The 126,856-nt window shown below is 44.5% G+C and overlaps 1 protein-coding gene across 1 annotated transcript; it reads right to left on the bottom strand.

Annotated features, from left to right (window-relative positions):
- Positions 1-56,893: 56,893 nt before the first annotated feature.
- Sh3bgrl2 (SH3 domain binding glutamate rich protein like 2) lies at positions 56,894-115,210 on the bottom strand. The gene is made up of 4 exons (XM_036193631.1): positions 114,761-115,210; positions 79,628-79,813; positions 63,129-63,209; positions 56,894-59,649 (listed from the first exon to the last, which is right to left on the bottom strand). The coding sequence occupies exons 1-4, from the start codon at positions 115,208-115,210 to the stop codon at positions 59,638-59,640; spliced, it is 729 nt and encodes a 242-aa protein (XP_036049524.1). The 3' UTR covers positions 56,894-59,637.
- Positions 115,211-126,856: the final 11,646 nt, after the last annotated feature.

The following is a 126,856-nucleotide window of genomic DNA, read 5'->3' as shown; positions in this document are numbered from 1 at the left end:
AGTTGTTTGCCAGAACAGAACCACCTTCTAGAAGCATTCTCCTCTCGGATAGCCGCAGCCGCACCAACCCTTACTTCATGCTCAGGTGTTTGCACAAATACCTTGTCTTAGCTTCTTTTCTCCTCAGATGACAAGATGCTTGAGAAAAGCAGTTCTGGGAAGGAAGGCTTGATTTTGGCTCATAGCTCCAGAGTGAAGCCCGTCATGGCAGCAGGGACGTGACATTACAAGCCACCTGGGGGCATCACCAGCAGAGACAGAAGAAGGCTTGTCAGGATCCTGCCCTCACTCCTGCACACGTGCAGCTTGGGATCTTGTATCTTACGTCATCAGGGGGCACTGGTGACTATGTGGTCACTCAATCTGCACCTTAAAAAAGCCAGACGTGGACCCCACCTCTCTGTTCCCTCTCTGCTCTGCTCTGTTCCCTCCCCCCAGGCCTGGCTCCCCTCTCTCTCCCTCACCCCCTTTCCCTCCTAACAAAGCTCTAAAAACTACCACTGGGTTCTGTCGTGACCATGACCTTCCCATGCAGTAAGCAGCGCCGTTTACCTATCAAAGCTCACACTCTACTCCATTTCTCTTTCTGGACCCCATCCCATGGAATGCTGACTGCTAGCTACCTCAGTGAGCCCATTATCTTCCTCACAGACAATGCCAAGAGGTTGGTTTCCACTGTGCTTCCAAATCCTCACTAATTACCTCAGGCTGAAATCTCTTCGCTTGAAAGTTCACCAGAGCCAAGCTCAATTTTTTAGATAGTCGATCATGTTTTTAAAGCTCATCTTCAGTTATACAAAGCTACACATTTTACCTCTACAGAGCCGCCTACTTCTGCATTCCTTCCCCAACAGTTCACACTACAGCTGCTCCTCAGGGATAAACACGGGCTCTGCACTCTTCTGAGTTCTCCCATTCAGAGGGCATGCTCCTGAGTTCGTTGTAGAGCTCAGACAGGGAAAGGGAGCTGCCACTGTGAAGCTTCCCTCATCAGGGAAGAGAGGGACTATGGGAAAGAGCAAGCCAAGGTGGGGTTTCAGGGAAGGGGTAGGATCTGAACCTACAGTTCCCTGCTTCCTTACAGGAGTGTGTTGTTTCTCTGCAGCATCTGCTAAGGTAGGTATGGTGGCAGCCGCCGCAGGATCCGCGCCACCGTGTGGCCACCAAAGATGCTACAGCCGAGGGGTTTGGGGGTGCTTCCTTAATCTAGGGAGGCGCGTATAGAAACATGGAAACCAGCTATTTTTAATAAAAGAAAACGTGGCGCTTTACACCCGTGGCGAAACGACATATATTGCCAGTCCCTCCCTTTCTCCGACATTCAGCTTCTCTTATCAGTTCTTCCCTTTCCTCCTCGCAGGGAACAGCTTACAAAAGGGAAGAAGACAAGTCAGCCCGATGCCCTGTTATTGCTGTCCTGTGTTTGTCGCTGTTACGGCGGGCGCAACATACGTAACAGAATCCATCGTGTCAGTCGGCAAGCATTGCTCCATGTGCGCCCCCACAGCATTTCATCTCCCCAAACTGGAGCTCTGAACCCACTCCTGCCTCAGTTTCCTGCCGCTCATCCCACTTTCTGACTTTCTTGTAGGTGTCCTGGCTTTCCCCGGGGAGCTGGGAAGCTGACACACCCCAGTTCGAGGCATTTTCTCAGCCAGTGGGAGACTTCTTAGGAATTCTCCGTGTTTTCTGACTCCCCCCACCACCACCCACAAAAACATGTGTAAAAAGAGAAAACCACCGACAGACTCTGGAAAAGGGAGGTGGGTAAGTGTGTAAGAAGCAAGAGGCTAGGGTGGGTGGGATGGGTGTGCCAGGCTAACAGCAGTAAGGGCAGGCACATCAGGTGTGGTGCACATTCGTTGCCACAGCAAGAGCTTGTGTGATTAAAGGGTGGGGCAGCCAGGGTGCCTGCCAGGTGGGCAGAGGGCAAGTCTGGGCGGCTCTGTCTGTCTGTCTGTCGTGCTGAGCAACACGCTTTTTAAGTAATAGAGAAGGGGATTTGAAAGAGCAGATACCGACCTAGTCAGGGACTAGGAAGGAAACTCAGATGGGTGGACTACACTAAGTGGGTGGAGAAGGGAAGGGAAGAAGAGAATGCATGCAAGCCAGAGGCGAGCATAATAGCCCAGGGGAAGGATGCTGAGGACCTGAGGTGGGGAGAAAGGGTGAACAAGTAGATGGATACCAGAAAAACTCAGAATAGGAATTTCTGGGTGTGGTGGTACACATCTAAAGTCCCAGCACTCAAAGATGGAGACAAGAGGACCATGAGTTCAAGACCTATCCCTGCTATATAACAAGACTGTCTCAAAAATGGAAAACAGGGGGTTGAGGATTTAGCTCAGTGGTAGAGCGCTTGCCTAGCAAGCACAAAGCCCTGAGTTTGATCCTCAGCTCTGAAAAAAAAAAAAAAAAAAAAAAAAAGGAAAACAGCAACAAACATGCAAAAAAGAAAGAAAGAAAAGAAAAGGAATGAAAGAAATAACAGCAGCTGGTGGGACCAAGGTATTCTGTGGAGGAGGAAGAACGGGGGTGGGGTTGAGCTTGAATGAATGGATGGTGGCGTTTCTCATGGAGCTGGTGTGATACCTTCAATGTGAATGGCACCTATAGGCTCATATGTTTGCATGCCTGCTCTCCAGTTGGTGTACGTTTGGAAAGGATTAGTAGGAGTGGCCTTGTTGGAGGATGTGTGGGTTTGAGATTTCAAAAGTCTCTGGACATTCCTATTGTGTTCTCTTTGCCTCCTGCTTCTGGATCAAGATGTGAGCTCTCACACACTGCCCCAGCCCTGTGTCTGCCTGCCTGCCGCCATGCTTCCCACAACGATGGCCAAGACTCTAACCTTTCGCGACTCTAAGCCTTAAACGAACTCTTAATTCTATAATCTGTCTTGATCATGGTGTCTTATCACAGCACCAAAAAAAGTAACCAAGATGGGTGGTCAGTGAAATCGGGGAGCAGGCTGAATGAGAAAGCCTGCAGGCTCACTGTGGGACACGCTGGGTTCTGGGCTCCTACGAGCCAGGTAAGAGAAGGGCAGCTAGTGAATTACATGTGCAGGAAGAGGACACATGAGGGAATTTCAGGGTCAGAGACCTAAATAAGGAGTCCAAGAACATATACACAGGGAGAAAAGCCAAAGCAGTTAACGGGAACATTAGGAAGGCCATGTGTGAAAGAGAGGAGTGACCCCCAGGTCTAATAGACACCCTCCGGTACCTATTATTGTTCCTGTCTGCAAGCAACAGAAACCACATCTGATTGGGAGCGCTGGATGAAAAGGAACCCACAGGAGGTTTGCAGAGCAGATTGAGCAGCTGTACAGCCAGGCCCAGAGTGGACAGAAGGAAGGGGGCACTGGGACTTCCACCTTACAGCTACCCACCATCCCACATGTCTCCACTCCAGACTCAAGTGCCTGGAAGAGTCATCTTATTATTCCAACCTATGTTATAGTCCTTCATCCCAAAATGATGGTGTTGTTATCACGCCATGGCATACCCACAAAGACTCCAAGAATGATAACAGAAACAACTGAAACACACTACTTACAGCTAGAGAGAAAGCAGGACGCCAGCACCATCTGGAACCCTGGGAAGGGAGTTGGAAGAAAAGAGGGGTGTATTGTGTCTAACTCTACACACAGGGCTAGATCCAGCAAGAAGAGGGGTTCAACTCTTCGATTAACTTGGGCAGGTAGGAAATTGTTGAAGAGTTTTATCCTAGCTGGTTCAGGGAACAGAAGAACTGAGAAAATCGCAGTGGATGAGCAAGCAAATGGGAAGGAAAGGTAGGTGGGTTCTCTAGAGTGGGAGAGGAAGGTCAAGACAAGGAACTGGTTATTCTGTGACCTGTCCTGTGATTTGACGATGCAGAATGTGAAGACATTTGGAGCCTTCAGGGAAAGACCCACTGGAGGGCCAGGAGGAAAACAAAGAAAATCGACTGAGTGAGAAATCAAGGGTATAGTAAGGGTCCAGGGGGACAAGTCACAGGTCACCTCAAAGCAGAGAAGAGAAGCATTCTCCTTTAAAGTTGAACAGAGGTGACAGTAGTTGTGGCTTTAAGTAAGTGCTACACATACACACACACACACACACACACACACACACACACACACACACACACACACACACGGCTCCTGGCTGTGGTTGTGTTTATCTGTATCAGAGATATTTTATCTGTCGTGTGATGGGATGAGGCAAAGGGATTTCGAGGAGGCTTTCCCTAAGCCTGACACCCACCCCACCCCACCCCACCCACCCCTGCACTTCTCACTCTCCTGCAGAGCCTGCCCACCCTCATCTGCTGAGCTTCGGTGACAGCTGACACCGAGGAAAGCCAACTCTATGTAGCTCAGGGTGACCCACTGCTGCTGCTTCCCTGTGACCTCATTTCAGAGAGGCACCCCAAGCATTTTGTGATTTGTCAGTAAGATTAACAGTTCAGGAAAGAGTAGCACTGTGGGGATCTGACTCTGACTTGGTTGGACTGACTCACTGAGACTGTAGAGCAACTGAGTCAACTATCAAAAAGAAAAGAAAACAAGTGAACCAATGAAACCCATCACAAACACATCTGAAAGAAACCCAGTGCTGTCCTAAGTAGTTTAGCCAAGAAATTGTTTCAAGGATATATGGTTCTCTCTCTGTCTCTCTGTCTGTCTGTCTCTGTCTGTCTCTCTGTCTCTGTCTCTGTCTCTGTCTCTCTCTCTCTCTCTCTCTCTCTCTCTGCAGACAGATAAGTGAACTCAGGATGAGCGAACCCTCCCTCTGGCTTTGGGGACTCTTAAGGGTGAGATGGGCTATTCCCAGTGAGCCCAGTGAGGCACTGGCTGCATCCTCAGAGCACAGGAGGCTGTGTGCAGCAGAGACCAGCTGCACTCACATTTAAATCCTTAACACCTAGCCTGGCATGTCACAGGGACCCAATTATTGAATCAGCTGGTGAATGTAGAAGCTGTAAAATAGGCTGTGTTTCCTCAAGGGAAGATCAACAAAAGCCATTTAGCTGGGTTCCTTGGTCTGAAAACTCCTAAAAACCATTTTCTTAATTTCTATTTAAGTGTTCTTTGGTTATCTAAATAAAGGGATTAAGTGGTTATTGAGTTAAGAACTGAGGGTTTTAAGTAAAACAGCTCAAGCTAGATATATATTTTTTTCTGACTGGCTCTGTTAGCTTTCCACCGTGCAGCTCTGTCCTTGTGTGTCTCACAAAACCATTTTTACAGTTAATTAAAATGCAGTGTCTTTACGAAGAGCCAGGGCAGTCTTCCTGATGTGTTATTTTCACTGCAAACCAGACAGAACAGGTTTGAATTTGTTCAGTGACAAAAGTGAAATTGGGTCTTTTGGGTATCATATTTAACTGTTCCATGACTACAGCAAAAGGAAAAACAAGTGTCTGGGACTAATAACAGGGCTCGTGGGAAATGGCTCTTGCTGTGAAGTGTGCTGGCCTGGATTCGATCCTAGGGATCCCCATGGTGAAAGAAAGAACAGAATCAACTCTTGCAGATTGTCCTCTGGCCTCCACACACATGCTGTGGCAGGCACGCCCGCATACATACACAAATAAATAGTATAATTCTAGATAAATAAATAGTATAATTCTAGATAAATAAATGTTGAGGGTTTTGTTTTGGGGGGTTGTTGTTGTTGTTTCTTGGGTTTTTGTTTTGTTTTGTTTGCACCCTCTTTCTGACGCAGTTTTTAGAACCCTGAACTCTCCAGAATAGTGCATCATTCATCTGCTAATGAGTCACTGGCGACTAGAGCCTTCTAGCTGTGCCCTGTGTGGTTACCAAGACGAACAAGCTTTGGTCAGGAGCTTAGCCATTTCCAGCTGGTTTGGTGATGTTTGCTTGTAATTCCAACTTGGGAGTCTGAAGCAAGAAGATGGTGAGTTCAAGGCCAGCCTAGGCTGTACAGGGAGCCTTGTCTGTCTAAATACAAGACAAAATAAACAGATAGGCAGGTAGGTAGGTAGGTAGGTAGGTAGATAGATAGATAGATAGATAGATAGATAAAAATAAAATGCTTGGATTGCTCATCCCTCCTCCAGCGGGGAGGAAGGAAGGGCTGGAGATGGAGTTAGTCTCCAAAGGCTAACTATATTAAACAACTATACTTATGTAATGATCATTCCATGAGAAACCCTAGCCACTGAGTTTAGAGTTCCCACTTCAGTGAGCACACTGAAGGACAGAGAGGTGGTACCCCCTCCTGATCCCATCCATATTTATTCATATTTTTCCCTATGAAGTTCCTCCATTTGGCAATTTCTGGGTTGTTATTGTTTTACCTTTTTTTCCATTTTATTTTATTTTTTTCCAGAGCTGAGGACCGAACCCAGGGCCTTGCACTTGCTAGGCAAGCGCTCTACCACTGAGCTAAATCCTCAACCCCATTTTTTCCATTTTATTTATTTTGTGTGGATGTGGATGTACAACAGCCTACAAGAGTCAGGTATTTTCTTCTACCACACAGGTTCCAGGGATTGACCTCAGCTCATCAAGCTTGGCAACACACACTTTTACTCCTCGTCCATCTTACTACACCCAGTTATGAGTTTTATGCTCTATAACCCACCAGTACAATAAGGAAAGCACTTATGTGAATTAAGTGAATCTCACTGGCAAATTATCAAGTGCACCAGCGTGATGGGCATGCTCAATTTACAGTTGATCTACCAAAAACATGGGAAGCTAGGGACTTCCGTTCAGCATCTAAAACAGGAAGTAGTCTTGCAGGATGGAGAAGTTGAGCTTTCAGGATTTAACACTAACCCTAGGTAGACAGTTTCAGAATTTAGCTGAATTATTGGATATTCTTTTAGTGTCAGAATATTGTGAGTAAAAACCAGCTCACTGTTATTATGTCAAAATATACTTAAATTGTAAAAAGAAAGAACTGTATAGCTCGCAAAATTCTTTCAACTATGGTGAGTGAAAGCACAGTTAGTTAAGGTCTAGCTGATCTTAGTGGAAAAAGACAACACAAGAGAATTCAGAAATCATTTATTTATAAGACTTCTTTTCAAATGCAATGACCTCTAAGAATAAGAATCTGAAGCAACTAGGTAAGCTTGGGAAAATCCTGAACTATCATTTTAGAACTGGAAAGGGACCTTCAAGACTCTGGCTCCATGTGGAACATCTGATAAGACCTAGAGACCCAGGAATCCAAGTTCACTGTCTACCAGAAGGCACTGAGTAAGAGGAGCCACCGTGTGCTGTCCAGACCTGCCGCTGCTCCATCTTCCCTGCTCACCCAAGACAGCGCCTGTGGGGAGAAGCTGTTTCAGGTATGCTTCTGTGAGTGCTCCTCACAAACTAACCATGTGCTATGATCCACTTGCTCTTGCTCCTCTACCTCCCTCCCCCGGCATCCCATACCTACACCAACCCTCCTAGAGAGCCTTCCTCAGCGGAGCACTCAGTTCGCCTCCTTACTCATCAACTTGGTTTTCACTTTTGTTTTTAGAGTTGGTAGCTTGGCATTTCAGGAAATGGTGGACGCTGAGTGGGTCAATCCTGCCCTCTCTCTCCCCATTTGTTCCAAGCACATCACATAATTCTCACGGAGAGGTACCAGCTCTGTATTCACAATATGGTAGATTGACAACGGGGGAAAACACAGGCTGATGCTAAATGGTCACTGGAAATCTTCCCTCTCCCTCTCTATTCTCTTCTGAGCAAGACTCTCATGGAAAGACACTCACCCTAAATGCAGAGGAAAATACCATCTGTGAAGACAGAGATTTGAAGAATCTGAATGAAAAGGACCTGTTCAGCACCCTCTTCACACACACACACACACACACACACACACACAACCATTAAATCATAGCCTTCTTCATATCACCATGTCTTTCCTCTCTTGATGGAGCTGCAGAACAAAAATATACCAACTTGAACTGGAGAGATAGCTTAATTTGTAAAGTTCTTGTCATGTAAACACAAAGACCTGAGTTCAAATCCCAGAGTCTATGTTAAAAAGCCAGGCATGAATGGGTGTGTCTGTAACAATCCCAGCACTGGGAAGGCAGGCGAAGGCAGATTCCTGGGCCCACTGGTCAGCCTGCTGGCCCAATTGATAAGCTCCTGGCCTTTGAAGGATCCTGTTTCCAAAAAAAATCAAGCTGTGTGACTTCTGAGGAACTACACACTTAAGGCTGTCCTCTGATCTCCACTTGCACGGTCCCTAAGAGCAAACACCCCATCCCCACATAAATACACAGGTTTAAGGCTTTCATTTCCCCAGGAAGGCTTCTTGTGATGTAAAAGGTAAGCAAATACATAGGCTTTTCTTTTGTTAATTTGTCTTCATGCCTCAGCCCCAAGCCTAGCTGTGGGTGAGGGGAAAAGGGGGAGGAAGTATTTCCCCTCCCTCCAGGTTCTTAGGATTTGGGATTAAGAATTCTCAGTTAGGATGGACACAATGGTTTCCGGGCTCTTGCACTCTGCAGTAAGAATCCACACTCGCTCCTGTTTGTGACTAAATTTCACTTCATGTTTATACGGTATTTCTTTTATTCCTTTGTTGTTGTTTTTCGAGGACAGGGTTTCTCTGTGTAGCTTTGCGCCTTTCCTGGAACTCACTCTGTAGCCCAGGCTGGCCTCGAACTCACAGAGATTCTCCTGGCTCTGCCTCCCAAATGCTGGGATTAAAGGCGTGCGCCACCACCGCCCAGCTTCCTTTATCCTTTTATCAGCTGCTAGACTTCCTCTGGCTTCCAGCCTTTGCCTACTGTTGTTAGTGCCGCTGTCGAGAACATTTAAATACAGCACGGGAAGACTGCATTGAGGAATTTTGGATATCTACTTAGGAAACTCTGGGTTGTATGGTACAATGAAGGCTTAATGCTTTACTGGTATTTTAGCAGAATTTTCATACATTTATTTTTAAGTGTCCATATCCTTTTAAATAACAAAAGAAGGAGTTACTAATTAGGTATGCTGAAGGAAAATTCAATTCATTGCAAATTATCTGGGAGCTGTGTGCACCACTCCTGCTGTGGAGAATCAATCCTGCTCAGGAAAATAACGAGCCCTGGCTTCTCTGTGAAAATGGAGCCGTTTAAAATCCTACTCAGATGTACACATCCCTGCATATGTGTGTGTGTGGGGGGGGGGGGGTTATTTACGTGCAAACGGTATGTACATCCAGGTCTTCTTAGGAAGCAATCCGTTTGCTATAGACTTCAAGACCACATAGTATACTTTTTTATATTTACATTTTATCAGCACTCTGATTAAAGCTATTTCTTCCTCAGTCACGAGCTGACATAGCATGCAAATCCTTGAAGGGAAACGTGACGCCCAGGCAGCATGGCTGCTAATCAAGCCATATCCACCGTTTCTGAAACCACGTTCATTCATGGAGCACGAGATTTCCAACTCGCCATGCCCTCCCCAAAGAGGGTATTAGCATGTCGATGTTTGGTTTTTTTTTGTTTTTTTTTTTCCCTTTTCTCCTTCTCAGGTAGATACAGCTTCCATCCTGGCTATTAGAGTTACTGTGCATAGCCACATTGCCAGGACATGTAGACTCCCTGAGGGTTCAACTGAAAAAGGCAAAAAAGAAAAGAAACAGGCTGCGATTTCTGTGATGGAGGAAGGCAGACGGTGGGGTCTGCAGGTGAAGCTCACTCCAGGGAAACTCAGACAAGGGAACATCCTGATACTGTCCAAAGTGGGGAGACTCACATGTCTGAGAACATGCTTGATTTTGCTTGTTATTCTACTTTGTTTAAAATGCATATAATTTTCTCTCTCTCTCTCTCTCTCTCTCTCTCTCTGTCTCTCTGTGTGTAATTCAGGATAAATTTGAAGTCCTCTTCTCCTTCATCTCCTACCTTCATTTCCTCTTGAGAGTCACGGGTTCAGAGCATCTATTTTTAAAATTCCTAATACATTCTCGAGGAACATGGCTAGAATATTGTTGGTTTCCTGCCTCTTTACACTTGCATAAATGCTGTGACCCGCGCTTGTCTTGCTTCCTAGCTTTTCTGTCGACCAGGAAGTGTGTTTTCTTCATTCAGCCTTGTTTTTGAATATGAATGTCAGTTGTGACTGTTACAAGGACATGTCCATAGCCTCGTTTCCGCCTGACAGGATCCTGACATCAGACACTTGAGGCTGAGAATGGCATCCAGGCACGGGAAGCTCTGGCAACAAGTTCTAGGAAAGTAGTTTTTATTTGAACTCATTCTAAAGAATGTCCTGAGGTACTCCAGCTCAGAGGCACACTTGTGACTTTGGTCAGAAAGTGCCACCATACCAGTTCCTTTCACACACAGGTGTGTCATCAGAGCTCAAGGGCTAAGCAAGTCATCATGAAGCAAGAAAGCAGTGCCCTCTATGTACAAACCCCTCACTGACCTTGGAAGGAATCCTCTTGGCTAGAGAATTAGTCTAGACCAATGGGGCACCGAGTAGTGGACCAAGGACAGGGTGATGGCAGGGTCTTACCTGCAGGCAAAGGGCGATGCAGAGTCTGCAGAAAATTTAAAAAATAGTCATAAAGGCCACCGGGCATACACCTTTAATCCCAGCGTTCGGGAGGCAGAGGCAGGCAGATCTCTGTGAGTTCGAGGCCAACCTGGTTTACAAAGTGAGTTCCAGGACAGGCTCCAAAGCTACACAGAGAAACCCTGTTTTGTAAAAAAAAGAAAAAAAAATCGTCATAAAACCAAGTATGAATCAGTCTACTTTTCCATTTTTATTGTCACTATGTAACAACAACTGTAATGGTAAACCTTTTCTTTCTACAAATACTCTTTGTTGGTCTAACATTGAAAGAACTGCTGTGTATTGTCTGCATGTGTATTAGTGTTCCAATTTTTTATTACATATTCTTTTTTTCCATTTTTTTTATTGTATTTGTGTTTTAATTTTACACATCAGCCATGAGTTCCCCTTGTCCACCTCCCTCCCGCACCCACTCCCACCTTCCCCCCAGCTCCTCCCCTCCATTCCCATCTCCTCCAGGGCCAAGACTCCCCTGGGGATTCAATTCAACCTGGTGGATTCAGTACAGGCAGGTCCAATCCCCTCCTTCCAGGCTGAGCAAAGTGTCCCTGTGTAAGCCCAAGGTTCCAAACAGCCAGCTCATGCACTAAGGACAGGTCCGGGTCCCACTGCCTGGGTGCCTCCCAAACAGTTCAAGCTATTCAATTGTCTCACTTATCCAGAGGGCCTGATCCAGTTGGGGGCTCCACAGCTTTTGAATCATAATTCATGTGTTTCCATTAGTTTGGCTATTTGTCCCTGTGCTTTTCCAATCTTGGTCTCAACAATTCACACTCTTACAGTCCCTCCTCTTTCTTGACAATTGGACTCCTGGAGCTCCACCTGGGGCCTGGCTGAGGATCTCTTCATCCATTTCCATCAGTTATTGGATGAGAGTTCCAGCACGACCATTAGGGTGTTTGGCCATCTGATCACCAGACTAGGTCAGATCAGGCTTTCTCTCAACCATTGCCAGCAGTCTACAGAGGATGTATCATCATAGATTTCTGGGGACCTCTCCAGCACTCTGCCTATTCCTGTTCTCATGTGGTCATCATTTATCATGGTCTGTTCCTTGTTCTCCCTTTCTGTTCTTGATCCAGCTGGGATCTCCTGCTCCCCTAAGCTCTCTTTCCCTCAAATCTTGCCCTTCATTACTCCTCCTGTCGTCCAGGTTGTTCATGTAGATCTCATCCATTGCTCTGTCATTGGGTGATCCCTGTGTCTTTCCTCAGGTCCCATTTTCTAGGTAGCCTCCCTGGAGTTGTGTAGTCATCTTTGTTTTACATCTAGTATCCTACTATGAGTGAGTACATACCATGTTTGTCTTTCTGAGTCTGGGTTACCTCACTCAGGATGATTTTTTCTAGATCCATCCATTTGCCTGCAAACCTTATGATGTCATTGTTTTTCTCTGCTGAGTAGTACTCCATTGTGTATATGTACCATATTTTCTTTATCCATTCTTCAGTTGAAGGGCATCTAGGTTGTTTCCAGGTTCTGGCTATTACAAACAATGCTGTATGAACATAGCTGAGCAAATGCCCTTGTGGTATGATTGAGCATTCCTTGGGTATATGCCCAAGAGTGCTACAGCTGGGTCTTGGGGAGGGGGTTGGATTCCCAATTTTCTAAGGAAGCGCCATATTGATTTCCAAAGTGGCTGTATAAGCTTGCATTCCCACCAGCAGTGGAGAGTTCCCCTTGCTCCACATCCTCTCCAGCATAAGCTGTCTTCTGTGTTTTTGATCTTAGCCATTCTGACAGGTGTAAGGTGGTATCTCAGAGTCATTTTGATTTGCGTTTCCTGGATAATTAGGGATGTTGAGCAATTCCTTAAATGTCTTTCAGCCATTTGAACTTCCTCTGTTGAGAATTCTCTGTTTAGTTCTATAGCCCATTTCCTAATTGGACTGTTGGGCATTTTGATGTCTAATTTCTTGAGTTCTTTATATATTCTGGATATCAGCCCTCTGTCAGATGTGGGGTTGGTGAAGACCTTTTCCCATTCTGTAGGCTGTTGCTTTGTCTTGCTGACCATGTCCTTTGCTCTACAAAAGCTTCTCAGTTTCAACAGGTCCCATTGATTGATTGTTTCTCTCAGTGTCTGTGATACTGGTATTATATTTAGTAAGTGATCTCCGGTACCAATGTGTTCAAGACTACTTCCTACTTTCTTTTCTATCAGGTTCAGAGTAACTAGATTTATGTTGAGGTCTTTGATCCACTTGGACTTAAGTTTTGTGTACGGTGACAGATATGGATCTATTTGCAGCCTTGTACACGTTGACATCCAGTTATGCCAGCACCATTTGTTGAAGATGCTTTCTTTTTTCCATTGTACATTTTTGACTTCTTTGTCAAAAATTATATGTTCATAGGTGTGCAGGTTAGTGTCAGGGTCTTCAACTCGATTCCATTGGTCCACATGTCGGTGTTTATGCCAGTACCAAGCTGTTTTTATTATGGTAGCTCTATAGTAGAGCTTGAGGTCGGGGATCGTGATGCCTCTAGAGGTTGTTTTATTGTACAGGATTCTTTTGGCTATCCTGGGTTTTTTGTTTTTCCATATGAAGTTGAGTATTATTCTCTCCAGATCTGTGAAGAATTGTGTTGGTAATTTGATGGGAATTGCATTGAATCTGTAGATTGCTTTTGGTAAGATCACCATTTTTACTATGTTAATCCTGCCTATCCATGAGCATGGGAGATCTTTCCATTTTCTGACATCTTCAATTTCTTTTTTCAGGAACTTAAAGTTCTTTACATATTCTTTAATAAAGATTTATTCTTCATTAAGTTAACTTAAAAAAAATTCCCATTAATTAGTTAGTTCCCATCATACAAGGATCCACAGTACCTTTCTGTTTTGTTCTTCTGGTCTTTTGTTATTGTTGGTGTTGCTAATGTTTACTGTTGTTTTATTGTGTTTTTGAGTCAGGGTCTCATGTAGCCTGGGTTGATACTGAATTCTTTATTTTTCTGCCTTCCCTCGGTGAGCGATGGGATGACAGGTGTGTACCACTACACTTAGTTTAACTTGTATCTATATGAAGATAAGTTTACAAAGAGTACCTCCCCTATGGTCACCACTCTGAAGGCAGCAGGACCCAGGAGAACAAAGCTAATATTGAGGCAGACTAAAGTCGCATGTGATAGCCAACTTTATTCAGAGCCCCACACAATTTATACACATGCTGTGCCATAGAAGCATGGACCTTTAATTGAATAGCAGCAGCAGCAGTGAGGAGCAGTCTAAACTCACTCCTGTCGGCTACACTTGGAAGGCATACAAAAAACACATTCCAAAAACAATTCCTCTGGAATGTCCTAACAAGCACTCAGAATTCCCCTTATACGACTCCATTCCCGGACTGTGTTCTGACACCCTATTATCCTGGATTCTCCCTCTGGAACAGCAAGCCAAAATAAAAACAAAAAAATAACAGATTTGATTTGGACCTGACCACTGTGGCGCCTCATGGTCTCTCTTTCAAACAGGAAAAAGGAAATAGAAGCAGCAATCTTTAGTTCTGGTGTTCCGTTTGGCCGCTGGGGGATTCTATCTTTAAATCACAAGGGAGTGCAACAGAGCAAAAGTGTCAGATCTGGTTTTGTCAATCGGTCCATGCAAACTTGAGTTGTTACTGAATCTGAGTAATTATTTTTCAGGAGTGAGTTCAGCTAATTTTAAAAATTGCAAACTAAAGAATAATTCAAGTAAAATGAAACACTAAATCAGTGGTACTGTTGCCCACTGCCAGGCACTTGTAAGAAACAAATAAAAAAACAAAACAAGAAACAAACAAAACCACAGTACTTAAGAATTTGTTTGGTTGGCATTTTCCATGGCTTCCAGGCCAAGCGATGGCAGAATGGTCAGATATGATCAGGTAAGGACAATAACAGTGACATAAATGACTCAAAGGTTTTGAGTTCCTTCTGGAAGACTGTCATAGGATTCAAGAAGAGACACCTGAGACTGTGATGATGATGAGACACCAAGAGAGATGACTGACAGACACGATAATCTGTCGTGCTCAGAACTACAACAAAGCCGAAGCTGTGACGGATGCGTTTGTGTCAGGCAAAGTCAAAGGTCTCACAATCCTCGTGCTCACAGTCCTCATGCTCACAGTCCTCATGCTCACAGTCCTCATGCTCACAATCCTCATGCTCACAGTCCTCATGCTCACAGTCCTCATGCTCACAATCCTCATGCTCACAGTCCTCATGCTCACAATCCTCATGCTCACAATCCTCGTGCTCACAGTCCTCATGCTCACAGTCCTCATGCTCACAGTCCTCATGCTCACAGTCCTCGTGCTCACAGTCCTCGTGCTCACAGTCCTCGTGCTCACAGTCCTCGTGCTCACAGTCCTCGTGCTCACAGTCCTCGTGCATACCTTGCTCTTCCTTCTTTTTTATGTCCACACTTCAGTCCTTTGGAAAATGAGGTTGTTTGTATGGCTCTTTTGGAATTTGGAAAAAGTTTCCATTCATCTAATTTTTACTTCATTAGTAGAAAAAAAAACTCTGCAGAACATATTTGTAATAGTAAAAAGCTTGTCTCAGGCTAGATGGGCCTGCTCATTATGGAGCTGTATGATCCAGAGGAATGTAAACAGTTAATTGCAACCTTCAAAGTACTCTGCAATCAAAACAAAAGTGTGGACCCAAGAGAACCATGGTAAAGTTCCTCTTTTTCTTTTGATGAGATTTTTCTTTTCTAATTTATCTTTTTTTTTCTGATAGGAAGTTTTAGCTGAGGCTAATATGGTCCCCAAATATTTGTAAGCAGTCAAAATCAGGCTTGGACAATGAATAGTGAGGTAAACCTTAAAAACATTTTATAGGGCCTGGGGATTTAGCTCAGTGGTAGAGTGCTTGCCTAGCAAGGACAAGGCCCTGGGTTCAGTCCTCAGCTCTGAAAAAAAACCAAAAAAACAAAAAAAACATTTTATAAAGATCGAGACACAGAAATTCTGAACATTAATTGTGCCACATATCATCAAGGAGACTAAAAACCCACCAAATGCCGTCTGAGTACAAACATTTTAGCTGCAAACGTTTTCTCCACCAATCCATTTCCCCAGCTCCAAACAAGGCTTTTGAAATCAAACTTAATAAAAAGTGTTTGGCATCAACATGAGTGAACATGGATGGACGACCCTGCCTAGTCAGCCATTGGAAATGAATGTATGAAGATCCATTGTCACAAAACTGGGGCGTAAGGACAGAAGCTGTGATAACCTCGTTACCCTACTGTTCCTCATCAGTGGGACAGACTGATCTAAAGGCATAATTTTCCCTTGTTTTCAAAGTGCAAAACGCTCATTAAAATTTAATAATACATAACAATTTTTCTTTTTCAGAAACACTTCGTTAATTTTTAATTTTTTGTTGACGTGATTGTAGTTGCATACATTTTCACTATGTTTATGTCATTTCTGTCCGTCATTATTCCTTCTGTCTGGACATGATAGTGGTAATGCTTTCCGGAACACACAACCATCTGGACGCAGCTCACCAGAGGTTGCTTCTGTGGACAGCTATCCCGCCTACCTATTACCATCTAGGGACTGTCGGTCCTTCCCTGCCCCTCTCCCATCACTTTTTGCCCCCCCCCCAAGCCATGCAGTATAAATACACTGTGGATTATACGATAGTAATTTATAAGTGGTCTTAACTGAGAAAGCTAGAATATCTAATTTTTCTTAAAGCACAAGTAACTTTAAAATCTGTATACCACAATATAGAAGCATCTGATGGAGAAGGGACACAAAAGTATTTTACCAAGATTTAAAATGTATTCATTTCTTCACAGGCTGAAATAGTTGGGTTGTGTGTGTGGAAAAAGGGTAGGAACCAATAATGAATTTGTCTTCCACATTCCTGAGGTTAGCCTATGGGAAGAACTGATTTTGGGGTGCCCCTCTCCTCATAGCCTCTCCCCCTAAACCTGCTCTTCCTCCTCCTCCCTTCTCCTTCCTGAATATCTTATGTCAACCAAGATGCCTATGAATTGGACAAATTGGCTAACTCTTAGATCAGTGGTTCTCAACCTGTAGGTCCAGACCACGGGGGTCGAACGCCCCTTTCACAGGGGTTGCCTAAGATTGGCAGAAAACACAGATATTTACATTATGATTTATAACAGTCTCAAAGTTAGTTACAAAGTAGCAACAGAAATAATTTTATGGTTGGGGGTCACCACCACATGAGGAACTGTACTGAGGGGCCACAGCCTGAGGAAGGTTGAGAACTGCTGTCTTAGACACCTCTCTAATCATTCTTTGCACTGAGACCTTATGTCTCAGATCCCAGCGAAGAGGACAGATTTTTGGTCAGCTCCCCACACCACACTTAGAACAGCCAGCATATCGTCCTGGTATCATCTGCCGAGTCTAATGGTCCCTGGTTGATGTGACTTAATGGGTAGCAGTGATTTCAGTTCAGTAGATAATTTTGAACTTTAATAACTTTTCTTCTTTTTGCTTTGTGTATGTGTATGTGCACATATGTGCATGCATGTGGGAGCCAGGGGTTGATGCCAGGTGTCTTCCTCAATTACACTCCACCTAATTTTTTGAGACAAGGGACAAGATCTCTCATTATACCTAGGCTCCCTGATCTAGCTAGACTGTCTGAGCTGCAAGCCACAGGAATCCTCCTGTCTCTGTATTCCCAGGATTGGGATTTCCAGTGTGCATTGCCTGCCAAGCTTTTTAAATGGGTGCTGGAAATCCAAACTCAAGTCTTCCTGTTTGTGATGTGAGCACTTGACTGACAGAGCAATCTTTCCGAGCCTCTAATAGCAATTTCTGGAAAGGCTTACCTTTATGTATCACGCAACATTTGATTTGATTTAAAGTCTTACAATAGAATGACAAGGGCCTGTAAAAATGGGTGATGGTATAACCTTAATGAACAATGAGTGAGACAAGATGTTTTTTCCCAGCTGCTGTGTTATTGGAGCAATTTGTCAGTAATCTATTAGGTGTAATTCTGTTTTCAGCTGAAGGATGGAATGGTGCTTAAATGTACAGTATTTCTTTGAAGATGTACACTTACTAAATCAGGTTTACAGACTTAAGACCCTATGTCGTGAATCCCTTCTGAAATGCTTCCAAATTACTCTTAGGCACATCACACTCCAGTCTCTTCATCTGCCTTTGCTTCCCTAGGCTAGAGAGTTTGAGGATGACTTTGTGTGGTTCCCTCCCAGGGAGAAGTCACTGAGGCAGCCCTGCAAATGAGCTGCACTGTCTGCGTTCCCAGGTCGGTGACCCGGAAGCCTGAGCAAATGGAAGCCAGCTCTAATTTTTCCCTTTTCCTTCTGTTACTGGCTGGTAATTTGGGCACATGAGATCAGTGAGTAGCTGGTTTGCTCTGTGTAAGCTGACCCACCAGGCGAAGCCCCCACAATAAATGAAGAAAGGGACAGCAAGACACCACGAAACTCCTGTGGCTTTTGATTTGGAAGGAGGCTTAGGCTTTTTGATGATTTCTTTATCACATACACTGCATGAAAAGAAAAACTAAAGGTTGTGTGTGTCTTCTTTCCACTTAAAGAGAAAGTTGGTTCTAGTTTTCTGACACAGAGACAGGAAAATTAGTGAGTAGAATCCAGTCATGATTGAGGCCTTCCTCAGAAAAATCTTTAAAATTCTGCATCTTTTCCCTTTAACAAGAGGCTATCTAGATTTGGTGGAGCCGGGGAACCTGAGAACATGTAAAGGATGGTACTTCAAAGAAAAAAAAGGTTTAACTGGAAAGGGGATACAGCACTGTCCTGATCTACATAATAAGGTTCTTTAACTTAAGCTGTACCCACAGCACAGGCCAGCTCCCTTTCCTCCTTTTAAAATACCAATTCTTCAGTGCAATACACTGGAAGCCAAAAACCCTCACACTTCATTAAAAGTGGCTTCCTGATCCATATATCACAGAGCATGTGGATGGGAGGCTTCAAAATCTGTTTTTAATCCCTTCAAACTGTCTTTCGAATGAATGCTTGCCCAAGTATAAAAGAAAGCACTGGAAACTATACATGCGATTAAAACTATCAGTTGTGTTATTATTATTTTTAATTAATGTACGGCTAGTATAGTTGACTGAGCCACTCCTGGATTTTGTCCACATAAGATGCTTTCCAATTTTTTCAAAATAGATACTGATCTTGGGCCACAGTGGTGGGATGAGATGATCTTGGCTCTTCTTTCTTTGATGAATTAGTGGCTGGTGATTAAGGCAGTGGTTCTTCAACCTTTAATACCCTACATTGTGGTGACCCCAACCATAAAATTATTTTTGTTGCTACTTCATAACTGTAATTTTGAGACGCTACGAATCGTATGGTAAATATCCGTGTTTTCTGATGGTCTTCAGCAACTCCTGTGAAAGGGTCGTTTGACCCCAAAGGGGTGGAGACTCACAGGTGGAGCAAAGGGGTTGAGACTCACAGGTGGAGCAAAGGGGTTGAGGCTCACAGGTTGAGAACTGTTGTATTAAAAAGCATGTGTGGCTGGACAAGGCAATTACAGCCTTCCCTGGTGCTGATAAATGAGCACTCCGTTGAAAAGGTTCTCTCTTCTCAGCCAGGTCTCTAAATTGGGACTGCAGAGGACAAGCTCACACCGTATGGAGATCAGTAGCTGGAGGTGACCAAGCAGGAAAGGCTTGAAAGTGTCAGAAAAAGAACTGACACACAGTCACCTCTAGATACCCGGGTCCCACTTAAATTGTCACCTGGGGTGAGATTGCTGCCAGCTGGGCAATGACTTTCCTTTCCTTCCATCTAAAAATCTTCCATTACAGTTTCTACAATTGAAGTTTAAAATGTCGTGTTTTTCAGCTCTTAGGGTTTTGTTTTGTTTTGTTTTGTTTTGTTTTTTTTCTCAGTTACATTAGCTGTGTTAGCTTTGGCGAGTTCACAGGAGTGTATAAGAACCCCAGGAGAAAGACATAAACTGTACCCTTTTCAGTCCTCCTCTGCATTCACCCCGCACCCCCAGGAACAACGAATCCTTCATCCCAATAGTTTTGCCTTTTCTAGAATGTTCTATAAAGGGAACCATACAGCATGTGGCTTTTGGCACCTGACCCCCTTCATTAAACTTCATCAAACTTCTCTGATGGGGCAAGTAGATATTGTCAGCTTTGAAGGATTTGTGGTTGCTTTTGCCTCTATTCAACTCTGTCACCAGCAATCTGTGAAAAGGTGTGGCTGGATTTGTCTTGCAAGACAAATAGTTTACTACCCCCTGAGTAAGCACAAAGCAGTGGTGCCCCCCCCCCCACATCTGACCCAGAGGAAGTTTATTCCTTTGGTTGCTGAATAATGTTCCACAATACGGCTGTATTACAGTGCATTTGTGCTGTGGAATAATCCTTCTGTACACTGTAAATATGTATTACTCTCATTGTTAATAAAAAACTGACAGGCTGGTACCTAGACAGGTAGTGTGTGACAGCCAGACACAGAGGACTCTGGGAGGAGAAAGGGCAGAGTCAAAAGAGATGCCAGACAGCAAGCAGGACATATAGAAAATGAGGTAACAAGCCATGAGCCACATAGATAAGAAATATGAGTTAATTTAAGTGTAAGAGTTAGCTAATAACAAGCCTGAGCTATTGGCTGAACATTTATATATAATATTAAGCTTCTATGTCGGTTATGTGAAGTGGCTCCCGGGACAGGAAAGCTCTGCCTACACATTTGTCCATTCAAGATGTGAAACACATTTGAATCGTGTTCCAGTGTTTCCCCCAATTCAGGCTGAAACTTAATCCTCAGTATGATAGTATGCAGAGGGAGGGCCTTAGAAGCTCTTTAGGTAACAATGGCTCCTCCATTGTGAATGAGATGAAGGTCCTCACAAGAGTCTTTACCCAGGCCTTTTCCTTGAGGGGGATGCAGCATTCATCCACTCTGAAAGGACGTCACACAGGAAGGGCGGGAAAGAGATGGGCTTTCATGATGTATCACACCTCCTGGCTTCTGAAACCATGAAAACCATTTTTGTTGTTCCTTTTCATTACCCGGTCTGAAATGTTTTGTTAGGACAGCGTAGGTGAAGGTCACTCGAGCTGCTGCTGACACTTGTGCCTTGTTTTTTAACTTGAGTTCCCATGCTCATGGGCAAAACACCCTGGAGTGAGACTGCAGAGCTGAACGTGGCCGTGTGCTCAGTTTAATAAGAAACTAACAGGGCCTGGATGAGCTGGTCACATGCTGGCAGCTCTGAAGCCAGTAAGCAAGCCAATGATAATTTGTTACAGGGATGGGTTATTCACAGTGGACTGTGCTCTACATTGCTTGTTTTTACGGCAAGTCCTTAAAGTTGTTAGGTTACACACGAGCTGTGCATCACCTTTCTTTCCTTGCAGATGGCCCCTATTTTCACATTCCATTCCCGGAGTATGAAGTCACAATGATTAGGTCCCTGCCTGGGCTCTGCTCCCACTGGGCTTTCAGCCTGTGTGCTTAAAACAGGAGGCATTTCCATGTCCTATTTACACTCAATTTGGATAACAGAATATTCTAAGTGCCAATGAGAACACACTAGGCTCTTAACAATAGAGATACCATATTGGACCAATAATGGGTTTCTTCAGGAAATCTGATGATAAAATTCCCAAACATTCAATATTCACACGAATTTCCAACTGTCTCAGTTTCTCTGTCTTGAGAAACATCAAATGGCCCAGGTGAGGGAGAGAGAGAGAGAGAGACAGAGAGAGAGAGAGAGAGAGAGAGAGAGAGAGAGAGAGAGAGAGAAAGAAACTCTGTTGACTTAATCCACTTCCCATCATATTGCACAACACATCATATGCACTCCAAAGTCCCTGCCTTCAAAGCACAAGTCAAGACGCATAGACGCATGCTGGACATCACCCCAGCAATGCCAGCATGGCAGGAGGCAGAGACAGAAAGATCTTGAGTTCTGAGCTACATAGTGAGACCTTTATCTAATCAAAACCAAATGAGAGAAAGAGAGGGAAGGAGAGAGACAGACAGAAAGACAGAGAGACAGAAGCAGAGACAGACAGAGTAAACTTTGGTCTCGTCCCTACCATTTACTGATTGTGTGACTTTTAATGGGGTCATTGAACAACCCTGTCTTTCACCAGTTTCAATACTGTGAATATATAGGGAAGAAATTCAAAATACACTGTAGTAAATGTGAAACCTGAGTGGAGACTAGGGGGTCATGAATCAGTTATAGCATCGAGCATATTAAACAGGGAGATACTCTGAGTTCCGTGCTTGAAAAAAGCAATAATCACTGAGTAATTCATCCAGTACCTTGGAAAGTTAGCAGCTGCCCAAACTCAATTATGATTTGCAATTAAGTGGAGGCCCACGCTTGAATAATTCTGAGTTTATAACTGAGTTGGCACCTCTGTGCTGTGCTAAAAGTGAGACTGTGGGGGAGTTGCAGATTTAAGGACTAAGAACAGACAACAGTCCCTGGAATATGGAAGAGATTTTTGAAAGTTAGAGGCAGCCTCTTTCCCACTTGCTAGAGAATTTGAAATTAAAAATCCGAAGAATGTGGAAAACAGCACAAATACCAGATAAGCACATAGAGAATTGTGGAATCCTCTAAGCTTTTATAAGAAAAATCAGAAAAGTCTGAGAAATCGAAACAAATAGAGAATTATCAATACGTGGCAACATGAACTTAGAGGAAGGCATTGGTTTTGTCCATCCCAGCTTCCTTTCTCCTTGCCCTGCACACCTGCACACAGGAGGAACTAGACACATTTCACTATAAAGCTACACATCTTGCCCCTTGTGCTTTTGCAGGAAATAGTTATTCCAACTCAGCCACATAACATAGTCTATTGTTTGCTATTGAAAAATTGTTCCAACATCTATTTACACACCTTCCTCATGGTGAATTTATATTGTTTACTGGCAGAATATTACCGACACTGATGTCTTGTTTGTATTTTCTATTTGCCTTTATTGTGACCCTGTTATTTCCTTCATTTCTCATTTCCAATCCCCCGACAGTTTAGAAGCTCTATATTGTAGTTTACACATTAAACATTACCCTTAAGTTAACTTTCTAGGTATCGAACAACAGGGGTTTCTGTAAGTGCTTGAAGTTCTTCAGTATTTTCGTCTTCATCCCATGTAAGACACAAACCTTATGATGACATAACTATTCATTCAACAGCTTCTTCTGTTATTTTTTAAAATTTGGTTTTAAACTGAAATTGTATTTCAACATACACACAGGTATACACACACATGCAGATGCTCACACACACACACACAGGTATACACACACATGCAGATGCTCACACACACACATGCATGGCGGGGGGTGTTGGAGAGACAGCTCAGTTGGTAAAGAACTTGCCATGTAATCGTGAGGACCTGAGCTCAGACTCCTGGCACCCATATGAAAATGGTAAGCCCAACATTGGAGAGGTAGAGACAGAAACACTACTAGAACTTTCTGGCCAGCCATCCTAGCGGAACTGGCAAGCTCCAAATTCAGTTAGAGAAGCTATCTCTAAAAATAAGGTGGAAATCGGTTGAAGACAGTTGACGTCAACCCCTGGGTTCTGTGTGCACATGCAGGTAGGCACAAACATCCATACCCATACCAAAAAAAAAAAAAAAAAAAGAAAAAGTGGTCATTATACAGTTAATACATACTCAGTAATTTTTAAATATCTTTCCTGATGACATTTGCTTCCTATAGCTCAGTCTTATAAATAATGTATTTGTTTGATTTTATTTTTAGGTTTATTTACATTTGAAAATATTTTTAGACCGTTCTTTGAGACTTTCATATATTTTTATTATATTCATCCCTACTTCCCCAACTTCTCCCAGATCTGCTCTCTACATTCCTACCTTCTTACCCTCCCAACTTTTTTTTTTTTTTTCTGAGACAGGGTTTCTCTGTGTAGCTTTGCACCTTTCCTGGAACTCGCTCTGTAGACCAGGCTGGCCTCGAACTCACAGAGATGCCTCTGCCTCCCGAGTGAGTGCTGGGATTACAGGCGTGCGCCACCACTGTCCATCCCATTACCCTCCCAACTTTGAGTTACCACTGTTGCCCTCTCTCTTCCTCTCCCTTCTTTAAACACATCAGTCCGATCTGTGCTGCCCATATATTATTGGCAGTGGGGCTTTCCCTGGAGGATGGTTCACTTACCATGGGTAACACCAAGAAACAAAAGTGACTGTCCTCTCCCAGAACCTATCGATACCAATAGCTTCTCAGCCAATGGTGGGATTTTTGTGCCCACAACCCTCCCACTCCACGCTGGCACTTTGTCTAGCTTGAGCATTTGAAGGTCTTGTGTATGTTATCATAATCGCCATTAGTTCACATTTGCAAGTGCCTTGGTGTATCCAGAAAACACCGGTATTATCCATCACATTTGGGTCTTACAATCTTTCCAGTTGCCCCATGTTCCTAGAATATCACTGAGGTTTGGGGATGGGGGTGTGAGTGTGTTCTCTCTCTCTCTCTCTCTCTCTCTCTCTCTCTCTCTCTCTCTCTCTCTGTGTGTGTGTGTGTGTGTGTGTGTCTCTTTGTGTGTGTGTAGACAATAACCCAACTAGACACCATAAAAACAAACAAAAAACCCCAACCCAGTACCAGGAAGGGGTTACCTCTTTTTAGATTGTTGGCCAATGGGTCTATAAATTTTACAGGACATTGCAAAAGCTCTTGGTTACTCTAGAACGTGACAGCAAGACACTATTGCTGAAGATATCACATAGCGTCCATGGAGAAATCAAGGGGTGCTCCCTGGAGACTTCATCTTTCTTGGCTAGTTTTCATGGTGCTGGAAGAGGCTCTTCACACTACCAGAGAAGAAAGGTAGTCATCGATCTTACCAATTGTGAACCATTCTGATTTCTTCTAAGGCCTGCTCCAAGAGACAGAACTCGTACGTGGTCCCATTAACAGGAACAAGAACCTGACAGGTCATAGGCCCTAGGGGAGAACATAATGCTATTATTCTGATGAACCAACATAGCTAAAATGACTCTTAGAGACGTCTTGCTATGCCCACAGATCAGTGCATCTCTCGACACTTTTCAAATTCAGGTTGTCAGGGTGGAGACAGGGTTTCTCTGTGTAGTTTTGGTGCCTGTCCTGGATCTTGCTCTGTAGACCAGCTGGCCTTGAACTCAAGAGATCCACAGGGCTCTGCCTCCCTAGTGCTGGGATTAAAGGCATGCACCACTGCCTCCTGGTGCTTATAAATATTTTTTAGTTTCAATCTGAAAATATCTTTTAATCTCAGTCTTAGATAACAATTTTCCTAGACAGCAAAATTGGATAGCTTTTGTCCCTTTGGTGTTTAAAGGATCTGTATCAGTGTTTCGTCTCTGTTGTTCACTGGGAGAGTGGTGGGTCCTCTGTTATAATTCTGGCCATTTCTGAGTGCCTAGCATTTCTTAGTGTGCTAAACACAAGCACCGACTCCTCTGAGACTTCACACCTACCCTGAGGTTGGTGTTAGTGTTTCCATTCAGTAGATGAGGAAATCAGAGCACCCACAGTTGAATACCATTTTTTAAAAGATTTATATGGTTTCCATTATACATGTGTGTGTGTGTGTGTGTGTGTGTGCGTGTGTGTAGGGGTGTTTCATTTTCTTGATTGCTAATTGATGTGAGAGGACCCAGGCCACTCTGGTGGTGAAGCCCCTGGGCAGTCAGGCCTGGGTTGTATGATAAAGCAGGCTAACATGAGTCAAAAGAAACAAGCTGGCAAGCATCAGTACTCCATGGTTTCAGTTCCTGCCTCCAGGTTCCTGCCTCATCTTCCCTGGGTTATGGACTGTTACTTGAAAGCGAAATAAACCCTTTCCTCTGGCAAGCTGCTTTTGGCCAGGATGTTTATCACAGCAGTAGACAGCAAAGTAGGACTCCATATCCAAACCATCACTTCCTTCCTTCCTAATTCTCCCCCTCACTGTGTCTGCTCCTTTGCCCGTGAGCCCTAGAGAATGGAGACCAGATTTATTCCGTCTAGGTAGCTACACTTCTTAAGATAGGGCTCGGCCCATTCTTGGGGTATTTAATTTTTTTGCAAATAAAATTAATTAATTAAAATAAGTGCTTTCAGATAGATTTTATGAGGTCAGAAATTCTCAAAGCACTGTTATGACAGTACCTAACTTTTTACTTTCAGTCTCTCAAAATACTAGATCCTACATTAATATATGCCAAGTGAATAGTCAAAAAAATTGACTCGTGAGTGAGCTAGTAGGTCACAGCAAGGAAATACCGCACTACTTCCATAGGTGGGGCCTAATAATAACTGCTGTCACTTTAATGTAGTTAGTCCCACGTGCAACCCCTGCCTTTATCGGCATTTAAATCTATAAAGCTCTCACACTTCATCCTGAAAATTAATGCAATGTAATAAGCTTTAAAACATCTGTCAAGGAATCAGAGTGAAAAGGTGTGAGGAAATATAATGCACCATGTTACATATCGACTTCGTCATTTCTGACCCAGGGAAATAGAATCAATGTTTATGACACTGGCTGATGAGGACTGGCGGGGGCTAAATGAGCTTCCAGTGTGTAGTCACAGCTGATGAGTGAAACAAAAGGATCCTCTGTGAGTTACAGCTCTGGTGAGGTTGATTAAACCTGAGTGCATATGACTGAAACATTGTCACATGCAGGCTGAGTGGTCCGGAGGATAGCGGCCGGCCGTGCCTGGCAGGAGCAGCAGGCAGCGGCTTCCTCTAAGCCCGATGATTTCACCGCAGGCATATAGTTCCAGACATCTGCAACTGCAAACACTCGGACTCCGGGCAACACGACAGAGGCAGCCAGGCCCTACATGACAAAATGGCTGTTTCAGAGAAACCCTCACACGAGTTCGACAAGCGCAGAGAAAGCAGCCGCAGTCACCAGGCATTCCATTAGGTTGTCAAGGCTAGAGTGGAGAGAATCCTGTCTCTTTGTTGGTTTTGCAAGCAGGCAAGGGAGAAGAAATATAAGCAGGTATTCAAGGAGAGAAAAATTGGAAGTGTGCTGTTTTCACAGCTGGTCTGAGTACAGCTTGTGTTACAAAGGAATTTAGGAGCTCTGGGGGAGGTACTCCTGCAGGACGGAAAATGCCAGCATGTGGTTATTTGTGTGTCCTACTTCCTCTCTCCATTCAGCAAATATTCAGAGTTCCTGCTGGGATACATAAAGGATAAAGAGGACACAAGTCAGATCTGGGCTCGGGTAACCTTGTTTGGCTAAAATGCACATTACCATTAACATCAATTGGATTGCAATTGGGAGCTACAGTAAAGAACATTTGGTGTGTTGCTTGAACCCACCACCTTCTACAGAGTCCAGAGGGTTCTCTGCCACACAGGACTCCATAAGTACTGTTGATAACAACATAACTACTGTTATCCCAGAGATACTTATTCTGGAAGGTGTTTCGCATCCTGAGCCGTAGGAATGTAGTTTAAGAAAATGATTCCTTCAAGTCCTTTCATATAAGTATGTATTTTTAGCAAAGGGCAACATTAAAGACATTTTATTTAATGTTCAAATTCAGCAATTTACTTAATTCCAAAGATCTTTATTAATTAATCTGGTGCTTTTTCAGGCAGAGTTGGAAATCTAGCTTTACTGATATAAAAAGGGAAAAGCAAAGCAAACATTGCTAATATACTAACCACAATGGCAAATTAGTATCTAGGATTAATGGTTAAGAATATGGCTGGGCATATACTGCCAGGCAGAGAGCCCCTTTAAACACAAGATCCTGGAAAAAAATATTAAAAGACCTTCAAAAATAGAAAAAAAAAAAAGAAAAATAGAAAGTGGAGCTCTAAATCATACATATATTTGGGGGTCCAATGTGGTGTAAGCCTAGCTTAGCCATGTATCAACTATGTAACACCTGGGTAGTTAGGTCATCTATTATATGACTTTTCCCAGGAGGTCAGGAACAAATGTCTATTTACCCCAGAAAGCACACTGATGACAGACCAAAGGAACAGTTCCACCCTGGTCTAGCTTCCTGGCTAGTGAGTTTGTTGTGGTTTAAAACAGGAATAGAGGGGCTAGGTTACTTCTAGGAGTTTGGACAAATCAAAGGTGGCTACAACACTCAAAAAGCTTCCCTATATGATTGAAAATTCATGAGGGCTCTATCCCTGAAGTCCTGGAGTCCCTAACATGACCTGCAGGTAGCTGAGGCAACTGGAGTCTCTTTCCCCAGCATATTACTGATTGTATAGCCTTGAAGATGAGTCTTGTGAATCCTGTGCATTTCAGGAGTTTCCTGAGACTTGTTGTGTTGACTTATTTCCTGGTCCTTGTAGGAGTTTTTACTCCCTGAGTCTTAAGGAGCCTCCCTCTCCACCCAGTGGGGGAAAGGATTCAATCTGAAGGAAGCAGTTACACAATACAGTCTCTCTTAAAGCCTTGGGTTCCTGTCTTTAAAATGCTGTGGACAGTAGCAACAGTTAACCCTCCATGGGCAGCCATGGTGAACAGGTACTTTAGATACATTTCTTAGTGGAAAATGTTTTCAGAGGCGAGGACTGTTAGTACCCAGAGTTCTCTGACAAGGAAGCTGAGGCACCCCTTGCTCCAGAACATATGAAATCCCACTGCACAAAGCCTTGTAAATGTAAATATCCCATGTCGGCTGTACATTTTCATTCTCCAGATGTCTCTGGGCCTATAAAGAATGCTGACTTCTCTCAGGATGCTTGGCTGTCTTGGCTGGAAGTGGGGGCAAGAGCGGAGATAACTAGACTTTGGTTTATTGATGTGGATGAGAAGACCTTGAACCTGGGATCCCCACCTCCTACAATTTCTGAAAATCAAACACACATTATACATTATGATGTAATATTTATTCCAGTTCTCCAAATCTCCATCTAGTCCCTACAGGTGTTTTACGTCTTATTTAGGTATTTTTACCCTTATTTTGTATCATCTAATAATGCTAACTTCAATCTGTTTAGTGCATTCAAACACCCTCCTTCTCGTCCCTTTAGCTTTCCCTTGCTGGTGGGAATGGCTTCTTCCTCCCTTGCTCTCGCCTCATGGCCTGGGTACAGTTCTGGTCCACCCACATCACTAAGTCACAGAAAGATGTCACCTCATGGCCCCAATATCACATTTGCCAGGTCCTGTGTTTTCCTTCTATGAATGGCTGGGAACAACACCATCAAGTTCTGTATTGATCTCTCTCTCTCTCTCTCTCTCTCTCTCTCTCTCTCTCTCTCTCTCACACACACACACACACACACACACACACACATGAAAAGGAAACTAAGATGCCAGGGACTAAAATGTTTGGGCCCCTTGAAATTTCTGTGTCTGTGCTCAAAGCCTTAATATGTTGGTATTTCCTATATAGAGCCTTTGAGAGATCAGAGTGGGAAGCCCACAATAATGGGTCCTTATAAAAAGAATCAAGGTTTTTCTTCTCTCTCTCTCTCTCTCTCTCTCTCTCTCTCTCTCTCTCTCTCTCTCTCTCACACACACACACACACACACACACACACACACACACACACACGAAAAGGAAACTAAGATGCCAGGGACTAAAATGTTTGGGCCCCTTGAAATTTCTGTGTCTGTGCTCAAAGCCTTAATATGTTGGTATTTCCTATATAGAGCCTTTGAGAGATCAGAGTGGGAAGCCCACAATAATGGGTCCTTATAAAAAGAATCAAGGTTTTTCTTCTCTCTCTCTCTCTCTCTCTCTCTCTCTCTCTCTCTCTCTCTCTCTCATACACACACACACACACACACACACACACACACACACACACACACACACCACTACCACCACCACCACCACCACCATTTCCTCTACCTTTCCTCCTCTCCTCTCTGGCTTTCAGACACTGCAAGAATGTGTCCATCTACAAGACATGGAGAAGACAGACCCTACTACAGCTTGATCATCTGTCATGGCACCCTGATCTTAGGCTTCAAGCCTCCCAAAACAAGAGAAATAATTTTCTTCCTTTAAGTGACCTAACTCTACAGCACAGATGTTCAGTTTATAATAGGGTTACATCCTCATGAACTCACCATGAATGGAAGCTATCATGAGTCAAAGATTGTTTGGATAGTCTTAGTCAAGCAAATAGCATAGCTAACAATGCAGAGCATTGTAGAGTTCTGGCTGTTCCCCTCTGACCATGGCTGCTGGGGAGGGAGAGCATCACTAGCCTGGGAATACGTCAGACTCAAAATTCCAAGTCCAGTTTCCAAGGGTTTATCACTTTCCCACCCCTGGAAAGTAAAAAAGAATGGCTTCCTGGCTAAACTCTTTCTTTTGGGGATGGTGGTGAGGGGGGAAGGTTGCCACAAAAGCCTTCCATCTCTCTCATTCTCAATTGTGAATCTGCAGTCATTGATCCCAGCAATAGAAGCTTCCTTGCCCTTTACAGTGAGCAGCAGCATGGATCATGGACATCCACATGGTCTCCAGGATCAGCATGGAACAGGGACATTAGCATGGTCTCCAGTGGCAGTACATGCCATGGACATTACTGTAGCCCTCAGCTGTAACAGGTGCTTGGCTGTAGCACAGACCACAGGCTTCATTATGGCCTTGGAGGCAGAACAGGTCACGCACATCGACATGGCCACTGACAGCAGCATGGCCCATGGATGTCCACCTGTCCTCTGGTGGTAGCATAAGCCATAGACATGGCCTCCAGCAGCAGCACAGACCATGGACATCAGGCATCAGCACAGCCTGGGTGGCAGAATGGACCACATTACCAGCATGTCCCCCAGCTGTAGTACCAACCACAGGTATCAACATGGCCTCCAGGGGCAGCACAGACTGTGGAGGTCTTTTGAAGAGGTCTAATCCAGAAAATGAACCATTCTCCATCTCAGACATCTTGTTGCTCAAAGCCCAGAGCAATTATGTGGCTGGGCAGCATGTCTGGATGGTTATTCTTTAGGTATGGCAAGGCCCACAGATCAAGAGACAACTGTCATTGAAGAAAACAGATTTCATGTTGGGAGTATAGATCAGTAGTAGAGCACCTGCCTAGAATGCACAAGGCAAGTTCCATCCCAGCACTGGGGTGAAAAAGATAGTATTTCTATGCTGGGACAAATATCTGATGTATCTGTTTGTCTTCCATGACCCTGGTTCAGAGCTCAATGTGTGTGTGTGTGTGTGTGTGTATGTGTGATATGGTAGCCATTTATTAAAAGAAACAAATACAAATTGAAAGCAACCTTAGGAAACAGATCTCCACCATAACTGTGGTGTGGATATGGGTTGATAAATCTGTGTGAGGTGCTGTTTATTATCTGGTTCAGCTGGGCTCAATAAAGATCCATCCCTTGTAAAACTCAGAGATTTCTGTAAAGAATTCTTTAGTCCTTCTCCTATGTGATGCTCTCTGTGCTGCTCCATAAATACAGAGCAAATCCCCTTTGTTAAAGACAGACACACAGAAACAGGGATAGATAGGTTCCAAGAAAGCACAAGCAGACACAGAGTCAGCGTCCTCTAACAGTTTACAGACAGGTGATGGCAGAAGATACAGGGAGAGAGAAGCAGAGAATTCACATCCGGGCTTGCTCTAGGTGGTGCTTTGATTTCTTTTCCCAGACATGACACTGACACACTTTGGGTGCTCTGAGATTATTACTAATGCATTTAACCAACACAAAATGTGCATGTAATTCAAATGTCAATGTTCATGAAGTTTCTGCTGGCACAGAGACATCTCATTAGGTACCATCTTTTGTTGATTCTGCACCACAACAGCAATGCCTACCAGCTCAGGTGAGATCCATTACCTAACATGCTGAAGTGCTTGCATTCTGACCCTTCAGAGAACATGTCTGTCAGCCCTCATATCGCATCATCCGCACAAAGTGAGGGGGTTTGCAAACTAGATATCACAAATCATGGAGGCTTCTAATGGGCACTAAGGTATGACTGTTATGGGAAGCCAGAACACAGCAGGCTTAGAAGATGAAGGGCAATAGAGGGAGGAGAGGATTACTCATCAAGAAAATATCCTCTGCATCAAATGGAAATTAAGTGTTTTTTATTGATGAAATTGAACAAATAAATAGAAAACTCTGTGAATTAAGATAAACACCTTACTGTTCTGGGGGCCAGTTCAAATCATGTATTCTTCACATTTCAAAGTTATTTTGACGTTTAAGAGTGCAAATCCTTATGCAGTTGTTCATAAGAGTATGTGGTATGATTTCTATTGATTATAAATATGCTTAAGAAGTTGAGTGCATGTCACAGACTGATAAGATGGAGAGCAGTACCTTACCATGGAGGCAAAGTGTTCCAAGATAGCCCAAGAGGTTATCACAGAGCAGCAGCCAGGGCCAGGAGACCTCCCCACAGCAAATATAGTCAAAGAATGAGAAGCTTTCAAGGGTATCTGCACTGAATGTCCTCTGCCTCCAGCCTGGGGAAAGAACTAGCCATCTGCTGGTCAGCAGGTATATTTCCATCTCCAATCATTTACCACCAGATGATGCAGGTCATTTGCTCAGTAAATGCTTATTTAGCACCTTTCATGGGAAGGAGACTCTGTGTTAAAGCCGTCAGGAGAGAAAACAAAAAGATAGAATTATGGTCCCCAGTCTCCAAATGTGTAACCATTGTGGGGAGATATTTGATCAATGATAAGAAGCAGCAGCTGAGAAATTCTGGAAACAACTTATAGAACTATTCAGCTAAGAAAGCTAAAATTTAGCCCAAGGAGTCAGGAACCCATCCTCACCCCCTGCTGCTACTATCACCACCAAAGGAGGAAGGAGAAAGGGCATCATGAATGGGGAATCTGACAAGTTCAGCATGGACTGGGAGACAGGTACACTCCAAAGAAGAAATGAGGCTGAAACATGTGAGAATGATGTGGGGAAGCTGGAGATGTAGGCAGATGGGGAAGGCAGCCCTTGGGATTAAGGAAGTTTCTACAAAATCACAGTTTTGTTCATTTGACAATGAGTATATTCAGTGTGTTCACATAAAGATGAAGGACAATAAGTTGATATTTATTTCAAAGCAACCAACAGCAGAAGGAAGACAGAGCTGGATAATCACAAAGGAAACAGAGAAGGCAGATGGTATTCCAGCAGCAGAGTAGTGAGCAGTGAGAAACAGTGTACATCTTTGCCCTTACAAGATAAATAAGAAAATTTCTAATTGACATACACATCATAGAGTGTAGCTGGAAGTTTTCCTGTGTCCACCTGGCTCCCACAGCCTTGCAGTCCTGTAGCCACTCAGACCCAAGTAAACACACAGAGGCATATATTAGTTAAAACTGGTAGACTATTAGCTCAGACCTACCACTGACTAGCTCTTACACTTAAACTCAGCCCATTTCTGTTCATCTATATGTTGCCATGTGTTCAGTGGCTTTACCTGTGTGCCATTACATGCTGCTCCCTGGATGGCAGGCTGGCATCTTCCTGACTCAACCTTCCTCTTCCCAGAATTCCCCTTGTCTGCTTATCCTGCCTATACTCCTGCCTGGCTATGGGCCAATCAGCATTTTATTTATCAACCAATCATAGAAACACAGATTCACAGCATACAGAACATCCCACAGCAGTAGAGAGCCCCAGAGAATAAGCATGGTCAGAAACTAAGAGCAAAGATGGAAACTCAGTGCTGTGGACCACACACTGACCACACAGCTAATAGCTTTCTTTCCATGACGACTTGATGAATCTCTTTGGAAAGATGAGTCAAGCACGGGACCCTTCTGACAAGTTGTTGCCCTAAACATCTTGAAAATGACGCACACTGGAAAAAGGACTAGTGTTAAAGTGAGTCCACAGGGGAGAGGTCCAGAGGGCACTCGCTAAGGCCATTGCTATGAAGTGAATGTCTGTGACCCTCCAAGTGCACATGCTGAAATCCTAGTGTCCAAAGTAACAGTTTAGGAGGGGCTCTTGTGGGTGGCCATTAGGTCAAGAGGATGAAGCCCTCATAGATGGGGTCTGTCCCTTTGTAAGAGAGACCCTAAAGGGCTGCCCTACCCCTTCCATTATTTGAAGACAAAGCAAGGTGTCATCCATAAACCAGGAAGGACTCTCACAGAAACCGAGAAACCAGGTATGTAGTAGTTTTTGAAAACTTCAGCATTCACAACTGTGAGGAACAAATCTCTGTTGTCTGTAGGCTACCTAGCCTAAGGTATTTTGCTACAGCAGTGTAAATGAACCAGACAGGCATTAACCACAGATAGAAGAGAGGCTGAGCTTTGGGGTAGATCTCTTGGTAATGCTGCCCTGGTTAATCTCAGTCTTCTCTCCTTTCCTTCTATTCCCTTCTTTCACTTTCTCCAACCCTTTAATTTCTTTCTTCTTTTCTCCATGAATGATATTGAGGGACATTCTCCAGAGCCATGAGCCCAGAGATGGCAATCATCAGGGCCATTTGCTGTCCATATAAAAGTTGGTGGGCATTTACCCATACACATGCTACAAAGAGACAGGTAACTGCCATTTAGAAATGTTTCAAAACAATAACTAATAGCAGGTGACACCTTCTTGATGCTGCCTTTGAGATCTAAGATTTTTTTTTTCATTCAGTTAGTGATCACGTCTATGGTTTTTGACTCACAATAGAGCAAATTGTTTTTAGTGAAATAACAATCCTTTAGCTTTGCCAATGAATTGAGCACTGGGTACAGCTTTTATTCTGAGTCATCAAATCCCAGTGATGATGTACTAAGGTGCTTTAATTGCTACAGAAGTGACCCAGGATTTAAGTAAACTTGATGGGATGCATAGCTCAAAGCCTGGTGTTAACTTGCACAGGCTTCCTGTCAACACTGACCAAAATATGCTTATAGCTCATTTAAGAATAATGTCTTAGCCGGGCGGTGGTGGCACATGTCTTTAATCCCAGCACTCCGGAGGCAAAGGCAGGAAGATCTCTGTGAGTTTGAGGCCAGCCTAGTCTACAGAGCAAGATCCAGTACAGGTACCAAAACTACACAGAGAAACTCTGTCTCAACAACAACAACAACAAAAAGAATATCTTGAAAAACAAAACAACAACAACAAAACAGAATAACACCTCTAGGGGTTGGGAAGATAGTTCAGCTGTTAAGAGCACTTGCTATTCTTCTTGAGGACTCTAATTGGTTCTCAGCACCCATGTCAGGGAACTCACAACTGCCTATAACTCCAGCTCCAGGGAACCTATAGTCTTCTTGTGATCTCTGTGGGCACTCACACACATGTAGCACATGCAAGAACACACACACACACACACACACACACACACACACACACACACACACACACACACACACACACACATCTTTAAAAAGAATAACATTTATTACAAATGAAAAGCAGCCCTTGACTAAGATGACTCCTGGAGGCACAAAACAGAAATTATCAGTTATTAGATAGATCTTGTGTGATTGAAGAAACACTCTGGCAATAAATAAATGAATAAAAAGCCAATAAAAACTTCAAACCAAGCTGAAGGTGTAGCTCTGTGGCGTGAAATAGCTCAGAATGATCAACATCCTAGATTCAGCCCCAGCACCAAAACATGAAACAGCGGCAGGGAAAACTTTGAAACTGCTACTTGTTGGAGAATAGAACTTAATGTGAAGAGATTCCATGCAGATGGTGAGATTCAGTACAGCTTTATATTTCAGAAGATGCTCAAGACCTCCCGGTCTTCTGCTCATTGGTCCACAAACACATTAATAACTCAAGTGGTCAGATTGCGGCGGCGCTGACGTGGAGACACGGTCCTAGACCAGTTTTGACAGACTAGGATGAATATACTAATAAATGAGGCAATCCTATGAAGGATAAAGATGCCGGTGCGCCAACAGCACAAGAGTTATTTTGCCAACAGGGAGGGAAGAAAAATGGTGACAACCAGAAATAACGTGCAATTGGATGTGTTAGGGAAAGTAAATGTAAGAGCCTTCTGGGGTCAACTCTTTCTATTACATTTGAATGTGATAATTTAGGTCATTAAAATTGGAGTACAGAAAATTCTAGAACACACTTCAAAAGTAAGGAAAACAATAAAAGTTTATAAGAAAAGACAAATTACTACCTTGAAAAACTGCACCTTCTGCATGAAAATTAAACACATTCAAATGTCGAAGAGCTTAAGGAAGTTATTTTTAAGACCATGATGTTCAGGTCAGTTATTGCAGTGAATACTAATAAGTTGTGAATAGTTATTCTGGTACTTTCTCTAACAGCATAAATTCAACACTGGTATAATGTGAAAAAAAAAAAAGGAATAAAAAGCTCATGGGCTGGAAGCCTATTATCTGCATCCAAATCAGAGAGCAAAACATCTATCTTTTTTCTGCTAGCCAACTAGTGGATATGAGAAGTTATATGGTCCAAAAAACATGCCTTCAAGTGAAGAGGTGTGTTTATGGGGGCGCTTGCTAGTTTGGATGCCTCGACATCTCTTTCTTCTTTCCTACTTTAAGCTGCTCTGATGGGAATGCTTATTTTAAAGAAAGGAGGAAGAGCTGGGCAGCGGTGGTGCACGCCTTGAATCCCAGCACTTGTAAGGCAGAGCCAGAGGGATCTCTGTGAGTTAGCGGCCAGCCTGGGCTACAGAGCGAGATCCAGGACAGGTTCCAAAGCCACATGGAAAAACCCTGTCTCGAAAAACAAAAAACAAAACAGAACAAACTAAACGAAAGGAGGGATAAAGGTTCAGGTAGCAAAACTCAGTTGCGGGCAAAAGTATTCCAGTAGTTGGAACTGGAACGTAAGGACAATTTGTTTAATGTGCATCTTCCACTTCAAAAGAGGACCAGTAAGAAGGACCAGCTCAAGTAACAAGTATTTTGAGACAAATAAGAGGTTCATACAGCGATAGATATCAGAAATATGGCACCAGTGCCCATCAGGACTTACAGCAAGGTGGGCCATGTGCTCTCTGGGCAGCACATGCTGACACAGGGGCAGTTGATGGTGACTTAGAGGTAGTTGGCTGAGGGGCCTTTGATTACTGTGGCAAAAGAAAGCTTCCAGCAGAAATAAGAACTGTTCCCTCGAACACTGCCAAGATTGCAGCAGAACACCCCAAGACACACATTTGCCTCAAAGTCTGGGAGCCCAAGCTTTAGGTCACTGAGAGAAGTGCCTGCAAGTAAAAGATATGCCCTCCCTGAATGCCAGCATCACAGGGCCACATCACCAATGAGGCCTTGCTCTTTTGAGAAAATAGGCTGTTTGTATTTAGTTGAATTGATTGAGATATTTTTCTAGTGTTCAGGAGTGAGTTTTTATGAGACCTAGAGCTTATTCAAAATTAAGAAAAGAAAATTAGATATGCTAACTTGAATCCCTATTAATTTTTTTTCTTATCTCTTTTGGTACTTGGCTACACTGGACTCAGCTGTCCACCCCACCAGATATGGAATCCAATCTTTACACTTTGAAGGTCAAAGTAGACTCTAGAAAGACTGGTGGAGAAGGAGTTTGGAGTTTCTTTATTCCAAAAAGGAAATTATAGCAAACTTTAAAGACAAAGCTCCAAGGAGACAGATCATGAATCAGAGAGGAATGTAGTCTCGCATCAAAATAGTGCTTTTGAAGCTCTTGGCACAGAGTACAACTTGTCATTAACAACTGAAAAAGAAGGAGGAGGGGGCGGCTGGAGAGATGGCTCAGAGGTTAAGAGGTTGCTGGCTGCTCTTCCAGAGGTCTTGAGTTCAATTCCCAGCAACCACATGGTGGCTCACAAACATCTGTAATGAGATTTGGTGCCCTCTTCTGGTGGGCAGGCAAACACGCAGACAGAAAAAAAAAAGAGGATGAGGAGGAGGAGGAGGGAGAGCTATGAGGTGGCTCAGTAGGTAAAGGCACTTGCCCTAGGCTTGAAATCCTGAGTTCTGTATCCCAAACCGCTGGGGGATGTCTTTCTGTATGCTGTGAATATATGTTGTTCCCATTGGTTAATAGAGAAGCTGCTTTGGTCTATGGCAAGGCAGCTTAGAGAGAAGGAGAGACAGGAAAGAGAAAGGCAGAGTCTGGGGAGACCAACAGGCTGCCCAAGGAAAAACATGCCAGCAGACCAGTAAGCCATGGAACATGTGGCAAAACATAGATTAATATAAATGGGTTAATTTAAGATATAAGAGCTAGCTAGCAAGAGGCCTGCCATAGGCCATATAGTTTGTAATAATATAAGCCTCTGTGTGTTTGCTTGGTCTGAGCAGCTGTGGGGCCTCAGGTGAGAGGGATTTGGACTGTAAGGGGGTGGGGTGGAGGATGTGGGGGAATGGGGGTGTGGGGGTGGAGGACAGAGAAACCTTCCAAGTACACCAACCCACACAGTAGAATGAGAGAAAGGAATCTTGCAAGTTGTCCTCTGACCTCCTCACATGTACTGTGGCAGGCACATGTACATGCACATACATGTAAAATAAAGTTGTCCTCTGACCTCCTCACATGTACTGTGGCAGGCACATGTACATGCACATACATGTAAAATAAAGTTGTCCTCTGACCTCCTCACATGTACTGTGGCAGGCACATGTACATGCACATACATGTAAAATAAAGTCAAAGAAAAAGACAAAACAAAAAAAGTATACATTTGCTTTATAATCATGCACTTGTTGCTTATATTCCAACCCAAGAGAACTTTGCTTTTGATGAGGCAACCGGAAGAACTGAAGATTCTGTCTATATGCCGCTATGGGAAGGATTTCCCACAGATGAGAGGTATGGCTCTGGTGTTCTGTAATATAAACCTTTTCTGTTTTTTACCCCTATTCACCTCAGTGACAGCTGGTGTTGGGCATGGTTATGACATGAGTCCCTCAGTCCCTGAATCACTGCATCACGGATGTTGTGAGTTGGCACCATTGGCAGAGAGGGTATTCCTGAAACTCATCATACTCCAGCAATTAAGATCCCAAGGCAGAAAGTGATGGTGAGCCAAACAGCTCTTAAAGTATCCTCAATTCAACTTCCCCTTAGCTAAACTTGGCCCACAGACAACCCAACACACCATTCAACAGAAATGGTGACAGAAAAATCTGGAAAGAGGCAGTAGCCTTAGTTGATCTAGTAATTAATTTTATGCAAACACATTGCTGTAGTTTGGATCTTAAAGAGTCTCCTAAAGGCCATGTGGTAAATGCTTGGTCTCCAGCCTGTGATGCTGCTGAGAGGTAGTGGAACCTTTGAGAAATGTGGCCTAGTAGGAGGATGTTAGCTTACTAGGGCCATGTACCTGAAGGGATGCTGGGGCCCTTTCCCCTTCCTTTCTCCTTTCTCTCCTTCCTAGAGACCATGCAGTAAACACTTTCCTCTACCATAGGCTCAAAGCAATAGGGCTGCACTACCATGGACCAAAACCTCTCAGACCATGAACCAAGACAGATCATTCCAGTTCATGCTGTCTCAGGCCTTTGTCACAGTGACAGAAAGTGGATTGAGACATATAAGCTCACAGAAGCACATTGCTAGGGCTCATCTTACATTCCTGGAAGGGTCTCTGCATAGACCAGGGGCCATGCTGTTTAACTACCTTGACTGGATTCATTTGGTCTGGTTGACTTAATCATGTGTCCCTTGGTTTCTCCAGCATATGTGGTAGAGTGAATCTGAGAGCAGAATGCCATTACTAAATATGAAGGGCCTCTCCCAAGGTGTTCTGAACTAAAATGAAAGTTCCATATACTCAGAATAGCATGGGCAACTCAGAAACATTAAGCATCATTTAAGTTATGGTACTACAGTTTGACACGCATAAACTTACATAATTACTATGTTGGAAAAGGCATATCCTTGACCAGTGTGAGAAGCCCTTACTAGATATTTCACAAAACATCTCAGGTAGTTACAGGACTGCTACATTGTGACAACCAATGCAACTGGGCTAACTAACCATTTGCATCCCGCACTAGCCCTACCCAAGAGAGGGTGGTATGAGGATCATCTGGGGGAACTTTGTTAAGTTACCTCTTCCTCCATCCCTGCGTCCTGTGCAGAAGGCCCCAAGCTGTGGACCTGGAAGGGAGAGTAGGAAGAGAGAATACTGATGTGGTGTAAGTTTTCTATTGCAGTGAGTCTACTACCTTAAGACTCAGCGGCTTTAAACAAAAACAATTCATTATTTTTTTTAATGATCTGCAGGGTGAGTGGGTTCAGCAGGACAGTTCTGCCTTACAGGGGGTCGGCTTGGATTTCACACGTGGCTATTTTCGGCTCAGCTAGGGGTTGGCTGAGCTTCGCTGCATGGTCTGTCATTATTCTGGCACTAGATTCTTTGTGTGGTAGCTAGAATCTAGGAGTGGAAGCAGAGGTTCACACAGATGAGTCCTCAAATTAGGACAGAAGTCACATCACCAGGTGAATGGCCCAAGTAAAGCTCCAGGCCAGCCTGGATTTAACAGAAGGGAACCCAGACTCGCTGGTCCAGGACGTAACACGGGTACAGGGTGGAAACATGTTGCTGGCACCTCTATTGACACTCTGAGTAGAGATGGAAAGAGAAATTAAAGGACAAGGAATGAGAGCAGGACCTAGTGTTTTGTTCTTGAGACAGCAAGAGCTCACTGACTTACCTGCCCAACACCCATCTCTCCTTTCCTAGCCATTTGCTCAGCCCCAGAGAGCCCTGATAATGTCAAGGAAGAGCAGCTGCTGGAACTCCTAGACTGGGCCATGCAGGGTGGAGTAAACTGTAGTAGCCAAGTGGCAGGGTCCAGCCTTTGGTAGGATCGGCCTCCTAACTAAAACAGAACTATCCTGATTAAACCAACATCCCCTCCTTCCCTTGTTGTGACAGACTTACCGATTCAAACTTCAAAGACAGATGCTAATGCAGAACACTTGTGCTTTCTAGTTAGCATAGCCTTTGTTAGAAATAAGGCCATCCGCTCAGGCAGGCAGCGTGTTCCTAGGGTTGCTTGGACCTTGAATCAGATAGGAGGAATTAGATGATCTCAGTGCGATATCCTCCTCTGCGATGCTTGAAGGAAGTGTCTGCCAAGTAGGCAAGCAGCCAGGCTACAAGTCTGCACACTAAATCATCTCCACTATACACAAACACCAAGCCAAGACTGTCCATTCTCTAGAGGTTAAAAAAACAAAGAGGAATATATGACAGAGGCCACACAGGGCCCACAAAGCTTAAAATATTTATTATCTGGCCCGTTGCAGAGAAAGCACTGTAAGCTTCGAATCAACAGTAAATTATGTGAGGGAAGACACTCAATTTTTTCTTGAACAATGTTTACAAACTGCATGTCACCACTGAGAGCAGGCTGTGACATTACCTTTCTGATAGAAAACAAGATGATATGACACCATTATCTCGACCAAAACTTATACATTGAAACTGCGACCTTCGGTGTCTTGGAATGTCTCTGTATGTGGAGGTAGATAGAGCCTGTAAGCTGTCTGAAACTTAGCTTTCTACAAAGTATGATTGGGTCCAGTTAGGATTTATGGGGCTTTGGGTTATGATTAAATGAGGTCATTGGGGTGGGCCTTAATCCAGTATAACTAAAGTCCTTACCAGAGAAAAAAATTGGATGTAGTCATCCTAAAGGGATGACCTGTGAGGATCCAGGGACAGTCATCCCAGAGGGAAGATTGTGTGAAGACCCAGAGAGAGGATACCATCTGCCAGCCAAGGAAAAAGGCCTTGGAAGAAATCAACCCTGCTGACACCTTGACCTTAGGGCTTTCAGAACATCAATATGCACAAGTTTTAGAAATATGAGAAACACTGGATAGGAAATGTCTATGAGCTCTGTACATGAAAGAATATTAATAAAACGTAATTACACAGTGTATAGGTGTGAACTTAGTTTTAATGTGTGAAATACCTTTTCCATATGGCTCATGGTAAAACCAAAACCCCAAAACAAAACAAAACTGGTCAGCCCCTGGCTTAGAACAGAGGTGCTCACAGAATTAGCTAAGAGTATCTGCCTTATCCTACCAGGGTCCCTACTGGGGTCCTTGACAATGTTTCCTCTCTACTGCTTTTTGTCTATAATGACTACTGTCCCTCTGCTGTCACTGCTTCTGATCAGATGCTGTGACCTTCTCTTCCGCTATCATGTCCTGGACTTTGCCATGCACAAAGCTGTCCCCCCCCCTCCCAAGGTCGGATTTCACTTGACTTTGGTTTGTAGCCAGGCTCAGAGCACCTACAAATGGCTAATTTGGTTACCGGCTGGGATAGAGTAGATGCCTATTTTCATTTGAGCAGCATGGCTTCCATCACCAGGAAATTACCCTCTACTTTCTTTTAGGGAACCAGTTCTGGCCATCTGTCCCATGGAACAGGCAGGTGACACAGGGTGGTGAAGGTCTTCCCCGCTACTTGCCATGTGGTCCTTTGTTTGAACTCCTGTGGGAACTTGGAGTTTTCCTTCCATATTAGTCTCTTTGTGGGATGATGCTCAGTTATCTTTGGGCTTTGTCCGGCAGGTTATGGTTCCATGAACTGTTGATGGGGTGGTCTTCAGGCTAAGCCTCAGTAGGCGGGCTTACAAGGCTGGAAGCTGGACTCAGCACCAGGTGAATGAAAAGAAAGGATATAAACTAGAACTGGTAACCTGAAACAGTGTTAAAGGAATTCATGCCACATAGAGGAAGCTTCCCTGTAGGGCCAGTAACTGAACTAAATCAATTAGTAGGCAATTAAAAGAAAATATTCCAAATATATTATTAGTTTAGAGGAGTCTTTGTACATGATGAGTGAGTAGAAACAAGGATTCCTACAAACATAACAATTATTCTCTTAGTTTAATTTTAATTAAGAAAAACAAGGAGGGCAAAAATTATGGAAATAAGGGGCTATTTTCAAATCCATGTTCATTGCATTATCCTAGCAGACAGTAGCATTAGACAAAGCTGGTCACTCAAGTGTCAGTGAGGGTTTACCACTTGACTGTGTCAAAATTTCTTCAGCTTTGCTTGCTGTGTAGAAATGATCCCAAGAAGCACATGAGTGGGTTTTCTTCCCCCAAGATTAAAAAAAAAAAAAAAGCTTATTAAAAACCAGCATTCTGCAGCCCAGAGATTATGATAACTTTAAGACTATATTTAATTAAGATCTTGAAGCCCTTACAGTCTCTAGTGCACTAAGGGATTATACTTAGGAGTTAAATGCAAAGAGGAACAGGCCTGGACAGAATGCTTCCAGCCCATGGCATAGCATGACCAGTTGGCTGAGAAGCTATTAGTTATCTAAGCCAACAGGAAGGCTTAGCAGTGTACACTTGCCACCAGTGAGCATGTGCAAAGCCAAGAGTGCTCTTCAGGCTGCATTCACCCCCATCAGCTGTTCTAACATGCTTCTTCGCCTTTCTTCTGTAAACACCTTCCCAGGATTTTTCCTTGTCTGATCCCTGGGTCCCCTTGTTTCTGCAGGGTACACTGCTGGATCTATTTCATTTCTTCCACTATTGCTGGGCTTCAAGAAAACTCAAGAATTTCACCCCAAATTCCCAGCAAGTCCAATCCAAAGGCTGTGTTCATGTGTTTGCTTGGCCTGAATTTTGGTTGACATTTCTCTCTCCCTTGGCTTTTCCTATAATAGTGTATACTGGTTTCTCAGGTTGCCTGGCATCTGCTTTTCTGCCCTCTGGGACTTCCTGTGCTAACTCATTACAGCCACTGGGAAGCCAAGGGATGAACGTGCCTCGTCATGCTGGGCATTTCAAACTGAGGCAGTCTGAAAACAGCCTGTTTCCTGCCTTGGTTAATTCCATCCATTAACTGAGCTAGAATGCTTGGGTGCCCTCTTTTCTCTTCCTCCTCAAGGGTAAACAAGGCATCTCCATGGCCATGACCATGAGATGACCTTCTGACTAGTCTATAGACCTCTTCTTCTTCCTCATATCACCCCTCATTCCTTGCCCCTCCTCACTGCCACCACTTACTCCCTTAAAACGCAAACATGATTATTTGACACCCTTAATTTCAATCCTCCTGTGTTTCCTTAAGCCAATCACAGCAACTCTCACATATTAACATGGGCCTGAATCACCCAGGGGTCTTGTTAAAATGGAATTTTGACTGGAGTGGTGTCCACAGGATGCTCTGGTCCTTGGACCACACTTGCGGTAGCCAGTGTGTAAAGATTCAGATCTCCTAATATGAAATCCCAGGCTCCTTATGAGCAGGCTTCTGTTCAGGCCTGTGCTGCTGCCGTCTGCGCTTGTTCTAAACCTTTATTCCACCCCAGACCTGTGCACACGCTACTACTGCTGACGGACGCCCTTCTCCCAGGGAAACTCCTTTCTATGGATCATGATTTTAACTTTCAAATAACCTCTTCCAACAAGGTCTTTCTGGCCATCGGACCATGACAGAATTGGTAAAAAGCCTTCCATGTGTGTTTTATAGCACTTTTATTCTGGACACTCTTTTTTTTTTTTTTTTTTTCCCAATGCTAGCGATCAAACCTTTGTGCATGCCAGTGGACCCCTTCCCAGGTACTCACTTAATATATAGAGTAACAGAATGATTCACCACATTTGTCTCCCATCTTTACCATGTGGTTGGTACATGGTTCTCTCAGGGGAACTGCATTAGTCAGTGTTCTATCAAAGAATGAAACTGGGAAAATTAATATAAAGGTCAAGAATTAATGTAAAAACCAAGAATTTGGTAGCTGTTCAGTCCATGAGACAGGATGTCAGAGCAGTCTCAATCTGGTGCCAGATCCCTAGAGAACTGCTGGTCATCCTTCTCTGTTGGAATCCCGAAGAAGTAAGATTTGGTGGCAGCCAAGGAGTGCTTCAGCAGTGGGGTTGGTGAACTTGCCAATGAGGGCAGGACAGGTGGTGGCGCACACCTTTAATCCCACCACTTAGGAGGCAGAGGCAGGTAGATCTCTGTGAGTTCGAGGCCAGGCTGGACAACAGAGCGAGTTCCAGAACAGCAGGATCTACACAGAGAAAAAAAGCAAAAGCTTCCTTCTTCCATGTCTTTTTTATGTGGGCTGAGACCAGAAAGTGTGGCCCAGATTTAGGGTGGCCCTTACCACCTCCAATGATCCAATCAAGAAAATCCTTCCCTGGCATGCCCAGCTGCTTGGGCTTTCCTTGAGTTCAGAAGTGGTCAGGGTGACAACCAAGGTCAGCTATCACACGAACCTTTGTTTCTTGCAGGCTCTGCACTATGCCTGGCATGACGTGAGTCTGCAGTCTCTGTCCATCCCTCTTTCTTTCAGGAAGCCTTCTCCACAGGCCTTGCAGTGAAGAATCTGCTAGATCAACAGTTCAATCCTGTGACCCTTCCTTCCAGCTTCCCAGGCACACTTCTCATTCCCTTGATAGCCTGTGCCATACACACCAGCTGTGGAGTAAGCCACATTCACAAGATAAAATTTAAATACACCCCTCTTTCCATATCACCTCTCCTTCCGTATTCTCTCCTCCACTCTCCCCCCCCCCCATTAAAGCTCTAGAAAGGTAAAAAAAAAAAAAAAATTAAATACAATTTCCATACTAGATGTTTCACACGCTCTTCAGTGTGAAATGCTTCAGTAATATCACATGTTTCACATTTCGTAACAACTCACCTTTGGGTCTTTAGCATGGAGATTTTCTTTCTTTTTTTTTTTCTTAATGAAAATCTCACTAAATTTTTCATGAGGTGAGTGGTGAAAGAGCAGACTTGTGTAACCGCCTCACGAACACTTATTACATGTCTTCCTCTGGAAATGTTCTTTGAATATTTTCACTGGGTCATCAGTTGCTTATCTCCGTTCTAGCTTTATAGCTTCTTTTTATCATTAGAAGTGGCTAATGAAGAGGTAGATTAAAATACATTTGAAAGGTCTGACTGTCTGGCCAGGTTGCACAATCTGTTACATCACTGAGATGTAGTGTTTTTGTGAGCAGCCTCCCTCCCTCCCTCCCTCCCTCCCTCCCTCCCTCCCTCCCTCCTTCCCTCCCTCCCTCCTTCCCTCCCTCTCTCCCTTTCTTTCTTCTCCCCCCACCCCCTGGGAGAAGAATCTCTCCTAACTAAACCTCATCTGCCACTTCCAGCAACATCACACAGTATCTTTATCTTATTAATCACAGGAACTAATGAACTATACACCTCCGAACCTTTACAGGTTGATTGATATTCGCTCTATTTAAACGCCATTCACTTGCCTAAGTCTTCCTAATTAGTAAGACACTAAACTGATTGCTCAGCCGAACTGACCTGCTCAGTTATGAATTCAGTGACCAATGCGTACAATCTTTTAGTGCTGGAAATCTGATTTATTTGCATGATCCCTCCTTACAGCCAGGGACTTTAAATATCCTTAGCCTGGATCACAGGGTTAGTGCATACGGTGCTTGTGGGAGGCAGGCTCATGTCTTCTGCTAAGATGGTGTGTGGACACACTACTTTCTACTGGCAGCAGCATGTTGCCAATGGAAGGATCTGGAAATGAAGAGGTTATGCTGGCTTATTATGCGTGGTGACCCGAGGTAATCACAGGGGTCTTTTCAAGCATGAGGAGTGTCTGAGCTAGAAGAAGAGATGGGAAGTAGCACGTCAGTGTGTGTGATGTGACTGTCAACCAGGCAGCTGCAGGGGCTGAGGAGACACGGCAGCGGATTTGCTTCTGGAACCCAGAGAAGTCATCCATTTAACACTTGCCTCCAGCCTGTGAGCCCTCCAATCTGAATTCTACATATATCTGGGTTTTAGACCACCACATGCAGATGGGTTTATCAGCAGCAGGGAGCCATGCAGTGTTGAGTTAATGGTGCTGTGCAGATTGTAACAGCTCCTACAGCCAGCTCCTCTCCTTCCCCGTGTTGTAAGTCCTCTTCTTGAGTGAAAGACTGACCAAGGTAGCATTCTGGCCCACTGTGGTTCTGCTCTCGCCTTCTGCTGGACCAGCACTGGACACTTGCGACTCCCCGCAGAGCCTACGTATTATAGCTCAAGGTTTTCTGTGCAAAGTGGTCCAAGAACCTGTGGTTGATGACATGGAAAATCTGATTTGTTCTGTGATTGAAAGAACCCTCTAGATCTTTTGCCTGTGAATTTTGTAGGAGGTGAACTTAGGCAGATCTGCTTCCACACAGGCTTATCCCCCACCTCCACAGGAGCACACCCTTCCTCCTCCTTTTAGAACGAGGTTCCTCGGCCTTCTTAGGTAATCTAAAGTGCTGTATGGATTCACACACTGCAAAGGGCTTTTTTAAAGGCAGATTTCCCTGTAGCTCCCATTTCAGGGTTCTTTGTCTTTGCTCTGGCGATTTACAGGGAGCCCTCTACGTGTATCCAGACACCAGGCCTCTAGGTGTCGCCACTGCCTAAGCCGTCACAAAGGATGGCCTGCTTGGTACAAGGGCTGAACATTTACTGCTTTCTCAAGATTATCCAGCAAGCGCGCGCGCGCGCGCGTGTGTGTGTGTGTGTGTGTGTGTGTGTGTGTGTGTGTGTATTACAAAACATTACCACTCTTCTCCCTTTCTATAGAAAATGGAAGAGACTAGGAAACGTACCAGGTTACCTGTAAATGTCACCCCTTTGTTCTCTTTTTCCCCTTAGCAATTAGAATATCCATCCGGGCTCTCTTTGTCACACCAGTCTTGCTCAAATTCTTAATGCTCTTGCCGCAACCTCCCAAATAGCTGAGATTACAGGTGTATGCCACCACATGAGACTGGATTTATTATTTAATTGTCTCTTCATTATACATGTACCCATCCATATTCACACAGAACTGGCCTAACTTGACAGCATATTTCAGTATTTCCCCTTCCTCTAGATTTATCTGCAGTTTTAGAAGCAACTGTGAGTAACTTTGTGTTTCAAGGTAGTGGAAAGTAGCAGGCGTTGAAGAGTGCATTAGATAACTGGAGACTCCATGACCAACCGGGATTCACTAAAACCTGGTCACTTTCCCAATCTAGGGTTTTACTCATTATAAATTATTTTGAAATAAGAATACGACATAGAACTTAGGCCTTAGTTCTACTTCGGTTTCTGTGACAAACACCAAGACCAAAAGCAACCTGGTAATACAAGGTTTTCTTTTTATATTACCGAGTACAGTCCCTCATGAAGGGATGTCAGGGCAGGAACTCAGGGCAGGAACTCAGGGCAGGAATGTGGAGGCAGGAACTAGAGCAGAGGCTGTGGAGGAGTGCTCAACACTGGCTTGCTTCCCATAGCTCACTCCAGCTGCTTTTTTTTACACCACCCAGGATCACCTGACCAGTGGTGGTACTGACCCCAGTGGGCCAGGACCTCCCACATCAATCATCAATCAAGAAAACACCCCGTAGATGTGGCCACCAGCCACTCTGATGGAGGCAATGTCTCCACTGAGGTTCCCTCTTCCCATGCAACTAGTTTTTGTCAAGTTGACAGAAACTAACCAGTGCAGCCTTAGAGGAAGGATGAAGTCTGCCATAAGGAACCAGCCTGTCCCTTATGACTGCCTTTCTTCCATGTGACCAGATGCAGAGACTGCCATCATTTTAAAAGGTGGCACAGGTTTTCCAAAACTGTTGGCTGAGCTTTGCCTTTTGACATTAGCATTGCTTACATGAAAAATGTATTTTAGCTGGGCAGTGTGGTGCACACCTTCAATCCCAGCAGTTGGCAGGCAGAAGAAGTAGGTGGATCTCTGAGTTCAAGGCCAGCCTGGTCTACAGAGAGAGTGAGTTCCACGACAGGCCGGGCCACATAGAGAAACCCTGTCACACAAAAAACCCAAAAAGTGCCAGTGTCCATGGCATTGGGGCATTAGATTCCCTGGAGCTGGAGGTGCAGGCAATGTGAGCTGCAGGTGTAGAACTGAATGGCGGTCCTCTGTAAGAACCGTGTGCACTCGCAAGTGGCGAGCCATCCTCCAGCTATCTTGGTGTCACTCTTTCTGCTGATGCTGACTGTGGAGCTGACTGTTCTGAAGGTCACACTTCATAGCCAAGGCCAAGGCTGACACTGACTAAATCCTAAGAATACTCTGTGGAAAGATGTTCCTCGGCCTCTCGCTGCAATTGAGAAGAACTAAAATTGAGACAAATACCTACTAAGATGTATACAACTATACACACATATAGATTATACAACATATTCAGATGTATCAATCCAAATATGAGAGCCTCCTGGACCTTGCATTCACTATATCTGCCATCGTTCCCCAACAGCTTTTGGTGTGTGCAAAGTTATTATTAGGCGAGAACTTCACTTTGACTAGAATCACAGTTACTGTAAGACAAGAGAACATGCTATTTTTACCACCCACCCACCCACTTGTTCTACCTAAGAAAAATACTGAACAGCAGTCAGCTCATATATTAAGGGCTACATCTAGCAACTCCTAAACTGCCAGGTCTCTGTTGGGCTTCTACTAGCAATTTATATTGATTTCTGACTTTAGAACTGAGGCTAGTAGGAAACCCAGGAAGGCCAGAGGTTTTGTTGTTGTTGTTGGTTGTTTGTTTGTGGTTTTGTTTCTTTCTGAATCAGAGCAACAACGCAGAAGTCATTAGTGTCAAAACTGACTGGCTAGTTAAAGGTTACAATATGCATGAAACTAAATGAATTGATCATACTGAAAAAGTAGATAGTATAGAAAGGTTTGGATCTATTTGTATAGTATAGCAGAAACAGCAAACCTTTCTCAGCTATTGAAAAAAAAAATCAGGCTGTTCAGTTAAATAACACTTTGCTAAAAGTCCCGTATCTCCCTCTATGGCTGACACTGCAGCTAATGTCTGACAAATTCTGGGCTTTTGGATAAAGGTAGTCAGTTTCCAGAATCAAGAGCAGTGCTATGCACTGCCATGTGGACATCCACGTAATCCACACTACAGAGCCTACAGGTGCAGAGGACCCAGTGATCAACTCCCCTACAGCACCTATCCAAGGAAGATTGGCCTGTGCAATGGTGAGAACACTGTGACAAGCCACACTGGGAGTGACTTTCATGTGCCTATCAAGGTACAGAACAGCACTGGCAATCTGAAGAGCAATCAGCAGATTGCTATTGCTACTGCTTTTGACTTGGTTAATGTGTCTTGACGGCACACAAACCCTCAAGGTACTCATGAGAAAATCAGAACATAAACCAGGCACACACTGGGGCTCAAGTATGGAGGGGAGAGCAGTATTGGTCAGCAATAACACATCCTGGACCAGGCATCTCTTGAAGCCAATTACTTTGCCATTAAAATAATTTTTCTTTGACTTTACACTTCCTTGTAGTTAATAAAAGAGGGTCTGTGGCAGGGCCACTGATCTAAACATCTATCCACCCACTGACTCACTGGATGCCTCAAATTGAGAGTCAGGGTGAGCTGGGTGGTGGCGGCAGCAGTGGCGGATCTCTGTGAATTAGAGACCAGCATGATTTACAGAGCGAGATCCAGAACAGGCACCAAAACTACACAGAGAAACCCGGTCTTGAATAACCACCCCCCTTAAAAAAGAGAGAGAGAGACAGACAGGGTGCAGCCATCATAGGAGCTGGCACCTACCACTCCCTAATGAGTGAGATGTACTTGGTCTTTCACTTCAGGTAGAATTTTTTTCCCCTGCAGGAGTAAATGGGGAAGAGGCCGATGAGAACACATAGGTATGCCCACGCACATGCTCTAACAGCCAGGTCCGTTAGACAGAATTATTGGGTTCTTCACCTTTACTGTTTTGGAATTCAGGGACTGGGCTAGGGCCAATGCTCTAAAAGCAAGTTAGTGTTTATCATGAGTATCTGATTACATGAGAAATTGTAAGTTTTGCATACATACTTCAGCACCATAGTATTTCCTTTCTCCTACTTAAAACAAACCATAGGTTGAATTTTGTTATGTAGCCCAACATGACCTTGAACTTTCAATCCTGCCTCAGCCTCCCAACTTCTGGGATCCTGTGTGTGTAAGCACTCACAGGTTGAAAATAAATTTCAACCGCTTGATAAAGCCAGGTACACAATCAAAATAAGGACCACGCTGAACTCTGCATCTTTTCAGGATACACTTGTATTTGTGACAAGCCATTCCTCAGCTTAGTTAGGTCAGCCAGCAAGGCATATGTATTTCCAGTACAACATTTTTATTTAAATTACCCAGGTTTTACAAAACACTGGCAAGCCCATCCTTTAGCTCTTAACAAACACGACTGATTCCAGATGACATTGAGATTCCTTTTACAGAACCCCTTTATGTCATGTCTTAGTCACTGATTTATTTTATTTTAGCTCCAAATTCACTTTTCAATGGCCGCTCTATGGTAACAGAGAGAATTCCATTATGCACTGTCTCTTGAAGGGTCAAGATGCTGACCTTCTCAGTAGAGGATATCGGAGGAACACGGGTGGGAGGGGGAGAAAGGGTTCTCCTACTGTGCCTGACTGCCGCACAGTAGGTCAGCAGTGTGGGTCGCTTGCAAGACAGGTGGTCCCTTAGCGACCTTGCACAGCTGGATGCTCCTTCTATAAGCATGGCTGCCCTCTTACTTAGCAGGCTCTAGCCTGTACTCCACGGGTTGCTTCCTGCTTGCCCAGCAAACTGCCTGCCATCCAGGGACTGCAACTGGACCTCCTCCAAAGACATCTGAAGGACAGCCTCCCTTCACATTTTCCCTTCTTGGATATTCTCCACCAGCCCTGGGGGTTTCTTCTATCTGACAGGCTATTTTCCCCCCTTGGAGTTCAGCAATTCCTTATATTCACCTCCCTTGTTTAAGTCACTGTGTGATTCTTATCTCCTAATTGGTCTTAGACTAACATAACATATTTCAAACTTATAGCTGTCAGCGGGAGGGGAAAAAAAGATAAGGAATCAAAGTTCCAGTGATAAAGAAAAAAATGGAGACTTCTTAGCGCATGGCCATATAGTGAGTCACTAAATGGACTGCTGCACACACTAACACCGCACACATTTCATCTGACAGCCAGCTTTGTGACAAATTTATGGCTCGCAAGTAAAAAGAAGACACAAAAGTAATGGCTCAGTCCAAAAGCAGGACAAACAAAAGAAAATTGAATACACTAGCAGCCATGTCTGAGATAGAGTCAGCATTTATACTCACGGTGGGTTAGCAAAGACACTAGACGTTCAGTAACAGCATGCAAACGTAAGCATTCCACTTACCGTCGGCAAACTCCACACAACGATCCTAGAAGAGCATGTCTTTGGACTAATGCAACTGGGCATGAGCCGGTGATTATGCCATTCTGAAGAAGGGAAGGTGTGCTTGATTCTCCCCCTCCTTTCATGGAAGTTCACCAACTTAAAGCCAAGGTACAAAGAAAAAAGGAAGAAAAGGACTTTAAAGGCTAGAGACAGTGGCAGCGGCTGGATTGCTGGCTTAGCATGTATGAAGCTCAACTCCAGCGTACCAGGAGACAGACAGACAGACAGAGAGACAGAGACACACACACACACACAGATTGAGATTGATTTAGCACAGGCTCTCAGGCTTTACTGGATGACTTATTTGGAGGTTTCTTTTTCCCCTCTGCCATGGCATGCAAATTACCCTGTGATACCAACACCACAGGCAAATCAGCAGAATGTAAATCACAACAACGTATTGAAATTAGTGCCAACAAAGAGCCACTAGTAAGCAGTTGGCATTGATGGGGAAAACTTGGGAGAAAACAGACTTTGACCAACATCTACCTCTGCACTTGGCTGAAAGGACATCTCCCAAGGTAGCCACCTCATCCGAGTTACTTCAGTACCGGCTGGGCAGCCTTCCTGTAGCTGTCTAGATTCCAGCAGTTTTTGTTTGCACTTAGTGTGGATGTAACTATTTGTACACTGGAGTTCGGGTAAAGCTGGCCAGGACAGCTGGCCACACTAGCCTCTCCTTCACTGAGAGGAGCCGCCCGCGGTGCCCTGGGTGAGCCATGACCGGGGAAGGAGTTTCTTGCTGTTGGTCCCAAGCTGACCACAGCTGTGATTGCTATAGTTGTTTTAGCAGCTAAAATCCTGTTTGCCAACCCATCTTTTGGGCAGGCAGGCTAACCTCACAATATTTAGTTCCTCACCCATGGTTAGAATGCTGTACAATGTCAGTGAACACTTACTGGGACACCCAGTGGGGGAGCTGCAGCTGGAGTTGCTCAGATTCCCAGGCTCCTGTCACACCTTGTCACTTGAGCTAAGCTGGTGCCCACATCAAGAGTGGCTTACCACGAAGACGGGAGGAGAGAGAAGGAAGGGTAAGCCCTCTTGCTGCCAAACTGCTGGCCTTCAGGCATGGCTGCTGTCCTTGGCATCCACCATGGAGCCAAGCGCTGGACTGTCCCAGACCCCACATTATTTATATCAACCTAGTGATTTTATTAGTACATGCCATGAACAGATCAGCAGGGAGAAAAATCACAGAAGTTAAACAGATAAAAGAAGTGAAAAGAAGTGGGATAATAACATTAATAACATAAATCGGATTAGCAAGAATGTTTATCTTGAACATGTTATTCTCCCCACTCAAGAAAGTGAAATCCTACACAGGTATGCAATTCATTAACATGGCAGATTATGCACCCCAAAGCAACAGGACTAGTAGCTGGATGGAGTGCAGACATCTGGCATCTCTCAGGCTTGCAAGAACTATTCAACTAATTCACTCTCGCTACAGGGAAGATTCCCAAAGTAATAATAAAAAAAAAAAAAAAAAGAAGAAGAAAATCCTTCATTCAATTATTTTAATGCCAAGAGTACTGTAGGTTTACCTCAAAATGAGCATTCTAAGAGAAGAGCAAGAGGTACTTTAAAACCCTGGGCTGTTTGTTTTAATCTTTGGCAATATGACCAGAAAGAAATATCCAAAAGGCAGATTATCCATATATTTTGTGAGCTTTGCAGATAACTGAGGAATTGGGGGCCAAGTCCCAGGAACACTGACCACAGTTTTGCAGATAATAGCTAGTATCTGTGTGAGTCATTACATCTTCCATTGAAAACAGAAAATACAAAATGCCACCATGACCTAGTTCAGACACGGGGCAACTCCAGACATGAGTTCTGTAAGATGAGGCGGGGTGGGGGGGGGGAGTCTGGACAGAGATGTGGAGCATTCTGTGGATCTATGGCACTGCTGGTGTCTAGAACTGACTCTTCTCTCACTACAAAAATGCTTCAAGCTATGGGGGCAAAAGGCAGGATGAGAAAAAGTCATTTTGGCAGCTGTATCAGAAAATTATGTTCCCAAAGATGTTTGCATTTTCTTTCAGTATTATAAATGAAGAATTTTACTAAGACCTAAAAATATTTCAAATGTATTTATTTCTCTATTGCAAATTCAAGCAAAAAGAGTGATATAAAGCTGTGCTGTCCAGTAGGAAAACAATGAAGACCACATATGTAAGCTAAAATTTCCCACTGGCCACACTTAAGGGTGCAAGTGATCATCTTAATACTCAATTTAATAAATTCAGACTATCGTTTTAATGTGTAACCAATACAAAATTTATTCATTGGGCTGGAGAGATGGCTCAGAGGTTAAGAGCACTGGCTGTTCTTCCAGAGGTCCTGAGTTCAATTCCCAGCAACCACATGGTGGCTCACTACCATCTGTAATGAGATCTGGTGCCCTCTTCTGGCGTGCAGGCACACATACAGGCAGGACATTGTATACATAATAAATAAATAAGTCTTTTAAAAAAATTGCAGCTCACCTACTTTAAAAAGAAATTATTCATGAGGTCATTTAAATGTTCACACTAAGTATAAAACCTGAAATATCTTTATTTCAAACCACGTCACAAGCCCAAGTGGGCTCATTTCTAGGGCTCAGTGCCTTCCGTGGCCTGTTGGTACAGTGGATAGCACCATTCTGAACTGCAGAGCTTTGCTCTGGGTAACACTGCTGCGCAGACACTTGCTCTAAAGCTTCTTTAGAGGAAGGTTTGGTTATGATTTTTATTATTATAGGGCTCCATATTATGTATAATAATGTGGAAGTCTATTTTTTAAGGAGTTCTGCTCAATTTTTGTTCTATTCACTATAACAAGCTTTGTTAATACACTTTAAAATGCCAGTGTCCAGGAAGTTCGTAGGGAGTGAAGCCTGCATTCTGGCTCCTCATGGTTCTCCACACATGTAAACTGCTGCCGCTTGCATTCACTGGGTTATGCCCAGCACCGCCTGGCTCATCTTTACTCAGCCTAGGAGTTATCCAAGGCTGAGCTCAAGAGCAATGCAACCCTCCTCCCTCCATGACTTAGCAGAGATTTTTCTGCTGTTCTTTCAAGTGTCAAACCATGTCTGGCCTACTGCTACAGGCCTAGTGTATGTTGACATCCTAAACAAACATGCACACATGAGCATGAAGTCCGCATAAAGATTTCCTTCTGGTGAAATCTGGGAAAGCAAATGGAATCATAGCATTAATGGCATTGATTTACTGCCAAGTAACAAACTGATGAGCCCAAAGACACTTTCAGAGACGACAGCTTCCTAGAGCAGAGACGTCCCTGAGCACATCTCACGGCTGATAGACAGGTTATATCAGCACACTTACCTTTATTTCCTGAAAACAGAATAAACATTCGTGTGCACTCTGCATTTCTGGAAATAGCTTCAGAAGACTGTTTATTCCTGGTTTCTCTTCACTTTAAGAGCTAACTTGTGGGCTAGAGGTATATGTCTCAGTGGTAGAACGTTTACTTAGCATGTGCAAGGTCCTGGGTTCAATCCCCATCAACACAAACAGAACATTTAATAACTAAAAACATATCCAAATAGCCAAGAAGTTTGACATAGGAGTCCCATAATAAACATTTTTTAAAGAGCCAAATCCATTTTACACTACACACTGGGCACAAATCTGACTAACAATCACACAGATTGGTCAGGATCAGTAGTTCTAAAAACGTTAGCATTTTTGTAACTGGAGAAAGCCATCTAACTCTGTCCTTAAGGCTGGTGTGTGCTTAGTATCCAGCCAGTAATTCTACTTAAGGTGTGGATCCACTCTTGTGTAAGTGCACCAGAAGTCGAAGGAAAGAATGCTCACAGCAATGTTCAATGGTCAGCAACTGGAGGAAAAAAGGACTGATTATATATTCATCTAGTGGAATATATTTTAACAATGAAAAGTTCCCATTGCAATGGATATTAAAAGGAAGAAACAAAAACCCTGTGCCTGGTTTAATTCTGTTTATTATTCCTTATGGATACACACATGGAGACAGAACTTTAAGGGGTAGAAAGGCTTTGATCACACAAATACAGGGTAAGGCCCCTTTATTCAGTCAGAAAGTCAGGGAGGGGCACATGGGGTGCCTAGGGGAAAAAGCAGTAAGGCAGGCAGCAGGCATACATGGGTTATTATTATTACTCTTTATACTTCAGTAGATATGTGTGTATGTGCACATGTAGTTCAATCTAAAAGGTCAGGAATGGTTTTAATAAGGGAAAAAACATTAACATTTCTCTGACACACTGTAACCTTGAGTACTGACATCTTACCTGGCCTGCCACTGACTGCTGTGTATCAGCCTGCTGCTTTCTTTTGCTACCCTCATCCTCCTGTACTGCTCAGACAGGACCCATCACATTGTCAGGGCTTAATACATGCTGGCAGAAAAGACAGCCATGCTAACCTCGCCTGCGTGTCTAGAACTGGGAAACCATCCCAGCAGGGTTATTTGCTGATGTGGTTTCATGAGTAGACACATTTCTGTCGGCTTAGAGCTTGTTGCCTATGACCAGCCCCTCCTCCACCCTCCATCTGTCCTGGTGTTTAAGTCCTAAAATTGCTTCTTGGTGAGTTCCAGCCTCGGCCACCCCCACCTTCTTTTGCTTCCAAATGTGGCTCAACGGAAGCCCAAGTGAGGGAAGTCATGGCCACCTCTGGGGTTTTCTGCAACCAGTATGGGACAAACCACTGGAGTGGATTCAGTGTGCCTGGGAGACCACAGAACACTAGTGGCTGAGTAAGTCCCAGCTCAGCAATGGACTACGTGGAGGGGGGCTGGGGTCTGTTTGCCTCCCAGTGTGCCGGGCAGAACCACATGCATCCTTCTCAAGTGAGTGGTTGCATGAGCTCTGTGTTTGTACCAGTCTAACCCTTTCACGGATGGCAAAAGAAACAGCTTCCTGGAGAAACTGAAAGGATCCAGCCAACTCCAGAAGAAGAAACAACTCCAGTTTCGGAATGCCATGTTTTCTGGAATTTATTCTCCTTTCATGAAGAATATAAAATTTGAGATTTCACCAATGCCTTGAGAGACAGATACAAACAAACTGAAATCAAAACAATTACCCAAACTGAAGTAGACCCAGACACTCAGGGACAAACCTGTATCAAAGTATTCCTAGAAAAAAACAAACCCCACAATAAAATCAAACAAACCAAACAAAACATAAAAGCCTTTGGTACCTTTCAATAACAAAAGAAAAATATTTAGATGGCTAAATTCACACAATATAAAAATGTAAATGTTGGGTTAACTTTATAAAACAAAACAAAACTACAATACATTAGCAACTATGGGCAAAATGTCTTCTTTTTCTCCTCTTAGATTTTAATAAACCCCCAGGATTTGGCAAAGCATTTCCTGAACTAAATGTTCTTCTGGTCTGCAGACACCTAGCAGTATGGAGTTACACATTCACCTAAGGTTAAAATGGCACCATTCGGTCGTCAGCAGCCCATTTTCTCAGTCCCACCAGGAAGTCAACTGCCTTGAAAGCCCCTGGCACCACAGCCATGCCTGCACTTCTTTCCTAGGCTTTGAAGATGGTGGTGACCAAATCTAGGGTAGCCAATTAAAGGGAATAAGAAGAACACTATTTCAGCTAAGTATGTAATCTTAGCACTTGGGAGACAGAAGGACTAGGTTCTAGGTCTACATAACAAGACTCCATCTCAAGCAACAGCCAATAGAAAGAGGGAAAGGAAGATGGAAAGAGAAGAGTCAGTCCATCAGTCAGACTGGTAGGCATTTAAGTACAGATCCAGTATGTTCTACACACACCACTGCCTGGGATATGGTCAACTCATATCCTGGGCTTCCAGCCACTGAAAGGAGGAACTACCACCCATCACATGTTTTTTCAGCTGACTCTCCAGTGTGCCTGCAAAAGAATCACGGCAAGAAAATGACATGCAACTGCGACAGTAATTCTAAGCACACCATCTATTCAGTGTGTTTAATGTGGTCATATTGGTATAGTATGACCAACCAAAAAGTTATATGACAAATCCTGGTAGCTTTTCTGCCTCACAAGTATGATGTTGTTCCTACAATCCAAAACATGCTAAGACTTCACTTTGCCAAACTGGTTCTTGGCACTTATTGGCAAGAATAGACTCAATCAATGTAAGCTGGACTGATTTCATGAGATAATTTTTAAGATTGCTCTATTTTAAATAGAAATGTGTCTTGTCAGCAGACTCACAAACTCAAGCACAATAACCAGTTAGAAAGGAAAACAAACAAACAACAAACAAATCCCTGGGAAGTCTCTGGGATTTATCAAATGGAATTTGTCCTGGATCTTGTTTAATCCCAGCTAGCCAGTAATATCCACAACTTGACAAGCTTTCCCTGGAGAGAAAATTGCACATCAAGCATCTGGTCCATTCATGAAGAAAGCTGTCTTTTCTTCTGGCTGTAACAGGACTGCAAATCTCAGGCTGAGATCCCAACTTCAGCTTTCTAAAAACTGCCGCAGAACAGTCAACATTTATCAAAGCTCGTGGCGGGGGTGGCAGAGAGGGCCACTAGTTTGCTCTTTCAATTTCTCAAACATTCCCTCCTCAGAATCAGAGTGAAAGGTCCTGCGGCATGCTGCTAGGGGAGGTGGAGAGTCCAGTCAGCCCCGAGTTTATCCTAGTCAAGGCTAGCCCTATGTTTGAGAACTGTTCAGTGTTCACCAGTATCCACCCAAAGAGCAGGGACTTGGCTTAAGAAGGATTCAGGACCACTCTCTAGACAGCACCTTTTTTGTCTATGCTGCTCTGAAATCTCACTTGTACTCATATATCAGGCAAGAATGCGTGTCTGTGTTATTCTGAAAAGTCTGGGGCTGTGAACTGGTCTGAATAGGAACGAAGAAAATAAAGAGACAATGTAAGTAGCATGGGAAATCACACTAGCCTGCGGTGTCTGTTTTTCCTTTCCATGGTACTGAAGCTGAGCGCAGCAGCTTGAGTGTGCTATGCAAGTATTCTACCATTAAACCCAGCCCCGGCCGGCAGTACTGGTGCCTTCTAATACACTTCATCAACGGTTCACAAAATAGATCTAGCCGAGCATTTCCTTTCTCCAAAAATATAATCCCTTCACAAAATAGAACAAGCAGCTGTTACTCAGGGGAGCTGCATTTAAAAATCTATGTGCATGTGTAAGTAAACTGCAAGAGCTGAAGATGCCTTTGCATACAGACAGAGCAAACTTTCTATTAACTCACTAGTTACGCAGTGCACTTCATAAAATACATCTCTCAAGTGGTCTTATGCATTTAGTGAAACGTCCCCCTTGCAAGAGACAAAGGAGACGTGTTCCGCAGTGATCCTTTTCTGTCCTGTAACTTGGTTGTGACAGTGTGATATTGCAATGGTGGTTCTGGAAGAACCTGCAGGAGCCTGGAGAGTTTACAGGGGTGCGGGTTTCCATTACAGAAAGGAGTCGAGAGCATCCAACATCTCCCGCAGGCGTTACTACAAAGTACCAGGGAAGGGACATTTGTGATTCCGCAGTGAGAACCCTCAACGTCCTTTGCCGACCAGCACTGCCTTTCTTTCTGATTCAGACATTTGCCCATCCTGGATGCAATGCAGGCAGTGTAAAGAGGAGTGGGCTTATGCAATACCGGTGTCTAGGAAGACTGAGGGCAGACCCAACGTGTTCTCCCCGATGGTGCTGCCCAATTATCCACCAGTCATTAAGGAAGCACACTATAACAGGGGACAGACAGTACTTCCAGGTGAGCGAGGCAATCACAAGCAAATGAGAAAACAAGAAAATCCACCACCAGAGCCCTGATTAGCTTAGAACAATCATGCAGTCCCCATTATTCCCAGGTCCTCCAAAAACACCTTCTCCAGGTCAAGTGGTTGCCGATTGTGCATGTGGCTTTGTCACAGTGAGGCATCAGGTAAGCAGGTATGTGTTGAGTACCGGGGTGCTCCCAAATGCAACTCCATCACTTTCTACTCTTCATCTCTAAGGTCCAGCCTATTAAACAGAAGAAGAAGGAGAAAGGCACAGTTATTATGTGCCTTTGGCAGTATTTTATTCTGTTTTGTTTTGTTTTTTATATCAGGAACAGAGATGGGGAGGCCATGAGTCACCCTCTGTGGCTGATAGGAGCAAGTCCTGACTTTTAAGCCGGAACCTCGACTTCAGTCATACCCACCCAACCTGCAAATGTGGAAGGAAAAGCCTCAGTTTCAGCAGCCACTGAGCCTCCTTCCTCTGAACACTGCTGTGTGACTAGCGCACAGCAGGCGGCTGCAAACTCTCAGGGGCACCGAGAGGTGCTGGTTAAGGGTAATCCTGGGCGAATAACATCATCAGAATGGCCACGTCATTCATAAAGAGCATCATCCCAATTGTCCAAGCGCCACTCTGTCTGTCCTCTAATTAAACAAGTGCCACCAAGAAGCCACTGCTCCAGATACTGCCAGAGAGTGTGCAGTGCAATCGGTTGTTACGTATTTTGAAAATCACCCCTAGTGGCAGGGACCTGGATGTAAAAATTTCCATAACAGGATCTGCTTGGCGTCTATGAGAATAATGAACTTTGTGGCTTTTGACTGAAATCTGCTGGTGCATGGGCCCTTTCCTTTAGTCAGGGAGACACCATGGAGGCCGGTCTGCTGAACCCTGTCCCTCTGTTTCCCTTGCCTGGTGTTTCCATCTCTTCCAGCTTTGATGGAAGTGGAAAAACCTTCATTTCACATGCTGGCAATCCACTTACCTTTACTTTAAAAAGTCCTATGCAAGATAAACAATGTGTCCTGAGCCAGTGTAGCCCTTAGGTCCCCATTTAGTGATGCCTGTCCTTCTCCTGCTCTGTCCACTTTGGAGAGTAGCCCAGCCGGAGCCTGTGGGCCATCAACACACTCTCCTACCTACTGTGGAGGGCAATCACAGATGCTAACGGGGCTTCTGTGCTTCCTGGCTTTTATGTGCGCCTGCTGCAGGTGGCGGGAGAGAGGGCAGGGTCACTTCTGCTGTATCACATCGAGGCCATTTTGCCCAAGCCCTCAACTGCAGACTTTCTAATGAATGATAACCACCATGAAAAGTAAGCACCTAAAAGAGGAACGTGATTATTAGTTCTTGCACCCCACTCCTCTCAGGCGAGGATGAACTGTGTATACTGCTGTGCTCTGAGGCTCTGATGGTTCAAGTGCCCGAGTAGCACAGGCACTATGCCGGGGTTGTGTACTCTGTCCCAAGGCTCCTGTCCAGGAACTCTTTCCAGGCCCTTTCTGCCTTTGGAGGGACAAGGTTCACTGGAACGAAGACCAAATACCGCACGGATCAACCACTATGTGAGAATGGGCTCTGCAAAGACCGCCACTTTCTTTACAAATGCTGAGAAGAGTATACTGTGGGGTTCTGTTACTGGTGGTTTGAACGAGGGTCTCAAGCGGCCCAGCTTGGCCAGGACCTTGCTGTAGAACTGAGGATGACCTTAAATTTATGATCTCCACCCCCTCCACCTCTGCAGGGTTAGGGTTGGGGTGTTGCAATATGCTTAGCTTCGTCAGTGCTGGGAATGAAACCCAGGACATCATACATGCTAAGCAAGCCTGCAATGATTGAACTACAGCCCCAGCCTCACTGTCTAAAACAAAACAAAACAAAACAACAAACAAACCAACCAAAAAACAAGAGCCTGCTAAATCTCTAAGGAGTCTGTCCCTTTGGAGAACATGAGAACAAGTCGGCATGCTGGGAGCATTTTCTATGCAGTTTCGACACAGACATTGGTGCCTACTGGGATCCTGCTGCCATCAGGTAATCCTTGTCCCAGGCTTCCCCCTACCCCCACCCCGTTCTTTGAAGTCAAATCTGGATTATTTAGTATCTTTGGGTGAAATATTTTATACAAATAACCTAATTTTCCTAACAAATATTCCAATGTCTGACTCGTCTAAAAATAGTTTTCAGAACCTGTACATACTTTCTGTGTGGGAGAGCCCGTGCATAGGAACCACCCACAACCCATCTGCAGGCTTGCTGATGCTAAAACAAAGCGTTTTCACAGTAGCTCTGCTCCCAGGTGCTGCTGGAGTTCTATTATTGAAGGCCTCCGCCTTCCTCCCACAGGGACTCTGGAGATGGTGCCTATCACAGGCAGCCTCACAGGACCTGTTACTTACAAAGTTTCAATAATGCACTGCAGGTTCAGCTGTGTTAAAAATAGCCACTTTAGAAAATTCAGCTCAACTTGAGCTACAGCCAAGCCTCAATTACTATGTATATAAAGAATGTAAGGAAAAGCGTCAATGTGGTCAGTTCTGGGTAGTGATTTTAATTGTCTATTTTATATATATTTACACCTTTCCAATTAAAAAAAATAAGCCTAAATTACTTTTCTAATCACAAAACCAGTGTTTTTAAATGAAGTAACCAAACTATTAACTTATTTGGTAAGTATTTTTTTAAAGTAAATCTTGTGCTTTACATGGTTGTGGAAATATCCATTATTTCTAAGTCTTAGCACAAGACAAATAGGTTCTTCATGTTTTCCAAAAGGCCTATGACTCAGTAATGAGGCTTTGAAAATATTAGGTTTAGGAACCCCATGCAGGATCTCTTTTTGTTTCATTCTGGAGATGCCTTCAAATGTGGCTTTGCTTCTGCTGTTTCATAAAACTGCCTCCCCTTGGCACCCAGGGGTGGGGTTCCGTCTCACATCCCCGCTGGAACCCCAGGATTCTCCAGTCTCTCCAGTACACAGCACCTGCAATTCACCCATGCAATCCGCCCTCCTGGAGATGCTTTGAACAACGGACATCTACTCCAACAGGTCTTAGGCTGTATTATCTAACAAATAAGGACAGGAAGGCCCAATGCTTGGGAGGCAGAGGCAGAAGGATCTCCATGAGTTCAAGGCTAGCCTGATCTCCATAATGAGTTCCAGGACAGTCAGACATAGAAAGACCCTATCTCAAAATCAACCAACCAACCAACCAACCAACCAACCAACCAACCAATCAACCAACTAACCAACCAAAGCATTAAGGACAGGAGAAAGAGAAAGCTGTACACGTTCAGTACAGATGTAATGTTTTTAAAATATTTTCAATCTGGGACCAAAATGAAAATGTTAGATCCAGACATGGTAGAACATGCAATGTCAATTTATAATTTAAATAGAAACTAGCTACCTATTTTGTTATCTTAAATTCATCTTCTGAGAACAGAGGTATAAATTAAAAGTAAACTAATATTCTGATTTAAAGAAGTAAAAAATTAGAGAGCGTTTAAAAGAATTAAAAATGTTGTGTTTATCACTGCGGTCTATATTTACTCAAGAGACTGAACTTGAGGAGAGCGGCTATGCGCCCCCTCACCCACCCCAAGGTCCACTCCAGCAAGATAAACCCTGAAGCGAGAATACAGAGGGCCCGTGACCGTGCACGCCAGAGCAGGACCACAGAGCGTCAGCCTGCCTTGTGTACAGAAGGTTAACCTACCGTGGATGCTGGCCGAGGCTTCAGGCCCAAGAATGAGAAGACTGTGTTGCTCTCTTTTGATTCAAAAAAACTATCATAGTCCTAGAAAAAGAAGAGGAGAAAATAAAACCAGTGAGCAACAGCAAACAATCATCTTTACAGTTGATGCTTTCAAAACATCCTACATGGAAGGAAGCAAACAATGTACTATTGCTCTGTCAGGGCCAAGGAAGACCTATATGCTCCTGGTGGGTCCAACACGCTAAAGCTGAAAGGGCACATTGAGTGAGAACACTGATATAACAAGGTTTTTTTTTTTTCTTCTAAAACTGGACAGCATTAAATTTAGCAGCAGAAACAAAGGAGCAATCACATTCCTTTTTCTTCATGTGTCAAATTAAAATTTATCTATATGGACTGGCTTTGACCTTCGATCACACTGTAGAGGCTGATACGGAAAGCCACCTCCCAATGCCATGCTTGATCCTTTGCTATCCAAGACTTTAAAACAGAACAAAAATCCAACAAACAAAAACCACTGGTCAACAGAAAAGTCACAGGGATCTGCAGGTATCAGTCAGTTAGAATGCAAAGGCTTCTATTCTGCTTTTGAAGCTTCCTGTGGACGGGCAGTGCAGTGCCCAAGTGTGACAGCTAGTAAGTGGGACAGCTGGCATCTGCCTGTTGTACTGCCTTTGAACTTCACACGCTCTTTACTAGGTACAGTACTAGCCCAGGGGGAAACTGGGCATGGGCACATGCATGCTGGTCACTGAGCGTAATGAACTCTCGCCGAGCTGAGCCAACGTTACTATCTATTTTAAATACATCTGAAATCTAAATGAGAAGTTTAGTTCTCATAAAGCCCCATTTGATTTAACATGTGTGAATTAGCATATCTGGTTTTGTGGACAGCCCCTATCACCAAGTCTCATGACCTTAAAAGTCACTCTGGTTCTAACCTGTAGTCATCCTGGCCTCAGGTTTACAATAGTGATTCTTTCTGTCACTTACGACCAAACCAGGGAGTACCACATCTGAATGAAAGGAGAGGCTGGCACGTTAAGCAGAAGTGTCTCAGATAAACAGAGTTGGCCACGTAAGTGGTTGGGGGACAAGGACACTGAAGGCAAGGGCGACATAGGAAAGCAGAGAGTTGGCAGGGCACCGGGCACCATGTACCCTGGGTTTTGTATAATTTCACCTTAAGTACAAAGGAACAGCAAAAGGGTTTTGAAACAGGGAACAGAATGATCTCACTTCTTCTGTGACGACACTCAGTAGGCACGCGGAGAATGTCTCAGAAAAGGGGAGCAATGAGAAAACCAGAGAGAAAGTTAGGAGGGGACTGGGTAATTCAGGTCAGCCAAGGTCCCAGCCAGGACCAGAGTTGAGACGGTGGACAGGGATGCAGGCCAGAGACACATCCTGAAAGCAGAAGCTTGATAATTGGTTTTGGATTGGACACATAGATGGAGAGAATCAGGACTAAAGTGACTCTTGGCTTTAATTGATGGGAATACTGGGGGGAGACTGGAGTTGAGCTGAACGCACTGTTTGAGAAACATAAGATCCCTGACTGGAGCCGATCCTGATGAGGGGTCAAAGGTTACTAGCAGCACTAGGACATTACACACTTTATTAAAAAGTTGCCCATCTGGAAAATGTGAGCCAAACGACATCACACATAGGTCTAAGTCTGACGTATACAATAGGCAAAATACCCAGGAAGTAGAACGTGGCCAGTCTTTGCTGCAAAACTTTGGACTGAAAGTTGAACACCGCCTCACTGATCCAGGCTCAGTACCCCTGTCCAGTGTGCGTTCCCTCTGATGATACACACAACACGCATACAGGCTGGAGGTGAGGGCTACATTACAGCTGGATCCACCCATCCTGCCAGTCACCCACTGGAGGAAACTCAATGCATCTGATCCTCTCTCCACCACACTCTGCCTCTGCCCTGGCTACGTTCTTTTCCGAGGGCATCTCCCCTAATGGAATTCACTTCTAGCTCTGATCTCTGCTACACTCCAGGTCCTTGCAACAAGTTGCTCGGCACAAGCAAACCCCGGTTCCTGGTCTTCACTCTCCAGTATGCACCTCTCAGAAAGTGGCTCCACTCTAATGAGCATTGCATGTACGACATGAGCATCGCACCCCTGACCAATGAGCCCTGTTTCAGCTACTGACAAGAAAACAAGAGCCCTGCACGTCTTACACACAAGAGCCCTGCACGTCTTACACACAAGGGCCCTGCACGTCTTACACACAAGGGCCCTGCACATCTTACACACAAGAGCCCTGCACGTCTTACACACAAGGGCCCTGCACGTCTTACACACATGAGCCCTGCACGTCTTACACACAAGAGCCCTGCACATCTTACACATATAGCCCTGCACGTCTTACACACATGAGCCCTGCACATCTTACACATATAGCCCTGCACATCTTACACACAAGGGCCCTGCACGTCTTACACACATGAGCCCTGCACGTCTTACACACAAGAGCCCTGCACGTCTTACACACATGAGCCCTGCACGTCTTACACACATGGGCCCTGCATATCTTACACAAATGACCACTGCACATCTTACACACGAGCACTGCATGTCTTACATGAGCCAGCCCTGCGCATCTTACACACATGCATGTCAAGTTCACAAACTTGACTGGCCCTTTACACCTCCTAGCTGTCTTCCTTGTGTCACGTGATCCTGAAGTCACTGGAACTACAGACTCCCTGGAGCTGCCGGAAGCGGACTGAAGCTGTGTCAGCGTCATGGCCCCCTGGCACTGCTGTAGTTACAGATGACTACCTGGAAAGCTGGCCTTTCCTTCTTTCTGCTTTCAAAAGAGCTTAGTGGTAACCCTGAAACATTCTGTAAAACAGTAAAAGGACTTATAGCTTCTATAATATCTATACAGCAGGTAATATTTGTAAACCTCAAAAATGGTCATCATCCCCTAAACCACCAATTTTAATGTAAAACAAACTTTCACACAATTGTTAAGTAACATCTAAAATATATATACAGGCATAATATACATGCAACAATATCAATAACCCATTTATTCACGTTGAAATGAAGCTGTTCTCACAGGTTTTAGTCACCAACAAGGTATTTGCAAATGTCAGATATTTAAAAATCTTGGGATAATATTTCTAATTTATAAAAATTAAAAATTCTCCTAAAATATATTTCTTTACAAAAATGATAAGCATTATTTTTATTTAATCAGCTTTCGGTTCAATGCCATGGAGCTAAGGCTAGGAGTCTTCTGGCTGGAAAACTGCTGACTTAGACTCATTAGGAACTTAGAATTTTCCCTAAGATAATTAACCCCCAAGAGAAGGTGACAAATATCAAAGTTAGTAATTAACTATAAAAGCAGAATCATTTACAGTCATTTGAAAACTCTATTATTATCCTGTGTATGATATGTGTGGACGTGGAGAAGGTGTAGCCATGCCAGGACACTCGGAGAAAGTCAGAAAGAGGACGGTTCTGTGGAGCCAGCTTCCAGGGACCACGCTCTGGTGGTCAGGCCTGCACAGTCACCAGGCTTTCTACACATGCCACCAGCCAGCCCAGAAAGTCATTCTTAAAGTCAGTATCTGGCTAGCCAGACACATTTTGAATTACCACTAAAACCTATTATCAAGTGGGTGGATCAACTGTGTTGTTAATTATTGACTGGCGTGTCATGCGTGAGCATTTTACCAGTTTCAAACAGTATAAAAACATTGGCTTTTTGGCATTCAAAGGCTTTCGAGAGTCCTGCCAAATCCTAATGTATGCAAAAATAAATGTTTTGGTCATATTTGGACAAAGTGAATTATTGAAAATTTAAAGTCTAGAACCTTTTTAATATTCCATTCAGAGGTAAGCAATATGATATGAAATCATTTAAGAGTAACACAGTTGTAGGTTTTAAAAAATCGTTTCCTCTTAAAACATAGCTTCTTATTTATGAACTGAGGCCATAATGTGTTCCAATAAGAGAAAAATAATTAATGCTTTCTTATCAAATATGCTTCATTCGTCAAACTTTTCATTATATATGTATATATTTGTGAGTGTGAGTGTGTGTGAGTGTGTGTGTGTGTGTGTGTGTGTGTGTGAGTGTATCAGAATTCCTCCCAAAGGTGAAAAGTACGATGGTTTACAAATTCACACAAGGCTTCTAAAACAGACTCGCTGAATCCCCCACAGTTGAAGGCACTCTTTCTTTGAAGCGGCTGTCTGTAAATACATGTCAGCCGACTGCACCGCACACTGCAGAAAAATCTGCTCTGTGACTTCGGGCTATAAAGATCAGTTCACACTGACTGTGCAAAGGACACAAATGCAGAAATCACATTCAAGGTTGAAGTGCTGGGCTTCAGCAGCTGGTACGTCTTCATTCCAGCTAGGACAAAGGATGGAAGGAAAGTCATCACTTGTAACGGTAGCAGCTATGCAAGAAAGTCTGGGCTTCACACACCAACCACATCTCCGGACACTTCTCACCCACCGAGGGGTGCTCTTTCTTCTAAATGCCTCTAAGAAAAACAAAGCCAAAGAGCCATGGAGGAATTTTAAGAAATGCAGGGGAGAAGAAAAGATTGCCATCGCCTATACTTGTGCTTGCATTCAAGTGAACACAATGTTGGAGACATTCATAGGCCCGTGATAAAATCTGCAGCAGGTAAACAAAAGCCTCATTCTTCCACAAAGCCCAGAACGGACATTACCTGCCTGCTCTGATATGACTGTTAGGGACTAGGCAGCCAGTGGAGACAAAGATCTTCAGGTTCTCTACCAGAGCAGTCAGGAAAGCCCACAGCAGCCACTCTGAGAGGCTGTGTGGCCTCCCCTGACTCAGCTAATGGCAAGTAAGTGACAGACCCATATTATTTCTCCATGCCAAGGGCATGGTCAGGCAGACGGCTGCTGGGACACAGGATATGGAAAAAAGTAGCAAACAGCCTACACGGGTCAAAGGAAAAGCTGGGTTATCCAAACGGAAGCCACTGTGAGGACGATCGGAGCTGCTGCTACTTTTTAGACAGACAGCGCCGCCAGCTTCATTTTCTCTGAGCCTGAGGGTAGCCTCCGAGCACAATTTCTAGATTTTCAGGCTAAGGGCTGTTAATGCTGTATTCTATGGCATGAAACCTTGATAAAGAAAGAAAAAGATAGCCGGCAGATCCAATCCTGGCAGGCTGAAGAGGTAAAGGACGGCTATCTCAAAACAGCTCCACTCAGCAATTCTTATACCAGACACTAAGGAGGCCCAGTTCTGAAATCGTGCTTAATATTTCTGACCAGATTGGTTCAGGATACAGTGCGGGCATGTGTGTCACCTCCTGTCTTGTCTGGATGCCACCTGAAATGAGACGGGGCAGGAACAATGTGACAGAGCTGTGCTTCGGAAGGCATAGACCAGCACTAAAATTTAATCAACACCTAGACTGTAGCAAACACACCCGGCCTGGCAGAGGAAACACTGGGGGAAAACTAACTCCCAAAGAACAGACAGACGAGCACAGTGCTGGGGAAGAGGTGATGGCAAAGACCACGCAGCAAGAGGTGTCTTTGCAGAGGCCGAGGCAGTCTGTCCATCCTGGTGCTGGGAACCAACACTGACTTCCACCTGCTGCAGTTCCTACCAAGGCTGCAGAAGCTGGGAAGGCCAGTGGCCGCTCTGGACACTCAGACACGGAGCGATGCAGAGGCTTATCCTGGGACGGCAACACTGGCCTTCATTCCTTAGCAGTTCTTTTGTTCGCGGTCCAGAGGGGCCAACCCTCTCTCTACACTGTCTACTTGGCACTCCCACCAAAGCAAACAAGCCTGTGCACGTGGTGGGAGGGCAGGGGCCACTGCGCTCCTAAAAGGAGATCAAAGACCAGCACCCAGAAGCAACGCTGGGAAGGTACAGGTCATGGAAGGAAACCTTTATACCATGTACCTCGAATCAATATCCTTGACAAGATTACAGATGCTGTATCCATGGCACAAGAACAAGACATTATTTTTAAAGGAGAAGGAAAACAACAGCAAAGGAGCCCCTAGAAATTAAATCTGATTGCTAAATAAAAAAAGATGTCGAAACAGAATGATGTAGAGCTGGAAAAAAAGAGACCCATTCAGCTAGTGACCTAGACAATAAACTCAAGAATGCCACTTCATGCACGGTATGGCATCAAGATCAAGAGCTGCAATGAACAGTTTTGGGGAAAAAAAAGGTAAGACTACTGAACCAATAAAACTAAATCCTGCAGGTGGACAAGAGAAGAATGAAGCCGGGCGGTGGTGCGCACGCCTTTGATCCCAGCACTCGGGAGGCAGAGGCAGGTGGATCTCTGTGAGTTCGAGGCCAGCCTTGGCTACAAAGCAAGTTCCAGGAAAGGCACAAAGCTACACAGAGAAACCCTGTCTCGGAAAAAAAAAAAAAAAAAAGAAAAAGAGAGAGAGAGAGAGAGAGAGAGAGAGAGAGAGAGAGAGAGAGAGAGAAAGAAGAATGAAAACAGTCAAAGAACACTGAGAACTTCCCCAAAGGCAGGGACTGGCATTCCCACTGAAGACTACCAACTGCTCAGCAAAAGGCTCTCAGGCAACAGACTCCAGAACTCAGGACCAAACAAACAAAAAAAATGGAAGCCTTCCAGAGACAGAAGTAAAACAACCTAAAGACCCTAGTCTAGCAGACACAGACACCTCAGAAGTCAAGAAAGAAAACAAACAAACAAACAAAAACCTCAAAGTCTTCCAGAGAGCTAGGCTAAGGCAAGGATGGGCTGCAACACACACCAGTTCTTCCAGCCAGGGGAGGGGACACAGGAAATGAGCCACCTGTCTTGGCAGGATGTAATTTTAAATCTGTGGCCAATAAAATTATCCAGTAAGAATAAAAGTTAAAGCAAACAAAACCCCAACAACATTGGAATATTCTTTGGACAGAAGTCTAAGCAAATAAAAAGAAATATAAGAAAAAGTACACTCCTTAGATCTTTGCCAAAGGAGTGGGAGTGAATGAGTGTTCAGCTTTATGAGGAGAATCCCTTGATGCTGACATCTGCACCATTCTTTGTAAACTGAGGGGACCTAGTAAGACAGGATTATATGTCCTTCCCTGTGGCTGTTCACACTGCTAAACAGCTCCACAAAGAGTATTTACAGAATTACATCAATGTAAGCCACATTTATGCAGCAGTTATGGCTACAGAGGAGCATGTAACAACCTTCGGCAGCATGCTGTGCAAATGTCTATTCATGTATCGAAGCAGAGAAGGAATGAGAAACTACAAGAGAGCCAACATCCCTCTGTCTTTCCGAGGAAAAGACAAATACATCCAAATCTGAAAACTGAAGAACATGGAGGAGGAGAGCAGAAAACATGGAGGAAACGCTTCGTGAGGAGGTGGCATCTGGGCTCAGGCCTAGAGCGAGCATGCACAGGACGGCAGGACCCGGAAGGAACTTCCGCTCCCCATCCTCTCAGGGCCAGGCTTTGATCTCTCAATGCTGACGTTAATGTGCCCTTGCTGTCGGCACAGTTTTACCGTCTTCGTCGCCTTTAGTTGCAGATGGTTCAGGAGAATAACGTAAACAGAAAGGAAGCCACCTGTCTGGACAGCAGTTCAGACAACCGCAGCAAGGGTGGCCTGGGACTTCCAGGATGATGGCTCGGCATTCACAGCACGCTTCATCATCTCCATGACAGCCACATACCAGGGACTCATCCCTGCACGGCTCTGAGGCAAACATCTCAGTGAGGTGAAAATGGGAGATTAAACATTTACAGGCAGCAGAATAAAAGCTATGGTTACAGAAGAGAAGCTGCAAAGAACGCCAATGCTGGCCGCTGAGTGGCAGGCGACAGTGAGAATGGAATCCCAGGCCCCCGCCCCCCAGTTCCCCACTAAATGTGGAAGGGTGCCACGTAAGAACGTTTGCAGCCCAGCAGTTGATGAAGAATACTCTCCTCGATGAGATAACTAGTCTTTCACACAGATGGTGCCAAAATACAACAAGATTTTAAATTAATATAAAGTTGCCCAGGAAAATATGTGTGAGATAGGTGAGCTTCTAAATGGTGGCGATTTTAATGGATTTCACTGTAAAAGTTTACAGGCAGGCTTAGTAAACTTGCTTTTAAATGCATTTGGCTTTGAGCTTTCTAAGATGGCAATGCAGCCTGATCTTGCAGAGACATGGACTTGAGACCCACCGCAGCTGCAGACAGACATGAGTATGCTCCGCTATAGTCAGTACAGGCTCACCTCCTTTTATAGGAAAGAAAAGGGAGGTGAGGAATAACATCCATATCCACTGCCGGACAGTTACACTTTCTGCTCTTCCAGAAAAATAGCCATGCCAGGCTCAAGCAACCTCAGGTAATAGTCACCTGGTCTCAATCACCAGGGCAGTATGTGGAAAGGAGGCCACAGCAGGCTCCAAGTCACTCACTCCTGAAAAAAACTGGAAAATAGCTGATCATCCCTGATTGGATAGCAATGTGCAACACTTAGGCACATGTCTGACATTATAAACACCATCTAAAAGAGTGTAAAAAAAAAGTCAACAATTTTTAAACATTAATAACTTTTAAACTGTCTAATAAGAAAGGCCAGCTTATCTTTCATTTAAGACCATCACCATCTGTATCTCAGGCAGGCTATCCTGTGTTGTTAAGACCTGACATGAAGAAAGGACTTTACTCTTCAGTAACTAGCAGTATTTTATACCCACTCCATATCCCCACTGTCAACCAATACCTGACTAAGCAATGGCATCTGTAGCCAGACCTATATGAATGTGTCTTGACTACTGAATAGTGTGGACTATGTGTCCTATTCCTTGATGGTTAATCCACAAACTAATTATTGTAATTTTAATCCTAAGTGAATTTCTAAGTGCCACTTTTTTTTTTTTAAAACAGGAAAACTAAAAATGAATTCTGCAAAGTCACATGACACAAAACCAGTACAAAAAGGTCAGCTGCGTTTCTACACAGGTAGGTACAATCAGCTGCATGTGCACACAGGAAAGCCAGCTGCATGTGCACACAGGAACAGCCAGCTGCATGTGCACACAGGAAAGCCAGCTGCATGTGCACACAGGAACAGCCAGCTGCATGTGCACACAGGAACAGCCAGTTGCATGTGCACACAGGAACAGCCAGTTGCATGTGCACACAGGAAAGTCAGCTGCATGTGCACACAGGAACATTCAGCTGCATGTGCACACAGGAACAGCCAGCTGCATGTGCACACAGGAACAGCCAGCTGCATGTGCACACAGGAACAGCTAGCTGCATGTGCACACAGGAACATTCAGCTGCATGTGCACACAGGAACAGCCAGCTGCATGTGCACACAGGAACATTCAGCTGCATGTGCACACAGGAACATTCAGCTGCATGTGCACACAGGAACATTCAGCTGCATGTGCACACAGGAACAGCCAGCTGCATGTGCACACAGGAACAGCCAGCTGCGTTTGTACATAGCAAAAATGGAAGGCTGGGAACAGCCTCAGAAGAATACAGTGTGTTTCCCAATGGACCTAACCTGGAAGATGAAGACACTGAAAACTACAACACAATAACTGTAAATCCTCACCCACAGACTGGAAGTTAATTTTGTTAAAGTGTGAATACTACCCATTGCAAACTACCAACACAGTAACCCTACTAAAATACCAAGAATAGCTTTTTTCTCCCTAGAAACATAAAGAAAAAACAAACAAACAAACAAACAAAAAACCCTAAGTGCCTAAGGAATGTGAAAGGAGCCCAAACAGCCAACACATTTAGAAAAAGATACTTCCTAAACAAACTATTTTGTAAAGCTATGGTAATCAAAATAGTACAACATTGGTGGAAAGAAAAAGAAACCTTGAATTACGCTCTAACGACAGACACATGCCACTCAGTAGGGATAGGATGGTCTCCGAAATAACAGCGCTGGAAAGACTGGGTGTCCTTGTGCAACAAAAATAAAATTAGACCCCAATCTTCCAGTACAGACAAAAATTAGCTCCAAACATTAAAGGCCTAACTAAACCTATGACTCAAAACTTTATGGCCACTGTAGGAAAGCCCTTGGAGGAGCTATACATATAGACAGATGACAGATTAAAAAAAACAGCCAATTGGTATATCACACTGGAAAACTTTCATTCACTGAAGAGCACAATCAACAACGTGCAAAGGCAAAGAAAACACCAGCAGATCAGGTATGCTGAAGGATTGTGATCCAGAATATATAAAAACATCACCAACTCAACAACAAAATCTAGCAATGAGTGAAAGACAGGAAAAGACATTGAGCAGATATTCCTCAAAAGAGAATCTGCCAATGAAAGCATAGACAACATCAACAGTCAACAAATTATTAATCAGTTACGCAAATCAAATCCACAGTGAGGTATCACCACACACCCATGAGACTGTTCAAAATTAAAACACACACACACACACACACACACACACACACACACACACACACACACAAAATAAGACATGTTGGCAACAATATGGAAAAGCTGGAGCTTCCTGGCACTGTTGGTGTAACAGGTATGGAAGGGGGTTCTTTGGCTAGTCCCTAAAATAAATAAATAATTAAACAAAGAAACAAACAAATCCAGAGCTACCATATAATCTAGCAACCCCACTTCCAGTTATAAACCAAAGTGGCTGAAAGAAGAATCTCAAAAGAATATGTGAGAGCTTGTGCTCACAGCAGCACTATTCAAAATGGCACAGGAGTAGAAGCAACCCAAAGACTCCTGATAGATGAATGAATAAAATGTGTGACATAAACATAATGCTTTTCAGCCTTTAGAGAGATTAGCACAACATGGATGAACTTTGAGGATATTATACTAAGTGAAAGAAGCCAGTCACATAAAGACACACATTGTATAAGCCCACTTACATAAGTTTTCCAACAGTCAAATTCATAGCTATAGAAGAACAGCAGTTACCAGGCCTAGATGAGGGTGCAAAGAGGATTTGCTGCCTAAGGGATTTAAAATTCCAATTCTGCAAGGCACAACATCCCAGGATCTAGTTCACAACAATGTGAGTGAATTCAATAATGAACTGCACACCTTCAAATGGCTGAGGCGGTAAATTTTATGTTTTTAACAAGAAACAAACATGTGTAATGATGTACAGCATCTGTGTGCTGACGGGAGGAAGGGGATGAATGAAAGAGGAGTGTTCTCCTTCTGCAGAGAGGCACGCTCACTTGTAGTGTACTCCATGTCTGTTCAGAAGGAGAAAAAGGCTTAAAACCTCTAACGTGAGGTTTTAGGATGTTTCAGAATCCAAACCAGACATTCAAACATATCAAAAGAGGTTGAGAGGTTCAGGAGGGCCAGGCCCCATCACCAGATTCCTGCCTCACAGTGAATCAGGCTAGTTAATGGAGCTACAACAGTTTGCAATCTTGGTTGCAAATACCTGACAAGGATGCTGGCTGCTGAGAGGAATTTAGGGAGGTGTAACACCAGCTGAGGAAAAAAAAAGAAAAAATCCATCACAGCTGGAGAAATAGTTTAAAAACCAGGAGGAATTCTTGTTTCCTCAGTAGGCAAAACATCTTGAGGCCACACCCGAGGTTCAGCTGTAAAAGCCCAGCTAAGCCAGGCCCCAAACCTTCCAGCACAGGCCCCACTGTAATGAGCTTTCAACAGTTCCCATGTTTCTCCATCATTCCCCCAATTCCTGGAGGAAGTGACTGTTGTGGGAGCCTGTTAAAGCAGCTGGCAATCTTAGGAGACAGGACATCCTCATCCTACACAGAGGGGAGCATGGGTCTTGGTAACCCACACTGGTTACCAAGGAGCTTAGCAGGTGTTGGCTCTAGGTTTCATCCAGCTTAAAACTAAGTGGACATTTCTAGGAAATCTTGGATAGGGCATTTCTAGGAAACCTCGGGTAGAGCAGGTTCTGCAGACTGTCAAGATCCTGTCACTTACAATATGACATTGCCCACAGTTAGCCAACCAGATGAGATTCTCATAAGCCACCACTGGGAACCAAGGTGTATAAACGTAGGTAGAGAGATGAAGCCCACTGTCAGCTGCCTCTCTGCTGCTCTGTGAAGGTCGTAATTATCTGACCTTGATAAGAGCAGACATCATCTTTAACACTCCTGGCCTAACAGATGACAGGACCCAGGCTGCTACCACCAGCTGCTACCACCTCCACCTGGGACCTAAGCTGCTGAGGCAGAACAGCATGGACCTGGCACAGTTTAATCAGTATGAAAGGCAGCCCTCACACAGTCTACCCGAAGAAGTCCCATATACTCTGTGGAGCAGAGGCTTAGATGTTAGAAAGAGGGGCAAAGAAGGATAAAGTTAACCTTATTTCACAACATTACAGTCTTTTATTCACCCAGTACAAAGCCCTGTCCTAAACCCAATGCAGACTGCTGTACCATGACAGCAGCAATGTTACCTACCTCTCTTCTACAAAAGGTCAACAAAACAAGGAGTTTAAAACCAGAAACAGAAGCTCATTTTTGACGCAGCTCAGAGCATCAGCAGCCTAAACTTCAACACAGGCAGACAATGAATGGGGAGGTGCTGACGGATGTGTCAGCAGAGAACAGCGACGGCTCAGCGTGCAATGGCAGTACCTGCAGAAGTGAGCCACACATCCAGGCCACAGTCAGTGGATCCACCGGCTACTGTGACAAGCCAGTCAGTGGATCCACCAGCTTCTGTGAGGAGCCACGGTCATTGGATCCACCGGTTACTGTGAGGGGCCACGGTCAGTGGATCCACCGGCTACTGTGAAGGGCCTGGGCAGTGAACCCACCGGCTACTGTGAAGGGCCTGGGCAGTGGACCTACCGGCTACTGTGAAGGGCCTGGGCAGTGGACCCACAGGTTACTGTGAAGGCCACGGTCAGTGGAGATGGAAGGCTACAGAAACAGCAGTTTGCTTCCCAAGATGCCTCGCTCTCCTCTAAGGAGTTAGAAGGTTAATGAGCAGACATCAGACTTGTCTTCTGGAAGTCAAAGCGTTACAAATGTGGACACTAAAGAGGGTAGGGTGGAAAGAGGTTTGACATAAAATGAAGACAGACTTTCTCATCCCCTTGCTCTTCTGGTTCAAAACCATTGGAAGCAGGATGATGCCACCACAGCTAGCAACTGAGGGGCTGTTGTCTGATAGTGTCATCTGAGAAAAGACCTACAGATGCTGCACCAGAACCCACAGGAAGTAGGTCATTCTACATCACTGCCCACCCAGAAGCAAGCTGCATCCACATGCAGACACAGGCACAGCTTTCTAGAGCATGAGAAAAAAGAACAAGCAAACGAGCTGCGGGGAGCGGTCCACATGTCAATCACAGACCCAGGAAGTGCAAGGCCCTCAGCCCAATCCAAGCACCAAGACCTAAGAGAGAGAAAGACGAAAAGGAAAAAGAAGAAAAAGAGGGAAAAGGGAAAGGGAGGAGGAGAGGGAAGGAAGAAGAAAAATAGGAAAGAGGAAGTGGGTAGCAGTAAGGGGGTGGGGAAGAACCAGCGTAGACAAGGACAAGAACTGCTACAAAACGAAACTTCAAAGAAATTACACTGAGTGTCCTCACTGAGTTATGGCCTTGCATTCGTACCATAAAACATAACATTTAAAAGGGGAATAATCAGGAGGGGTGTGTGTGTGTGTGAAATAATACACCCTGAAAAGATTAAGACAGGAATTAAAGAAATCTCCCCCAGAAAACAAAAAGACAACAGAAGGAAAAGATGAAAAATACTACAAAACCAATCTTAAAAGCCCAATGCCCGAGTGAACGGACGCTCAGGAAAATGGTAGCAAGGAGAAAGCTTTCAAAGGAAATACTAGAAGAGTATGTAAGTCACACTTAGTTTCTTGAGCACTCAACAATGACCTGTAGGAAATACTTCATTCACTGGTGATTCACCAAGCAACCTTGAACTGCACAGGTGTGCAACAAACCTTCAAATTAGGTGCAGCAGATATTGACAGACACCCAAAGGGCCCCAGGAACGGCAGTTGACATCCGAGCTGTGTCCCTGGAAACCAGATGATCATGAAGCAACAGTCACAGTGCTTCCCCACCTAGAATTCTGTGCCTAGGAATGACGTCACAGGAAAACAAAAAAAACAAAGGCTTTTCATACCAGCCATGTCCCAGGGAAAGACAGTGCTGGCGTCTGTGTTAGGCTTTCTGACGGACTATTTCATTGGGCTGCTGCAAAAATCACTACAGTTTCTACATTGCTGCAATTTGTGATTTGATACTGGAATAAGTTCTTAAATAAATACGGTTATGTTACACATAACTTGAATGTCCATTTCTCTCTTCCTCTCTTTTGCTAATGATTTACTACCGGATGTCCATTTTACTTACATGTATCACACAGACAAAAAGCAAATTCAGGTGATTTCTTACTTGACCCGAACAGAAAAAGAAAAACCAAAACCAGCCATTTTGATCCATTGTCCTCTGTTACTCCGTGAAATAACAGCAAGCCATTTCTCAGCTGGATATTGATGGGGGATGAAAAGTGGATTGTACAACTGCTGATGGCCAGCTTACAGTCTGGACTGAAAAGCTCTACAGCATGTTCCCATGGCCAAGCTTACAGCAGGAGAAAGGGGCCATGGTCACTGTTCAGTGGTCTCTGCCCATCTGATCCACTACAGCCAGACCCACCTGAAAGGTAGCTCCACAAATGGATGAGATGTAGGGCAAGCTGCAAGGCTTTCCCGAACTGTCCACGGGAAGGACCCAGTTCCCCACAGCAGTGCCCTGCCACCTGTCACACAACCAATGCTTCAGAAGCTAAACAAACTGGGTTAGGAAGTTTTGCCTCATCTGTCACATTACCTTGACTCTCACTACCCAGGCATCACTTCAAGGATCTTGACCACTTTTTACAGGGAAACATTTAGAGAGCAGCCGGAAAAGGACAGCTTGCTGAGAATTAGTTGATCCCGAGGCACAAATTTTTACACTACAGGAGGAGGCAAACTTTTTTTTTTGAGCTGAGGATTGAACCCAGGGCCTTGCGCTTGCTAGGCAAGCGCTCTACCACTGAGCTAAATCCCCAGCCCGGCAAACATTTCTTAATGACAAAAATGAGTCAATTAAATAGGTTTTATTTTGATTGGTAAAGAAGTACTTGAGTCTAGTCCCAGTGATTTTAAATTCACGACCTAATGCGAGATTCCTTTTGGGCTAACCCAAGCCTTGCAGCATTATTCTGAGCTGCAGTTGACAAGCATTTCATCTAATCCCCCAGCTTGGTCATCAAGCCACATGGAGTATAAGCACTGGCCATCAGGAACTGTATGCACCCTTTGTTTCTCTGCATTTCTCCAATAAAGTACAAACTCTTGTTGTTCTGACAGAATCTCCCAGCCTTTATCTTCATGCGATAACTTAAGAAGAACTTTGCAAACAGTCACAACTCCTGCACAAAGAGCAGCGCACTAGAGCTGCTCATAGCTCTGTGGTAGCTAGCGCACCTGCAGATGAGGGGGATGGCTCCTGGTACTACTCTTGAAAAGCTGGGAATGGCAGCACACACCTGCAATCCCACCACCTGGGAGGTGGACAAGATTGGGGGTCCAGTAGGTAACGAGTTTGAGGATCAGCAAACTGAGGTTTAAGGTGATAAGAAACGTTCCACAGATGCCATGGACAACACCAGGCAGACAAGCGTCATGGGCACAGGACTCGGCTCATCACTAAGATGCCTGTGCGCAGGTGGTTCGAGAGCCTACATTCTGATTTCCCCCTCTCTTCTATGCCTCTACAGCCACCAAACATAGTCTGACTCCTTTCTCCACCCTAATGACAACCCAGCTACTTAAGAGCATCAGCATCGGCAACACCCGGGCACTGTAGCTCCTGGAAAGAGTTGCATCCCAAAATAGACATGTGTGTATGGAGTATAAAGCTGTGGTAAAAGCTAAACACCAACCTACTCAGTAGGAAGAAGTTTCTCAGATTTTTGTCTTAACCTAAGAAATAAGCTAAGTGGACAACCAGACAAAACTGACTTTTTTTCCCCATACACTACCCAGCAGGAAGTCACCAAGACAGATTTTAAATACTCACAGTAATCCCTCTGCTGATAATCTTTTTTGAATATGAACTCTATTTTCTAATCAGCTATCCATGGGGAATAATGATTCAAGAATAATTACCTCTTCAATCTGGCTCCAAAATGCTTTAATGAAGAGACATGCTTGAAAAGTCAGAACACGGTAAACACACACTCTCCACTCCCCGAGCAAAGAAAGGGGCAGGATGGATGACTGAGAGATACCCTTGACCTTGGTTACACACCACATGATTCTCCAGCAACCCCCTGTCTGTGATACGGAATTCTTGACTGCTCTGAGCTTCCCCCTCTGCTAGGTCTATGACCCTGAACAGGTACTGCCTTTACAGGATGCAAACTCACTCTGGTTTATCATGCTATGGGTCACAAAGGGACACAGTGAGGGAACAATCCAGCCACTTACTCCACAGTATCGGTCGCCATTAAATATCTGAGGTGGCAGAGGGTTGCCCTGCGAAGGCTTCTTCTCAGGGGGGATGTTTTTGTACATCCACTGCCTCTGTTCTTCTGACATGGTGATGTCCACCTCCTCGAACTCTATCTTGTTGGCTTCCAGAAATCTAAGCACATCCTGCTGCTTCTTCTTGATCTAGAGGGGAGATGAGCAAGAGAAATGTTTACCCGATGGCAGTAATGCATTTGCAGATTATTCTAGATGGCCCAGAGTCAGAAGGGATGTACACCGCTCCCTCACTGTATATCTAGACCAGGACTGAGCCAGCTCCAATGCAGTGATTCCTGCACTCAGACACCCAGAAGGCTGATGCCCAACTCTGACTGCCCACAAGGATAGAGGATGAGGTGGCAGGTGAGACGAGGCACCCACTTAGTTCCCAGCAGGCGATGGCCACTCCTCATCTCCCCCTGCTAGAAGCTGACATTTACAATCCGCCAAGCTCCCTCTGCTCATTTGTAAGCCATGTCTACCCCACCTGAGATGAACACTTTGGTGGCCAATGAGAGCAGCATTTTTCTTTTTTCTTCCCTCCATCCCCCCAGAGGTGAGGAGCGAACCCAGAGCCTTTCGCTTCCTAGGCAAGCGCTCTACCACTGAGCTAAATCCCCAACCCAGAGAGCAGCGTTTTTATTCCTCTCAGATATTCCACAGCTATAATCATGACCCAGAAGGAATCTTTCATCAGTTTGGTTTGCAAGAGGAAACACTTCTCCTCACTTCGAGGTGAGCCTAAATCACAAGCATTTTTCAGTCTTAACCCTTTCTTTCTAGTCCTCAGACCCTTACGGTTCCCTCTCCAGTCACTAGGGGTCAGGTGTGCTCCTCAGCAGTTTCAGTGGCAGGAGGATGTCTTCAAATGTGAGCAACCTTCTCACTGTAATGGTATGCATCCACCAAGTTACATGGAACACCAGTATTCAATGTCTTAAACACAGCATGTTAAACATAAAATATGGTTGCCTTTTCTAAGTGACTGGAGAAGATACCTCTTTTAAAATGTAAGGAATGAACAGGCTAAAGCTTGATGAACAAACCCTCACACAGATTTCCTCCACATCCATCCCCCAAATGCCCCTTAGAAATCACCAGCAGTATGTGACTCTGAGGTTGAAAATCTGGACTATGCTGTAAGCAAACAGCTCCATCACTGGGTCCATAAATGTGAACAGGATGGTGAGGTAATACAGACACACACACACACACACACACACACGCACACAAATGCTGGAAAATAGCGCATCGCTGAGCTCAGGTGTGTGGATCTGAAAATTGCTGTGTGGTGTTATACATTCAAAAGATAATGGCTTCTCGGTTTCTTCCATGAAGCTATCTTTCATTTCTGAAAAGGGTGACTTTCTTCCCTCACATTGGGTACTTCATTTCAGAAATGTGCTTGTACTGGTTTGAAACTTCAACTCAAGGGAGGATAAATTACTCATGCTGCTTGAAAACTAAGATGATTTTATTGCTTGTGTCTTCCAATTAAGAGTAGTTCCCCAGTGTTTGATCAAGGTCTGACGTGCACTCTGCTAAAACACTCAGTGCCATCCTCCTGCCTTATAGCCTTCTTTTGTAGCCCTCCCTCTGCCCTGAGGGACCATGCACATTTCTGGCAGGTAAACTCATGCATACCTGATTATATATAATCTTGACTATTAAAAGGCCCATGTTTTGAGATCATAAAACAATGGCCTATAGTCCAATTAACTCAGGTGACATATGCCAAAATCCAGAGGAGGGGAATAGAGCCCAGCATGTTAAAACTGACCTAACCCTCAATGGGGTCCCATAACTGATTGTGGGGGTAAGGGGATAGGGGTGGCAAAAAACAGTAAAAGGTTTTGAACATGCCAGGGGCCAGATATTAATTCAAAACCGAACACATAATAAACCTGAGATGTTTCTGGCATCACTGACCCATGAGGTCAATGACTTCACTGCAGCCTGGGTTCTGACCACACAGTGCTCTCTCTCAGTATGCTCTGTGAAGGCCATCACAGCATTCACTATCAACAGATGCTGCCTGAAGCACCTTGGCTGGACACTGCTGTCCAAGAATATAAACACCGCAGCACTTTACACTCTGTGCACATAACATACTTAGGCACATTATCTTGTTGGCTATTTGGTCTATTTGTAACTTTTGTTACTGGAACAGCACCATGCGGTGAACAATGAACTCTTGCCTCAGTCTGTTTGTTATGGTTGCTATAACAAGACGCCACAGACTGGATGACTTAGGAAAAGGGGAAAGTTCGTTTCTCATCAATCTGGAAGCTGAGAAGCCCAGGATCAAAGTATTATGGGATAGGTATCCGGCCAGTGCCCATTTGCTGGGTCACAGACAGAAACCCTTTTCTATGATGCTACTTGGTAGAAGAGACACAGCAGCTCCCTCATCCTTGAAGGCACTAAACTCATTCCTTGCCTCCCAACAGCTTTCTCCTAATTCCATCACATTAGGCAGACATTTGAGGGTGACACAAACAGACTACAACAGTATCTTTAAAAATGCTCCCAGTGCATCTCCCGATGCCGCTTCAGGTAAAGGCCCTATGAGTAAAACTCTGATCCTCCAGCCTCAGCCCCTTCAGCACACCCCACATGTGTGATCAAAACAGGCACTATGAATGAAACCCAACTTTCAAACTGGACAGATAGTTTTCGGGCTCATAATGGACCCATGCTAAGCTGCTTTCAACAAGGCCACAGCAGTTTATAGGACCATGAGTAGTGTCTCAGAGTGTCTAGGTCTCAACACCCTCCCTCTTAAGAGCCAAAACCTCAAAGTTATGTGAAATGACTCAGAACACTAAAACTTAGACATCAGAAATGAAGGGAGAGTTCTCCCAGACAACAGTGATGATTGACACAGTACTGTCTAGAGTAAACGGTAAGAGAGAATGTCTTGGTTAGGACTACTATTGCTGTGATGAAACACCATGACCAAAAACAACTTGGGGCAGAAGGGGTTCATTTCACTCACAGTTCCATATAACAGTTCATCATCAAAAGCAGTGAGGGCAGGAACTGATTCAGAGGCCATGGAGGGGTGCTGTTTACTGGCTTGTTCAACCCTGATTTCCTATAGAACCCAGGGGTGACCTCAGCCACAATGGACTGGGTCCTCCCACATTAATTATTAATTAAGAAAATGCCTTACAGGCTTGCCTTGAGCCTGATCTTATGGAGGCATTTCTCACCTGAGGCTCCCTCTTCTAGGGTGACTCTGGTATGTGTCAAGCTGACATAAAACTAATCAGCACAGAGATGATCTGTATTTTAAGAAGAGGCACAGCCAAATCTGTGCTTCAAAGAGATTTCATACCGTGCAGCTTAAGAACAAAGCAGAAATAGAAGCAGAAGCAACCCTGTTATGAACCATTAACACCATTCTGGAAAGATCTTCAAGACTAATCAATAGGTTTCAGAAAGTGTAGACCAGGCTCTCCTTTTTTTTTTTTTTTTTTTTTTTTAAACAAAAGCAATGAAGACAATATATGTTATATTGAAAAGAAAAACTCCTGAAGGTCATGTGAGAAACTAACAGGAAGTGCAGGGAGATTAAGGACCAAGTGGGGAGACAAGTGGGAGATGGGAGGGACTGGAGATTAAAAACCAAGTGGGAGGCTTTACTCTAAAATCTTTGAACATTACAAATGTGTGATTATTCCAAAAGTTACGGAGAGAACACATTTTAAGAGACAGTCAGAGGGACAGACTAGAGTCACACAGAACTAACAGGAAGACAACTCAAAGCATTTTGTCATTGACCTCCAGGTTACTTTCGCTAACATGAAAGAAGAACCGGGTTGAGGGAGACCACAGAAGATCAGCCAACACTCCAGTGAGTTAACCAAGTAAACAGGGTAGGGAAATGTAACCACTGCACCATGGATCCCAGAGGATGTCTGTGACGCTGGCTGCAGGAAGGAAGATGGGTAACAGCACACCGGCTGTTTATGAGCTGCAGAGTGCGGTCTGGAACTGTGGGGCCCAGGCTTGCATGGGAGGCAGGGCCACAGAGAACACCCAGCCTGAGGGGTGGGCCCCAGGTGACAACAGGATGTGCTGGACAGGACACCAGGATCCAAACATAAACAGTATTCCGAGATCATTTCCTCCACATGAAACGTTCTGTTCTCTCCGAGTTTCAAATTTTCTGGGACGAAACACACCTTACATGCAGTATCTTTTTCTTCCCATTGCTGGGCAAATGATGTTAGAGGGGTAAACTGTAGGACCACAGTTGGTGACTCCATCTATGTCAATGCATCCACAGGTGGAAGGTACATGCAGCTCACACTTGCTTTTACTCACTTACACTCAGAAGCCATTGCAGACAATAGCTATTTACCCATAACCAGTCCCACTGAGATTGCCCTTGCTCAGCTCCGGAAACCAGTTTTCCCCAGAATCCCTGGAGCAGAAGGGATCCCCAACACAGTTCTGGAGACGGAAATGGAGAGACAAAGGCAGCAAGCCTTACAAATTGAGACAAATGCCAGCTAGGTGTGGCTGTGCCTACCAGCCCAGCATGCAGGGGACTGAGAAAGGAGGGTGGAGCGTTCTTCTTGCAGAACTGCTGACATGGTTAGCAGCAGATACAGCAAACACCATCTGCCAGGGATGATGAAGGAGAAAGCCTCACATCTTCCAGCTGCCACCAAGCTTTGCTCTACCCTGAACTTGCCTTATTCGTCAATAATAAGGAAAGTCTGGGTGACAGAGAGAAGACGATTGGAGCAAATTTGAGGCTAGTCTGGTCTATATAGAGAAGTCTAGGATGGCCAAGACTACATAATGAGACTATGTCTCAAAAAAAAAAAAAAAAAAAAGAATCAAAATATTAAATAAATTTACATTTCTGGTTCACTTTCCCAGAGAGTTGGTGGAGAAGAACGCTCGACCCTCCTTTCTCCTCCTGGAGTTGTTTTGTTTGGTTTGGTTTTTCAAGACAGGGTTTCTCTGTGTAGCTTTGTGCCTTTCCTGGAACTCACTTGGTAGCCGAGGCTGTCCTTGAACTCACAGAGATCCGCCTGGCTCTGCCTCCCGAGTGCTGGGATTATAGGCGTGCACCACCACCGCCCGGCTCCCACTGGAGTTTTCAACCAGCCATTCCAGAACTTCCTCCTCCCCTTCATGTTCTTCATTTGCTTCTCCACAGCTGGCACTTGTTTTACGTCTGCACATCTGTCCCCCCCCACGTGGACTCTAAACACCCGAAAGACAGGCGGGTTTGCCTGTTCCATCCACAGTGCGTCACACGATGCCTTGCACACAGTGGACACACAATGCATATTTGTTAATGAACACACAAAGTTTTCCCAGGCAGCTGAAAGCAAACACACGCAGTAGCAACACTAGCGCCTCGGGCATCAGCCCTCTCTAGCCACACTCCGGGTATTTCATAACCTGCACATACTAGCCTGTTCTCCGCTGTTCTCACCTCTCTCCACAGTGCAGATTCTGTAAGCACGGGACCTGGTCACACAGGTGGGCCTCGGTGAGAACTACTGAGTTCAAGACTGCAGATCCCCTGCTCAGGCTCTGTGCAGAGGAGAAGCTATTCAAACCAAAACAGCAATCTAACTTAGCTGAAAGTCAACCCAATGAAAGGCGGTTCAAACACTCCGACTTTTTTAGAGCTACATGAATTGAAAGGCAGTATATCTAGACTTTTCGACCTAACTGTAAACAGCTGCAATGATTCAGAACAATCTGGACCTTGAATGTGAGAGAACACACTGCTTCTAACTGACAGTAACTGAAGAAGTCAGTCTTAACTACAGAACATTCCTGTTTAAATTCTATTACTAATTTTTTTAAAACACAAGAACATAATATTATAATATATTACGTGTGGACCCCGAGGGTACATGCTGGCATGCTGGGAAGATGCAGCAGCGGGCTGGTGGACATGGCAGTGGGTGGTGGTTGGACATTCACAACCCAGACACTACATCTGTGCATGGAGATGGTTTATTATAATAGAGAGACAAAGAGATGACAGGCAAGAGGGAGAGAAGAAAAGGAGAGAGGGAAAGAGAAGAGAGGTCGAGGTGTGCACAGCTTGTGGGAGTGGAGAGAGAAAGAGAGGAAGGGTGGAGTTTTTCCTTAAGAAGAGGCTTCCATGTCAGGACGCAGAGCAGCCCCAAGGGGTGGGATTTCAAAGGGGCAGACCAGACTATTAACATATAAAAGTGCTTTGTTTTTTTTTACTAATTGCTAAATCTGTAAATGGATTCTAACTAAAAATCAAGCAAGTGTGTTGTTTTATCTGCTTCTCATTGGTACCCTTGACTAGATTACCCTTAACCTCTTCCCCAAATGCGTTTAGACTCTGAAGCAATCTCGTCAGACATGATTGACAGCAACCTTCCTAACCACTGCATGGCAAGCCTTAACCTTTCAGTTCTACACTCCTGGATCTGCTGAGGACTCCACCACCGGCACCTCAGTGTTAATGACATGCCCTCAGCAGTGCACTGTTTGGACTTGTGCTTCAGGCTTTGCTGACAGGGTATGGTCACTCAATGACCTGTGGAAATCTAAGTGAAGATGCTTCTGGCTTTCACAGGCCCCAGCAACCTATGGGGAGTGGATCAGAAGACAGGCTAAATAAATCACATTGCACTTGACTCAGGCTTAGACCCTAGTCTGCGGCAGTGGCCTCCAAATAAACTTCTGTGCCTCCACTCTCTTGTAGGATTAGTTCTTTCCCAGGAGGGAGCCAGATGATTTATATGGTTAAGCGGCCCTGTCGGAGTCAACCCATAGGCTTCCAGACATGTCACCTCTTGCTTACATTCCAAGTGTGCATAGCTGATGAGGCTCTATGAGGCCTTCGGATTCACTTGCAAATGAGGAGGCATAATCAATGAGATGTGGCTTTTGTTTTTTAAATTGAGATTTAATATGTACAATTGTGGGCAAGCAAGTTTAATTACAGACAAATTGAGCGCACACAGACAGGGAAGAAACCTGGGGGTGATGGGGCAGGCACAGACTAGCCTGGTCCTGCAGGGTGGGAGTCTTAAGAAAATGACTTGGCTTCTCTCCCAGCCTCAGTTGCCCAAAGTGTGAGATAAGCCAGGCAGGACCTTTGCTCTGGGTTCACTGGGGACAGAAGAGGGTGATGATGCAGTTAGGACTCTGCTGGACCGTTTCTTTCATTCAAGCATGCTTGCTTCTCTTTCTTTGCCCTAGATGTGACCTTGTGCAACACCATCAAGTGACTTCTGGATGCCTTCAGAGGCTGCAGGTGTTTGATGAAATGGGTCTTTATGTTGCCTGCTTCCACAGTTCAAACACGTAGCTTCCTGTGCCCTGACCTAGATGGATGCTTCACTGATTACGGCCTTCTTATGAATCAATCTCCAGTTGGAGTAAGGACAGCAGGCCTCAGTTGGGAGCACACCCATCTGTGTGTGTCTGTCATGGTGCAGAGCCAGGAGGAAAAGCAGTGCAGAACAGAAACTAAAAGAGAAGCTGATGGAAGAGTAAAGATTCCCAACTCTGCTGCTGCAGCACACAGGCTGCCAAACAGCCCGGGGCAACTTTCACCGAGGGTCCCCGGAGAGGGCTGGAAAACCTCCCGTTTTCTAATCCAAACGTTACCATGTAGTCATAAACAAACAAACAAGCAAACAACTTACTGCACAGCTGTATTTCACAAATAAATGAAGAGAAGAATTATAAGCTACATTTTTTTTCTCATTTCAACTATTTCAGTATCAAAAGTGTTTTTTATTAGTTTGGAAGAGTAATGGAAAAACTTGTTATACACTAGAGAGAAAAAAAACAAAACAAAACCATCCATAAACCTTCCCTCTGTATCCCGACACAAATAATGAAAACTATAGCTCCTCCCAACTGAGGTGGAGTCTTTCTCTCCTTAAATCTGGTTTGGTCATGTGACTTTCTTTGACCAATGGGGCAGTGGCAAGCCTGATGATATTTGCAGTCCTGAAAAGCACTTGTGACCTGTTCTTGATGCTATGGGGAGAACTGAGAGCCTAGCTCTCAGGCTGGAGGGCTCTAGCTCTGCCAGAGTCACTGTCCCATCTCCCAGGGCAACAGCCAAGTGCCATATACACTTGCTGATGCTGCCTGAATCCTTGTGGCCGCAGGTCACTCCTTCTGAAGCCTCTCTCAACTGCTCTTGTTCATGCCCACTCTCTGCCTCTCATTCCCGAGAGACTCCCCATAACTGTATTGCAAGTTATCCTAAAGCCTCCCACATAGCAGACAGAGGCAAACAGATCTCTGAGTTCAAGGCCAGCGTGGAAAAGACACAAAACCAAATCAAAACAGAAACTTCATTCCTACATCAATTCACTGGCCCAGAGCCTTCCAGGGCCTCCTTGGATGATGGCATGAAGTTCCTGTTCTGAGGTTGACAACTGATCCCCATCAAGTATTGGTCCCAACTGACTTCTACGTGTAAAGGCTTCTCTTGTACCCATCTTACTCCTAGAATTCCTTTCCTTTTCCACGCCCCTCTGCCTCAAATGCCCTCCTGCCTTCTCAGCATTTACCCTACAATGCTCAATGAAGTGTTCCCCTCTAATACAGCATTACCCCAGCACAGAACACTCTTCACTGACATCCTCTGAAGAGATCAAGAATGAGAGCACACTGCCCCCATGCTGTGGAATAATCCTGTACACTGTGAATATGCATTACACTCACTGGTTAATTAAAAAGCTGACAGGCAGTAGCCAGGCAGGAAGTTAGGTGTGAAAGCCAAACTGAAAATGGTGGGAAGAAGGAGGGTGGAGTCAGAGGAGACATCAGGAACTGCAGAGGGCACAGGACATGCTGGAGGACAGGTAATGCCATGAGCCATGTGGCAGAATGTAGATTAATAGAAATGGGTTAATTTAAGTCGTAAGAGCTAGTTAGTAACAAGCCTGAGCTATCAGCTGAGCATTTATAGTTAATATAAGCCTCAGAGTGTTTGAGAGCAGGTGCAGGACACAGAAACTTCCACCTATATATAGGGCCCAAACATTCAGCAAGAACTGCAACATGAAAAAAAAAGGGCTTCTAGATGCACAAAGACAGACAGACAAATGCAGCTTCCTAGTCTCAGTCTCGGTCCCACACAGGCCGCAGTGCAGAGAGGAGTCTCCTGACAGCTGCCTGCAAAACAGAGCCAGCTGCCAGCACACCATGAGCTCAGCCACACGGCTGATTCTTGCAGTCTCTTGCACGCACGGGCCACACTACAGAGAGGCTTCTTTCAGTCGCTGCCTGCAGGCTTGAGTACTCAACCAGCACACTACATGGTGGGTTTAGGGGGTTTGTTCATGCAGACAGAAAAGGTTACAGATATGCAGTAAAGACAAATTCAGACAGAAAAAAAAAACAAAAAACAAAAAACCCTCTAAACGGGTTACAGTGTGTTTAAAATTATATGTAGGCTTGGGAGAGCAAAGAAAAAAGGTTAGAAAAAGTCCTTAAAAAAGAAATAGAGTAAAAAAATATAAGCAGCGTAAAGATGAGAAATACACAAAGAGTCTGGATCCTATATGTTATTGTGTTGTCTTCAGATTTTTTGACTATTAATGAGCAAATGAAACTGCTAAAAGACATTTGATTATAAAAGCTACTAAATAAGCCAACCTATATGTTTTAAAAATATCATGGATTCATTTCAGGTCAAGGAATATCAAGTTTGATCGAAGAATACCCCCTGAAAATCCTGGCTACAAACATAAAAAAATAAACCTAAAAGAACTACAAGACATGTAATGTATATTTTACCTGCTCAAACACATAACAAAAAATCATCTTGAACTGACTTATATACAATGTACAATCTATGCTTGTACTATAGAGATATGTATGTTATCTTTGTAAGTTTATATATATTCAGAACAAGGGGACAGATATCAGTGAAAACGATGGCCCAGGTGATCCAGCAACCAGAACAGCTTCCAGGCTGACTGAGACAATCCAGACTCACAAAATACTACAGCCAAGACTTAACAATTTTCCTGATTTTCTCAAGGTTCCCTCAAAGATTACCAGTGTCCCCAATCAGCAGAATTTAAAAACTGTGTCCATATTCCCAAAAGATTGGTTATAGATATTTGTCATCATTTAAGAAGGGTTAGTTACAAGTTGTTATTGGTAGGAAAAAAGCTGAACAAAGGAGATTAGATTCAAGGATCTCTTTCTGAAAAGAAAAAGAGGAGATACAGAAAGGATAGGATAAAGGGGGTAGATTACTGAATCTACTTTAATCCAAAAACAACTATTAATCTAAAAATATTTTACACAGGTATGGATTTTGGTTTATTGATACAAATTTAAAGTTAATTTTGTTATGCTGAGTGTATATTTCTACTCTTGTTTAAGGTATTGTGCTTATGCAGGTCATATAAAAATGTAACATATAATTAAGAAATACATATTAATAATCATCTATAATAGTCAAACTTATAGTTCTGTCAGGTATGATTTCAAGGTCATACACAGATATATTTAGACAGTTTATCTTCAAACACTTCAAAGACCTATAGAATATGACATTTAATATGTTTAATAATCTAAGACTTTTCATGACAGTGAGACATGTCTGTTCCTGGCAGCACCAATCTACTTTAGAAAAGAAGATGGGCATCAAAGAAACTCCATATGGAGTTTGTTTTCTGAATGGCAAAAACTAGCCATGTAAACAAAGAAACTGCCCTTGTCTCAATTGCTGATACCATACTGTCCTAAATGGACCAGTAGGTCACAAGAAAGGTGACTGCTGGACTTTCCCAAGACAAGGTAGGATGGTCCTTCAAAATCCTGCTTCACAGAAATGTCTGTCAGATATGCTAGGCCTGTAGATCAGAGTTGGATGCCCCAACGTTGCAGAGAAACTCTGGGTGACTATCCAGGCAGTGAGATGTCCCTGTCATTAGGTAACATTTCACCCTTCTGGGGTCTTTGACAGAGTTAAAGACTAGACAGTCATAATTATAGTTTTTCTTAGTTATGATAAAAGATAAATTAAATGTAAAACTTTAGACTCACCAAGATAGGATAAATAATTGAGTGTTTTCTCTAATTTTGTCAAATACAGAGGGACTGGATATTGTAACTGTAATTCTTAATAACTTTTGTTGTATATAATCTTACGATGATAAAGTTAAAAACTTTCCCTTTTAATTAGACAAAAAGGGGGAAATGAAAAAGGGGGAAATGCTGTACACTGTAAATATGTGTTGCTCTCATTAGTTAATAAAAAGCTGATAGGCCGGAAGCCAGGGAAAAAGCCAGACTGAGAATGATGGGAAGAAGGAGGGTAGAGTCAGAGGAGACATCAGGAGCTGCAAAGTGAGCAGGACATGCTGGAGGACAGGTAAAGCCATGAGCCATGTGGCAGAATGCAGAAGAATAGAAATGGGTTAATTTAAGTCATAAGAGCTAGTTAGTAATAAGCCTGAGGTATCGGCTGAGCATTTATAATTAATATAAGCCTCAGAGTGTTTATTTGAGAGTGGCTACAGGACACAGAAACCTTGCCTATACCCCTGTTCATGCTGTGACTGTCTAAAAGCCACAGGTCTTGCTACATATATGACTTCAAATTCTGGAGAGCAGGTTATAGCTGCTATGCCCATTTGATTTTAAATGCTTTGCCTACCTTCTGCAAATGATGAATCTGCATAAACAATGACTGTAAAATTGCCAAGGCCTGGACTACAGCCCTGAAATCAGCCCTTCATCCCACACCTAAAGCATTCCATCACATATCACCTCTCTCATCTGACAAGAAAATCAAAGAGGCTACTAATGTAGCTTACCAGAAATAACTCAGTATGTGAGTGATAGCGGAGGCAGGACTAGAACCCATATCTTTTAAAAAGCTGAGAACCACTTCCCCATTCTGTCAAATTATGTGAATTCTAGAGTTTATGTCATGTGAAGATACAAAGTCTAAAGCACCATGTATCATTTCGAGTAATTACCTCTGAGACAGTAGCAAGGAATAATACTCAAGACTTTATTGAATTTGTCCAAGAAATGCACGAGGCATCATTAATCAGAGTTACGAGGACAACAGCGAGGAACGGGGGATGGGGGCGATCTCACAAGCATATCAGACTGAAATCACGATATAGAATAAAAATAAGCATGTTCAATATGGCCAAGTAAATAGACGAGGGGAAAAGTGACGGAAAAGATCAAAACTCATCAGAACTGATAAATACAGTGAAGTTGTGGGATACTACACCAACATATACAAACAAAAGCAGTATTATTGGCTCTATGCCACTTCTCCTTTTTCCAGGATCTCAGCCCAGGGAATAGTGCCACCCACAGTAAACACAAAAGACAAGAGTCAAATGTTGGTGAAATGTGCCAAAAAGGAAACCCTCTAAAACTCACGACCGGGATGTGAGTCAGTGCGGCCACTATGGACTTGAAGGCCAGTGCTGTGGTGTGGCTTTGCACCTCATCCTTGAAGCTACAAGGTAAGTGTGTAATCCTCCGTAATGCCTGGTCCTTGTTGTATAGGCTATGTCAGACTAAATGATGTAATGTGAAACTTTCCACAAGAACCCTGCCAAAACGTATACATGCCAGAACATCCCCTCTGTTCCCAGGATTTTCTGAGGGTTCTTTTTCCCTGCCAGCAGCCCTCTCCCGGTCTACTATCTGTGGCGACGGCCTTTCTCACTCTTACTTTGTGCTGTCGCTCGTAATGAAGCTTTGTTCTGGGCAGTAAAGGCTCCATCACATCACATCGTGTGTCTCTGCCTCACTCCTCAGTCCCTCCGAATTGTGTTTCCACCTCTATCTGGACCAGAGTCCCCATGTCTGGAGGCTCTTTCCCCTAATAAAGCGTGCTATGGCTTGTAATTTCATGCCAGCTCCTTCCCAAACCCGCCACTCTGATGTCTAACAAAGTATTCATCAGCTGGTGAATGGATAAGGCAAATGTGATTTATAGACACAATAGAATACAACTGTGTCACAAAAAGGGATGGAATCCTGTCACCTCGACAACATGCCTCAGTGGGGGTCACTATGTTACAAGAAATAAGCAAGGCACAGAAAAACAAGTACCACATGGTCTCACTCAACATGGACTCTAAAAAAGCTGACTGCACACAAGACAGGGGCAGAAAAGTGGCTGTCAGAAGCCTGGAAGACTGACGTGAGAGGGATGGGAAAGGCCGGGTGATGGGCACCTAGGTAGAAAGTAGAAGTAAGTTCTAACACTCCATTGAATGGTGGCAATGAGGAACAGTGTTTACCAAAAGAAATGATGTTGGAGGACGTAGGTTTTCAATGAACAGCATCCAGTGTGCAGTCCTGAAATATCACATGGCTCCCCCAAATAATAATGAAGTCCTTTCAATTTCATCACCTGGGTGATGTTACTGTTCATTCCCACCTCGTTCATTCTTGCTCTCTCCCTATCTGTGGGCTGGAGAGCAAACCCAGGGCCTTGAGTGTGCCGGGCAAGTGTTCTATCACTGAGCTAAATCTCTAGCCCCATATTTTTCTCTTGACCTGAGTCACATTTTCTCTCTTGCGTCTAGAAGTTCGTGTTGCATATTAAAAGCTGTAGCTGCTCATTCTACAGTGTTTGAGGCTGATGTTACCTTCATTTTTGTTTTCCTTTGAAAATGAAATAAGTAGCAGAGGGCTGTGGCTGAGGGAGAGAAAGGAAAAACAAACAAACAAACAAACTCTGGTGGAGTCTTTGAAACATAAGCACCCCAAAGACTAGTTTGTGTCTGTGGCCACAGGCTAACCAATCTGATGCTACTGCCAATGTAGAAATGAAGAAAAAATTAAAATCACGTTTTTCCCTCTTGCGGAGAATACAGACAGACAAAAATGCTCTCCTCTGTTTCTGTAAGACACAGCTGCAGGCATCACTGAAGTTACTGTGCATAAATCAGTTTCAAATGTGCAGTTATCCAAAGTCCAGACTCACGGTCTAAGAGAAAGTGAGGAGAGAGTGTTCCTGGAGAGAAGGCTCAGTGGGTAAGAGTGCTTACCACATACACATGAGGAGCTGAGTTCAGATCCACAGTAACAACATTATGAGCTAGGTGTGTCGGCACATGCCTGTAATGTCAGGACAAAGCAGGAGGATCACTGGAGCCTGCTGGTCGCCAGCCTGGCCCTAAACAGCAAACTCCGGTTCAATGAGAGACCCTGCCTCCAAGGACTAGGGCAGAGAGAGGAAAGAGCCTGTCTAAGGTCCTCTTTTGGCCTTAGAAAATGAACCTGCATATATAAGTGTACACACATGTATGAAACACAGATACACAGACACACAGACACACAGACACACACACACACACGAAAAACTACCCTAAGGGCTGGGGACCTAGATCAGTGGTAAGATACTTGGCTAGCATGCACAAGGCCTGGGTTCAAGTTCCAGCACATGGGACTGGAAACAGATAAAAAGAATAAATAGAAAAAAGTTTTATGTGGATATATCATGACAACCAAAAATCTCAAACCAGAGACTCACTAAATGACATTATGAACCTTTTTAAAAGTCATTCCTGTCATCAAAATGTCACCAAAGAACCCTTTCTTTGTCCTAGGTCCGGCATCCTCGGCTTGGAGATTTCCCAGGTATCCACTCATCCTGAAAACATTTACTAAAAATGCAGTATAAAATGTGCCAAGCCCTTGAATGAGCTCTGACACCAGCTTCTGACTCCACCTGGGCCAGACCTCACCCATCTTCCTTCCTGCACACTGAAGACCCAGCCCAGCACAGCTTCCCAGAGTCTCAATGACAGAGGACCAGTTGATTGGCGCTTATATTTGAATATTCCTATCTACCACACATAGATACTTTTAAAAACAAGGGGAAAATAAACCTAGAAATATAAAGTAACAAAGAACACCTACTAGAAGCTGTCAGTTTCCATCACTCTGGTTGAAAAATGTAGAATTAGCCTGCAGAGTTGCTATGGGAGTTTCCAATGATTCTCCTCATTGTCATACTACCTTCACCCACACCTCTGGGGGGGCTCTTCAGACATTCCTCTGGGTCTTCCCTTGGATGTTTGTTCCCAACTACACTCCGTCCCTCATCACCCACCCTTCCTATTCTTTTAGTACTATCTACATATTCCTCATGGTTCAGCCCCAAATGCCCAGAATCCCTCAGGTGGCCCCACTGCATGGCCCAATGTGATCTTATTTTTCAAAAGACCCGTGGTAATGTCCAGAGGAATTCTGGTTGTCATAATTGCTGCACGCACCAAAGAAGTCCCCAGCCTGAAGTTCAACAGTGCTGAGGGTGAGACCCTGACTCTATCCACTAGATCACCTCCCTCACCAAACTCCTGTCACAACCACAGTCACCATGACCTGCTCTTTAATGGCCTAAGTCTGACTACTGAGTAACAGCAGGACGCGTCTGGCCCTTTCCCACAATTTAATCCCGAGCTCCTCTGGACGATGGGGTCATCAGTGCCACATGTGCATCCTGTGGGTCTCTGGATGGTGACTTCAGTGTTGCTGCCTATTACACACCTGGCAGCTAGGAGTCTCTTGCTGGCTCTAAGTAGTTTCTCTGAAACCTGGACCACTAGGTGATGAGACATTAGCAGAAACAGGGAGAGATGTGGGTGGGCTGGCTTTTACTGTGTTTTATGTTTTCTGTCAAGATTACATGTTTACTTCCTAAAGAAAAAAAGTCGGCCAAGCATAAAATATGAATTTACGATGCCACTATTTGGCGAGATTCTCTCTGCACATTATATACAGCTCATACATGTGCGTCCTGTTAATTAGAGGGTACTGCGCGGAAGAGCTGTGCCAGCAAAATCTGCTACAGTCGCCAAAACCCTGCCCTCAGGAGGAAATCCTGCTGACCACGGTGTTTTCCTCCGCACGCTGAAAGACTGCTGCTGCCCAAGGCCGCACCTTCAAAGGCTGGAGGTGTGGTTCTGCAACCCTGCTGCTGGAGTTCACTGTTCCCACCTCTCCATCAGTCAACTGGCAACTGTGTGCAGTGACTGGAGAGCTAACAGCCATGTCTGTTTACAGCGGAAAGATAACGTGGGGGACAGCAGATCATATTCATAATTATATTTTATATACAGTAATTACAGGCTGAGATCTGTTCACAGTTCCACAGCAGGAATAAATTAACAAACCCAAGTATAGAGGCTCTAACCTGCACTGTGTAGACCAGGCTTCCGTCCTAGGTTCACCATCAGTTTCTTCCTCTGCCTTCAAGTCACTGTGTAATACGTCTGTGTGTGTGTGTGTATGTGTGTATGTTTTAAAGGAGCTCAGTCTGGCTTGGACTCTCCATTCTCCTGCCTCAGTCTTCTGAGTGGTGGCATCAGTGGTCAGCACCACCCTACCTAGCTAGTATTGCGTCTCCAGGGAAAATCACATTCATCAACTTCAACTGGACACTGGATGTTTCATTCCTAAGCAGACTGCCTCCAGGATCTCTGATGCCCAGCTCAAATCTTCACAGGAACCTGCTCTGCCCACAGACAACTATTGACTTCTGCATCCCAGGTGTGGATTGGTAACAACTTTAATTTGTAAGTGATTCTGAATTCTGGTCTCTACCTCAAATCCTCCACATTTTCAGCCTTAGAACTCTCAGTCCCACTTTGAGTCAAAAGAATAGAAAAGTTAAAATTAACAAAAGAGAGAGACAGTGGGGAGGGGGCAGGGAAGAAAAACCCCATGTCTTCAGAATCCAGACCTCCATGGTTGTTGGTAAGCTCCTAGGATGTGTTATTTGTTGCCCTAGGAAATAAAGAAAGCTCAAGCACGAAAACAAGGCCTCAGTCAAGTAGCATACGAGGCTCACTGACCTGTATGGCTGAGCCAGCCAAAAGGCAAATAGCTCATGGGGAAAGTACATGAGAGAGCTTGAAGCCAGTGATGTGTGAGCAATGAACACAAACCCAGCATCAGAAACACAAAAAGCAGCAGCTCAAATGAACAGCCAGCCTCCTGGACAAAGGGAGAGAGAGTGTCTACAGATGTTATAAGGTTGAAAGGAGGAGGCTCAATCTTGGCTGAGTCAAGAACAAACTAGCTACTTTCTCCAGGAACTAGAGGCTGAGGCTTTCTCTATGATCACACTTACTCATCTAGCCACAGAGACAGTGTCCGATTTTACTTTAAACGCTCGGTTTAGAAATCTTTCCACAACACACCACATATGTTCTCTATTGTTGAGCCAAGTATGTTGAACCCAAATATACCCAACCTGATTTAATCCGCCCTGGAATAGGCACTCATTTTTATACTTTGATGGGGCGTGCTGACATTCCCAGAGGCCATTTGTTGTGGGATAATCCTTTTGTATACTGTAAAGATGTGTCTTTGCCAAGGCGCCTTCTTACTGGTTTAATAAAGAGCTAAATGGCCATTAGTAGGCAGGAGGTATAGGCAGGACTGACAGACACAGGGGACACTGAGAAGAACAAAGGTGGAGTTGCCAGTCAGGCACAGAGGAAGCAGGACAGCAGGATGGGCAGCACAGAGTAGAGGTAATACAGCCACAAGACAGAAAGTAAATTAATAGAAATGGGTTAAAGTTATAAGAGCTGGTTAGAAACAAGCCTAAGCTATTGGCCGAACTGTCTTAATTAATCAAAAGTGTCCCTATGGTTGTTTGGGAGCTGGCTGGTGGGACAGAAAAATCCACCTACAGCCATTTATATGTAACAATCTGTTGCTTTACTATCCACACTAGCTTAAAACCATGCTCTAGAATTCTACAGATGTGCTCAGAAGGTGGCTTCAGTTCTCAGAGACTGTCTGACTCAGCAGGAACTCTGAAGACTCTGCCTGCCATTCTGTGTAAGACAGGGTATCCTTCTGGACAGCTGAGCAGGCAGGCCTGGGGGCAGTGAAGTCAACTTCCTCCCTTCCAGGCCTCCCACTCTACCCTGCATGGGGGTTCTAGAAGACTGATGCTCAAATAGAAGTAATAATGTAATAAATTGTCTTCATGACACAAATTCTTCAAGCCATTTATTTAGGAAGGGGCAAAACAAATCATGTCCCCAAAGCTTTTATGTTTCAAAGCAGACTCTATTTGCAAATTCATTCCTGTTGTTCTTTGGAGTGTTCATAGACTCTTGATTAGCTTTTTATTCATAATGCAATGTTTCAGAAACAATTTCCCTGTATCCACTCAAATGCCAAGTACTCTAGCAGAAAATCTGCAAGAACAAAAGAGATACAGACCAGTCCCTGACCTGGAAGAACTGAGAAATCCAATGACTCACAGGTAAGGCCCTGAGAGCCGGCCCACAGGTGGCAAGGCAGGCAAAGAGGAACCCTCCCAGGCCAGAAGAAGGGAGGGAGGCGAAGGAACCATGGGGAAACAGACCTGGACTATGCTTTGAAGAGAGGCGGGAGTGGGCCTGGATGGCACACAGGGAGCAGACAAGGCAGAGAGGACCACAGGATCAGCCAGGATGGAGGAGCAGCCTAGTGTTCTTACTGTGAGAGAAGGTAGTCCAGAGTGCCAGGCCAAACACCCAGGCCTAACTGTACTGAGAGTCATAGGTCTTTGCCAGTTTTTCTGAACCTAATACAGAGACTTCATCTCATTAACAGGATGACCTTTTTTTTTTCTTTCTTTTTTTTTTTTTTGGAAACAAAACTCAAAGGGTAAATTATTAATCATCTCATGTCTGTTAATTATCTCTTAGAACCAGGTACTCGCTAGTAAAAGGTCACCATGAGACTAAGCACACAGTGCCCATCCACCTTGCTCTTCACTTACAGAACAGAAGCAGAAAGGGTGTCTCAGGTCTAAAGCAAGGGCGTTGAGGCAGGCAAGTCACACCCATCTCTGAGGCAGAAAGAACAAAGCCCAAGCACCCGCTCCAGTTCACAAGCTTATTTGGAGGAAGAAAAAGTCTTTTAGATTTCCACTGGAATCTTTTATCTAGACATTTCTAGAATCTTAAAAACAGCTAGTATCGTAACTCAAGACTTGCAATTTCTGTGTGGCTGTCACTCAAATAAACACATCTGGCCCTGCAACTTACCTAGCTGACAGGTGAATTTAGGCTTATTTTCCACATGACCCCATATTGCCCCTGACTCTTGGTCTCTTTTTTCCACAATCGGACCATGAGTTATTGAGGGGAGAAAGATCATGGCCGCTCACTCACTCTGCATCCTAAACATGAGCATTAGGAAGTAAGAGTACTCATAAACACAAAGGTACTCATTAACTACAATAACTTCTAAAACATGGATCTCTTAAGGGTCTGATCCATTATTCACAATGGTTTACGTGAAATGGAAAACTTGGAGCTACAAGAGAGCTTTTCAAAAAGCAGAATTAACAAGCAAAGGCACTTCTTAAAAAAATCAACTTTATGGGCCATTAGGAAGATTCAACTCAAAAGTCACATTAGCACCGCCTCCAGCACTAACATGGCTAAGATCAGAAAGACAAGACCAAGACCAGGCCTGGTGGCAAATGCCAGTGATCTCAGCAACTGGGAGGTGGAAGTAGGGAGATCAGGAGTTCAAGACTATCTTCAACATGGTCTGTCAGGCATGTTAAACCTGTGCCTCCTGGGCTACGTGTCCCCCCCAGCCCGGGACAGTGAGGAATACAAAATTGTAAGTTTACTTAGAACATGAACATTTTTGTGATTTTTTTTTTTTAAATTTGATTTTGTGGTTAGTGAGTATGAACTCTGTAGATGACAACTTCATGTTACGGTATCCAAGGGTAGACATGACTGGCAGTTTAAGGCCAGCTTGGGCTACACAAGACTTTGTCTCGAGAAAAAGAACAGACAACTGAGAACTGGGGTCGGCAAGGATGCAGACATGGGAACTCTGCTCACTGCCAATGCAAACGTAAAGTGGAGTGATTTTGGCAGTGCCTGAAAAAGATAAACATAGGAACCACACAAATGTTCATAGAGGTATTATTAATAATATCAAAAAGAGAAAACAGTCAAAATATTCTTCAGCCGGTGAATGGACAGACACAATGTTGTGTATTCAGCAGCAGAACGTCAGCTAGTAAAAGAATGCTGGTATACTCTACAACATGGACAAACCTCGAACACACTGTGCTAAGGTAAACAGCCAGCATAAAGGGTCCATCCTGCATGACTGTACCCACACAAGATGTCAGAGAAGGCAGGCCGGGAGCTAGAAAGCAGGTCAGTGATCGCCAGGAGCCAGAGGAAGGAGAGCAAGGAGAGTGGCTGGTAAAGGACAGGGTTGTCTTTCCGAGGTGATAAAGCACTCTGGAATTAAATAGTCACATAACAAATAGTAAACACATTAGCAACCACTTAAATGCACAATTTTAAAAGGTGAATTTGGCAGTATGTATATTATACCTCAGTGAAAACAGCAATAATAATACAACCAGAAATCTAAGCTCAGAGGAGTCAAGTAGCTTGTTCAAGATTCAGCTACGATCCTGTAGCCCACAGCAGCCTCTACACGAGCCAGGACAGTGTTATGAGCTGGAGAACAGTAGCCTCAACCTAGGCACTTCACGGCCATACACACACTCCTCAGATTTCTTTCCTTCCCTCCTTTCGTTTTGAGATGCAGTCTCCCTACTAAGTCTGGTAACTCAGGCTGTCTTCAAACTCAAGATTCTCCTGCCTCTGCCTCTACCGTGCTGGGATAATGATGTTGGGGCACATCACTGAGCCCAGCCTGCTCACTCTAAGGCAATTGGAGTCCTCAATGCCATTGTCTGTCCTATGCTACCATAGGCAGAGCGGTGCTTCTCAACTCGGGGGTGCGTTTACCTCACAGGGCATTTCAGCATGTCTGGAATCATGTTAGCTGTCAGGAACTAGGGTCAAGGGTGACCCAGCAGGTAGAGTCCATGCACACTGCTCTGTGTCTAGAATGCACAGGAAAGTTGTCACACAGGAAAGAACTACCCAGACCAAAATATCCATAGCACCACAGTGAAAACCAGGATGAGGGTCTGATCAAAGTGTCTGTCCTTGAGTGTAACAATCTCAGAGCAACAGTTGTGTGGCTGGTGTGACATTGAGACCAACACCCAACTAGCACCATGCTCTGAGCACTCACTTTTTTTTGTTCCCATAACAACTCACACAGGTTGTCTGGACAGACTGCTTCTGTTTACATGCCCACAGGTGTCAGACAGGTAAGAGAGCAATGGAGCCCATCAGCATTTAACAAGCATTCGGGGCTATTATTTTCCCCTTTACAAAATGGCCCTCCTTGGCTGCCATCCTGATAAAACATACATAATTATCAATGGAGTCTTGGGTTTCCCAATTGTGATAGACGTGCATGCTCACTTCCATTGTAAAACAAACAAACAAACACAAGCTCATTGGCAAATAGTTCACAGTTGGGAAATCTTGGAAATAACAGAGAGCTGTGATGATCTCAGGGGGATAATCCTGATGAAGGAACCATTCACACAGCTCTGGGATGTGCCATGCTGCTATGACGAGATGAGGTACCAGGACCACAGGGCTTTTTCACCCACCTCAGGAAGAGAGGCCATCCTGATTATGTTTTTGTGACACAGACATCTTATGGCACCTAAAATACACTTACTCAATACTTTCAAGACTCTGCTAACTTAGCAAGGGGTTTTCAGGCTGCAACCCAATCCACATTAGTGTTAATAAGCAGTGTTAGCTGTAGGTCTTCCTAAGGCTGGGTTCAACCTACTTCAGGATTCCTTATCTGATTATCAGCCAAATCTTAATAGTTCATTTAAAGTTGAAGAATCACAAAGACAAGAGAATGATGAGTGCATGGGACTTAAATGACATTCATACCAATAACAGTGGCTATGATTTCCACAAGCTTCAACAGCTTTATAAATGGAACTGCGAGTTACAGGGAGATAAAGACCTGTTTTTCCTCCTTGCCTGTTGGGGTACCAGAGCCAAAACCCAAACCCAGGTCTTCCCATTCCTAAAGTCCATCTTCTTTCCAGGCATCACCTTCCGTGCATCACACAAACTTCTCCTCTCAAGCTGGAGGCGTTCTGCGAGTCAACTACATGTAAAGAACCCGACAGGGAGAGATGGATGATCACAGAAGCACAGAATCGTCAGCAGTCCAATGGAGCAGATGAGGCTCATGGCAGCAGCGATCATTCCTGCCCTCTTCCTGCCTTCCCAGGGATGCTGAGCACATCTCTCCTCTTGCACTAGTAGGCTAAGGCTGTCCATACTCCACCAGGCCTTCTAGCGCCAACTTCCACTTTCCACCTCCTCCCTTGCATTGAATCCCCACTGCATGCTGCCATATACTGATCAACTCTGCCCCTTGACTACTGTTTTGTAGAGCAGTGATCGGGACACAGCAATTCATCCTCCCAAGAACAGAAGGTCCAAGGTAGAAACGAGGAGAGCACCGATCTACACCACCACCTGACCCAGCAGGTCTCCTGCTGTCCAAAGGCCCCAGTATATCAAATACCCTCTGCCTTTGACATCATCTCTGGGTTCCAGACATCCCATCAACCTCTCTTCTCCCTTTTTACCCTATTCCCCTCCATCCCATCCCACCCCCTTCAACTGGCACATGAAGTCAGCTGACTTTGTCACACACCGCAGTACAATCACATTCCAGGCACATCACACATTTGAGTTTCAGGTCACTCAACAAAGCATTAAGCAGTCCCTTCAGCTATTCTCCATTCCCTTTAATCTGATTTAATCTTTATCTGGGATAGGGACAGGAAATACGAACATGGCTACTACATCTCGTTACTTCAAGGAATACAAGTAATAAACACAAAGTACCCCTGGTATCTCCTACAGTTGGTATAAATGGCATCATTATTACTGTTATGATATCTTGCCTTTCCATTTCAAAGCACACTCCTCTCAGCACTTGCCAGTTTCTGCAGAAGCAGAGCCATTGTTTTCTCCTGCCCGACAGACACTGTGCCTATAATTACCTGCTGAGCAGCAACGCGGGGACTCTGGAACTGCTCCTTGAGAACGCTGCCCCATCCCACTGTAAAGCTCAAGCTTGCACACTCTAGTTATTCTAGTCAGCTCGATGGTTTAGCACAACACGTGTTCTCCCAGTCTCCAGTCAGGGGCTTTTCTGGTGGGCAACATGGCACAATAGGGAAAGCTCGAGACTCAAAACTAAATAAAGGACAAGGCTTAGAACCTAAGCCCCGGAAAGGAGGTGAATGATCTCAGCATATGTGTCCACCCTGTGCCTTGATATTCTTATCTATAGGATGGGCATAACAAATCACAGTTTAGCGGATGCTTGCAAGGATTAAACAGAAAAAAAACACCTACCACATTGCTGAGTACAGGTAAAAAATAATTGTTCACCCCCCCTTTAAACACTAGGGGCTCAACACAGCAGGACACTATTCCAGGCATCTGTTTCTCCTGTGTCCATGGCGTTTTCCATAAAGACCCCTTCTCTCCACCTCTTTCAGCATCACCTACCTGCCCATCTGATAGGGCTGGAAGCACCCACCCTAAATTACAAAAGCATTTCAACTTCAAAGTCAGAATTGTGGAAAATGCCCATGTGGGAGACAAGTACTGCTGGTGCCTCATGTTCCTCTTCCCTGTTACCGCCAGACTTGAGATCCTCTGCATTCGATTACACAATTCGCAAAGACAGTAAAATGCAGTCTAAGATCTGAGAATAAGGACACGGGGACCAACCTGGATCCTCCTTCCTCTGATGCCTGCACAAGTCCCACCAGCAACCAGCCATCCTGCTCCTCACAGACAAAACTTCAAACCAGCTCTCCAGGAAGCAACTGGAGAGCTTAGTCACTGACGTCATTTAGAAAGACATAGGACAAGTCAAACCAGGACTCTAGCACTAGACACTATGCAGAGCAGAAAGACCACTGGTAGAGCGATAAGAGACAGTGGCTAGATATGGTCTAAATGACCGTACAATACGTGAATTACCTATTGATGTGAAAAAAAAAAAAAAAAAGATCACAGTGAGCACACAGAAACTGGTCTGTAGGGAACATGTGCAAATCATATGCTCTTATTAATCCAAGTTCAAACAGAAAACCCTTTACACCTAAATTACTGGGAAACTCCTAAAATTATCTCAAAATGAACCTTGACTGAACATTACTATACACTGTACACCATTTGGGGATGGTTAAGGATCTCATAGAGTTCAAGGTCACGTTTTGTTGTTGTTTTTTAGTGGACACTACTCCATTGCTTCTGATGGCAACAAGAGGCACAACATGAGCACTGTGCGCCACCCTGGCACTGTTGGGATAACTCTCACAGCTGCAGTCTGCTCCATCACAAACCCTCCTCATCCCACACTTACAAACGAATGGTTGAGGTTACTCAGCTACAGTAATTTGCTTTCTACTGCTCTGATAAAACTCCAACCCAAAGCATGGGAAGAGAGGGCTTAGGTCTCATCTCTTCCTTACAAATTCCAGGTCACAATTTTCACTGAGAGCAGGAACTCAAGACAGGAACTGAAGCAGAAACTCTGAGGAATGCTGCTTTCCTAGCTTGCTTCCTTAGACTTGCTCGACTTTTCCACAGTTCAGGACCGTGGGCCTGAGTGGGCTGGCCCCTCCTACTTCAATTAGCTATTTAGAACATGCTCCACAGGCCAATCCATTCAAAACTGAGGTCCCCTCTTCCCAGGTGACGCTAATTTGGGTCAAGTTGACAAAAACATACCAGCATACTTGTCCTTCATCAGAGGCACCTACGATTCTGATAGCCACTGCTTTAACCATGTTGTGTACAGCCTGCCAATGACAGATTTCCCATGGATACATATATGACTGTAGGAATTGAACATAATCCCAATCTAATATTAAGTAAGCTGACATATACTCAACACAAATGCTTATTCTTTTTTTATACATTAAGTATTATTAGGAAAGTGTAGAGCTGGGAAGTTAGCTCAGTTGGCTAAGTGCCTATTGTGCAAACCTGAGAGTTGGGGTTCTCTCCCCAGAACCCATCTGACAAGTCTGAGCGGCAGTGCACACTTGGTCCTAGTGTGGCAGAGAAAGGTGGCTTCCTGGGACTGGCCAGTCTGCCTGGCCTGCTCAGGGAGATCCAGACAGTGAGAGACCCTGGCACAGAAAACAAAAAATAAAATGGATATGGATGGTTCTGGGTGTGGAGGGCCCAAAGCAGCTTGACCACACAGCTGCCATGATAGGCTTAGAGGCCCAGACACAGCTGCCATGACAGGCTGGCTGGCACGCAACACCCCATCCAGGAAAAGCCAAAGCTGACACCACCCAGGGATCCACCCAGAGATGGCCAGCATCTAAGGGGAAGAACCTGACACCTCAAACATTCCAACCATCAGGTAAGATTAGATAAGATCTCCAGATGTCCTGGAACTTAGCAAACACCTATTTCCCTTTTACAGATACCCCTAGACAAATGTCAGCCAATCAGGGTCCTGAACCCTGGAAATCCCCTCACGCCAACCTCTGCTATGATAAAAAACCCCACCCTGCCTGGGCTCAGGGCTCTCTGCTCTCACCGTTCTGTGGGATAGACAGAGAGACCAAGCTTGTCCTTGAATAAAGGCTCTTTGCTTTTACATATGGGATTCAGTCTCCGTGGTGTTCTTTTGGGGGTCTCCACGATCTGGGCACAACACTGGGGAATGACCTAAGGTTGATTTCCGGCCTCCATATGTACAGGCATACTTATGTGCACCCACACGATCACATACACATTCATATATTCTCTCTCTCTAAGTGTAACTCAAAGTCCTTTCAGTGAGGGTTCCAGGCTTATGGCGGAGCCAATTCTCACTCAAAGGAACATAACCATTAAAGCTAAGCAGCAGTGAGCAGGCTGCTGAGCCGCGGGCCACAGGGGAATGCCATGAATTAAGCAGCCAGCATCCCACCCCAGTGCTGGGCTATGTTAGCTGTGCTGACTGCTGCTGTTTGCTTTGTTTTCAATTTCAGGCTGGAATGCAGCAACAGCTGCCGCCTATGACATTTACCAAACACCACTGATCTGACCTGCCAAGCAGGTTAACTCAACTGGGTCTTTTCTTTCATTCCCCAACCTTCCACTCCCAGCTGACCAGATCCAAGAGTCATAAAAAGCCACTTCCAAGCCTTCAGCCACCACTCAGCAGGAAGAAGAAAACACTCCTTTAGGTAGTCAGAACTGGCTGCTTCAGTCCCAGCCAACCAACACTGTGCTGCTGTTCTGGGAGATCCCAAGAGGTGCCGGCCAGGAGCCACCAAGATCCACAACAATGTGGACACACCCTGATGCACACCTCGGTCAGTTCCAGGAAACCCCTCCTTAAATTCTGTCAGGCACTGAGCCAGTCCCGAAAGGTCAGATTCCCTCAGAAATAAGCTGTCGGTGGTGACAGAGGGACCAGAGAGACCACTGTCGGGTGGGGTGGGAGTGGCACACCACCTCCAGTGCCTCTGTAGGTAGATGGGCCTGTAATTCAGCTTTCCACTGCACTGTGAAGTTGTCGAGAGTCCAGAAAGGAAACACTCAAGTAAGTGCTTTTCTGAGTCTGATTTCTCCTTTAGAGTTTAGGGGGAGAAAAGCAACCTAATACACAAGAGTTAACACTTCCAGCCCTTCAGAGTATGACAGCCAGTTCCTAAGACAGCAGCAGATGCCGGAGGGAGAGCACAGATAAGCCTATTAAGGGAGGAGACAGAAGGAAGCTGCAGGGAGGCAGATTACTCAGCAGCTAGCCAGCTTAGGCTGCCTGTCTCTTCTCCTCCCTTCCCGTCCAACCTCTCCAAACACTGGTCATCCCTGAAACTTAGGCCATGGCATGTGTGGATCATTGTCCAAAACCCACTGGCCATAAAGCTCAATGGCAGCTTTCCTTTTTTTTGGCTTTTGTTTTTTGAGACACAGTTTCTCTGTTTAATAGCCCTGGCTATCCTAGAACCGGCCTGCCTCTGACTCCTGAGTACAAAAAAACAATACATTTTTGGCTTAGAGGTTTGGAGGCTTAAAGTTCAACTTCAGGCTGTTCCAACAGTGCAGTGTCCTGTACTGAGGTCCACTTTACTCTGACACAACATGGCAGAAGGGAGAGTATTCACATGGCAAAAATAGGAAGCCACAGCTCATGAACAGAGGTCCCACGACAACTACCCTCATCCCTTCCTAGGGCAGTCCCCCAAAATGACCACTTAGGCCTTCCCCCACTAAGCCCCATCACCTCTGGCAGCCTTTGGGAGACCAATCTCCTCCCAAACCATAGCAATTCACAGAAAGCAGATTTTCACTAAATCTCTAATTTGGGAAGTTAAAGTCCTCTTCAGCGTAACAGATAAGCAATATAAGATTAATCCAAGAAAAGTACTGAATACAGAACGTGATTTAAATCAGAATGTAAGTGTTCTCTGCAGCTACAGCAAGGGAAATCAATTCTCACCAAAGGACTGCCAAGGCCCAGGAGGGTCCCCTTCCGGCTCACAGCTGCAAACTGGACATTTGGTTGTTGCTTTTTCCAGTGTTCCAAAGATCATTTTAAAATTGGAAAGAGTAGTTAATTGAAAGACAAGTAAGAGGACTTTTTATCACATCTTTCTATTAGAAAGGAGGTAGAAAAGCTGCTACAGAATTTGATAAATTAGAACAAAGGCCAAACACATAAACGGGACAGGGTACATTGAAGAGTGGAGTGCAAGCTGGGACATAGTTCGTGTTCCCAAACCTAAAATGTTTGTGTATGTGTGTGGTCAGATAGTCATTTATTTTCTATTTTTAAATGCTTTATTATTTGCCAGTTTTTTCATGTATATAACACATCTGATCATAGGCACCCTCCATGATCTCACTTATCCCCCCTCACTCTTTCTTCCCAATGAGTTCTCTTCCTGCTTTCGTGAGTGTGTATGTGTGTGAGTGTGAGTGTGTGATGTGTGTGTGGTGTGTGTATGTGAGTGTATGGTATGCGTGTATGAGTATGAGCCTGTGTGTGGTAGGTGTGTGAAGTGTGTATGGTGTGTGTGTGTGAAGTATGTGTGGTGTGGGTGAGTGTGTGTATGTGTATGAGTGTGTGTGTGGTCTGTGTGGTGTATGTGTATGTGTGTGGTGTGTGTGTATGAGTGTGTGTAGTATATGTGTGTATATGTGTGGTGTGTGTGTGTGTGTGTGTGTGTGTGTTCCACTGGGTTTAATAAGGGTTTCTTGAATGAGCAAGTGGGAGATTATTCCCCAAAGCGTGAGCCTCTATCTAACCTGCAGCTATACCACTGAGGAGAACGACTCCCCCTCCTCCAATAGGAGGCTGAGTTTTTAGAAACTGACTTGGCAGGTGGATAATTTCTTGATCTCATTTTTAAAACCTAATACTTAACATTTCTGTATATGTAATTATCAGTAAATCGGGCCAATTTTTAATTTTAAGCAGAAAAACCTCTTGATAAATATAGACTTTCTATTCTGCTATGTTGTTCTAATCCAAGAAAAGTATAATTCGTTTCAAAACTTTTTATAAACTAATCATTAAAAAACCTAAATAGGAGAGCACTGTGCTGGAGAAATTACTCAGTGGGCAAAATGTTTCTTGTGCATATATGCATCTCCAGTTTAAAACAAAACCAAAGGCCAGGCATGTTGACCTCTACCTGTAACCCCAGTGCAGGGAGAGACGAGGGGAGACAGGAGGGTCTCTGGCCCTCCCTGGTCAGGCTAGCCAATCAGTGAGCTCCAAGTTCAGGAAGAGATCCTCTCCCCAAAAGTAAGGTGGAGAGTAATAAAGACTGACACCCACATCAACCTGAGGCCGACACACACACACACACACACACACACACACACACACACGCACACACACCACATACACACACCACATACACGCACACACTCACACACAAGCACACACACACATACACATCACACACACCGCATACACACACACCACATACACACACACACACACACACACACACACACACACACACACACACGAAGAAACCCCATTTATTTAGGGGCTCACATCACTTCCCAGTGGAGTCGTTTTCACAATAGTGGCTCTCTTTTTTTGTGTTTTATTTTTAAAAATTGAAAAACAAAACAGAAGATTCATGTCTTACACTCTGCCTGGGGTGTGAAACCACCCTGAACTTCCTATCACAAATACTTGTCAAGATGTAGCTTGGTTTCAAAGATGGTTTAAAATGCTGACTCAAAGTATCTAAACACCAATGGATTAAAAAAAAAAAGTCCCTAAATTCACAAAGGAAAATTCCATGCTGGTGATTATATTCATATTGACAAATTTAAATGTTTGGGGGTTTTTTTGTAGAAAGGAATGTCAAAATTGGGAAATATTAAAATGTACTAGAAAAATGAGGCCAGAACTTCCCCTTCTATGGTAATAAAGAAAATAAATAAAAATCTTTAAAAACTTTTGCCCTTCCTAGCAGCAAACCTCACACACAGACTACATGCCCACACAATTTGCTATCTAGCTGGTAACTTCGAAGTGAAAGAAACCTGCCCAGAATCTTTCCAGCTAAAGAGAAAATACTATCAGTCTGCAGAGTTCACCCCTCAGACTGGACATGGCTCTATACTGTATTACATGCATCTCAAAGACAGCTAGTACCAACTCTCATTACCTGTGAATGTGGTGAATGTGACCTCATTTGGAAGCAGGATCTTTGCAGATGCTCCTTAGGACGAGGTTATTAGAGTAAGTCCTACTACAACATACCTAGTTAAACACACACACACACACACACACACACACACGCACACGCACACGCACACGCACACGCACACGCACACACACACGCGCGCGGAGGGGGGTCGGCAAGAAGGGGGCGGGTTGTGGCAATTTGAACACCAAAGACAGACACGGACATAGGGAGGATGCCACATCAACAACAAAGGCTATCAGGGCAATGTATCTGCAAGCCAAATTTGCCTATGGTTGCCAGCAGACCCCAGGAGCAGATTCTCCCTCACAGTCCTCAGAAGGCTAACACTTGGCTCTCCGACCTCCAGCAGCAAGAAGAATGAGACTTATTTCTGATATTTAAGCCCCGTGGCCCTAGGAAACAAAGGAACAGTCTCTACTGACTCCATGCCCTTGGGCCCTCAAGTTATTCCTGCCTCTTTCCGTCACTCCTGGCGCAACCCCATCCTGAAGCCTGCTTCCCACTCCTCCAGTGCCCTCCAGCACGTCTCTGGCCAGGGAACCACTGACCCATAGGACAGCTCTTTGTGCAGACAAACCGACAAACTGCAGGATGTCAGCATCCCTGGAACACACACACCCCCGGGGTACAATGCACCTGAGGACAGAGACCACAGGGAGGATTTCCGCTCTGGAAGCTTAGGAGCCAGCTGTCAACCAGAGCTTGACTCCAGGTCAGGACACCAACTAAACATGATCTGGTTTGAGTCAGTTCTCTTCAGCCTCTTCATCTGTGACGCGGCAATAACTATCCTGCCAGAGGACAGGGAAGATAAGTAAAGGTCTGCTCACTCCTGTCAGGGTCGAGCAACTTAGCACAGAATCCTGGTCCCGCCTATGATCACCTCCTGACTTGGCTGCTTTTGACCTCTTTTCTAAGGCTTTCTTACAGAAGGGCGTCACTGAATACACCCCACGGGGAAACAACAGCTTGAACTGGTAATTGCATGCTTAAAATAATAACCAGTCGTGCACAGCAGCATGGACACACTGCACAGCTGCAACTCTGAGCAGTGGCTGTCTGTCCTCCCCCTTCACACCCACTCTCACATTAACAGGGTGCGCAGGCCACAGCGAGCTCTCCACTTCCCAGCTTTCCTTCCAATGACTGCATCTCCTTTGCTCCCAGATGGTGACTGTCCACCATTTCCAACATTCAGAGATGTATAACATACTGCCATCTAGCCCATTCCCCTGAGTCATGAAAGCATTCCTCAATCACTGTGATGAGTCTTTCTCTGTCCCACCAGCCAGATCCCAAATAATGACATGGAGACTTATTAATTATGAAAGCTCGGCCCTAGCTTGGGCTTGTTTCTAACTAGCTCTTATAACTTAAATTGACCCATTTCAATTAATCTATGCGCTGCCGCATGGCTCATGGCTTTTACTTCTCCTCCTGCAGGTCCTGCTTCCTCTGCATCTGGCGAGCGACTCCCCCTTTCTTCTTCCCAGAGCTCTCTCGGTCCGGAGGTCTTGCCTGTATCTCCTGCCTAGCTACTGGTCATTTAGTTTTTTATTAAACCAACCACAGTAACATATTTTCCCACAATGAAATCAAATATCTTGCAATAAGCCACCATCAATCCTCCTTGACTGCACAGTTTGCATGCTAAGTCTCCAAGCTTGATGAAGACAGCGTGATTTGGGCCACTTCTGCTTTCCTGAACATCCTAGTATGTAGCACCTAACACCAACTAAGTTGGTACTATGGTTAGGGCTCAGTGGGTAGGAGTGTTTGCTGCACAATCATGAGGACCCAGGTTTGGATTTCAATACCTACCTAAAGAGCTAGGGGGAGCCTGGCACACACCTGTAATCCCAGTGCTATGAGCAGCAGAGACAGGAGGGCTGCTGGTCACCAGCCTAACTCCAAGGTCAATGAAAGACCCCGTCCCGAAGAAATAAGGTGAAAAATGACAGGGCAGGACACCTGATGTCCTGCTCTGGCCTCTGCAGGCCAGCACACACATACATACACACATACACACACAGGAGGGAGAGAGAGCCTGGCACTTAGTTTTCAACGTTTGAAATAAGCACATGCATCAGTCAATCAATGCAGGAATCTGACTTCCAATTACATCTCACTGTGCCCCGACTACATAAATGACGTTAGGTCGAATCGCTTCACCTCTACGCCCACGTTTCCTTCTGTGTGAAACTGTGCGGTTGGATTTCACTTATATACATTTCGGTTCCCCTCCGACTCTCAACTGAGCCACAGAGCTTTACTGAATGGTAAAAGACATCCATGCCAAAGCACAGCTCTCACCTCAGTGAAGACGTTATTCGATTTTGATACATTTCAGTCCAAGGCAAGCAGGAAGGGATTCTTCAAAAATCTCAGACCTGAAGTCCACCCTTGAAGGATGGTACCCTGCTACCTGAAGGACAAAAGGCTCTGAGCAGGAGACAAGCTGTAGATACTGGAAACAATTCCAAGACCACAGAGCTCTGTGGAGTCTGAATTCACAGGGCTCCCTTGGGGACTTGAAGAATCTACCTTGTCATTCAAAGAGGTCCACAGGGGCATCTGCTGCTCACCCCTCCTCCCCAAGCACCTCCACATCCAGCCTAAAAAAAAAAATGGGCGCAGGAACACTCTCCCTGCTGGCAGCCTCCCCATGCATATTTTATGATTCCAGCATATCCCCTCCATATCTTACATCCGTCAAGGCGTCCCTCTGCAGAATGCAGTATTTCTGCCTGGTAAGTGTTCCCGTAGGAGGCATGTCCTTGAGCTGCAGGCTATTACTGAAGGTTTTACCTTTCCTCGAAGATGTCCTCACCTGGTCTGTGCACTCCTCAAGAACAGAGACCACACCCTCTATTCTCCTAGGCTTCTCTGTAAGACCAAGGACAGAGTTGGGCAGGGTACAGGCAGACCAAAGCAAATTCTGTTAAATACATCCATGAAAAATTAAAGTCACATTAACATATTTCCTGGGCAAAGGTTATCAAGGTCTCTGCTGTCAGGTACACATGCATAATAAATTAAAAATTTAAATGACCTTTCTATGGCTCTATTTTCTTAGAGCTGAAAGAATGTCCTCACTGTAACAGTAACATGGATGGTATAATGCGGTGTAATTTTTATTTCTAGTAACAGCAGGCTTCACCTGGAGCTGGGGAAGACACAAACACTCACCCCTTCATGTTAGTCATCCCCACTGCTGGAGCTCCAAAGCTCAAGGGAACCAGGAGATAGGAGGATTTTTTTCTAAACAGTATGCTTAAATGTCCTGCCAACTGGACTTACTTAGCTAGGTCTAATTCTGGTCACATTCCTTCCTTGTGGTTTAAGACCAAACTGACTTGTTCGTCCATATACTTGCTGGTCACAGATGGGCACAGAATAAAACAGTGCCAACTGTAAACCCAACCCTGCTAGAAGGAAAACACAGCATTCCCACAAAACCTTAATATAGCTGAATGTTGTAAGTACCACTAGCCTCCCCAACGAAGAATTCACCTACACACCTTCATTATGGCTAAGAAATCCATCTTCTTGCAGATAAGCATAAACTTTATATAACCTAAAATACCAATATCAAAGAAAAACTGTACATGAAGTAGGAGATAATATGACAAAATGAGGAGACTCGCGATGAGTGTTTCTAAGGTCTGAAAAAAGTAAACAGCAGACTGAAATGCATAATTAGTGTTTACAGGCTGTGTCTATGTGGTGACTGAATGTAACCTCCCAGTCAAATGAAACCACATCAGACCAGGGCGATCCGAGACGCAGTGAAAAACCAAAACAGTCAAACTCCACTTTGAAGATAAGCAGTATACTGTTCAAATGAAATAAGCTGTTATGAGCATTTACTCCAGGGACAGAGTAAAGGCATTTTTAAAGTGCAAGCACAATCGTGAGCCTCAACATCTCTCATGGTACAAGGGAGGAACGCAGGCAGAGCTGGGGCACTGCTGGCCCTCACTACACCAGTCAGGGCACTAAAACCCCTTTCCTCAATCTAGTTCCATGTACACATTACATCTAAAACTTAAGTCACATAGTAGGCAGTCTATATGCATATATATACACAAACATGTGTGTGTGTGTGTGTGTGTGTGTGTGTGTATGTATGTGCGCACAAAACCAGAATACAGGAATCTGAGCCGGTCTGGATACAGGATGGCTAAGGCAGGTGATTTCCATAACACAACCACAGATCAACACTATAGCACATCCCTTCCACAATCAATAAAGTGCTTTTGAAATCATTACTGAAGCAGGTAGGTTCATGGTAAGGCCAGAAGCTCTACAGTAAGGAATACATTTAAATAAATCTATCTGGGAAATAGTACAGGTTTCATGAGGCTCAGCTTTAACCAGGAAAAAAGTCTGTAAAAGTCACCTATGACTAAGCAATGTCAAAAAAAAAAAAAAAAAAAAGGAAATGTGAGGAGTTGGATAACCACAACATGCCTACACAGGTAGCTAGCATTTTCCCATCTATTGTGTCTAGTGAAAATGGGAGTCCTTGTAGCTTAAAAAAGGTGAGGGGTATTTTAAATTAAAAGTTTCAGTGGTTTACAAGGATTTTTCAAGCACTCCACCCATTTATATTCTAGGACAATCAATCTGCCTACTGGGCAGGCAACCAGCCAGACTAAACTTTAAACAATCATTCCCCCACTCTCTTCTCTATCTGATTAAGTACCCCGCACAGCAGGCTTTTAGAGCTGTAGTCTAACTCTTAACTAAAGACATCAAGTCTCCATAATCGCATAGAACACGGGTACTGCGTGCATCTCAGTCAGTGGACTGTCCAGCATTCATGTGCGTCTTTCCTTAAAGTACGACATCTCTAGCTATTTAATTTCCTAAAGAAAAAAAGAACTTCCTAACAGAATCCAACACTCTACAAACAGAATAGCTAAAAATTATTTATAGATCCCTGAAATGAAATTTACCACAGCACCGAGGGGGCAAGGGAAGGACACCTGCCCACAAGTTTACTTGAAAAGGTAAAAGTGTTTGTAGCACCTTAGGCTAAAACGCGACAATGAAAACAAGTAACACCGAACTAACAGGACAGGCGTGGTTTACTGTTCCCTTCGCTCAGGTGTAGAACTAAAGAAACGGACTTGCAGGGGATGAGAGGGTGGAGAGCAATTCCTTTAAACGTGTTTCCTTCAGACGCCGGGTCAGCAAATCAAAGTAGTCCAAACTCCCATTGAACACCATAAGCCGACAGAGTGTCCCAAGTCGGGAACCTAGAAACTCAGGAAAGGAGCCCCTGGAGCCGACAGCTGCGGCAGGGGACTGGCTCCCCTGGCTAACCGCCAGCGCAGGGAGTGCGACCCCTGCGCGTCCGCCGGGTCCGCGCCTGGCGGTCACCTGCCCGCGCGACTCCCACGGACGCACGCGCCGCGCGTCTGCCGCGATCCCGCCCCGCTCACCGCCACGAAGCCCGAGGACGAGGCGACGAACACGCGGACCACCATCCTCCCGCTGACGCGGACGCAGAAGCTGAGCCTGGCTGAGGGTGCTGCCGACCCCGCGACCGTCGGAGAGGTCCGCGCCGACGCCTCGAGCTCCCGCCGCTCCGCGGATGAAAGCCCAGCGCCTCCGCCGCCGGCTGAGCCGGTGGCGGGGTGGGGCCCTGCGGCCGCGGGGCCTGATGGGAGTTGTAGTTTCCGTGGCGCCCAGCGTGACCAGGCACTGTGCTCCCGCCAGCCCGCACCTGCTTCTTGTGAATTAATCGTACACGCAGGTGGCTTAGGAGGGACCCAGAGGCTCGAGAAACTATATGGTGGGAATTCAGAGTACAAGGGAAAAGGCAAACTAGACAAAGGGCTGGGTTCAGAGTCCACGCTTGGGCTTTGTATGCGGGGAGACGGGTGGAGCATCCTCAGCCAGAAACTGACCTCAGAGCTGCTGAGACCCAGTGTTTGAAAGCCGCCTGGCTCAGGGTTCTGACTGGTGGTAGCAGTAGGTTTGAACTGTTTTTTTGTTTTGTTTCCTACTGTCCTGGAAACTGTGGAAACATGATTTTTTTTTTCTTCCTCATAAAAGTGGCTTTATTGAGTAGCCCAGGCTAGCCCGAAAGATACTACCCTTTTTCTTCATCCTCCCTAGTACTGGGATTACAAACAAGCATCACCACGCTCAGTTTGCATAGGGATCTCTGAGGTAAATGAAAGAGGATTTCATCTTTATTCTAAAGACATTGAAAATTGGAAACCCAGATGAGGACATGGCCGGTATTTTATTTTCTTAGCAAAACTGTAATTGTAGTAGAAAAAAAATAAGTGCCGAGAGAAATGAAAGTCCCCCTATCGACACTGGGAATCAGAAGCCACCCACCCCACCCCCTACCTAGCACAATGGCTTTGCCTCTGTGCACCTACTGATATTTACAATTGAGCCAAATCTGTGCCTTTTTCAAAATCACTGTGCATTCCAGCGGTGTCCCAGGAGGATACCATTAAAGAGAAGCTTTCATGTGGCGGCTAATAGTTACGAATAGTTCTTCAGCAGGTTATTTTTACTTGGCTAATGCCCAAGCCGCTCAGTTTTGTGGAAGCGAACCAGTTTTCCTCACAGTACTGTATTTACTTTCTTCCTTTGAGCAAGGGACTTTAACAGAGCTCTGGGAACGCTGCTAATTAATTCTAGAGAGAAGGAAATCGCATGATAAAAGTCTCCCTCGGTTCCAAGTTTCTGGCACAAATAGTTGCTTGAAGGACTTTTCTTTTAAAGTTTATTAATATTTCAGGTTTGAGACCTTTCTCGTCATTTATGTTTTTAAAGTCCTATTTACATTGGTTTATTTTGTATGTGTGCACATCCGTTTGGCACAGCATACTTCTGGAGGTTAGAGGACAACTGTGGGAGTCTGTCCTCCCACCGTGTGAGCTAGGATTAATAGCAAATGTCTTCACCCACTAAACCATCCCACCGGCCCATGCTTATCATCGATCTTTTTAAATTTAGTAAAGTAAAAGAGCATGCAATCCTGACGGGACTTTATTTCTCTTAAATGTCAAAAACTTAATATATAAGTTCTGCTGTAGCTAATAACACTCTGTAAGTGTTCTTTAACTTTGCTGTCACAAACGTGGACATGCATGCTTGTAAAATATGAAATAATTTTCATAGAAGTAGATACGTACTTCCTGTATAAGCATGGGTCTTTACAAAAGGCACCATTTTCTGTGGGGTGGAATTAATGTAACCACAAAGATAAAAAGCTTAACAAGTGAACTCAGAACCATTCTGAAAAAAATGGATTAAAAAAAGAACGGACTAAGTCATTTCCTCAGTCAGCCCATTGGAACTGGAACGGGGCAAGTCAGGCAGCAGACACAGGACTCGCAGCTTTGAGGAGCTGTGTTAGCTTCTGGTGCTGTGACAAATCACCTGGCCTCACATAACAAGGCAGAAAAGGTCAGCAGGTGTGGTAGCACAGGTCTGTTATCCCACCACTTGGAAGACCAAAGCAAGCGGTAAGGCCACTCACTTCGTGGCACCAGAAAGCCAAGGAAGACAAAGGGGGCTGGAACTCAGCGTGCCTGCAAGGTTGTGCATGTAATGCCTTAGCTTCCCTGCATTAGGCTTCACATCCTAAAAGTCCCACCGTGTCCTAGGAGAGCCCCCACTCTCCTGGAGACCAGGCCTTCAGTGCATGAGCCTTTGGGAGATGTTGACAATCGAAGCTGTAACTGAAACCATGTCTGGTTGTCCGGTTCAGAAGAGCCAGAGAAGGTAAAGGAGCAAGCCAGTAAGAGGGAGAGTAGAGCAGACGGGAGTGACAGGTGCCTCAGAAAACAGCCCTGGCAGTGCTGTAAGGTAGGGGGTCCTCAACCCACAACCTGTCCAATTGGCCATCTGTCCATCTTACAAATGAAGTTTCACTGGCTCCCATTCCACATAGTTTATGGCAGAATACAAAAGACTCCATGGTCCTCCTGGTCCAATGCTCTCACTACTTGCCCCTCATTGAGAAAGCTTGCCAACCAATTTCTGGTTTAACCTGTTCTGCTGTCACGGCTGACTGGAGGGTGATGCCACACCTCTGTCTCCATATCATAAATTCTCTGACTTGCTAAAGCCTTCACAAGTGGCTTTTGTTTTACACAAAAGTAATAACCCAAACAATTTCATACTTAATCTCTAACTTTCCAAGGACTATTTGGAGATTTTTATGATAATAACTGAGTTTTTTTTCCTCTCTTGTTTTAAAAAATTGACTTCTAGAGATTATATGCAATACAAAATATATTCTCAGTCTGGAACGTAGAGACCCAGAGTTGGAAAATGAACTGGAGGGGTGCCTTGGAGTTGCTTAGATTCTGAACCATAGATAGAGCAGGCAGGGAAAGCTTGATGAAAGGCCTTGTCACCTTGGGCTTGACCTCCCCCAGAAATCATGCCACACCATCTGCCAAGATCCTTAGTATTTCAGGGAGAAAACCAGGGGTCCTTTAACACTGTAATGAAGTCAATGGATTCTTTCTCAAAAAGAAATGTTCTTCATGGTGTGTCAGAAATCAAACTCAGACTACAAAGGAAGAGATACTATCACAAAAAGTCACCAAAACTTTAAGCACATATTGGGACAGGTGTGTGCTTCCTTCTAACTGCATCCAGAAAAAAGGTCTGCTGCCAGATCAGATAGACACCATGGGTTCGAAGTCATAATGTGGGAAAATTTTAAGACATTAACAACAATCTGAAAACATGAAAATATTGTGACTTCTACTGGAAACAAATGTCAAGTGTTGTTACTACAGACCAATCAGATGCATAAGACCAAGACCTGGTGTCTTTTGGTTAGCACTCTGTGACAATACAAAGATGCGATTTCTTTTTTCCAGTCATGTCCACGAACCTTCTAACTTCCACCTATAAGGTAAGGAGAATGGAATTTTCCCAAGTTCCTGCCCTGAGAAAATTCCTCCCAGAGTCCTGGGAAAGATACTACATACGGCGTGGGGTATCTGAGGGAAAGGAATCTATGTACACTATGCTCTTTTGTCCGTTAACTTTATTCCTCTCTGACAAAGTTCTATCTACACAGCTTCAGCCCTGTCCTCACACTCAGCTCCTCTCTCTGCCCAGTTTTCCTGTCCTCATAGCTTTAGTAAGCTCCTGTGCTTTTGACCTGATCTTCATCCTCTCTTCCTTCGCCCTCCATCTATCCTTCCTGGCTCCTTACCTCTGGTCCTGATAAACTCTACAAGAGATCTGTTTTACTCTCTACAGAACCCCTGTCCTCCTCTCTCTGTGTGTGTGTCTCCTCTCTGGAATTCCGCTCCAGTCCTTACTGCACCTGGTTAGTCGAAAAGCCCTGTTGTCCTCACTCAGTTGCTCTGGAATGCCTCTAGGCTTGAAGGCAAGGGATGGTCTGCATCTATAGCCTGCTTGTCTCTTAGGCTCAGCAAGGGAGTTAGTTACCTAGAAATTCAGCAGATCTGAGAAGCTTACCTGTTTGCCAAATGGTCTATAGTATTTGGGCACACAAGAATTTCATAGCAGAAGACAGCTGAAACATTAAAAACTGGATAACACCAATAGTCCATAGTAAATGGCTTGCCTCTAGAAAAATACCTTGAAATTTCTAGGTATAGCTTTAATATCCAGCTGAATCTCTATAATAAATTCTTGCGGCCGCAAGAATAAGGCCCTTAGGCCTGGGCGAGAAGCCCTGGTGTCCGGCTCTATTCAAATGTGTAGAAGCCTATGATTTAGCAAAAGAAGAAAGTATACAAGGAGACAAGAGAATTGGAAAAAGAACAAGGCATTGAAAAGCATGGGGCAAGGCTCCATCAGGACAGTATAAAAGTGAGAATACAGTAGCACAGGACCCAGAAAAGATTCAAGTTTCAGAAAGGTAACAGTAGCTAAAGGAAAGAGACAGTAGGCAACCACTACCCATCTGTCTAGTCACAGATGTTTGGGCCAACATCTGTCTTGGCCCACCATGGCCTATTGCGGCTTATGGCATAGATAGCAGGGGTTGACAACACATCCTGGTATTCTGCCATAAAATATGTGGAATGTGAGCCAATGAAACTTTATTTGTAAAAATGGACAGATGGCCAATTTGACAGATTGTAGGATGTTATAGAAGGATATTGAAAAAGTAGTAGAAATGTGGTGGATGATGCTGTGATGCAAAGAGGAGGTGTGGTGATATTTTATTTGTGCTCTAATAAATAAAGCTTGCCTAGAGACCAGAGGAAAAAGCCAGCCATTATATTAAACAGAAGTCAGGCAATGGTAGCATATGCCTTTAATCCTATCTCTGGATCTATGTAAATTCAAGGCCACAATGGAAACAGAGCCAGGCGTGGTGGCACATGCCTTAAACTCCAACGCTAGTTAAACATGGAGGCCCGGAGGTCTATACAGACAGACAGGAAGTGACAGAGCTGGACAAGAAGAGGAAGTGATGTAGCTGTACAAAGAGAGCAAATCAGATGGCAGAACAGCAAGGCATATTATAGATGTGGGTAGACAGGAAGTAGCTTGCCCTTTGGAAGCTGCAGAGTTGGTGAGGTGAGGTTAGCTGTGGCTTTCCCTATTTCCCTGATCTCTCAGGCTTTCACCCCTATATCTGGCTCCGTGTTTTTTTTATTTAATAAGACCGTTTAGAAATTCATCTACAAGGAGGGAATGAAGAAGCCTTATGTAAGATCCAGAACAATGGATGAGGAGAGGAAGTTGGTCCAGGGAGAAGGCACTGTGACTAAGAGAGAGTCAGGAGCTAAGAGACTGCCATGGCCTCACACCCAGTCTTCATGTTCACAAACCCATATCTGCCAATTCCTACCCTTGAGTTGCTGCTTCCTACCTAGCCCCTCTTCTTTCTCTCGCACCAGTGTGAGCAGGTCCCTGTCCTAGCAGCTAACAGGTCCCTGTCCAAGCAGCTATGAACCTGAACAGGGCATCCCGGGAGGCATGGCTAGTAAGTCATGCCCCTTTGGGACTCTGCCAGTGACATAAACAGAGGAGGTGAGGCAGGGCTGAATGGACATATGTTCATATAGCATGAGGGCGAGCAGCATGCGGATCAGAGCAGAGTGCACAGACCATCTAGTTTACATACTTGTCTGGAATATTCTGAGTCTTCGAAGTTGTCTTGATCTTTACTGATGCTCCAAGACGAAACCATCTGCCTGTAACTCCACCCTCCTCTGCCTTCATCAGGCACTTACATATGAATACACCCACACACAGACATACAGATACACACCACTAGAGATAAAAATAATCTCTAAAAATTGATTAGTGCTTAAATAGTTCTAGGCAATACAGACTGTAGAAATTTCTAACACTAAATTTTAGTTATTAGTTTACTCTCTTGTAAACAATTGCCATGTTACAATAAACATTAAATTTTGCATTTGGGTTCTAGTTGAATTGAGAAACTATTTTTGATTCCTCAGAAATATGTTGTTAATGATATTTTTCTGAATTCAATTTAAATTCTCATTACTCCAGGCTTATAGGGCCATTTATGACAATTGCCACAGCAAAAGTATGAGACGATGTTTATATAGAGACATAATTATAGAAAAATCAAATTGTTGTTGTAGCAATTATGTTTTATTGTTTTCCTGAGTTTTTCAAAGACCTACTGGATGAAAATTATGAACATTTGATGTTAGTGCCTTTTCAAAAATACAAAAATACAAAAACAGAGCCTCATATAACCTGGCCTGGCTTCAAGCTGACCCTTTTGTCTCCAGCCCTCCCGAGCTAGGATTTCGGGAATGGACCCTGTCTTTTTCAGTGCCTTTTAATACCAGAAAACATAAAATTATGTAAAGAATGACAAGATCTTTTAATTCCTCAACTCTTCCCCAAAAGTAACCACACCAGTAAATTAGAACAAGGAACAATGTGACATGAGCTCCTCATTCCTCCTCAGTCCTTCATGTCTACCTCTATCCGATTGTTCCCAGGCAGCTGAAATTGCAGGTACCGCTGAGCAAGCTGCCCAAGACTCCCTTCATGCAGCCAGAGCTTTGGGGCTAAAACAGCACCCCTCGAAAGGGAACCTGTGTCTGCATCAGGTGGAACTCCCTTAACACTGAAGTCTGCAGAAGGCTTCTCTGTGAGCGTGGCTCACCTGAGGTGGGCAGCTCTGCTCTCACCAGGTGTCACTGAGTCCTTGACAAGATGAAGCACTCTTTAATGGAGGGCCGGCCATCCGGTGCTAATCTCTGTCTCTCTTAATTCAGACTTATTTGAAAAATCTATTCAATTCTCCAGAGAACAACAAGTAAAATAAGTGCACTGTCATTTTATCCAGCTTACGTTTGCTGGAAATACATCACTTTAAAAAGCCCAGTTGATTTAGTTCAAATTATCTGTCGCATATCTGTTCCCCATTAGTAACCCGTCAAACTCCTCTTCAGCAAGTTTTAATAATTTTCAAGTCTGGAAAAATGTTAATAATGTTTCTGCTTCCTTGTTAATAATGTTTCTGCTTCCTTATCTAAAATGCGAGCTGTCTGTGATTCCCTTGAAAAGAGTCTTTGTAATATGAGCAAGAGTTACTAGCAGAAAAGTCAAAGTTTGGATATTTATAACATCCCCGGTGTCTGCTTCCTTCTGTTTGCTACACTTGGCCTCTGTTCATGTGTTAGAGGTAGCTTTGGTGGGTGTGTATGCCTGCCGGGAGTCAAGTTCAGAGGATGGCCAGGGATGGAGATGGCATTTTTCAGTACTGAGTAGCAACCTGTCACTCCTAATGACAGGCTTCTCTGTTCCCCCAGTCCACCTCTGCTCCACGTCAACTTGACTTGGCCAAACCTGAAACTTCCAGCAGCAGTAGTGACACTGAGTTACTTTGTTCAAAGAAATAACAATGTCTACAGGAAGATGCAAAGAGCAGGGATTTATTTCTCATAGTTCTGCAGGCTGGAAGGCTCCAGTATGCGCACCAGCAGCCTCAGTGTCCAGCGAAGGGCTGTTTGTTTCTGGCCTCTTGAGAAGGTTCTATGACTTTGACCTAATATAGGAGGGGCTCATTAGCTGCCCAGACAACAACAACTTCTACAACTTTCTCCTCCTCTTTCTTTTCTTCCTCTTCTTCCTCTTCTTCTTCTGCCAGTCAAGAGAGTAGGCAGACAGTTCACTTGGTAAGGTGCTTGCTACATCTAAGACTGGCTTGCAGCCCCCATAAGCCTGTGCACAGGTTTTAATTTAATTTAATTTAATCCGCACTTTAACAGCCCCATCCCCAAACAGTCACATCTAAGGTGCTGCAAGTTTAGAATTTTAACATGTGAATTAGGGGACTCTACCCTGTACAGTGAGTGTGTAAGATGAGTTAGCAGTTACAAGTTCCATTAGTCTGTTGTTTGTGTCCACAGTGAAATACCTGATGCCAGGGAGCTTTATGAGGAAAAGAAGGATATTAAGCTCACAGGTCTGGAGGTTCCATAGCATTCATTGCACCAGCTCGGCTAAGGCCTCATGGTGGATTGCACCACAGTGCAGAAGAGCACAGGAGAGCAGGAGAATGCATGGTAGAACAGGCCCTACAGAGACAGGTCTTCCATAGCCCCTTCATAGCCTCCACGAGCTCGACCACTGAGCCACATCCCCAGCCCAGTCCCCTAACGGTCCTCCCTCAACACTGCCACCCTGAAAATGAGTACATGAACCCTCAGAGGAGAGCCCACACCCAAGCCAGAGCAATGTGGTATTAACAAGGGTTCTCTTGAAAGAGCAGCACAGACTCTGACTGAGTTCAGCTGCTTTTATTGCCTTGCTTAATCTTTTCCAAGCATCGTTGGTTACAAGCTGTATGACTATGGTTCTGAGAAAGCTATGGACTCTCATCATATCAGTTCCTGTCACTGTAATACAACAATAAAATGATACTTACCTATTTAAAAAAAGGAAAAAACAAAAACAAAAAACCTAGAAATCAAAAGCGAAACCCAAAGGCAGCATTAAAGTTCCAGAGCAGGTGGAAGGGCAACACAGCAGGAAGAGGAAAGCGGGGGAGTTGTGTGCTGTAGGCTTTGGAGAAGAACATGGAAAAGTCACCCAAGAGAGCACTGATAAGCATGCACCAAATGCTAGCCTGAGAAATCGGAAGCATTTGCTTTGAAAATGGGAGTTTCCGCTTCATCATGCAATATAATCCTTCCTCACTTCTGAACTTCCCAGCATCAGTGAAATGCTGTGGGTCTTTGTCTTTTTCCTAAAATGCCTTGACAATAGCCTAAAAGAAAAAAGTTTCCCATTTGTGCCTGTTAGTGGCCACCTCAGAGCCCCAGCCCTCCCACTCATCTTCCCTAAATTGGGCACCACCTTGTGGCTAAAAATGAGTGGAGAGCAGGTCAGGGGCAGCTAAGTCCTTACCTGCCCTTATCTCCTCCAAGGGTAAGAAGGGGTGGCAGGAGGCATCCTGTAGGCCTCAGCTGCACCAGGCATTTCCTGCTCAGCCCATCTGGAAAGCTTTAGCTGGAGTCCAAACCTCAGGTATCTGAGAGGGCAAGAGGGGATAAATAAAAGCAAAAGGCCCGTGGCAAAGTGATACAAGCTGAGCTGCTTTGTTCAGAGACTAGCAAGAGAACTGAACTGCTGAGCCCTGGTGAAATATCAAAAAGACAAGGCATGCACTCTTTCTTTTCTTTCTTTTTTTTTTTTTTTTTTTTTTTTTTCCGAGACAGGGTTTCTCTGTGTAGCTTTGCACCTTTTTCCTGGAACTCACTTGGTAGCCCAGGCTGGCCTCGAACTAACTCACAGAGATCCTGGCAAGGTGTGCACTCTTAAAAACACGCATAAATGTGAGAGAGAGCGAGAGAGCGAGAGCGAGAAAGAGAGAGAGAGGGAGGGAGGGAGGGAGGGAGGGAGGAAGGAAGGAAGGAAGGAAGGAAGGAAGGAAGGAAGGAAGGAAGGAAGGAAGGAAGATTGAGGCCAGAGAAGCCACACACCCAAACTAAAGCAGGGAGCTTATATAGGTAGTAGGCGAGGGGTGATGATGTGTCCGCCACAAGCTGGGTTTGAGCCCAAGTATGGTCAAAAGCTGAATGCTTCAGGAGGGGACTTGGGCGGCTGGCAGCTTCAGGGGAGGAGGCTGCCATAGTGGCCAAGAATGCAGAACTGATCTTTTTGGTGCCTTTCCTTTGTTTGGAGATTCTCTGAGAGGGCAGGGTTCAGAGAGACGGGAATGGGGCTTCTCAGACTGTGCAGGAGTGAACTGGAGGTTCCAACCAAGACAGTAGGTATTACCTGTATTGTGGGATATTTGATCACACTGTGAACCCCCGAGTTTGCATTAATTAAATAAAAACTTGGGTCAGGAGGCAGAGCCAGCAACTAGTTGACAGAAAGGAATCGTAGAGAGTCAGGGGGATTCTAGAAGACAGACGGAGAGACGCACAGGAAGTAGTAGGGAGGGATTTTGTCTTTTTTAGTTTGGGGCAATGGAGGGACATTCCTTGCTGGGTCTTGGCCTCTCTGAGCTAACAAGTTTTCAGCCCATTATCTGACTCCGGAGTGTTTGTCGGTAATGTAGAACAATGGAGACTTAGTTCAAAACAGCATTTGGCTGCAGAGGCAGAGATGGTTTCTGCCAGGTGATTGTTGAAGCCCAAGTCAGTAGCTGAAATGGCAGTAGATTCAGGTGCAAGCACCGTGTGGATAACATAGCATACCTATTTTAAAATGGATGCACCTTAGTGATTGACAAGCCCCAAGCCCATTCAGAGTTAAGTGGGAGTCTGATTTGGAACAAAGAAGATGCTCAGAAATGAAGATATCCATGCCAGGCTTTCTTCCTGCTTCCGTTACCACGTGGACCCGAGGGAGGCATCGGTGGCTTATAGCAAAAGCAGCTTATTAGTATCTATTATAATTCCTGATGAAATTCTCAAGGGTGAAGTCTTAAGGTGTCTATTGCTTGACGTAAAAAATGAACTTGATAATTAATAGTGAATACAGATGTACCAAAGAATCGAAAATGACAAAATACTAATGATTATTGAATCAAGGTGATATTTTCATAATCAAACGCCGGGTGAAAATTCACATATAAAACAGACTCAGAGATACTATCTGGCTCCTAGCAAATAGAGAGCATTTGTTTCTGCTCTGAATCTTGGAGCCAAGCTCCCCGAAGTGACAAGGCAGCATTTGAGAGGTGGAAGGAAGTGTAGAGATCGTGGTCTCTAACTTCAGAGTACCTCGTGGGAGAAAAGCTGGTCCCTGAACACAAAGGTTGTTAAAGAGTCAGGCCCAGCTTCCTTGAGGCTTTGTTCTTCTTCCCAGGAGGAGACTGAATTCCCGGAATGAGAAAGACACAGATGCAAAGCCTTTCTGCACATCATGGGCAAGGCAATTAATGTCACTGAGATGTGTCTTCCTCCTCAGTTAACAAGGATAGTAAGCAATTCTCACACAGCCATGATGAGAATACAGTGAGAAAAACATGTACCGAAGACTCAGAGGAGATCTGCCACGCCGCCTGGCCTTATTACTGGCCCTCAGGGCCTTGGCAACCTCCCTGTATTTTTCTGCCTCTGTGGCTTTTCCTACAGATAACCTCTTCCGAATCCTTCTCACTGGAGTGTACAGGAGGACTATCATGTAAATGAGTTCCTGCTTCTCCTGGGCTGTTCTGGCTCTGCCATCTGATGGGAACCATGCTGGGGCCATTCTGCTGAGGAAGAAATGTCACCAACAGCTGTTCAGGGCCCCACTGCCTTCCAAGCACAACAGAAGGAGGTGGCTGCAGCCCACATTATCATCAAATAAAACCCTGAAGAAATCAGGGGCGTTTAGAAAACAATTTATTCCTTATGCAAATACAAAATATCAGAACATATAAACCCAGAAAAAAAAAATTGACATTTAGTATACTGTGAGCTACAACCCACACAGGAAGAGCCAAAGGCTGCTGAAGTTAAAAATAATTTGTCAAATGTTTAATGAGTGTCAGAAACTAGACTAGGCACTCTGCTGGTGTATTCACACTTAATCCTGATGACAACCCTTTAAGGGAAGCGTCTTCCTCCCACAAGACAGTCTGAAACATAAACAGATTTGGGAGGTCTTCCCTGTGCTTCCAAAAATGGTAGAACATTTGTGTATGTGAGCCAGAGTATCTCAGTACACCGAGTGTTGTGTTTTCACTTTAGTACCTCATGCCCCACAGTTCTCCGTCAGTCTCTCTCTCCACTGTGGCTGGCTACCTCTCTTCCTTGAAATTCCCATTTTCTCTACTTTTTCTGGTTTTGCCGAAAGCAGTGGTCCTCACCCTTCCTAATGCTCCAACTTTTTAATATAGTTCCTCGTGTTGTGGTGACCACCAACCATAAAATAATTTTCATTGCGACTTCATAACTATAATTTTGCTACTATTATGAATTGTAATGTCAATAACTGATTTGCAGATGGTCTCAGGCAGCCCCTACAAGGGCCATTCAACTCCAAAAGGGGCCTTAACCCACAGGTTGTGATCCACTGGCCTAAATTATGTCAAGCCAGCTGCCAGACTTTCTTCAATACCGGACTCAAGTGTCATT

Source organism: Onychomys torridus, chromosome 7 (genome assembly GCF_903995425.1).
Source record: "Onychomys torridus chromosome 7, mOncTor1.1, whole genome shotgun sequence".
NCBI classification, from domain to species: domain Eukaryota; kingdom Metazoa; phylum Chordata; class Mammalia; order Rodentia; family Cricetidae; genus Onychomys; species Onychomys torridus.
The sequence above is the reverse complement of the archived record's forward strand: the minus strand, read 5'-3'. Positions and strand labels throughout refer to the sequence as shown.

Excerpts from the sequence above, each read along its gene's own strand:
- Sh3bgrl2 (XM_036193631.1), bottom strand. The coding sequence starts at position 115,210 with ATGCTCCACCCGTCTCCCCGCATACAAAGCCCAAGCGTGGACTCTGAA. Across the intron at positions 79,814-114,760 it reads CGTCCTCGGGCTTCGTGGCG|ATCAAGAAGAAGCAGCAGGA; the intron begins GTGAGCGGGGCG and ends TCTCCCCTCTAG. Across the intron at positions 63,210-79,627 it reads ATGGCGACCGATACTGTGGA|GACTATGATAGTTTTTTTGA; the intron begins GTAAGTGGCTGG and ends TTCTTTTTCTAG.